Raw genomic sequence first — 140767 nt, 5'->3', positions numbered from 1 at the left:
AAAACACCAACTATCTTTGAGATTAGGGTAAGTGTGTATATTCATCTTGCTTCATTTATTATTTTTTCGTATTTACATGATGGATTGTAGTGCTAAACAAGACAATTAGTTTAGTGAAATTTAGTCTTTATTAATTGAAGTAGGTTCTGAGTTCAAATAAATTAGATGTTTGGATATAAAAACTAGTATAGTAGGTGAGAAATAATGAAATAATTTTTTTTTTAGTACAAGTGATTGGAGAGGAGGTTTTACACTAATATTCATTGGGTGTTTGAGAGTTTCGAACCTCTGCATATATGGGCGGAGGAGGAAGACAACCAAACTATATCCCATTGGCAGAATTAATTAATAGTAAATATAAAATATAAAAAAATATAATAATAAAGAAATAAATTTATAAACAAAAAGAGAGAATGAATTATAATGAACAAGTAAATAATGAAAAAAAAAAAGTTAAAAAAAAAAAGTAAAAAATTGTGCGACCATTTCAAAGCGACCTTCTCGCAAACTCAAAGCCAATCTCTATCTCCTGGAGGGGAGAGAGAGCGATGACGATGACGATGCTAGAGGGCATTGTCGGTGTTCTTCTCCTTATGCTTCTTCTGATCCTCATCCTCATCTTCGTCGCCTGTAAACCATGGCGTTTCTTCTTCTCTTCTCGTTCTCGCACTATCAAGGTACCTTCCTCTTTTTATTTTTATTTTTTTATTACTGTTTCCCAATCCCTCTCCTTTTATTTTTTTAATTGCAAAATTCTCAGAGGTTCCGTTTCGATCTTCCTCTTCGTCTATATATGTAACGCTAGTGCAATGTTCTGTTTGGTTGCTGAGAAATCGTAGAGAAACGGAAGGAAAATTTGAATTCCTTGGCACATCGGGGTTGACCTTGTTTGATCACTGGATTTCAGTTTTGTTCTTTTTAATGCGAATTTTTCGTTTGTTTCGGATTGGTATTTAGCTAAGAGCCTAAGCAGTGTCAGAGTTATAACTTTGTATCACTTTGCTGAGTGTAGCTCGGAATGTATGACTAGCATTTGTGGTGATGTGAGTGTGATCAAGGATTTGATGCGTAAAATTGATTTTGATTTGTGCTTTCATGTGTGCCTTCGACTATGTTAGTGTTTGATATCACGTATCTGGGTAAAGTTGAACCCAAGAATTCGAACTTTTGTTGGTTTCTGTTAGAACTTAATTGTTTTGTGTATTTTCTGATGTTATTTGTCTGACTTATTGAATATTTGATGTTAAGCAACTCTATCGAACTATTTCGTTCGTTAGTTCACATGAGAGCAGGGGGCTCGTGTTATTGTTCAAACTTCTAGCATTATATGCTTCTTGTTTTTTTTTTTTCTGCATTTGTTTTGATACCTTCGAGCAAGTAACGGAATCTAAAGCCTACATTTCTGAAAGAGTAATTGAAAGAGTGCCAAGAAAAACTTTATCCAAGGATTGCCTCCGTCTTTATTTTACCTAGTTTATCTTTGTTGTAGTGGAATTTTACAAAAAAAGCCCCATTACCAAAGACAAAAGATTTGGTCTCTTCATGGCTCAGATAGTGATTGATGATTGATCTGTAGTGCAATACATTGCATAAAGTGAGATTGGGCAATTTGGCTTTTACATTTCAGATACAATAAGTACCTGAATACCAAGTGCTTCCCTTTAGGCATATGATTTATCATTTCGTTTACCTTATAACTTTTAAGCTGGTTCGCACCTTGTGATTCCTCTTTTAGGATGGTGAGCTTGAGAGACCCCTTGTTTCGGATGATGCGAATCAGGTCCGGAACCAGGGTAATGAATTTCGAAGAGGTTATGATCTAGAGGGAGCATGTTTCCAAAATGAAGGGAATTTTCGCTCACCCCGAACACAAGGACTTATTTATAAACCGAGGCTTCCCACCACAGCTCCCAATTCGACTCAAGGTAATTAAGTCTATCCTGTTATTTCACCTTTAAATAATTCTCATCGCAGTTGTATTTTAGTGCTCATTTACTCCTTAGCATAACCAAACATTTATGCTTCACTCGTCCCAGGTGACTTGATCCTAGATGTGATTTCTGATGCTCCGGAAGATATTTTAGTTGGTCAGACACTCAAGCGTCCATTGGTGACACAGCAGTTAGTAGAAGATCAGAAGTTTGATAGACAGATTTTAGAACATGATAGACTTCAAGAGTTTGTGCCCAATGATATTCTATATCAAAGTAGTTTCTTATCTCTTTCACATGTTTTAAGTGTTCCATCTTTTAGTGGTTTTACATGGCTGATTGTGTAAAACATGTGATCATAGTCTCCTTTAGAAGTGCAGGAACCTGCCTCAACCTGGAGGTAATTTCTGGTCCTTCCCAGGGACTTCGTTGCTCTGTACAGTCAACAAATTCTGCTAGGCTTCCTCTGACCCTTGGAAGGGTTCCTCCAAGTGATTTACTATTGAAGGATTCGGAGGTGTCAGGAAAGCATGCATTGATAAACTGGAATTCGAATGTAAGCATATTAATGACTACTTCTTTGACTTTATTAGGGTTGCATCCGTTTGCTTTTGGTATAAAATTATGCTTTACTTGTTCACCGGCTGTAGAAAATGAAGTGGGAGCTTGTAGACATGGGCAGCCTTAATGGAACACTTCTAAACTCTCAGCCAATCAATAATCCTGATTCTGGAAGTAGACATTGGGGTAAGCCAATGGAGCTAGCAAGTGGAGACGTAATAACTCTTGGAACGACCTCAAAAGTATTTGTAAGTCAATATGCCTTTATATCTGAGTGAAGAAAAAAAAGTACCTCTGTATTTAGTTGTAGCATTACTAGTTTTTCTTAATTTGCATTCTAATTAAATTTTGTAGAACATACATAAAATTGATAAAAACTGACCTGACTGGGCTATATGGGTACTTCTTGAGGACCATGAGTTTTCACATTAATATACTTTTACTTGGGCTTCTGCTCTCTGTAATTGAGAAGAATTTTATATCAGACAATTTAAGTTTTAATTAATATACTTGGATTCATACAGAAAAGGTGCAAGACTGCCTGTTCATAACCTACATGAGCCTACCAGTGTTTGATAACTTGTTATGATAGAGAGAATGGGTGTAGAATGTTTATAGCCTTGCTCTCTTATATTCTGTGCTGCTTAGATGCCCCCTTTGATAATTTTTATTCATATAGTACCCTGTTTCATGGTCAATGAAGCATAGAGAAAAGATGAAAATTAAACACATATTTCAGTTCAAAAATAATTTGGGTAATCATATTAGTATTTATGACTAAGTACCTTTAGTTTTGCGAGCAGTGGCTCACTTTGTCTCTATAAGCACCTTTTTATTGGATATAGCATTATCAGGGTCCTATTGAAAAGCATCATAATAATGTCTTGATATGATATTTTCTAGGTTGTAGATCAAAAGAATTGCTTACTTACTCTTGTAGTTATCCTGATTTGCTTAGATGTTGACTTTATAATGTGGATATCTGGCTTTTATTGATGGTAATGTAGAGGTGACATGACATTTGAAAGTTTCCTATCCTTTTTGGCAGGTTCATATTTCATCTGAAACTGAGAGTCAGATCCCCTTTGGGCTTGGTGTGGCTTCAGATCCCATGGCTCTGCGTCGCGGAGGGAAGAAGCTTCCGATGGAAGATGTGTGCTACTATCAATGGCCTCTTCCTGGGATTGATCAGGTTTCACAGCTATTTTTTCTTCCATTGAAGTAATTTTGCAAGTTTCAGAAAGAGCTAACATCACCTAAGTTCCTCCCTTTCAGTTTGGACTATTTGGTATCTGTGATGGACATGGTGGAGCAGAGGCTGCCAGATCTGCTAGCAAGTTAGTATTTCTTTCTTTTATAATGTGCTTTGTTGCTACCAGGTACTTTAGTAGTTACTGTATAATTGTTTTATTTTACAGGCTTCTTCCTGAGATGGTTGCTAACATTTTATCGGATTCACTAAAAAGGGAGAGGGTTTTATCACTATGTGATGCTTCAGATGTTCTTAAGGATGCTTTTTTTCAGACCGAAGCAGGCATGAATCACCATTATGAGGTTTTTCCTTCCACTCTATTTATCTTGTTCCATCAGTATTCATTTTTTTTGTGAACTTGTAAATGTAGCAGTTGACTCGCACACGCATCTAAAATTGATTCCTCTCTCATGGTCCCCTCTAGCTCTAGTAACATTTAGTAATATTGATTCTTTAATGTGTTACCTTGTTTATTGGAATCTTAGTTTCCAGGGTCTTTCCTCAATACCTAATGTACTGGATACTACCTTTCTTCTTCTTCTTCTTCTTCTTTTTAATTTATAATTTATAATTTAATTTTATAATTTTTTTAACTTTAAATTTATATAAAAATAATATCATAAGAGTATGGAGTTCTTTTAACAAATTGTAAGTGACCCCACCAGTTTGAAGTGCAATTTTAGAACTAAATAACCTACACCGCTGTTGGGACTTGGCAGAATTATTTCTAATGAATGGGACTATATAGGAAAATAAGAATTTAAGGAAACATGGTGGCATCACGGTCACTAGATGTTTTACATATTATTATGTATAGATAAAAAGATGTTTTGGTTGTCAACTGGAAAAGATAGAGGGTGCTCATTTTATGTGGATGCAAATCTTTGGATGATTAGTGGCAAAACTTCCTTTGATCATTAAGAAAATAGATAAAGAATCTGTTATTACTGTAGGATTACAATGCGTGTGCTCCTCCTCTCATCAGATAGAGAATTTAAGCATACTGTTTTACAGCAGGCCACTTGATCCTTGCTGCATATATATATATATATATATTACATACATAAATATATTAGAAAGATGTAGCACATGATGCGGTTTAGGATGATGTTTCTGTTAATAGTAATTAAGTCTGGTTTGCATATTATAACGGATCATCCTTTGCAGGGTTGTACTGCTACTCTGCTTCTGGTTTGGACTGATGGTAAAGACAATTTCTTTGCACAATGTGCAAACCTTGGGGATTCAGCTTGTGTTATGAAGTATGTGTTCATGTTTTCTTTTTTCCTCTGGGTTAAAAGCATCATTTTATTATTTTCTAGAATTTCAGATGGGATCCCTGGTGGGCAAGCTGGTAGCTCGGGATTAGGGGTTCATTTCTGTGAACATTGGTCATTATCTTGCACAGTTTTTCATCTAATTTTTCTGTCTTGAACAATGATATTCCATTTAACATTCTTCTAATGTGATTAGATTATAAGTTTTATTTGGTGAGGATTTGCTAATTAGTCACAGCATGTTTTAAACTGTGTATGATTTAATTGTGGCAGCGTTGATGGGAAACTGATTAAGATGACGGAGGACCATAGAATTTCTAGTTATGGTGAAAGACTCCGAATCCAGGAAACAGGACAGCCATTGAAAGAGGGGGAAACACGTCTATGTGGTAATGGCCAGGTTAATTGCTGCCGTTTGTGAATTACGCGATTAGATCTTGGTAATTGCTCAGGCTTTTCTCCACTTGTTCAGGTTTGAACCTTGCTCGGATGCTTGGAGACAAATTTCTTAAACAGCAGGATTCGCGCTTCAGTTCAGAACCATATATTAGCCAAGTGGTACAAATTGATCAAGCGAGCAGGGCCTTTGCGCTAATGGCCAGGTATTGTGCCTTTGCTTTGACTTTATTAAAAGTTTTATATTCTGAACTATATGGCTCTGCTTTCAGCAGTATTTCCGTTTTCGCCCAGTTTTTAGGGGTCTCAGTTGTCTGTACCAATTAATTGGTCTAACTTCAGATATACAAGTCTAATTTATCTGACTAAAGTAGCAGGGGCAATCGCGTTAGAATTGCAGAGTCTAGCGATATGATATGTTACTGTCTGGAAATATAACAATACTTGAATGTCTAGCAAGAGAGTATCAATCTATCAATGGTCTCTTGCATGAGAATAATAAAATGCTTATTATGGACGGTTTAAATTAACCCTGGATTTTGTGATTGTAGCGACGGCTTATGGGACGTAATTAGCGTGAAGAAGGCCATTCAGCTAGTTCTTCAGGTATTATATTTTCTTTTTCTTCTGACTTAACTTTCTGTGAAGAGAAAAAATATCTTCTATTTTATTCATCTAACTTTTACCTCTTTTTAAATTTGGACATGTACAGACGAGAGAGAGATACTCGAAGGATGGGGAGAATTTGGCGGAGAAGACTGCTAATGTTTTGTTGAGTGAGGCTAGAACAGTGCGAACAAAGGATAATACCTCTATAATTTTCTTAGATTTTGATACTTCTAGAATCTCATGTAAAGGTGAATCTTGATATGAGTTAAAAAAGTTATAGTTTCACAGCAATAATTTTCTCTTCTTTTTCGCTCGACTGTTGTCCATCTTTTTCGTTTTCCCCTTGCAAGTTATATACAAAGTAAGTAGTTGATTCCAATAAATATTTAGTTTACTAGTCTCTTTAAAATAAGTAATTTTTTGAACATACTGCTGAACCATGGATGGTATCACAATTGTCTGCAAATGGAGAAAAACTGTACTATCATCGGGTGTATATCTCTCTCATTACATGGCTAGTTATGTAATGCCTCTATTGAATGAGGCAAGAGGCTTGATATAGGGCATGTTTGGAAGTGATTATGGGAGGAGGGTCAAAATCACTTATAGGGAGAAGTACTTTCCACATGCATTCTCAATATAATCAGTTAAGTGATTTTAAGCGTGGGATAAACACTTCCATATGCTTTTCCACTTCAATTCAAGTGTTTAAATGGAAAATTGATTGCATATCCAAAATCACTTTCAAATGAACTCCTAATCAATTTGACAATGAATGAAACGTGCCATTTTAATTTCTGTTTCCATGAGTTGATGCAAGTTCTCAAAGTTAATTTTGGTTTTCTGAGTTTTAAAAACTACGGCTCTGGATAGGCTTTTATGATTTCCTTGATAGATCAGATGTTCTCAACCGTATGATTTCAATTTGAGGAGAAATATATCATTGCTCTGTGAACTTGAAAATTTTATGGATACAATTTTCTAAAAAGTAATGTCTACATTTTTCCTTGTCCGTTGCATTGTTATCCTACTCTAAAGCTAATCTGCACTGAAAGAATGCTCATCTAGTATTATGCATGGTCCGAATTTGGTTCCGGGGATCGACAATTTGTTTGGTAAAATCTGAAGCAATTGGACGAGGCGCGCCGCCCCCAACTTTCCAAGAAATTTGGGGTCCCTGGGAGTGCGGATCTTCGTACTTGGGGTCACCAACTTCCTTCATAAATGGATCGGAGGTTTTCTTCTACATCACGGGAATGAGGAAAGTGATAGTTTTTCTTAACCTGTTTTTTGAGAACACATCCATGATAAATTATGTCACTGTTCAACATTGCAAATTATACATAGCAATTACGGGAGGAGAATCTCCCATTTCCTAACTCAACATACCCTTAAGTAACCCGAATTAAAAGTACAACCATGACGAATACACACGTCCTTACAAACATTACAAGCCATGTGAAACACGTAGTTTTGGACGTCTTCGAGTATATATATCTGTCGCGTGTAGTGGCGTGACCGGTGCTTGCCAAGCAACTTTCAACAGCCTTCTCTGTAGAATCGAGTATCTGCACACAAGCCGTAACCTAGTTATGAGATCCACAGATATGTCATTCCATTCCATCAGCTATGAATTTACATCTAAGACTCACCAGAGAGTAAGCATTTATAACAATGATCAGTTTTTGAAGTAACCCAAGATGTTGCTTTTCTTTTTGGAACAGTTTTCCTTAATTGTCACACGTTTGATGATAAAGGTTTTAGGTTGATTTGAGTCCTGGTGTATGTTTTATGTAGATTCAATCTTTGCTGCTGCAGTTTCATGTAAAATATCTTCTGTTTGATTACCATCATGAATAGCACTGGTCAACAACTTATATAAGAACATGTAATGTGTTCTAACTTTTTCAGAGATGTAATGAAAGATACTCAGCAGCATATGCTTCTTTTCCTAGGCCTGATTGCTATAAGCTGATCATCTTATTCTTCAACTTCTTCCATTCTTTTGATTTTCATTTCCATTTGTACAAGAATCACGTTATTTTTTTGGTTTATAAGGAAAAAGCAACTTCATATGGAAAGCATGTATATATAATTGTACATCAATTTGTTAGATTATGACCAACATCCTAGCACTCCCGTTTTCAATTTCATCCAGTCTAGATCTAGTTACTCCAGTTGAATAGGAGAAATCGAGGAAAGTACGAAAAAAAACTGTATGGCCGTGCGGCTATACTTTTTAATTCGAATATATTCAAAGCGTATAGCCCGGCGGCTATACTTTTTAATATTTTATTACACTTAGAGAGTATAGCCGCGGGGCTATACGTTTTTATATTATATATATTAAGGCGTATAGCCGCACGGCTATACCTCTTGAATTCGAATTTTTTTAAGCGTATAGCCGCGCGGCTATACTTTTAATATTTTAATATATTTAAAGATTATGTAATAATTTTTAAATTCGAATGTATATATTTAAATAGTATAGCCGCCAAACTCTTCAAATACTTATTTAATCAAACGCAATAATTAATATGGAGAATGAAGGGAATGTAAGCATTTATCAAGAACTGAACTTCCCTGAAAAGCAAGAATAAGAATGATAAATCATCATTCACCCAGTCAGCTTTATAATACAGGCTGGGAGTTTGCCAAAGAAAACACAGCTTTATAATATATGCATATATCATATGGAAATATTCTACTGGCAGACTGTTAATCTGGACTGAGATAATAGGAGATTCACAATCTGCCATATAACATGTTAGAAATCTAGCAAGAGAACATTATCCATGTATTAAAGATGATGACATAAACTGACACGACAAATTACATGTACCGATGCACTAAAGGATAAATTTTCAGTATTTTGTTAAGCATGAAATAGACAATTCAACGAAAAGCAAATTACTAGATCATATGAACGCATCGGCAGCGCAGCTAATTTGGAAGCAATGGCTTCAATCTTCTTTGAATAGTCACTCAAAATAGCCTTTGAAACTCTGTATATAGAAGCATCACGCATGGCTCAACATTACAAATAAAAGAGCAAACAGTTCATAACTCAAAACATCACGCATGGCTAAAGATAGAGAGAATGACTTATGACAATACAATATTCATTTGGATAAACTCTTTCCCTCCAAAAAAATGTCTCTAAACACAGTGTTTGGAATGTTAAGTATGTCCACCATGCCTACCAGAACCTTTGGATTGATTTGTAAAGTAGAACAAAGGAAGCATATTGGTATGCATCAAATTATTGAATAAATAGAAGTTGAAGTCAATCAAGGGGAAAAAATAAAACACATACCAACCTTGGTAAGCCTTCTGGAGTTCTCTCCTCAGCTAGTTGTTCTACCTGTTCTCGTAAAGTAGCAACATACTGCAAAGTTACAGTACCTATGCATCCCAAAAACTCTATAAAAAAAAAAAAAGAAGAACCAGAAATTTTATGGCACAAATCAGTTGTCTGAAAATGAGTAAAATAATGTAACCTGTAATTCTAATAACTGTTGGCGTGACTTGTGGATATTGACTTACTTTCCTTACACACCAAGAATTCCTATTATAATTGTAATTGATTTACTTTAATTCCTGATTTCCTACTGTAAATAGATTTAGGAATTTATTATTTACTTACCCATTCAGGTTTCGTTGTATTATAAATATGACCTCCTACAAGGAGAAGAATACACAGAAAATTCCCACAAACAAATATTCTCTCATAATTTTTATATTTTAGCATGGTATCAGAGCGGCGATCTTGGAATTGCTGACTCTAGTTTCAAACTAAATAAGGACTCGCCAACACATCCCCTCAAGTTGGGCAAAGATATTTCGCACGCTCAACTTGACAAGCGAGTCACAGAACACCATACTTGAGAAGTAACAATTGTAGAGAAGATCTTTTAGTCAACCACGAGTGAAACAAGTGACAAACTAAAACAAAGTTCACAGCGGAAACACAAGAGCAAACCCTAAAAAATAGGGCACATAGCAAAACACAGAAATCCTGTGAGCACGGCTGTAGATAAGGCAGAACACAGAAACCCTGTGAGCGCGGCAGTAGGTAAAGCAGAACACAGAAACCCTGTGAGCACGGCAATAGGTAAGGCAGAACACCGAAACCCCATGAGCACGGCAGTGGCAACAATAAATTCTTCCATATAAACTTTAGCTAATTCACTCAGACACAACTTCTCTTCAATCTTCCTCTCCCCTTGAAGAGAAGGGGTCGTCGGAGTCAAGAAATAAGCAACATCTTCATGAAAATATGTCAAGGTAATTGGGATAGGTCCTTTCACTCCCCCTCCCCCCCTCTCAAGGGGAGAGAAGAGCACTTAAATTTCAAGAAGAACACAAGTACAGGTCCCTAGATCGAACCTGGCTCTGATACCATGCTAAAATATTAAAACTATGAGAAAATATTTGTTTGTGGGAATTTTCTGTGTATTCTTCTCCTTGTAGGAGGTCATATTTATAATACAACGAAACCTGAATGGGAAGTAAATAATAAATTTCTAAATCTATTTGCAGTAGGAAATCAGGAATTAAAGTAAATCAATTACAATTATAATAGGAATTCTTGGTGTGTAAGGAAAGTAAGTCAATATCCACAAGTCACGCCAACACTCCCCCTCACGTTGGTGCATAGATGTCGCCAATGCCCAACTGATCTAGTGAATTGTGGAATGCTTTACTGAAAATCGCATTTGTCAAAATATCCGCCAATTGATCCTCGGATTTCACAAAATGCGCAATCTGGTCCATGTGTCGGGGTCGTTAGTCGAGAAGTCATAATCTGTGCAGCGGAAGATGCATAGGATACAGTTGAGTAGGAATTGGGATCGGAATATGAGCCTGAGTCGAGGCCGGAGTCAGAGTTGAAATCGGGATCAGGATCTGAATCATAGCCAAATTCGGGGTTAGGGTCATCATCGGAGTGGGGGTCGGGGTCGTCTTCGGAGTTGGGGTCGGGGTCGGGGTCGAGGTCGTCTTCGGAGTCTAGGTCGGGGTCGTCTTCGGAGTCGGGGTCGGGGTCGTTGTCGTCATAGTCGGAGTCGGGGTCGGGGTCGTCAAAAAAGGATCTTCGGGATAAAAGTCTGCATCTGTAGGAGCAGAGCCATCTGGGCACTCAACTCAACGATGGTTGGTGGAGAATGAGAGAATGAGTCGGTGGTGCTACCTCTATGAGGGTTGAAAAAATCATCAACCCCCATAACACTAAATAAAATAATCTCTATTACAATAGGACAAAATATAATTGGTAAGTAACCAAAATTCTAATGAAATAAGGACTCGCCAACACTCCCCCTCAAGTTGGGCAGAGATATTTCGCAGGCCCAACTTGACAAGCGAGTCACAGGACACCATACTTGAGAAACACCAATTGTAGAGAAGATCTTTTAGTCAACCACGAGTGAAACAAGTGACAAACTAAAACAAAGTTCACACCGAGAAACAAGAATGAATGAATAGATATAAATATATATCTCTGGAGCACGAGATTACTCTCTGTTGAAAAGTGACCAATCGCCCATTCATAGCGATCAATTGCCTGACCCACCTGATCCATGCAAAGATATTTCTGATCCGAGTCCCACACCTACAGACAATACAGAACAACAAGATGAAGACCCCCCTTCTAACTCAACAGTACCAACAAACCAATCTCCTGAGAATATCCTTGAGGTAACCACTCCTACTAGACTTGTGCATTTAGATGATAAAACTATTGGATATCAATTACCTTTTAGGCAAAATCGTGGGAAGCTACCAAACCGTTATTCACCGGATATTGGCAAGACATCCAAGTATCCAATTGCAAATCATGTATCCACTGAGAAGCTGTCTGAACCACTCAAGGCTTTTGTGCATCAGTTGTCTGCTATCTATATTCCAACCAAGGTCTCTGAAGCATTGAAAGATCCTAAGTGGGTCCAAGCTATAAAAGAGGAGATGAAAGCTCTTGAGAAAAATCAGACTTGGACATTGGAGACTATACCACGAGGAAAAAAGACTATCGGATGTAGATGGGTGTTTACTATAAAACACAATGCAGATGGATCTATCGAGCGATACAAGGCAAGACTTGTGGCAAAAGGGTACACACAGACCTATGGTATAGACTATGAAGAAACTTTTGCACCAGTTGCAAAGTTGAACACCGTCAGAGTCTTATTGTCCATTGCAGCTAATTTGGATTGGCCACTACACCAGTTTGATGTAAAGAATGCTTTTCTACATGGCGAACTCACGGAGGAGGTGTACATGGACATTCCTCCTGGATATAATACTACTCAGCCTGGAACAGTTTGCAGGTTACGAAAAGCATTGTATGGATTGAAACAGTCACCACGTGCATGGTTTGGACGGTTCACCATGGCAATGAAGAACAATGGTTTCAAACAGTGCAACTCAGATCATACTCTATTCTTGAAACATCAAAAAGGGAAGGTAACAGCATTAATCATCTATGTTGATGATATGATTATTACTGGGAATGATAAACAGGAAATATCACAGCTACAAGACTATTTAGCTACGGAGTTTGAGATGAAGGATCTAGGTGGACTCAAGTATTTCTTGGGAATTGAGGTGGCTCGATCGCAGCAAGGCATATTTCTCTCTCAAAGGAAATATGTCTTAGACTTGTTGACAGACACAGGAATGCTAGATTGTAAACCTGCGGACACTCCTATTGTTCAGAATCATCATCTTGGAGAATATCCGGATCAAGTTCCAACTAACAAAGAAAGATACTAAAGGTTAGTGGGAAGATTGATCTATTTGTCACATACTCGACCAGACATTGCTTATGCGGTGAGCGTTGTCAGTCAATTTATGCACTCTCCAAGTGAAGACCACATGAATGCAGTTCTTCGGATACTTAGATATTTGAAGTCTGCACCTGGAAAAGGACTTATGTTCTCAAAGCATGGTCATCTAAATATTGATGGTTATTCAGATGCAGATTGGGCAGGTAATGTAACAGATAGAAAATCCACATCGGGTTACTTCACATTCGTGGGAGGTAATTTGGTGACATGGAGGAGCAAGAAACAGAATGTAGTAGCTTTATCCAGTGCAGAAGCCGAGTTCAGAGGCATGACTAAAGGGATTTGTGAACTTCTTTGGTTAAGAAAGTTGCTTATTGAACTCGGGTATAAACCTACATCCACAATGAATCTCTTTTGTGACAACAAGGCTGCTATAGCCATTGCACAGAATCCGGTTCAGCATGATCGTACTAAACATGTTGAGGTGGATCGATACTTCATCAAACAGAAGCTTGAGGCTAAAGTGTTTCAGTTTCCTTTTGTGAAATCCGAGGATCAATTGGCGGATATTTTGACAAAGGCGATTTCCAGTAAAGCATTCCACAATTCACTGGATCAGTTGGGCATTGGCGACATCTATGCACCAACGTGAGGGGGAGTGTTGGCGTGACTTGTGGATATTGACTTACTTTCCTTACACACCAAGAATTCTTATTATAATTGTAATTGATTTACTTTAATTTCTGATTTCCTACTGTAAATAGATTTAGGAATTTATTATTTACTTGCCCATTCAGGTTTCGTTTCATTATAAATATGACCTCCTACAAGGAGAAGAATACACAGAAAATTTCCACAAACAAATATTCTCTCATAATTTTTATATTTTAGCAATAACAACATCCATACCAGAGGTGAGAGTGATGAAGTTTTGGATTACCGAGGGAGCTAGAAAGGTACAGGAAGAGTGAGCTCAGAAGAGAAAACAGAGAAAAATAGGAAAGTTCTCTGGTATGATATGCATAACCAAAATGCAGAGATCACACCTTTTGTATTCATTCTCATTCTCTCATTACATCAGCCAATCACCACAATTCTATTACAAGAGCTTCCAACTGACTGCTTTACACCTTGCACTTGGCCTATGAGCTCAAGTCACTTAACTAACATAATGCTTAACGAAGCTAGAAAGAAAAGCAGACTAAGTAAATTACTAACTAACAAGAAATTAGCTAGTCAATTTACATTTCAACACTCCCTTCTAAAGTGTTAGCTGATTTCACACCAAGTAGACTTCTCAAATAACTAAATCTGTCCTTGGGAAGAGCCTTGATAAAGATGTCAGCTATTTGTTCTTCACCTTTGCAGTAAACCAAATCAATTTAACCATTTTGAATTGCATCTCTGATAAAATGAAACTTCCTACGAATATGCTTACTTCTTTGGTGAAAAACAGGATTTTTAGACATGGCTATGGCTGGAGTGTTGTCACAAAACACAGTTGTTGCAGTAGTCTGCTCTTCCCCAAAATCTTCAAGAACAAACTTGAGCCAAATGGCTTGTGATGTTGCTTCTGCTGCACTCACATACTCTGCTTCTGCTGTTGAAAGAGCCACACTATGTTGTTTGACTGATGCCCACAAAAAAGCACCACTTCCAAATGAAAATGCAAATCCATAAGTACTTTTCATATCTTCCTCAGATCCACTCCAGTCACTGTCACAATATCCTACTAAAAATGCAGATTTTCCAGTCACATACTCAATTCCATAATCAATTGTGCCTTGCATGTACCTTAGAACTCTTTTAGCAGCTCCATAGTGCAGCTTAGAAGGACTGTGCATGAACCTTGCAAGCAGACTAGCTGAGAACATAATATCTGGTCTGGTTGCAGTTAGATATAGCAAGCTTCCAACAATTTTCCTGTACAAACTTTCATCTGCAGCTTCACTTCCATCCTCTCTTTGCAATTTATCAGTGGCAACCAATGGAGTGCTCACTGATTTGCAATCCTTAAGGCCAAATTTATCCAAGAGAGTAAAGGCATACTTTTTATGATGTATAAAAATACTCCCTTCAGTTTGAGTTATCCCCATTCCAAGAAAGTGGTGAAGTAATCCAAAATCTGACATTTCATACTTGGACATCATCTCTGTTTTAAACTCTTCCATCATTCTTGTACTACTCCCTGTGTATACAATATCATCTACATAGATTGATACTATCAAGACACCAATTCCTTCTTTGTTTCTCACATATAGAGTTGCTTCACTTGAGCTTCTATAAAAACCACAGTGAATGAGATATGTATCAATCTCACTATACCAGGCCCTTGGTGCTTGTTTTAGACCATAAAGAGCCTTTCTTAATCTATACACTTTATCTTCAGCCTCTTCAACCACAAAACCATCCGGTTGATCCACATATACTTCCTCTTCAAGTACACCATTCAAAAATGCTGATTTTACATCCAATTGCCACAGCTTCCAACCTTTCTATGCAGCCAGTGCAATGAGTGTTCTAATAGTGTCTAACCTTGCCACGGGTGCAAAGGTTTCATTGAAATCAACCCCTGGTTTTTGTGTGTAACCTTTGGCTACAAGCCTTGCTTTGTGCTTTTGAATGAAGCCATCAAGGTTTAGCTTGGTTTTGTAGACCCACTTCACTCCAACAATTGGTTTGTTGCTTGGTCTATCAACTAACTCCCAAGTTGAATCCTTCTCTATCATCAACATTTCTTCTGTCATAGCCCTTTTCCAGGCTTCATCCTTAACTGCTTCACTAAAGTTTTCAAGTTTAATGATGCTCATCTTGCATTGAGCATACACTTCATCCAAACTTTTCCATTTCCTTGGAGTATGGTCATAAGTTTCAGAAGTTGAAACTAGTGAAACAGGTGGAACTAAATTCATAGTTGCTTGCAGGTCACTAACAGCTTGTGTTCTTAGAGGAGATTGCACAGACTGAGGTGAGTCACTTGCTTCTGAATCAAACTCAAATGTCATTGAGCTTTTATTATCATTCCAAGGAATTGTAACCTCCACTTGTACTGCCTCATTTGATTCCCAATCCCACATGGCTTTCTCATCAAAAATAACACTCATAGACAGTTCAATCTTTTGAGTTCTCAAATTGAGTACTCTATATCCTTTTTCACAAATTCCATAGCCTACAAATACTCCCTTCTCACCAGTTTCCTATAGTTTGTGCCTTTTCTGTGAAGGGATGTGAATGTAGCATAGAGAGCCAAAGATTCTCAAGTGTTTGACACCTGGTTTCCTTCCACTAAACTTCTCAAATGGAGTTGTATTATCCAGAGCACTTGTTGGACTTCTATTTTGCAGATATACAGTTGTATTGACAGCTTCTGCCCAAAATTTCAAAGGAATTTTCTTCTCATGCATCATTGTTCTTGCCATTTCCATCACAGTACGATTCTTTCTCTCTGCAACTCCATTCTGTTGCAGAGAGTAAGCTATAGTCAGTTGCCTTTCTAATCTCATCTCTTCACAAAGCTTTGAAAATTCCAATGATGTATATTCTCCACCTCTATCACTTCTTAACTTCTTAATTTGATAACCACTTTGCAGCTCAACCATGTTTTTGAACCTTTTCAATATGTTGAATGCTTGAGACTTATGCTGTAAGAAAAACACCCAACACATTCTAGTGTGGTCATCAATGAAGGTGAGAAAGTATCTATTCCCTCTAAGAGTGATAGTCTACATTGGACCACAGATGTCAGAGTGTATCAGTTCTAAGGGCTGTGATGCTCTCCAAACTTTCTCCTTGTCAAAAGGTTCTCTGTGACCTTTTCCTGTAGCACAGCCAGAGCACACATGCTTTGTGACTTGTAATCTAGGCAGACCTTGCACCATTTCTTTGTCTTGCAGGAGCATCAAACTAGTATAGTTTAGATGTCCATACCTCTTATGCCAAAGCCAAGATGACTCCTCAACTGTTACTTTATTAGCCATAGAAGGTTTGACATATTCTAGGCTTAAAGGAAAACATCTATTTCCCTTCATTGGTACACTTGCAATCAAATCATGCATCTGCCTATCCCCATAAATATCAACCACATTATCACCAAAGACAAGCCAATATCCATGTTCTACCATTTGACCTACACTTAATAGGTTTTCATCCAAACCAGGGACAATCATAACTTCCTTAATGTATCTTGTCACATCCTGGGATCAACTCCGCTGTAGCACGATATTGTCTGCTTTGGGCCCCCCTCTCTGCCCTCACGGTTTTGTTTCTGGGAGCTCACGAGCAACTTCCCAGTGGGTCATCCATCATGGGATTGCTCTAGCCCCCAACTCGCTTAACTTCAGAGTTCCTACGACTTCGAAGCCAGTGAGCTCCCAAAAGGCCTCGTGCTAGATGGATGCGGGTGTGCACATATAAGGCACATCACCCCCTCTCCGTTGGTTGATGTGGGATCTTACAATCCACCCCCCTTAAGGGCCCGACGTCCTCGTCAGCACACTCGCACCACACGACAGAGTGGCTCTGATACCAAATTGTCACACCCCGGGATTGGCTCCGCCGTAGCACGATTTTGTCCGTTTTGGGCCCCCCTCTCTGCCCTCACGGTTTTATTTCTGGGAACTCACGAGCAACTTCCCAGTGGGTCACCCATCCTGGGATTGCTCTGGCCCCCAACTCGCTTAACTTCAGAGTTCCTACGACTTCGAAGCCAGTGAGCTCCCAAAAGGCCTCGTGCTAGATGGATGCGGGTGTGCACATATAAGGCACATCACCCCCTCTCCGTTGGTTGATGTGGGATCTTACAATCCACCCCCTTAAGGGCCCGACGTCCTCGTCAGCACACTCGCACCACACGACAGAGTGGCTCTGATACCAAATTGTCACACCCCGGGATTGGCTCCGCCGTAGCACGATTTTGTCCGTTTTGGGCCCCCCTCTCTGCCCTCACGGTTTTATTTCTGGGAACTCACGAGCAACTTCCCAGTGGGTCACCCATCCTGGGATTGCTCTGGCCCCCAACTCGCTTAACTTCAGAGTTCCTACGACTTCGAAGCCAGTGAGCTCCCAAAAGGCCTCGTTCTAAATGGATGCGAGTGTGCACATATAAGGCACATCACCCCCTCTCTGTTGGTTAATGTGGGATCTTACATATCTAGTGACACCCTACATTTCTATGACCAAAGTGCCTTTGCCAGTTGACTGTACCAAATCACCAGTACCCATTTTGACTCTACATTTCACATTTTTATCAATGTTCACAAGCAAAGACTCATGTGAGGTCATATGATTACTACATGCACTGTCAACATACCACATATTCATATTCTTTCCAATAGTAGTAGAATGACATGCATAAAACATTGTTGCAGGTTCAGTTACCTGATTAGCAATATTTGCTACTTTTCCAGCCTTGTTTGCTTGATCACAGTCCTTAATGCAGTGCCCAAATCAATTGCAACCATAGCATTTTGGCTTCCGTTTAAACCAACACTCTCCATAGTGTAGTTTATCACAATGCTTGCATTTTCCCTTAGCTTGTTCTGATTTTTCGCCTTGTTCATGCTTTCCTCCTTGGTTGACATTATTTTGAGATTTTGAATCCCATTTCTTACCCGTCGATTTCCAATTCGTCTTTGATTTGTTATTACCAAAGCTAGAATTTGACTGAGATCCTTTTTGGTTTATGCTCATGCTGCTGAAGGCTTTCTCAGTGGTGCTCTCAGCATGTCTATCAAGCCGTTGAGCAAACCAAACTCTTTAGTCAGGCTTATAAGAAGTTTTTGAACTAACTTTCCTTTGGATAGATCTTCCCCATATCCCTTCATTTGATTCACCAACTCAAGCAAACGAGTGAGATACACAGACAAGGTTTCATCATCCTTCATTCTTGTGTATTCAAAATCTCGACGCAGACCCTGTAGCTTAATAGATCTCACTTGCTTATCACTATGAAACTCTTGATGTAAAACATCCCAAGCACCTTTTGAGGTTTCTTCATTTGAGATTCTGGGGAAAATGTCATCTGAGACAGCTCCTTGGATAATACCAAGTGCCTTAGAATCCTTCATTAACAAAGACACCTTCTCTGACTCTGATGACCCTTCTTCATCAACCTTCTTCCCTTTTGATTCTAAAATCCCAAGACCCCTTTCAACTAGATCCCAGATTCCATGCGACTTAAAAATAGTTCTCATTCGGATCTTCCAAAATTCATAGTTATCACCATTGAATATTGGAGCCCGAAGATCACTACCACCTGACCCAGTCATTTGAGACTGGAATCGATGAACTGAGTCGGAAATTTTTCATTGGATTTTCCAAGCTCAGCTTACACAGCTTCAACGCCCACTATCCAGATCCAACCTTCGCTGCTGATACCATGTTGAAGTTTTGGATTACTGAGGGAGCTAGAAAGGTACAGGGAAGAGTGAGCTCAGAAGAGAAAACAGAGAAAAATAGGAAAGTTCTCTGGTATGATCTGCAGAACCAAAATGCAGAGATCACGCCTTTTATATTCATTCTCATTCTCTCATTACATCAGCCAATCACCACAATTCTATTACAAGAGCCAATGTGAATGTGACACATGGCAGTACAAAGGCTAAGAGCCGTTGGAAACTAACTGACTGCTTTACACCTTACACTTGGCATATGAGCTCAAGTCACTTAACTAACATAATGCTTAATGAAGCTAAAAAGAAAAGCAGACTAAGTAAATTACTAACTAACAAGAAATTAGCTAGCCAATTTACATTTCAACAGAGAGGACAAGGATGACAGAATAATACATGTGCAAGTTTTCATTTTCATCCTTATAGTTCATTCCGATTTTCATTTGACACTGTTAGAAAATCTGGATTTTTAATGCCAGATTTATGATATTCAAGCTCAGTTTTGACTTGTTAAAATTGTGTTTCAACAAGATTATGGGATTTTAAAGCTTGTAACAATAGCTTTCAAATCATAACACATTTTGAGTTAAAAAGATATAGGATGCTCGAAATTCTTCTATGAATATATATTTTTAGTTCTTTAAATAAACTCAAAGAACTTGTTTATATTTATTGGTTTTAGTCACAAAGCACCAAAAAAAATATGGACGACGACTCTACTTTTGTATTTAAATCTTGAGGTATAAAATTCTCATACCTTTGTCATCTGTTTGCTTCGATTTCTTAGCAGATGAAGGTTTAGAAGTTGTTTTGGGTTGAAGAATGTTGGTTCATGGAATCCAATTGTCCCTTATGATATGTGTCATTTAATGGGGTTTGGTGAATGGTCTTGCGCTTTCCCTTGCCTATTTCTTAGTACTAGTAGCAGCTGCATGCCGAAGCCGGCCAAGGTTCGGCTCCATGAATTTCTCGGCAATTTGTGCAAAATTTTGAGTCTGTAATGTGGATTATGTATAGGTTGGATATAACTGTACCTGTACCCTCTAAAAATCAACAAAAAATGTTACGAAATGACTAAATTGGAACACATGCGAAAGTTGGACAACTAAAATGAAACTTGGGTATAAGTTTAAGGATCATTGGAAAATTCATATAATTAAATCTTAAATCTTTATATATTTTCAACACCTAGCATTCAATAATAACGGGTTGCGCGCCGTAGCGAGAATCAAAATTAATTCTCTTACTAATAGGAACCGTAATCCTAGAATATGCAACTATAGATTTTCTACCAATTTAAAAACCAAAATGGCTCTTCTCTTGTTCTATATAAAGCCATGATGTGGGTATAATCAACCATAACTTGGAAGAAGGTGAATATTGTTTACATATTTGAATGATAATGCAAAGAATCCAACTTCGAAACAAGGACGGGATGTTTTTCGAAGGAAGTGAGTGAGCTCATGTCTTATGTTGTGCGAGTGCTTTTGCCATTGTCTATGGGCTAGACAATGATGAGCCAGTTGTGTGGCCTTCCCATGTAATTGTGGTAGAAAGGCAATCACATTGCTTGATGTGGTGAGTTCGCTCACTTTCTTCAACAAACTTGCCCTTCCCTATCTAAAGGTTGCTTTCCTTTTGACCATGGCTCGAATATATTTCCATTGCACAATGTCAACTTTGGCGTTGGTTGTTTGATACTCTATAGCTCCATGTACTTGTTGTTTAATGATAATTTGTAAACCTGTTATGATTTTTTTTTTGTTTTTTTTTTTGTTTTTGGGATAATGAGTTCGTAGACATCAAAATTTTGGTAGTCAATAATGTAAAGTTTGACCACTTGATTAGTCAAAGTTGACTCGTGCAAGTTGTGGGTCTTAGGAAATTACACATGGCTCATGACCAAGGTCTAAAATATTGATGGTTTCGGAAATATCAGTAGTCCAAAAACACGGAAATTTTGATGGAAATATCGAAAAATTATCGCATCGATAAAAATTGAATAAAAACCACGGAAATTGTAAGAAAAACTTGAAAAAATTTCTTGAAACTTTGGTGAATATTTATTAAGTAGATCGAGTGTTTAACTAAGTTGATTATATAGCGAGATGACAAACATTGCGAGTGTAGAAAATATGTAGTAATTAATGAAAGAAGATTAAACACACCATAATCATTTATTTATAATGATTTACTACAATATTTTACACTTTATACATTAATATTGCATGGTAAGATACACGAGTGACTTAGTATCACATAGAGTTCTTATAAAGTTCAAATTTGTGTTATTTATACTAACACCCCCTAAGGTTTTCGACTTTTTTTCAAAACTCCTTGAGGTTTGTAGAAATTACAAGAACACCCCATGAGGTTTTAAATTGTTTTCACAAAACTCATTTTCATTGATTTTATACAAAAAAATTCCCCTAATGACAAAGTTAGCTTTTGGGATTAGATTGCATATGCTTCATTGAGGTTAGTTTTGTCATTTGCATATATATATATATATATATTTCAATGAAATCATCAATTTTTGGACAAACAATCAACGAAAAGGGTTTTGTGAAAACAAATTGAAACCTCCTCAAAGGGTGTTTGTGTAATTTTTGAGACTTGATGGGGTTTCGTGAAAACACAAGAAAACTAAGGGGTGTTAGTGTAAATAACTCTTCACATTTTTCATTGTCTTCATCATGTCGATATTATAGATATTATAACAATATTTTGGCCAAATGTTGCTGAAGTGTGAGAGAAATTATCGACGTTGATATTTTTCGATATTATCGATACTTATACATATGTGTATGGATATGTTCCAAAATATCCTATACCTTGAAAAAAAATGATAATATCCTCAATATTTCATCAATATTATCGATATTTCATTGCTTATGACAATACAATATTCATTTGGATAAACTCTTTCCCACAAAAAGCTAAAGAACACCGAGGATTTAACGAGATCCAGGTATCATGTCGGAGAAAATACTCATCATGCACCTTTGGAAGGTGGCTGGGTCATTGCAAAGACCAAAAGGCATCCTCCTGCTATAAGCAAAAGTGCCAAATGGACATGTGAATGGCATCTTCCGTTCATCTTTTGGGGCTATGGCAATTTGATTGTAGCTTGAATATGCATCAAGGAAGCAATAGTAGCTATGGCTAGCCAATCTCTCAAGCATTTAATATTAAAAGAAAGAAATTGGTCAACTATTGTGATTAGCATAATCCCATTAATTAGCTAAGATTGAGTCCATCACAGCTATTGTGATTGACTTACTTAGAATGGATTTCCTATTTACTTAGAATAGCATTTGCAATCTGTATAAAGCTTGTACATTACAGTCTCATTGATATGAATACAAACTACAGAATTCCATATTCTTTCATGGTATCAGAGCACCAATATTGGTGACTCTGCCCAAACGTCTTCCGCCACTACAAACAACCAACCAATACAGATCACCAACATGGGTGACAAAAAATCATCCGAATCTAAAATCACCATATCCGATCCACTCACCCTACACCATTCAGACTCACCTGGCCTTGTTCTCGTTTCCAAGCCTCTCGAATGCCATAATTATGGTCAATGGAGCCGTTCAATTCGAATTGCCTTGAGTGCTAAAAACAAACTAGGATTCATTGATGGAACCATCAAACCCCAGCAAGCACCGATGCCAAATTTTCCATTTGGCAGAGATGCAACGACATGGTGTTATCGTGGATTCTGCAATCACTACATCCCGATATTGCAAGCAGTGTGCTTTATTGCACCAGCGCATCCATGGTGTGAATGATCTTAAGGACTGGTTCTCACAGAGCAACGATTCCAAGATTTACCAAATCCGCCAAGAAATCGCCGAACATCGACAAGGGCACCTTACGATTTCGGAATATTACACCAAACTTAAGACCCTATGGGATGAATTAGATTCCTATCATGAACCCATCATCTGCAATTGCGAGGGTTCCAAAACACGTGCCTCAAGAGAAGAGAATGAGAGAGTTATGCCATTTTTAATGGGTCTTAACGAACCTTATTCAACTGTGCGTGGGGCTATTCTGATGATGTTGCTGATCCCCGACACAAGCCGCGTTCATGGCTTGATCCTCCAACACGAGCGGCAGATGGACGTGGCAAACTGTCAAATTGGATCCCATGCTATGCAAACAGGTCGCTATACAACCACCAAGGGCGGCACAAGCTCCGGCAACTCAGCAGCGGCAAAACCCCCTGGTGCCAGGGATGACAAGCACGACTCCTACTCAAGGAGGTCTCTGAAGTGTTCCTATTACGATGGAGACACTCACACAATTGAAAATTGTTATTATCTCAATGGTTTTCCTGTGGGCCACAAATTGCATGGCAAGAATGCCAAGCTCAAAAACAAAAGGCATGTTGCCTATACTGCCGAAAAGGATCCAATTCCAGAGCATGACAACAAATCCAAAGAAAGCCCAACTTTCACTACCGAAGAATACAATCAATTGATCGCCTTTTTACACAACCGACCCGGTAATTTTCCACTTGCAAATGCAACGGGTATTGTTACATCCACCTGCAATCTTTCACAGCATGACCCACATTCAAATATATATTGGATAATGGACAGTGGAGCCTCAGATCATATTTCATGTTTTGCACCTACACACAACACAATCAATACTCAACATGATTTTGTTGGTTTACCCAATGGAGGAAAAGCAGAAATCAAAAATATTGGGTCCATTAAATTGTCTGAAGCCTTAACTCTTGATGGTGTTCTTCATGTCCCACAATTCAATGTGAACTTATTATATGTGAGCAAATTGACAAGAGGATTGAAGTGTGTTGTGATTTTCTTTGATAAATTTTGTATTGTGAAGGACGTGAACAAAGGGAGGACGATTGGCATGGGCAAGCATTTTAATGGGGTCTACTACCTCAATGCTACCCAAAATCCACATTTAGCTCATCATGTTCACCACACCTCCCATCTTTGGCACCAACGTCTGGGGCACCCATCCAATGCACCTACTCAGTTCCATTCCAATAAAATTCCAGAAGTTGTCTGTGATCCAAATCATGTTTGTGATATTTGTCCTTTAGCAAAGCAAACTCGCTTATTTTTTTCTCCATCTACTTCAATGTCATCTAATGCACCTTTTGATTTAATTCATTGTGACATTTGGGGGCCACACAAAATTCACACTCATACTGGTGCACGATATTTTCTAACTATTGTGGATGATTTTACCCGATTTACATGGATCCATCTCTTAAATTTTAAATCGAAAACACAAGGGGTGATAAAATCATTTTTCTCTTGGGTCCAAACCCAATTCAATCTTCCTGTCAAAACCTTGTGTTTAATTGGAGTGAATTTTTGTCTCTCCAATCCTTTTTTAGAGACAAAGGTACCATTTTCTAACACTCATGTCCATATACACCTCAACAAAATGGCATAGTTGAGCAAAAACATCGATATCTTTTAAATGTGGGTAGGGCACTCCGTTTCCAGGCCAACATTCCCTTACGTTTTTTAGGGGAAAGTTTACAAACTGTATGCTATCTCATAAATCGCCTCCCCACACCCTTACTCAAACATAAATCCCCATATGAACTCTTGCACAACAAATCTCCCAATTATTCTAATTTACGGGTTTTTGGTTGTTTGTGTTATGCTACCAATCTTCTTCCCAAACACAAGTTTGATGCATGGGCTCATCGATGTGTCTTCTTTGGTTATCCACTTGGTCAAAAGGGTTATCGTCTTTATGATCTTAGTACACAAAAATTTCTCTCCTCTCGAGATGTGGTTTTTCACGAAAATATATTCCCATTTTCTACATCCCCGTCCGAAAATCAAGATGACACTATTGTCTTACGCACTCTATCCCATGACCTATTATCTCTACCAGAACCCCATCTAGCCATGATCTGCAAACCCAGGTAACCCCAGACCTCACCATCTCTGATTCTCCAACTACCTCCTCACATCCCTCTCCCGTGGCATTAGATGACGCCCCTCCTTCATCGCTTGACACCTCAACGTCGTCTCCACACATCACACACCACATCTTCCTACTCTTCCCTCCTAACCTTCCATCGACGCCCACCCCCCACCTATTCGCAAATCCACCCGCCCTACCAAACTTCTTCCCACTTCAAAGATTACCAAGCTCACCATGCTGCCCTGCTTGCTCCTGGCGCTCCTTCCCCAATCATGGCACTCGCTACCTCATCACTCGGTATGTATCTCACTCCAATTTTTTTGAGCATCATAGAATTTTTGTCAACAATATCTCTCAATTGGTTGAACCCAACACCTATGAGGAGGCACGATATAACCCACACTGGGTTGAGGCCATGAATTCTGAAATTACAGCTCTGGAGAAGAACAACACTTGGTCCTTAGTTCCATTGGTCATCGTCCGATTGGATGCAAATGGGTTTTCAAAATCAAGTACAATTCTAACGGTTCCATTGAGAGATACAAAGCTCGCTTGGTCGCCAAAGGATTCACCCAACATGAAGGCATTGATTATATTGAGACATTTGCTCATGTTGCTAAGCTTATCACTGTCCGCTATCTTCTAACTATTGCATCTGTCCGCAATTGGCCACTTCATCAGATGGACGTGCACAATGCTTTTCTTCATGGCAACCTTCATGAAGAAGTCTACATGCTTCCACCGTCGAGGTATCGATGATAGGGGGAGCACACTGTGTGTCGTCTTCAAAAATCCTTATATGGTCTCAAACAGGCGTCTCGAAGCTGGTTTCGTAAGTTTTCATCTGCTATACAGAATATTGGTTTCTTTGAATCCAAGCAGATTATTCTATGTTTACACAAACACATGGTAAATCTTTCACTGTTATATTGTTATATGTTGATGATATGATAATCACTGAAAATGATGATGATGCCTTACGAGACCTTAAACATTTTCTTGGCACCTGTTTCAAAATCAAAGAGCTTGGACCTTTAAAGTACTTCCTTGGAGTTGAAATTGCACGGTCCAAGTCTGGCATTTCTTTTTGTCAACGGAAGTATACACTAGATATCTTGGAAGATGCAGGCTTACTTGGTGCTAAGCCTAAAAAAATTCCTATGGAAGCCAATGTTGCCCTCATGCCTACAGGGAGTGACCCTCTAAAAGACCCTACTCGTTATCGAAGACTTATTGGAAGATTAATCTATCTGACAATAACAAGACCAGAAATCACATATGCAGTAAATACACTCAGTCAGTCTATGCATGAGCCCCGAAAGCACCATTTTGACACAGCACGTCGGCTCTTTCATTACCTTAAAGGAGCTCCTGGCCAAGGGTTATTATTCTCTTTGAATGGGCCACTTCACTTGACTTCATATTGTGATGCGGACTGGGCACGATGTCCTTTTACAAGGCGCTCAATTACTGGATACTGTATCTTTCTTGGCAAGTCACTCATATCATGGAAAATCAAGAAGCAGGTTACTATCTCAAGGTCGTCTGCAGAAGCTGAGTACCGCTCCATGCCAGCCACCACTTGTGAACTTACTTGGTTGCGATACCTCTTACAGGACCTACAAGTGAAACATCACCAACCAGCCACCTTACTTTGTGACAACAATGCAGCACTCTACATTGCAGCCAACCCAGTTTATCATGAACGGACCAAGCACATCAAATTGGATTGCCATACTGTTCGTGAGAGAATTCAAAATGGAGAAATCCAGACAACTCATGTGCAAACAAAACATCAAGTTGCTGATATTTTCACTAAGCCGTTGCCTACACCCTTGTTCCAATCCCATCTTGGCAAGTTGGGTGTAATAGACATTCACACTCCAACTTGAGGGGGAGTGTTAAAAGAAAGAAATTGGTCAACTATTGTGATTAGCACAATCCCAGTAATTAGCTAAGATTGAGTCCATCACAGCTATTGTGATTGACTTACTTGGAATGGATTTCCTATTTACTTAGAATAGCATTTGCAATCTGTATAAAGCTTGTACATTACAGTCTCATTGATATCAATACAAACTACAGAATTCCATATTCTTTCATTTAATGCGTTTTTTTTCCTCTCTCTCTCTCTCTTAGTGGCTAAGTGCATATGGCAACCTTGAATCAATTTTCTTAAACGAAGAATTTTAACTTAATTAAAAGCTAAATTAAATTAATTGACTCAAATGAAATAAAATCATAAATCAGTCCCACAAATCAAGGAATTTAAATTGAAAATTCCAAACCAAGATCCAACAAACAAACAAGTCGGTTCACTCGTCACAACAAGGGATGTACTTACTCCAAATGCAGAAACTCTAGCTGAACTTTGGTAATCTAAAATTACGCAATAATATCTGCATTCATGTGATTACCATTATTTAATGATTATTATCACTATCATACATAGGTAGTGGAAGTGCCAGTGAAAAAAATATCACAATCTTTGAAGGCCAACCTTCGACTGCGACGATGCACTGCGCGTTCTAAAAAATTTTTCGTGGGCTGGATGTTGGCTGTTAACTTTGTAATTAAATTAAATTAATGGCCATTACTTGCATGACATGTCTGCATGGATTACGTAGGCTTTCATTACTTATTTAATTACAATGAAGTTTAAGAAGGAAATACTAATTTATTAAGTTATTAATTTAAAAAAATGGAAGGGAAAGGTGTGGCACTAACATCATAACATGGGTCAAAAAGGTGGGTGTGCGAGTGTGCTTTGTTTACTTGCTTGTGTAAGCCATGAACTGGATTCTCTTGTCTTTCTCAATAAAGTCTTAATTAAAAATAATCTATGGGGAAAACAATCAAAGGCTTAACTTTAGGCTTTCACTTAAAGCCAAAGGGACATGACGTTTACTTTCTTAAAGATTCTCTCCCAATACAAAATCTCAGAAATCTATGATGGAATCTGATGCAAAATTATCGCCCTCTCTCTCTCTCTGTCTGCGCCTGTCAACAAATTTAATTTGGGAGTAAAAGACGCAGATTCTGATGCATACTTGCAATGCTCTCTTTGCCATTCAATTAGCTTGTCGACGAAGCTAGCTTTTGGACTAACTAAGGGTTCATTTGAGACTGTTTTTGTAGAAAAGCAAGTGTTTTTCTAGAAGTGTCTGTACATAAGAGTTTTGAAGAGCATCTTTAAAAAGCGCTTTTGTGACTCGAAAGCACATAAAGTTTTCTACTAAAACGCTATTAAAATTGGTTTTATCCTTTTTAAAAGCAATTTCAAACGGACCTTAAGAGACGGAAAAAAAAGTATGATACCAAAAGGTTATTAAATTCAGGTTTTGTGGGAGTATTTACTTTAAGATGGAGTCATCTATGAGCACATGTCCTCAAGCTAGAAATTAAAGTGGGATAAGATTGAACAGGTGGATGAGAGATATTATTAGATGGTTAATTTTCCTTTGGATATGGATTAATAGCATTGGAGGATCAAAGTACATGGTATTTGACCTGGTTTAGTTGTTTGGATAGTCAATGTACAACTGGCTCCAAATTTTGAGCCAGAATATCGCATTGGTGACGGAAGGATCCGTGAGTTTTTCTCTCCAAATTTTACTTGCACAGTAAATGGGTTGCTATCCACAATTCTTTTTGCATCAAATTTTTTAGAGTGAGAATCTACTGTGTTCACTTTTAGGCTGTATCTTAATTATACATTCTCATATGCTGACTTTCCTACGAATTAATTATGGGGTGATGGCTTTCATTTTCTGGTCAGGAATGATGTATTTCACTACATCATAGAAAAAAATAGAAAGAAGACATGATATTTTTTTTTTTTTTTAAGGAATTAGTGAAAGCACGTCTTCCATGTTTTAATTAAGTACCAATTAAATTATATTTTAGAGGGAAATTATCTTAATTTCTCAATAAAATAATATATAAGTGAGATTTGCAAAAAGTAAAGAAACCAAAATGAAAATCACTTACTTGAGGCAAGACAAGCCAGCCGGCAAGTGGTATGAAAACTTCGGTTGAGAGGAATTGAGTTATTATTAGCACTCCAAAATAGTCATTGAAATATAAATTATTAAAAGAAAAGCGGAAACAATGACGTTACAGAACATCCTCTTAGCAAAAACACAATAGAGTAAATAGATAGCATCTAGTGATTTCTTATGCTAATATGCTTTTCTATATTTAATCATCCCATTAGCATTAGTGATCGATTTTCTTTGGTTGGGGGAGTTCCTATTATCAGATAAGCCAAAGTCAAGTCAGCTCAGCAACTCAGCATCACTCTCATGCATATAGTCTTGGCCTCTTGGGCCTTTTGGACCTCTGATTTCAATTGTAGCCAAGAAAAAAGAAATATATAGAATGCCTTAGTAGCATGCACTTGACCAAAAAGAGGTCGGTGATTTATATGATAAAATTATTTGAAAACAGTTCACTTTTGATGTCAATGTGATCCAATTTTGCTAATATTATACAGATTTCTGTTGGTCAGCATAAATCATAAAACACAAGGCAACGTGCAAATGGCTGCAGATGCATATATAAAAATTTTGATTGCCGGCTGCTTTCTTTTTACTTTTCCCTCCAATTGATCAAACTTTCTGCCCTACATTTCTATACTGGGAAACCCACAGCCACAATCGCCCCTCCTATAGTCCTAAAAGCAACATTTGTAGGGTAGTGTCCTAGACTCCTAGGCATGCCTTTAGCATTTAGGGTAGGTCATTTGTTGTCTTCCCACATGGTTCAGGGTTGTGTGTGTGCGCGCAAGTGGTTCTTGCTCATTAGCTTGAGCTGGTTTTCCATTCTCCTCACACTAAGCTGGCCTTCGATCTCATTTTTTATGGTGTCGACAAGTATTGTCCAGTTAAAACATAACATGTGTTACAAAATTTGAATTTGAAATAAAAATTATAGGTCATATTTGCATATCATTTATCTTCTCGCCGCGTGGCAAGAAAGTTTATCTCTTGAGAGAGAGAGAAAGATTTTTTTTTCAAGGTTCCATAGGGAAGCACCTAGCCGACAAACAAAAGGGTAACTTAGTGGAGGATCACTTCCTTCCTTTTCAAAGGAGCTAGCTAGCTAGCAAGCTTTTAAACATGTCTGCTTAAAATGTCCGTACAATTAGTGAAGTGGCCATAGACAATATGCACAGCTGCATGGCCTTTTGGGTTTGATGTAGGGGTGAATTTTTTTTATACGATTCGATACACGACTTGAAATCTGTATAGAAAATTAGCAGGTTAATCTGTATGATTAAATTTTTAAGTCATTTTTGAGTCAATTTGGCGTTAACCTGTTTATAAATGAGTGAATTTTGGATCAATCCATCAACCCGTTAAAATACCTATGTAATCCGTCAATCCGCTAAATTACCTATGTAATCCGCCAACCCATTAGTTTGTTTCTTCTTCGTTTTCTTTGTTATTTCTTTTTTCTCAATCTTCACACATAGAGAGAGAGAGAGACAAAATACAATCACTATTTTATATATTTAAAAAAAAAGCAATTATTTTATTAAATTATCAAAATTTAGAATTTTTTTATTTGCTACCACTTAGCGAGTTAACCCGACATGACTCGAAACTCTTACAAAAAATTAGCGGTCAACCCTTAAATGATACTTTTATTAAACAGATCGAATTTAAGTTGAGCATTCTTGACACGTATATAATCCTAACACAACACAACCCATTACCAACCCTAATTTGATGCAAAGTCACGGCCCTCAGGAACATAATAATGTTAAACACACCCAACGTACAAATACCAAGCTGGAAATATTCAAAGAGAGAGAAAAATAATTTAAAAAGTAATGAAAAGGCCGTACCTTGAGATTCTTTCAAATTTCAAAGGTTGTAATTGAGATGGAAAAACAATACCAATGAAATTGTTTGGTGGGTAAGTTGCAAATTTTAAACCGAAAAACATGATATTGTTGACAATATTTGTAGCAGGCATGATGAGGCATTATTATGACTATATTTGAACACAAGATTGACTAAGCGTCATATTGGGTGGGACTCACACCTCCCCCTTATTTCAAATCCCCATAGGAAAATATGCCCATCAGATTCTGTCGCCTGCAGACACTAATTTTTTTTCCTTTTCTGTTTTCCCCAAGCATAATGATTGATGCATGCAACATGGAGTCTTTCCTCTTGGTCCATATAGCATGAATCTTCCATCTTGATCGGATTTAGAATAATACATAGCTTTCGATTTTCTAGTTGAGAGTAATGTTCTCTTGTCAAATAGTTGTTTAAGAATTAATTTAATCGGTGCAGTATATTTAATTTAACACGAAAAAATTTATATATATTTTCACGATAAGAGAATATTTTTTTAATAAGGTTATCTGGTACATCGAAACATGTCCCCCATATATATATATATATATAATATGTGGTCAGCATAATATAGAAATAGGTGCAATCTAATAATTCCACTTCTTAGAAATTTCAAAGGGGGTGTGCTGATGCATGTCTTTTTCTTCTTTTTTTTTCTCTCTTTAATTGTTCTATTTTGAATGCAAGACTCGTGTAGCATATGGATCGTACATAAACACACTGGTCACTAGATAGTGTTGAATTATTTAATAAATAAATAAACTTTATAATTCACAAAGAAGCAATCACTATCAAGAAAATATTTGGGGGAATCCTTTTCTTCCTTGCCCTTTGTTGGCTTTCACTTGGAAAAGAATAGGAAAGATGATAATTTTGGAGAAATGTTAAATTCCATCTGTCTCTCTCTTTAACTACATTCATGTAAGCGCATATAAAGACATTCTTATTAGACCCAATTTCTGTCCACATGAGATTTTAGAAAATAATCTTGTACTTTTCTTTTGCTCAAATTCAAATTCTCCAAATTAACTCAAAATTAAAGAAAGAAAGAAAAAACTTAATAGGGGTTTTCTTTTGGGGGTTTTTTAAATTTAAAAAAAACATAATAGGGCCTTTTTTTCACTTAAAAAATAAAAATAAAAATTCTTTTTCATTTCTAGTTGTAGTTTGTACCATACTAAGAATTGTATAATTCAAGTGGTGTAAAAAGGCCCCCCTGCCTACCTCTCTCCCCTCAAAGCTATATGCCTTCCACTTTGGAGGACTACAAATACCCACCCCACACCCCTCCCATCACTCATGCTCAATCCCCTTCCCCTTCCTCCTCTCGTCTTCTTCTTCTTCTTCTTCTTCTTCTTCTTCTTCTCTCTCTCTCTCTCCCTCTCCAAACAATTCAACAACACAAGAACCTCTCCATTCTAACCAGCAAAACAGAGTCCTCTGCTTTTCCCCTGTTTCTCAAACATCACAAAAACAGCGAGACCCTTTTTCATTCTAACCCCAAGAAACCCATCTCCATTCTTTGTCTTCCCCTCTCTCCTTTCATTCCTTTTTTCTACCAAATTTTTAACTCCCCATTTCTAATTTTACATGGCGACAATTGTGTGTCAAGGTTTGCAGTCATGCCTAGACTCTCATCTTGTGGAGCCAAGGACACTAAGGCTAAAGTTTTCTGCACCAGTAGCTCATCACTTCTCCCCAAATCCTGGAGTTAAATCTTGGTTTCCAGAGGCTAACTATATAGAAGAGCCAAGGGAAGAGAAATGCCATTATGAGGAGCCCTGCATCAATAAGCCTGTTGATGTCCATGACAACAACAAGGCCACCTCCAAAACCTCTGACTTGGGTGGCTGGAGCTTCCTCCAAGCGGTCTCCAATCTCTCACAGCAAGGCCCTCATAAGGAGGACAAAGAAAATATGTACCTCCCTCCACAGGTTTATAAGACCCCATCAGCTACTAAGCTGACTGAGAAGAGCTTGGAATTGTGCACTGAGGACCTGGGCAGTGAGACTGGCACCATCATCACAGAAGCCAACATTTTCTCATCAGATTCTGAGGCAGAAGCAAAAGGCAAGAATGTGATGCCAAGGGAGCAACAAAAACAGCGGCAATTTTCGGGTGGAAAGAAGGGTAATGTTGTTCATAGCTTTCCACCTCCCTTGACAACGATAAGCGGCTCGGATTCTATCCAGGTTAGACCCCACAGGGAAGATGGGAGGCTCATAATGAAGGCTGTCAAGGCCCCAACTACTAAATCATGTTTCCAAGCTGAAAGGAGCAATGGCCGCCTTCGATTATGCTTTTCAAAACACTTTGCTCCTAATTTTGACTCCGAAGAACTTGCCACTCAAGATGACAATGAAGGATGTGAAAATGACAGGAGTGAGGAAGAAGAAGAAGAAGAAGCAGAACAGCAAGACCAAGAAGTAGTGGGAGAAAATAAAGAAGAAGATTTTGTAGAACAATTAGAAGGTGATGATGACGAAGGAGAAAAATGTATGTGTTTGATTGAGGCTGAGGAGGTGGATGGCAATAGTTTGAAGGTTGGGGGTGAAGAAGGAATGGACAAGTTTGGAAGGCCAAGCAGGTGCAAAGAAGGTGGTGAGCATGAGAAGAAAGGGTTATTAAACTGGGAGCCTTTTTGGGTGGCTACTTAAGTCTCTTATTAAAGCTCTAATTAATTATAATATTGGATCTCTTCAGCTGTTATCAGAATTTCTCCATTTTGTGTTTGTGTTTGTCTCTTTTTGCCCCTTTTTATTCTGCAAAATTCCCCTAGTTCATAATGTATGCTTGTGGTAGGTAGTTAATATCGTTACTCTCTCTCTCTCTCTCTCTCTCTCTCTCTCTCAATCTCAGTCTCACAATGAACACAGACAACAGCAGACAACAGATGACCAAACTTTGCTTAAACCATTTTATTTAAAATGAAATTAATTTTATAGTTTAATATAGTGGAAACAACATATGGCACTAATCAAATCAATTAAAATGAGAGGATTAAAATGGAATGATATAACTGATCCATCCATAAAATGTGGAACTAGCTATAGCTCACTCACTGTGTAAATCTCCTGCAAAAGACACTTTGGCAATAATCAGGTGAGATTTGGGTGGGCCCCATATACGGGTAGGAAACATACCAGTAGGGAGATGAGTCAAATCACGACAGTCTAGCTGCTTTTAAGTAGTTGATCATTTTAAAACTTACAGTGATGAAATCTCACATCTACAAGAAGCATCTATTTGTATTGTCTGTAGTTAGCTAGCCTTAGGGTTAAGAAAAAAACTTGAATTCTCTCCAATCTTGTCCCTCTTTTTCAGCAATTCCACTACTTGTCTATCCTAACACACTGATCCCATATGCATCTGTGGTCCGAGACACATACATTACAAGGCATGCTAGGACCTCTCGGAATTAGAGCTTTGATACAATGTTAGACGACCACTAGATCTCAAAAGCTCGAAAAATAAGTTAACAATGTATATCAAACTAAGCTAATAACAAAAGACAAATTTCGTGCTGATACACACAGCTGCCATGTAGCTAGCTCACGGGTGAATATATAAATATATAAATATATTTTGCATGTTTTTTACATAGTTGTACATGTTCGTCTTTTATTCCATGGGCAATTTCGACTTTGGAATATGACGTCTGGCCTTTTTCTACTTGCGTTAATGACCATATATAGCATCAAGAGTAATACAAGAAGGGAAACATGCCGTACATGCGTATGTGGGACACATTAACTCTCTAAAAGTAATATGGATTCCGTATCATTTACCGTCCATGCTTTTGGGACCAAAATATCTGCGACTCTGAACCAAAATCTTCCACAAGGCCATCTGAATTTATGAAACACAAAGATACACAGAAGGAAAGGTAAATAGTACTGCAAGTGGGCTGCAGAGCCTGCTGGCGGGTACCTTACGGAGCTCTATATATGTAGGGGGGGTCTCATCTCATGCTACCCCAACATGCACACCGCCCTACATTTTAATTTGAAAGTTATTAATAACTACAAAATCCTCTTTCTTCATCTCTATGTACGTACTGTGCTCTCACCACCATTGAAACATGTTATCGACTTATCATCAACAACCCTTATAGCCATACACATTCACAACATTTAACCGTTTCGAGTCTCAATTATAACCTCATGTAAAAAATGATGGAGACTGAATGTCACTATACAAAATAGTCATTAAATGTCGTCTGGACTATAACTTTCGGTTGTCCTTTTTGACTATTTTTATAATATATAGTTAGCCCACAATGACCTGGAGCTCTTAATTTATCAACTTTTGTAGAGTCATTATCAACGAAATCTTTCAACAAGAGCTAATTACAATTAACTCAGTTGGCCTGTGCCGACAGTGCCTTTTTCTTTTAGTGCCCTTAAAACTGTCACATGCAATAAAAGTACATTCCCTATAGATTAGAGGATGGCAATGTCTGATCGTGGAGTTAGGGCAACCATTCATTAGGATACTAGATAGGATAACGAGTTTAGAACTGATCTCAATTGTCTGCATGCTTTCTGTCTTGAATTTTCAACCTCCACTTTAATCATCTTTGATCAGACATTGATAACCGACAAGTACATATATTTGATGCTTTCTTCGTTTTGCACAACTGTGTAATGATATTTATTGGCTAAACTTCAAAAAAAAAAACATACCATGATGATAATTAAGCTGCATAGGCAGTGTGAGTAAAAGACTTCACCAGAAATGTGTGTGTGTGTGCGAGATTATATAGAGTCTCTCCTCTTTTTTCTTTTTTTTGATTGATTAGTCTTTCCTCTCTTATAGCTATGGGAAACCAGCTGCAATATAATTAGAACCTTATATTTTCTGTAATAGCTATAATAATTAACTGCATTTTATAAATTTGCTGAAATAATCAAACAAATTTCCATTGCCATATAGAATTGATGATGATGAAACAGTGAAAAACAAAATTTAACAGTACTGATGAGGATGCAAGATGTACTACTAGAAAACCTCAATATAAGACAACCCTGGCCAATCTTTGGTCACGAATTGACCACAGATCACGTGACTGTAGTAATTGTAGGTGTTATCATTCATTTTCTTATAGACTCTGCAGCCAACCATGAAAAGCTATATGATCTTGTCTACAAGTCCTAGCTGAGAGCTCCTTTGATAATTTACTTTGGTAATTTCAGAGTGAGCACAGCTAGCACAGAAATGGATTGAAAAGCAATAAATGGATAAATAAATACGAAAAGTCTTTGCTTATGACGCATGTATATATATACGTTAAACAAGATCATACGTTTTAAGAAACTTTAGTTTATGTCCGAAAACTTGTATATAATACTTCCAAATGAGAACCACGTGCCGGAAACAGAAATTGTAGCGCAAAATCTTTCATATCCACATGAACTGGGGTCATTCTGAGAAGGAACAAAGTCCCCACCAAATAAAAGGTGAATTAAATTGAGGTTTCACTCCAAATTCAATTGATAAGAGTAACTTTTAAATGTGAAACTTTTAGTTGTTGGACTTTCACATGTGGGCAACCTGCTCTGATACCATGAAGGAAGTTGAGGTTCCACCCTAAAATCAATTGGCAATAGGGGAGTAACCCAACTCCTTATAAGCCCTTGCAAGGTTTTCTAACTTTCCAATGTGGGACTTTTTACCTTCACATTCTCACAAAAGGATAGTCGAAATTGTGTTAAAAAGAAAAAAAAGACAATCGAAATTGGAAGTTGGCCATATTACATTTTAAGTCCATTTTAGGTTGTTAGGGTTTTCAATGTCGTCCATACAATTTAAAAACTCACAATTGTATCCTTGTAATTCATATTAGGTTACAATCAAGTCATATTAGGTTACAATCAACTCCAAATCCCTAAATGTTGAGCGGAGGACAGAAACGTGGTGAAAGTGTGACAACTTCTGAAATTTGGTAGCTAGAATGATGATTCGAAAAGTTTCAATTGTTACATCATTTGATTTTGATTTGATTGCCCCCAAAATCTTTGGTATATACATTTTTCCTTTTAGAATCATTTTCTTTTTGAAGGCCATTTTGGGTGGTTTGGAATAATATCCTCCTTTTATATATAGTACTAGCTAGTGGATTAATAATTTGCAAGTACCTGACATATGGTGTATGCATGGAAAAGCCATTTGGTTTGATCTGAATCTGATCCATGAGGCAAATAGAAGACAATAATGTTGCTCCATATGTGTAAAAGTGTATGTGTGTGGACATTTGGTGAAACGCCAAAGGTGTATTTATATTGGGTTTTGCATGTTGAATCTCTTTAAGAAAGGAGCTTTATATAATTTCTTGGTAGTTAAGCACTCAAAAGTTTTTTTTGTATCATTCATGTAAAGCCACGATATAGAATGTAAAAGAACCCAAAACAAAAAATAAACATAACCAAAAAAGAAACAAAAAAGCCAAGATATATATAGAAGTTCCATCATCTTCTTTGTAATAATACACCTTCTTAAGAACCTTTAAAACTTTTTCATACATTACTTAGGTGGGTTGGTTTCATGATCATGCACTCTTGGATCCCAATTGGGAAGTCTTTTGAATTTATGCAATTCTTTATATGGAAAAAGTTCACCCATATATCATGCATGCTTTTCAAATTAATTTTGTGCGATCAATTTAACTTTATTTTCCAAGAAGTGTTGTCATCATATATGATGAGATTTCTCTCCTAATATTAACCTTATCCATTCATGTGGGAGTGTAGTCCACTCAACAAGAACTTTGTCAAAAATCCAACAAAAATAAAATAATGTAAACTTAAAGCTCCAATGATAAAGAATTAATTTTGCCCTAGTATACTTCAGGCAAGAGTTTGCTTTTTCTATCCTCAATAATTAGGCACCAACAAATGCATCAAGGTTTAGATGCATGTTGTTTTTTTTTTTTTTATATACAAACGACATTTTATTTTAATTTAATTTAAATTATGAAAAGGGGGATTCGAACTAGAGTGCAGAATGGGAAGCTAGAACATCTGCAATCTAGCCAACTTGGTTAAGCCCATATCTTAAATGAATATTGTGTATTTAGTAATTTTTTTATATTTTCTAATTTTTCTTCTCTCAAACCAATATTCATGTTTTAATTCATGACATATCAATTCTCTTTTTCCCTCTCATTTTCCATCATGTTTCACACCATCATATATGATAAAAATATAAATATGAAATAAAGAAATGTATGTACACAGTACACATAATGTTTAAATGTTGGGTAAAAAAGGGAAAGTCTCATTCTTTATGGGTCCAGCCAGCCATGGCGTCACCAACAAAAGGAACCACCACCAATACAAAAAGCTTCCCATCATACTTCTTCAGACCCCACTACCATATCCACCCTACCTTGGAACGAATATATATATATAAAGCTAGCAGCCCAAAAGGGTACACCACAGAAAAATTGACCAATATAGGCTAATTTGGTTATGGATAAAACCGCGTGTCCCTCATTATAAACAATTAGAAGTATCTTATTAAACTATCCAAATTTATTTTTCTTAATCGAAAAGGAATACAATAAAGTGTCACGATCGAGAGAAACTAGTATGTAATGTATGCAATGCGTGATTGATTTGGGATATACCACTATAATGACATCCTTGATATATGTAAGTTTTTTTCGTCACAATGAATGGTTTAGATTCAGAGTCAGTTTGACAACTGAATCTTGATAAGAAAGAATCTTATAAACCCATCAAAGATTTCAAATAATTGACTTGAAATTTAAGTTTGAGGACCTCTTTTCCTCTCATACACTAACTTTCCACGCACATGGATAAGGCATGGACTCGCAGCAACAACAGTCGCCACCAAAAAGGAGCATATACATACTATTTTCCTCCCACACACATACATCACACAACAAACAACATACTCATTAATTTTACAAACTTGAAGATCATCAAATCCTCACAATTCTTGTGGTTTGAAAAACATATATATTGGCAAACACATTCTCTATGTGGGTGTGAGTGCTAAAGTCCACACGTAAAAATTTGAACCACTTCATACCCTTTCGATACCCTTTGGACCCTTGGTGCATGTATTTATTGTCTCTTTCCTTTTGTGTCCTTAAACTCCCCATAATAAAATAATAATAATAATAAAAACAAGTGAGGGTGAGATTGCTTTGGAAGGGTGAGAGGAGAGTAAAAAAGACACAGATACCTACCTCACCTATAATCTTGGACTTGAAGTATATTCATGAGAATCTTGTTAGATTCTTATGAAAAATTATAAATGTGGGTTGGCCCCTACCGCTGGTTTTTGCTAATTAAAGACAATTCGAAATTCACAGCTCAAAATGGTCCAATCTCACCAGATAACCCACCAAACTGTACCCTATTCTTTGTCATTTGGGCTGCATGGGGACATGACAAACTTATTTTCCAATCAATTTTCGACAACAAAAAAAGCAATAAATTGACACCCTTTTGTTTTAAGAGGAAAGTTGATTGAATGTAACAAGTAACAACCTTTTTCTCTTCCTTTTTTGTGTCTGCAAGACAAGTAATAAATCTTTATTTTGTGTTATTTTCACATGATATTTTTATGTAATCATCTTGTTGATCTTCCACAATCATGGTCTTTCACGTCAAGAAGTTATCAATTTTTTAATTACTAGAAAAGGAGAAAGAAAAAGAATGCCCACCTCATCCGAGACAGACACAAACATCTTTTCATGGTCTGTAGACCCTTAGAATCATTCAAAAAATTCAGCCCCTAATTCAAGAACTTTGCTTTTCCACCAAGCTCTTTCCGTGAGCCAAAAAGCTTTCTCCCATGCAATATTCAAAAAGATTGAGAAAAATGGAGACTTTAAGCTTTTCCTTCTTTTGACTCACCTACCAATTTGCTATGATTTGTCTGGGGAACAAAAGGAACTTTCAAAGATTTTTTATGATCTTTCTGAGGGAAAATCATGGTGAGGTAGGGGTCCAATGGTCTATTTCATACATGAGTTAGGAAGCAATTAGGACAATGCAGCGGGGTTTATGTTTCTCCATTACCCACATTTATGATTCCTCACCGAACCCTTGATTCTTTGACATCAACAGTAAATAAAGGAAAGCAACAATGATTTTCATCTCAACACAGGTTTTAAACGACCTAATAAGTTTTCCTAGTAGAAGGGTTGAAGATTTTTGCAAATATAAGTAAAGGCTCGTTCTTGAGTACTACTTCAATTGTAACATGTTTTTCACTTTCTAAACGCATGACAAACATGAAACATTTAAGTCACAGAAACAGCAATCAGATTATTTAGGCTTATAGTTTTTACATGCGGATAAACACTCGCTTATGATTTACAGGTGATTGCAAGTATTTAAGGGTTCGTTCTATGATTTAGGAGTGATTACACATATCTCGGATTTATCTTTAAGGCAGTGGGTGACAAAACTCTCTCATTACCCAAAGAATGTCGTGCATGGCAAAAAAACTTGTATGAAATGGGGATAACACTGTTTCGCTATTCTCGGCCAATCATAGTCTATCACGTGGAAAAGTTATCAACCATAACATACAGTGATTGACTAGGTATAGAAAAATAGTGCTATCCCCATTTCATAAAACGTGCATGGACCCAAAGAATAAGCGTAAGAATTTGATAGGTCCATATCAAATGCCTGGACATGGAGGTCTGCTGGGATGGTTTTTTTATTTTATTTTATTTTATTTATAATAAAAAAGTTGATAGAGGTCCAAAAATTCAACTAATAGTTGGATCTAGTCCTCGAATTATTGTTTGTTGATACAAGTTCTTTGACTAGTTTGTCATGTAGATTACATTCCATTTGTGACATGCTGACTCAATCTTTTGTATTTAAATAATTTGTATTTAAATTTTTTGTTCCTATTATATCCCTACTATCTAAAATGGGTAAGATGAGAATTTATAGGTAATTAATAATTAGATTTGATGATGTAATTAAAGGAATAATTACATTTTGAATGTAAATGTCGGACCTTCACTTTTTTCTTGTGCTTGATTTGTGCAAATTCCTATGCTCCAGGTACAGTACCCTACTAACCATTGAACTTGATATACCTATCTAATAGGTATAGTACATATTTGATGCACCTCAGTACTAGGTAAAGCACATATTGGATGCACCTCAATGTCAGGTAAAACACATATGTTTATAATAATAAAAATGTCTCGAATATGGTGGCTACAAGGTTTGCTTACCTGGCCATACAATTGATTGGGAGGACTGCAATTGAAGAGAGTCCCATTAGTGTCCTGCATCCATTATATGTAAATGAAAATGACCCATATCCAAGAAGCCCTTTCTTTTATAATCAAAATATAGAAAAGTCAACTTTATAGCTCAAGGCTCATGAACCAAAGCCATACAAACTTCTGCTGTTAGGCCTCAAGCACAACCCAATCCGAGGCTTGGGCTCAGTTTGTTTACTAAACAAGCTGATCGCTCGCAGCCCCGATATCTCTGAAATTCATTTTTCCCCTTTCCTCTCCCCTTTTCACAGTAAACAGCCATGAGCTAAAACTGTAAGGTGTAACTAAACATCTACTAAATTCCTATACACCACTCATTTCACGAATTGATCCAAGAAGCTAATTTTTATTTTCTTAAGCATATATATGAAGTTCTAATGTATAAACAGACACCTACTTCCCCTAAAATGGTAGTTCTGTTCCAAACAAAATAAAGGAATGTAAGAGAGAGAGAGAGAGAGAGAGAGAGAGAGAGAGAGAGAGAGAGAGAGAGAGAATGTGTGCTAGAACCGTTATCTGCAGCACATTACTATATATTTCAAAGTATATAATTCACACAAACTCAAGTACTTCATGTCTCATATCCCGCAATAAGATACATATAGGCCACAATATATTAAAATAATACATATATCATCACTGGTAATGTGACATTTTCTGGCTGAGCTGCGAGACATGATGCAGCAGGCAACAGGTTGCACAGCCTGCTATGGCAACGGCGGCACATGTATTAATGGACCGCATCCTCACCAGGTGCATACCGGAGGCTCCCAACGGAAAGAACATAACTTATTTCTATACCACGGTAAAATAGATACAAGTGAGGTACATACAAAAACTTCATTTTCCAGGGAAAACCGCCTGTAGCCGCTCTCTTTGTCGACTTAGAATTCGATTGTTTGGGGATGGTGAATTCGTTCCCAAACCAGCCTGCCGCATCATCTCTGCATCATGTAGGTTCCATTAGATCATATATACTAAAAATCGTGTACTTTTCAAACCAAAGTTTACAAAGACAAGGTCTTAATCCTGCCAGAATGAAAAATTATACAATAAAACTTGCCTCGCTTCCTCTCCAGCTCTTGATCAAGCTCCTCTTTCCACTTCCTTTGCCTCTCAGAAAAGCTTGCGCTGAAATTAAAACGATCTCCATCAAGTTACACAGAAGAGTGCAGGACATAAGCTATTGAAAGCATCAAACACCAAAGACAAACCTTAGACTAAATGATTCTTTCTGATCATCAGGAAGCTGTTTCCATTCACTATGCTGAGGTGGCTGAATTTCATGTAAGATTCGACTGTGCACACCACTGGTATTTGATACATTTTTTATATTTTTCCCAGGGACTGCAGCATCAACTGCTGTAGAGAATCTTCTACTAGGTGCGCGACTGGGTGACTTACTTTTAGGAGGTAAATTCAGATTATTTGAAACACGAACACAATCTGCATTTCCAATTGCACCTGGAGGACCAACTCCATTCATTGAGCTAAAGAACTCTTCATATAGAGGTGTTTGCAGCTTCTTCAGATCTAATGCCTGATGTAGTTTCATGGAGCAAGTTTAAAGCGTTAAACTTTATTAGACAAACTCTGAGAAAACATTGGCATTGCTAAAGGATTTCACTATTAATTTATACGGCAAAAATTTTGGTGTGCACAAAAAAGTACCTTTTCATCCAGGAAGGCTCTTATTTTTGACTCTGTAACTTCCTCATCATCCTCAGCTGATGGCCCACAAGGAAATGTGAATTCACTCTCCACCTTATCAGATGCTCCAGTGGTTCCATAAGCCTCGTGTATCGTTTGACAAGGGGAGAAGTTAATTCCACTTCTCTCCAATTCCAGACTTTCATCAAACTTGCGTGGCCAGTCGTCAGTTGGTTCACACATGGGATTGAAACTCTATTTCAAATAAGCAAAACATTCATCACAATTCAAGCTAATTACATTCTGAATGATCTAGAAGGAAAAGAAAAAAAGTTCAATACCTTGTTTAAATCGTCAGGTCCAACCACAGATTTGAATTTTGCAAATGAACCAAGCATAATGTCATCCTTATCATCAATCTGACACATGTCGTCATCATCATTATTGGTTGCTCCCCAACGGGAGCGCCCCCCTGAAAAACTCCCTGGATATACAGTTGAGCACCTTACAGTACCCATATCACAAATATCCTTCAAGCCTGCACAGGTAGACCTTCTGATCGAAGGGTTCATGCTGAAGTGTTGATATAGTTTGAAGAGGCAAGAGTGTCAACCAGTAATAATTCCAAAAGCATAAATTGATAAGACTTACAAGTTCTTAAGATCTGTCCCAGGTGTTGCCGTCTCATTTCCAGCTTCCTGATAAAACTCATCCGTTAACTATTTTTTGGTTTGGTCGTTACTGACTATTGAAAATGATAATGATCAAACAGATAGAACAGTTGAGACAATAAAATTAAAATCAATTATACTGACCATAAATGAAGTGCGAATTACTGGACGAGGTTCCTGATAATCCCCAGTGACAAATGGATGCTGCACATGACCAACAGAAATTTCCCATGAATAAATAAATAAAAGAAAATAGACCATCACAGATGCGCGTGCTTTTTGACAAACACGATTTTATTGTTTTTCTTTTCCTGCCCTTAGAAAATGAACTACCAAGTCAAATATCTAGAATTAAAACCTATGATGCAATCGCATGCATGTACGATTCATTCCTGGTTACACTATGAACAATATGCAAGCAACATAATCTGCCATTCAAAATTACCTGCACTAACTCTGACGCAGCACACCTTAAATTAGGTTCCCTGCCACCACATTATTGGGGGTAAGAGTTGAGGAAAAAAGTATAACTTACTGACATTTGTTAGAAAGTAGGGAAAAGTAGAAATCATAGTCTTACTTCTCTAGACATTTTAACAGAAAGTCCTTTGCCTCAGCGGAGAGATGTTCGGGGATGGGTGGATGAGATTTTGTTGTTCCAATATGGAAGAGAGCAGCAACCTGAAAAGGAAAACCCTTATCTTAGTCTGCAACCTCTTGGGGGAAACCACATTAAATTAAAAATATTAGTCATGTTAAACAGAATAATCAAACTAGTAGTTGGGAAAAACAGCTTGAAGTGCTACCTCCTGATACTGTTGGCTCCATGGAGGCTTCCCTGTAGCCATCTCAATCACAGTACATCCAACACTCCATATGTCAGCAGAGCTAAAAACCATATTCAAAACTAATAAGGTCCAAGCATCAGAAATAAAGAGTAGATGGGTTCAAACAGTTTCCCTTCACTAAGAAAGAGGAATCACATCATTCAATGCAGAAGAACATCTGATACATGCTTCTAATAAGAGATTAGGATGAGAAATGTGCTAAATATTGTAGTCTTCTCGTGTAAATGGACTTAATACAAAAACTTAGCACCAGTATACCTTATCTAGTCAATATATACATCTAAAACCAATCAAACTATACAAAATAGTCAACTCTCTTAAATTTAATAGAGCTACTTCAAATTTAAATTATTAAAAAATTAAAAAATAGATAATAAAAAAAACTTCTGATAAACATGTATCAAGGTATAACTGGGAACTGGGAATAATGTGAACATCCTCAGCATAAGAGTGAGTAATCGTCCTTACAAGCTATGGCCAGTCTGGAGAATAACTTCGGGAGCCATCCAGTATGGCGTACCCTTCATTGACTTCGCACCATTTATGGTAGCCTGTATTAACAATTAAAAGAACTAGTGATGTGCATGAAAAAACTAATCAATTCAATTATCAATAGCACATAATAGAAATGTCATTACCAGTTCAACAACTTTCTTCGATGCACCAAAGTCTGCAAGCTTAATGCACCCCTTATTATCAACAAGGATGTTTGCACCCTATGAAGCACGCCCATAAATAAGTGAGAGAGAGAGAGAGAGAGAGAGAGAGAGAGAGAGAGGTCAGTTTATACTCTAAATTAACATTAAATAGTGGGAATGGGGAGGTACCTTGATGTCCCTATGCATAATTCCATTCTTGTGAAGATATTCAAGACCCAATAACAGCTGCTTTGTGTACATTCTGATAACCTATACAGGAAACATTTTCTAGATGTAAAATTGACATCCCAAACGCCAGAGGTCAATTGTTTAGAAGTTACAATTACTTACAGACTCGGGAAATGATCCAAATTTCCCCAAGAGAGAAGATATGGATCCACCAGGCACGAATTCCAACAGAATATTCAATGAATCATCCTCTCTAGCAGTCCCCAGATATCTCTAAGAGAACAACAACATCGGAACAGTAAGACAGTAAATAATCACCATCACTTCCATAAAAGAAAGCAGAAAATCATACTCACAACAATGTTTGGATGTGAAAGATTCTTAAGAAGCTTCACTTCCTCCTCCAACTCTCGAATATGAGCCTGATTTCATCACATTAGAAAAACAAAACTGCAATCACTTAGTTTCAAACTGAAAATTTGTAACATTATTTCACAACTAAACTTACATCCTTCATTTTACTAACATTTTCATAGTATCCACAAATGAGGGCATATATTAATTGCAGGTACACCAAGAAGAATACAAGCTCTATCATCAAAATGCCTATTTCATTCAATGAATTATCAAATTTTTGTGATTCCAAATGCATACTATGCAATATCCAACAAGAATAACAAATACTATAATCCAAAATTAAAACTTCTACAAAAAGAAATGAAATTTATGCAAAATCAGAATCATGCCTGTGTCTTCTCCTTTGAAGCACTATTTGCCGCAATCAACACCTGTAACAAGCACAAAATCAGTACCAAAAATATCAAAACACCAAATCCAATCCCGAAATTAAGTAATAGGCAGACCTGTTTCACGGCTATAAGCTCTCCGGAGTCAAGATTCATCCCCATATAGACCCGACCGAACGCACCGGACCCAATCAACTCGCCCTTGCGCCACCGAATCGGCTGCGCGTCATCTTTCGAAGCAGCCGGAGGAAGAGCACGAACCGGAGACTTGGAGAACAACCCGATTCGTGATTTTCGGATGCTGGAGCCGATCTTCCCTACCAGGTCACCGAACCCTCCTCCGCCTCGTCCGCCTCCTCCGTCCTCCCGGCGCTGGGTCCGCACCAGGGACTCGCGTAACAAGTCAACGAAGTCTTGCATCTTTGGGGCTCGGTGGTGGAGCTGTACGACCAGAGATGTTAGGGTTTCTTGAGGTTCATTCGATTCTTCTACTATTGATTTAGGGCCGTTGAGGGTTGCCTGTCACTCTGTGTGGGGAAGCAGGAGAGTGAAAAATTTGAATGGAGGGAAAAGGCTAGGGGGATCTGTAATTCAAAAAATTATAAAAATAGAAAAACCAAACGATGACGTTGTGAGTTTTTGTTTTGGGATCTATAATTGGCCCTAACTTTAAAGAAGACTATTTCATTTTCACCCAACAAAAAGGGATTGTTAACATATTGGGCCCTCTTTGTCCTATTTTATTTTTGGGCGGCCCTAATTTTTGAAAGCTGACATATCAAACTAAAAACCAGCACAGATAGCCTTGTGATAGAAGAACGAGCATGAAACTTTATAGCTTTGTGTTTTGAGTAATACCTTTCACTTACCAAAATTAATATGTTGTTCAAATAAAGGTATAATCAGATAAAAGGTATTAAGACGTTACAAGCGCTTTTTGAATATCATTATGTACTTCTTTGTCGTCTATTTCGTTTCTTTATCTCGTTTATGAAATTTGAATTCAGAACATCTTTCAACAAAATATAAAAACTACTATTAAACCAAAAGTAATGTGCATTTTGGGAGCCACCTATAACAAGTAGGTTCTAAAGAGAATTGTTTTGACTATATGACATTTTGGAAGTGTGAATAACATCTTCCAATCTGACAAAAGAAAAGGAAAAAGAATTAACATCTTCCTAAGGTAAATAAGGGAAGTTCATGAACATCTTGTAACCCAAATAGGCTTTTCGGGCATCCATCCACCCGTTTGTAAAACGGGTCCTAAAAGCAAAGAGACAATGAGAAAGAAGAGTGTTCACGTTTCCGATTCCCAAGAAGATACACAAACTACGAGCAACCCGTCCCGATTGGTCTCTCTCTCCCTCTCTGCGTCACTTTCAGTTGCTTACTAACTGAAAGCACACCATACCATATTATGGACCTACCCAGCTCCTCATGAATTGCATTACCTCAGCCTTTTTCACTCACAAATCATAGCCTTCTTCTCTTCTTCATTCCCTCAAAACCAAATTCTCTCTGTTTTTTTGAAAGGCCAACTTAAGAGAGAGATAGAAGATGGGCTTTGATCTTGAATCTGTAGCAGAGGCAACATCAGGGGCCATTGGAGCTTTGGTTAGCACCACCATCTTGTACCCACTTGATACCTGCAAGACCAAGTATCAAGCTGAAGTCCGAGCTCACCATCAGCAGAAGTACAGGTTGATTTTTCAGCCTCTGCGTTCCACATAATTGTGTTTGATAAATAATCTTCTTTTTCTTCCCATTTTGTTTTTGTTTTGTTTTTTTTTTTCACTCTAGTTCTTTTCTGGGTTTTCATTTATGGTAATTTGGGTATAATTGTTTCTATCACTTGAGCTTAGTGTTGCCCATATTGCAAATTCTAATGGGAATGTAATTGCAATTTACCTTATTGGCCGGCATGTTCAAAGTTCTAAGCTTTTCGCTTAGTCATTTACTATAATTAGACTCTTAGAGCATAGATGTAGGTGTTTTGTAGAGTTGTCAGCAACCCCTAAGCATCTACAAATTAAGTCAAAAGTGTTATATAATGCTAAATTAAGATGAAAACCAAACTCGAATTTTCATTTATTGCTCTCCGTATGTCCAATGTCCCAAAAGATTATTCACATAAGATCTCCTATGAGCCTATACAATTGCTTATTTATTATGCTTAAACAGTGTTCTTCTATTCCTCCAAAATGTTATCTTTTAGTCTCTTTCATTATGATCCAGGTAAGCCCTCAATAAGATAAATGAGATAAAATTCCATGAACTAAAGCTAGCTAGTTGTGATTAAACTTGTTTGATCCAGCTCATCACCGAAGAAGTTCTTTCTCGTTTCTTCTGTTATTTAGCGTAGTGTTATTTGGTATATAAGTTAACACCTGACAGTATTCTTGTATATCTCTTAGTATAGAAGGAAACTTGATTCACCATTGGTAGTTTTTCCAATGCTTCAGAATATTCTTTGTTGAAAGTCAGCTCTTGTTTTACAGCAACAAAATATGTCAAAAGAAATTGTGACAACTGCTATTTCCAATGATTCATAAGGCAACATTCACCTGAGAAATTACTTTTAAAAAATTTGAATTTCTCTGGCATTTGCAGGAACATTTCTGATGTTTTATGGGAAGCAATTTCTACCCGTCAGGTGCTTTCTTTATACCAGGGCCTTGGGACAAAGAACTTCCAGTCCTTTATTTCACAGTTCATGTACTTCTATGGATACAGTTTTTTTAAGAGGTTATACTTGGAGAAAAGTGGAAATAAAACCATGGGAACTAAAGCAAACTTGATAATTGCAGCCGCTGCCGGGGCTTGCACAGTGATAGTGACACAGGTGAGTGATACAAAAACAATGTTTTCCCTTAGTAAAGGAATGCTTGTTAGTCAAGAGCCATGTAGAATCAATAGACCTTTTCCAAACCGTATGCTATCAAAAATAAATTTATACTAAAGCCCACATATCCCATCTATATCTTCTTCATTATCTCTTATGGTTTTCAGTTACTAATTTTAGTCCTTACTATAAGATAATCGAGTTTCTGAATTTTACTTGCAGCCCTTGGATACAGCATCCTCAAAGATGCAGACAAGTGAGTTTGGGAAATCCAAAGGACTCTGGAAGACTCTTTCAGAGGGAACTTGGACTGAGGCATTTGACGGTCTTGGTATATCTCTTCTTTTGACATCTAACCCATCTATCCAGGTACTTGAGTGTGTACTCTAGTGTACCATATACCGTATACAGGCTACTATGTTTATGGCTCACATGTATCATCTACTTGGTTTTGTTTGGATTTAAAATTGTTGAGGTTATTTTAGGATGATCTGTTTTTTATTATTTTTATTTTTTATTATATAGTTTTTTTAAGTAGACTTTGGGTTGCATTATCAACAATATAACTGTAGATGCTAAAAATGCTACGCATGGCTCTTTACTGAGATTTTCTATATTAATTTTTCAAATGTATGCAAAATATTTTATTTTATTTGGTGAAGGGGTAAGCTGAAGCCCAAACAAACAAAAAGAAAGTAACAAAGGAACATCCCTGACTTGAGCTAAGCCTAATCTATCATCTGCCAAAACGTTAAAAAGAGAGGCAGGAATAGATAGAAAACATGCAAACCTAAAGCCAAATCATGGCCCACATTAGCAAGATGTTTAGCAGCCCCATTTTCCTCTCTATGCACATGTTGCATCTGAAAAGTTCAAATATTTAGTTTGCAAGAAAAAGACAACTTAAGTTGAATCTTGAGCTGCTCTATTGTACAGTACACTGTATTTGATCAGCTGAAACAAAGACTGTTGAGGGGGCAGCTGAGCAAAAGAACAGGTACAGAGTCATCTCCAGAAGCTCTTTCTGCCTTCTCTGCTTTTGTATTGGGTGCTGTCTCAAAGTGTATTGCATCCTGCTTGACTTACCCAGCCATCAGGTGGATAGTCAATTCTATCAATCTTCTCTGTTCAGCACACATAATTTATTATTATTCTTTCACGAAAAAATAGCAAAAACATGTTTTTAAATTTAGCACGTGTATTCATATCTGGTTTTTGGTGGTAAAATTGGGTTATGAACTGCCACAGGTGCAAGGTCATGATTCAAGCAGCAGAAGAAGATGAAGAAGGTAACAAGGAAGCTCAAAACGGATCGAAAAAATCCAAAAAGACAATTTCAGGTGCATTTTTTGCCATTTGGAAAAAAGAGGGTCTATTGGGTTTCTTCAAGGGATTACAGGCCCAGATACTAAAAACTGTGCTAAGCTCGGCATTGCTTTTGATGATAAAGGAAAAGATCACAAAGACCACCTGGGTCCTATTGCTTGCTCTGAGGAGGTTTTTTTTCCTCAACAAGAGCAGATTAAAGAGTGCTTGAATTAGCGATGAAAGGGAAAATTGGAGTTTTACATATCAGACGCAATAATGCTGGTGGATGCTGGAAAAGTTTAGTTTCAAATGAACAAGGAACATATGGATTAGAGACGAGGTTTTTTTTTTTTTTTTTTTTTTTTTTTCTTTCGTGTATATTTTGTTTTTGTTCGTCATCCTGTTCACTTCGGTTGTCAGAAAAATGGTAAGATTGACATGGTTCCTTTATTAATCTTGAAGCAGAATTTTGTGTATCTACTACTAGCAGCATGTTATGAACCTTTAATTGGAATTATTACTTTCAGTCAATAAATGATAGGGATTGTGATTCCCATTTATGAATCTTTGAACATGCCATGACATGAGCTGTAGGACATAGACCCAAGGACATTCAGATTAATATCAAATGCTTCTTTTAGGCCTGTGGTTTTGTTCTTTGCTCTTTGTTCTAGCCTTTCGGCTTGTTTGTGTATTTGTTTGGGCTTTGCCCTCTATGAGTAAAACTTTATAAAACTCCGAAGTCTCAGGGCCAGTCCTGAAATTGATCAACGGAACAGTTTTTTCATTTTTGGTAATTAGTCAATGGGGGTATTTTCAAATGCACTACAGGTTCCAGGAAAAACGAGGGGATACTCTATTGAGGAAGAGATAGGAAGGAAGCACCTTGCATATGTTCCTTCTAATGATTAAGTTGGGTAAAATTAATATTTTATTAAGTTTGTAATTTTATTCTTGGAAATAAGTTTCTTTGGATTTATAAGTAACTTCATGCTGGTGGAATCGTAGTACCATGTCATGTTGTGAAAATTTTCATCCTAACCGTAAGGTTGAGACTTGATATATAGAATAACGTAATGCAAATCTTTATTTAATTACTGATCAGTACAGTACAGAGAACGAAACAGTTGACGTGTTCTTTTCCCACTCATATCACAAAACTTCTGAAGTTGAAAGCTCAAAAACAATGGTGATATATCTGTTCAACAATCTACTATCAGTTACAACAAGACACATCAAGTTATGCAAGAATGAAATTATTTCCACCGAAAAAAGAAAAAGAAAAAAAAAAGCAGCTCTGATTGGATATTCATGTCTCTCCTATGTGGGAAAAACAGAGAACTTGTTTTATAGCATCCTTCGACTGAGGTCTCTCAACAAAGACAGAAATTGCCTGAGCAAATAAAGTGTATGGTGATCCTCTTGGTTTACAAATGGAAGATAAAACCCATCAGCAAACATAGCAAGTAGGGAACCAAACTAATCTTCGGAACTGAACTCGCAGATTCTTCTTCATCTTGTGACCCTTGTGCATTCGTAAAGCTTCCATCTGGTGTGTTGGTGGTCAAAACAACAACAATCCAATTATCTTCAGAGCCAATTCCAATTCCTGTAAACTTGGTGTCATTAAGACTCTCAGAGTACTGAGACTCAGTGAAGTTGGTAAGGACCAGACTAGGAACCAGGCTGGGAACGCAAGCAGGCATTATGACCCCATCTCTTGTGTTAGAGACATTCAAATGGCATTTGGCTAAAAGTTTCGGATAGTCAGAAAACTGAGGTTCAGTGCCTGGTACAGTGTTGGCGCCTGTGGTGTTTGTGCAGGGTTGATTTTTTAATTGCTCAGCTATCTCATCGGCAAGGCACTCTGCATTGGCGTTCTTTGTAAGGATTGTCAAGTTCAAGGTGGAAGCCCGATAGCCGTTGATGCCTCGAAGAAGACTATCTTCCTCATCTACAGGAAAAAGGAGAGAGATGGAAAAACTCATTGTCAGGATGTAAAAGTCAAAAGAGAGATAAGTACTTCCAAATATCAACACTCCCAGTAGACTAGACAATCATGCGGCAACATATCAACTTAGATTTGAGAGTTAACTTTTGGGTTAGGCTAGCAATGTATTGGTTCTGTTGTTGTTCTAATTCCACTCTGTCTTTTCAACAAGCAGTCTTGTATAAAATTTGCCCAAAGTATGTGTTCCCTGAGTTCATGGAACTTCTTAAAAACTAGAAACAACGTAGCAAAATAAGAATTTTTGCTGAGTCTTCCTAAAAAAATAAAAAATAAAAATCATATACATATCACAGACTTATTCTGGGAGATGCAGAGTGTTGATTATAGCTGCAAGAAGATTTCAAGCAAAAGTGGACAGATTACAATCTACCCATTTTCCAAAAACTAAATCCACAAGATCCTAGCTAAGAGGCACTTTCCATACTTTATCTAAATCAGATCTCATCTGAGATGGGTTTCTATTTTTAAGACATTTTGATAAATTAGCAACAAACCCAAAATAGAAACAGAATCATAAATGTAAAAACATAGAAAGAGAATGCATAACACTCAGTAGCATGTAGATACTCCATTGTTATAAAGTCTCAAGATTTAGGCTGTTTTAGAAGATCGCAAATGGATGGATGCTTAAAAAAGAAAACTTTACCTCCATCGCACTTGACTTGGTGGCTGAACAAAACAACGCAGGAAAGGAACAGCGGAAGAAGAAGACGCAGCAGAGACGCCATTGTCGGTGAAGCAGCAGAATGGGTTGAGCTGGTGAATAATTTCTGGTGAGGTGAGGATTAGTTTTAGTTAATAAATATGTGCTGTTGCTTTAAGTAGAAGCTGGACTAGAAGCCCCTTTGACGAAGATGTCCTAACTGAACGGGACGACAACGTTTCTGGTAAGCCTTCGTGGTCAAAAGAAACCATTCGAATTTTTAGTTTTTTTTTTTTCTTCTTTTGTTTGGTGCAAGTTTTTTTTATATAAAAAACTTAACAAGGTGAAATATAGTTGAAGTTATCTAAGATTAATTGAAAGTGAATATCAAAAACCAAAACAACCATTGAATTTGTAATACAGGCAGGGTTAGTTAAAAACTAGTAAAAACAAGATTATCACCTTTTAAAGAACTATTACAACATAACATTTGTGTTAAAAATGAATAGTGAATGAAAATGTTGTAAATTTCATTAGGAAATCATCTTTGGCTCTAACTTTATTTCTCTAACTAAAATTAACATTTTAAATTATGATTTATGAGTGTCATAATTACTAGGTTAAATTGTAGCAATGGTCCTAGACTAAGACCAAACTTTATTTTTCATCCCTCTTATTGTTTTGTTGTTACCGTGGTACTTTAATTATGCCTCCATTTTCAGATATTGTCCTTTCCATCATCTCAGTCAATTTTTCAGTTAAAAATAATGACGTGACATAGACAAGTTCTATTTGGCATGGGCAAAAATGTATTTTCAAACAAATTTTTTCATTAAAAAAAAATCTCATCTCTGCGATTTTCTTCTTCTCCCTTTCTCCGGCCATTTTCTTCTTCCTCAATTTCTCCATCTCTCTCTCTTTCTCTCTCACACAAACCCAGACACACAAAACCCATCCCCCTTGCGGTTTTCTTCTCTTTCTCTCTCTCTCTCTCTCTCCTCAGCTTCATCCTTCAGACCTATTCACAAAACACAAGATCAAGATCAAAACCACTTTCTTTTTTTTCTTTTTCTATTATATATAATTCAAAGCAATTTGATGGAATGGTTATCACCTTGAGCCAAGCATGAAGAATGGACAACCTGTGATTTCGTGGAGACTAGGAATGTTTAAGACATGCACGGCTTTGAGATCCATTTGCCCTTGTAAATTTGCAAACTTGCAAAATTTCAAGCAAGCTTTGGAATTCAAGAAATGAGGATGCTGAGAAAATCGCCACTTACTCCAGACACACAGAACCCATCCTCTTCCTCTCCTCTCCCCCTCCCACCGCGCGCCCCCCCCCCCCCGGGAACAAAAAAAGCGATTGGGGTTGGGGTTCTGGATTCGTGGGTGCTAGGGTTGCAAGCTAGGGTAAAAGGTGGCTCTAGGATAGGTTTGAGGGTTGGAGCTTGCAAGTAGTAGTCATGGGAATGGAGGAAAAAGAAATCGTCGGGAAAGTGGGAGAGCGCAGAGTTGGGGAGGAGAGAGAGAGATATATATTTATTTATTTATTTATGAATTTCCCAATTTGTCTTTAATTTTGACAGAAAATTTAACTAAGTTGATGGAAAAAGCAATGATGCAACATGAGAGCTAATTGAAGTACCACGGTAACAACAAAACAATGGGAAGGACGAAAAGTAAAGTTTGGTCTAAGTCCAGGGACCATTGCTACAATTTTGCTTAATTATTATATGTTAAAAGTCATGCTAGCTGTGTGGCAATGTCAACTTCCAATTCTATTTGTGTCTTGTAACATTAATTTATTAATTTTAGGTTTGAAAATTATGGGAAGTTCTTTAATAGGTCAAACTAGTAAAAAAAGGCTTTGATTTGCAGACCAGTGCTCATATGTTCGAACTCTCATGACACCTTAATGTGTGAGTAGGGGTGGACATTGAGACTAGAAAACATGGACATCGAGCCGCACTGGATGGAAAAAAAGGGGGGGAAAACTGTGTTGACTAAAAAGTCAACAAATCTGCATCGAACCAGATCGGATTGGTTCAAACCGATTTCTGTATAATTATTTAAGTCCAATGCTAAATTTTTAATCCCATAAGTAATGTTTCCCCAAGCCCAACTTCAAAGCACATTTCTTTTCTAGGCCCAATCATCTCTCTTTACATGAAAATTTTTAATTTTTAATTTTTTAAGTCACAAAAAATAAAATTTTAGTTGAAATTTGTTAAAATAATAATTTAAAAAATATATAAATAAATATCCAGTCTGAAACCAAAAACATTAGAAATCATACTAGAATCAATTTAAACCACACCGGCTAGTTTCATAAATTTGATTTTATCAAAACTGAACCAAATCTCAGCAGTTGAATAGTACCAGTTCCAATTCCGATGTGAGGTGAAAATCGGACTAGACCAGACCGGACTACATCCACCCCTAGAAAGTAATAATCTTGGGGAGTTCATTCAAGGGCCTTAGAAAGTAAGGTCACATTTTGAAATTTTATCTTCAAAATATCTTTTCAGGTAATTAAGTATTAGGTCAGTATACAGCCTTGATCAATATTTGAAGTAACATGAAAAGAAGTAAGATGAACTTCTTCGGTTGAGCCCTAATTAAATATAGGAAGAGTGATCATAATGAGACTTGTTGGGACTTAAAGCATGCGTGGTTCATGCATAATTTAGTATAAGGTATTCCATATCAACAAACTCTTAATATATATATTTTTTAAATATTAAAAGATATTTCAAATTTTTTATATACACAATCTTAATTTTTTGTGCATATATACATGTTACATCCCTGGATCGGCTCCACCGTAATACGATATTGTCCACTTTGAGCCCCCCTCTGCCCTCACGGTTTTGTTTCTAGGAACTCACGAGTAACTTCCCAGTATGTCACCCATCCTAGGATTGTTCTAGCCCCAACTCGCTTAACTTTGGAGTTCCCACGACTCTGAAGTCAGTGAACTCCGAAAAGGCCTCGTACTAGATGGAGGCAGACATGTACATATAAGGCACATGTACATATGGATTTCATTTCTTTTGACGGCCTCAAGAGAATCATCCCTGTAGCCAGTAATGCCCTTATCCACTGACAACATGAACATATCCAGGCCGTAATTTTGCCGCCTATTCAATTCCGATAACACATAAGCAAAGACAGTGGAATCTGACAGTATTAAATAACATAAAAAGCAATTATCAGAAGAAAAGCTTAGATCCACATTACTTTTACAATCTAATATGGCATTAACTAGTATTACAAGCATAGCTTGGTTAGTTTACCTTTCCCACCAGAGGTGCCAAGGGCAATGCACTCATCAGGCTTAAATAAATTGGTTCGACAATTACCTAATGGATCCTCCTTAAATACCTCATAGAAACACTTCGATATTGAACTCAGCAAGATAGCGATCGTAATCACTCTTCATCTTGAGCTAGAAGATCTTGGAGTTGCCGATGAAGGGCAAAGGGATGAGCAGCTTGAGAATTCCATCACAGGTGAAGGCTGTGGTCGTCATTGCTGCGAAGAGAGAGAGATCTAATCTGATAAAAAAAGGGAGACCAATGAATCCTTTAAACAAAAAAGGTATAATTGTCTTCTCAATGATTAATATAAGATGGGCCCATGAATCTGGGCCTCCTCTTTAGTCAAATTCAAAACAAAATTTCATTCCTAGGTATTAAAACCCAAATAAAAATATTGTTTGTCTCAAATACTAATTAGTAGATATAGTTATGTCTAATACCTAATTTTTCTCACAAAATTTCAGCTCCAGATTTCATTGCATTTTTGCACTAGTTCAAAATCTTTCATATGGGAAAGGGACTCCAGTTCAGTTTGGGGGAAAGTATCACTCACGAAAAATAGAAGAATGCGTTGCAACTTCTAATGTGACATTTTTGGATTATGTGTTCGTATTATTTTGTTACCCCTACGTGCACAAAAATCTCGGGTGGAGTCGAGGCAGCCCCTTATATAGCATATTCTTTGATTCGTAAATTCCAAGCAAAGTAGGAGGACTAATCTGTAATTTCAATTCTCCTTTGCAACTGGTGGATGCAATTTAGTCTGGATAACGTGGCCCAATCCTCCAATAGCTAGCAAAAGCATACCATGTAAACACAGAGCTCTGTTGCTCTCTTCCTCATATATACAACCTTTCCATTTATGCATTTCCAATCTTCTCCTTGGAATTAAAATTCCAAAAATGGCAGTGTCGGCTGATCATTGCCGGATTTCGCTCTCCGCCCCCAGCCAACTGTGTGGGGCTGCCGGGTTTTCGGGGAGGAGGCAGAGGGTTGTGAAGTTTTGCAATGGAGACTTGATGGGGAAGAAGCTGAACCTGACCCAGCTTCAGCTTGGAGCTGCTAATGTTAAAAAGAACGGTGGGGTTGGGAAACATGTTTGCATGTCTCTCACTACCGATGTGCCAGTTGGCGAGGCCAAGGTGAGCCTTTCCAAACTCACTACATACATACTGTCCCTAAAACATACATGCATTCCAATTTGCATGCAGATTATGAATGTCCCTAAAACATAATTTGAATAGTCATGAGCATTACTATTTGCATGTATGATTTTTTATATATATTTTTATGAGATTTTTAACTTCTTTTTTCCCCCACCACCACATCAAATTCCAAAAGGCAGCATTTAAATTCTAAAATCTTATAAGATCAATTGTTTTCTAAATTCAAAAAAAAATATTTTTCAATAATTTAAGAGCAGCATCCATCCTTTTATAAGAGGAGAGTTGTTATGTTCAAGGAAGTAAAAAAATCTCATTCCACTATATTATAATGTTTTTAAATTTTAAACTTGATTCGAAATCAATTGATAAAAAAAGTGAGCCACGTTAAATTCGTACACGAAACGGTGCTTTTAATGGAGATGAATTCAAAAGAAATTGAACTTACACCATTAAAATGCGAAATGGATTAAAGCACAAAAAAAAAAAATCAAATCAGTTTGGGCTTTGATTTGATGAGAAGCCCATGGTATGATAATACTAGCCCAATCAAATATGCACATGATAATATATGGACTTTGACATATGGGCTTGGGTGCATCTAACAGTTGAGGGACATAGATATAGAGAAGCGGGACCCACGGACAGTTGTTGCGATCATACTGGGAGGTGGAGCTGGGACTCGGCTTTTCCCACTCACCAAGAGGCGTGCCAAACCTGCTGTAAGTCTCTCAACTTCACAAAACTTACCTACATCGGATGCCACTGTGACAAATTTCAAACTAATCACGTATTGTCACACATTCTAATTTTCTCATATGAAGTGCGTAATTGGTTTGAGATTCCGCTACAGTGAAATCTCCGTTGCATGGAAGTTCTTTCTCCCGTAATGGCATTTTACAGCAGTTGATAAAACAATGTCAAAACTCAATCCTATTTGTGGTTTTTTTCTTTTCTGAATTCTGTTGGGTTTCAAGTCCTTAGACACAGAAATGGAGTGGATTGGTTTTACTACTGTTTCTGCATTTTAGGTCCCAATAGGGGGAGCATACAGGCTGATTGATGTGCCAATGAGCAACTGCATCAACAGTGGAATCAACAAAGTTTATATCCTCACTCAGTTCAACTCAACATCACTCAACAGGCATATTTCCCGCGCTTACAACTTTGGCAGTGGCACCAGCTTTGGCGACGGCTGTGTAGAGGTATATGTTTGAACAAAATCATCAAGTAATTTTAACAAAATGTTGCACAAACCACATAAAGAGTCTAGCCTCTCTGCATTTATAAATTATATTTATGACAATGTATGTTCCGCAATGTCACTTATGGCTCTTGTGCTCCATGCCAGGTTCTAGCAGCAACTCAAACTCCAGGAGCGGCAGGCCAGAAGTGGTTCCAGGGTACTGCAGACGCCGTGCGGCAGTTCCATTGGCTTTTCGAGGTACTAAAAAAATACAGGAATGCATTAAACAGATAACAATTTTTCAGAATGTTTTCTTTGTTTCTTATGCTTCTCTAAGAAAAAGTCAATGCACATCAATGACAGAAGAATCTGAACCGCTTAACACTAAGCTATGGAGAAGTTGTAAACTTGAACAACTTAGAATGTGTGTAAGGCTTTCCTCTTGTCACAATTTGTGAAGGGAAATTGGGGTGGTTCACTGCATCAGGGAAGCCTTGAGTCTCCAAACATAGTCCTGCATGACTGTTATAAACGTATCCACCTTTTCCCCTCACACCCTTCAAATTGTTCGCGGTATAGAACTGCATGCCGGGAGCATCTGTCTACAACTCCAACACTCTTCCTGATTTCTTTTCATGCATCACAGCTGCCTTTTTCAGTACTCTGTCACCCTTGTAACCATTAAGCACATAGTTGATATCATAACCATTTGGCAGTTTCTTGATCCTGCTTTTAATGGTCTGAGGTGAGCTGAATGTTGAGAACACTCAGAAGAAACTATAACACACGACCTTGAATGAAAAGTTCTTATAATTGATAACAAACTGCAGGCTTATAAGGCCTTTTACAAAGAGATAAAATCAAAATAACAGCCCACGTTTGCAACACCCTAAAACGTGGTAACAGACTAAGAGGAATTTGTTAAAAACACTAACACCTAGTCCCTAAAGAATAGGACTTATTAACAGACTGATTAACTAAAAGATCTGAATAATAAAACTGTTAACTCTAACAGTCTTATCATTCCCTCCCTTAAACTGTATGCAGAATGCATTCAGTTTATATTAGGAACTTCACACACGCCCAGCAAACCACGAAGCTTCAAAAACACCTCCAACCTGAGCGGCTTTGTCATAATGTCAGCTACTTGGTCTTGAGTATTACAATGACTCAAATCAATCACACCATCTTTTAGTGCTTGCTTCTGCCGTGAAGAACAGGATTCTTGGAGAGTTTTATAGTTGAACTGTTATCACACAGAATTGTAGTGCATTTCTCCTGTACATAACCAAGCTTCTCTAAAACTCTTCTTAGCCAAACACACTGACAAGCGCACGAGGCAGCAGCGATGTACTCTGCTTCAGTGGTGGATAAGCTAACCACAGGCTGCTTTTTGGATGACCATGACACCGCACCAGAACTAAACATGAATACACTCCCGGAAGTACTCTTGCGATCATCTACATCTCCAGCAAAATCACTATCTGAATAGACTGTGAGTTGCTTACAGCCTCCTTTCTTATAGAAAATCCCCAGACTAGTCGTTCCCTTCAAATATCTAAGCAATCTTTTTGCTGCCAACCAGTGTTGCTCTGTAGGACACGACATGAACCTGCTGATAAGACTCACACCATAATCAAATCAGGTCTGGTTGCAGTTAAGTACATAAGACTGCCAACCACCTGCTTAAACACACTTGCATCAACCTTAGCTCCCTTCTCGTCCTTTGACAATTTGCAACCTGGAACTATGGGGTTCTTCACCAAGTTGATGTTGTTCATGCCAAATTTTTCTAAAACTTCATGAGCATACTTTCTTTGACTCACATAAATCCCATCAGAATTTTGTAGTACTTCAACCCCCAGAAAATATCTCATCTTTCCCAAGTCAGACATGTCAAATTCTGACATCATCGACTTCTTAAACTCTTTGCACATGCTCATGTCATTCCCAGTAAAGATTAAATCATCAACATAAAGACTGACAATTAAGAGCTTACCTCCTTCCTTCGACTTTGTGAATAGCGTGTGTTCACAATAACACTTTTCGAAGCCTTCTTTAGCAAAATAGGCTTCAATTTTGTTGTACCAAGCTCGTGGAGCTTGTTTGAGGCCATACAGCGCCTTATTCAGCTTATAAACCTTGTGTTCCTCGCCCTTCTTCTCATATCCCTGAGGCTGTTGGACAAACACTTCCTCACTAAGCTCACCATGCAGAAATGCGCTCTTCACATCAAGCTGAAAAATACTCCAACCTTGTTGAGCTGCTAGGGCAATTACCAAACGTATGGTATCTAGTCTTGCAACTGGAGCATAAACTTCTGTGTAATCAATCCCATATTGTTGTGCATATCCCTTTGCCACAAGTCTAGCCTTGCACTTGTCTATCTCACCACTTTCATTGAGTTTTGTTTTAAAAACCCATTTAACTCCAATGGTCTTCACTCCTTCAGGTAGGATAGTCAGATCCCATGTTTTATTACGTTCAATAGACTTAATCTCTGCATTCATGGCGTCTCTCCATTTCTTGCTCTTCACAGCTTCCTCGAAAGTAATGGGATCAGCTTCTGTGAGAGTTATCATGGCACTCAAGTCTTCTTCTTCTGACAAACCCTCTCCGGTTTCATAATCTTGCATCCAAAATGGAGCTCATCTTGCCCTCCCTTCAACTGGACCCAAGGAATTCCCATCATGTGACTCACTGAAAGGTGAGCTGGTGCTGGAAGGTGAGCTTGTGCCACTTGAACCAGCTCCATTTGTGCCATTTGAGCCAACTTCTTCATTCTCGTTAACTTCTGCTCCAAGTTCCCCTTCATTCTCAGTTTCATCAACTTCTTCTTCACTATCACCCCACTCTAACATATCCAAAGCCATTTCTTCCCTGCTCATGTCCCAATTCCAGCCCTTGTTCTCCTCAAAAACAACGTCCCTACTAACAATTATCTTCTTAGAGACCAGATCAAACAATCTATAAGCTTTCGACTCATCGCTAACTCCCAATAAAACATACTGAATGCTTTTGTCATCCAACTTGATTCTTTTCTGGTCTGGTACGTGCACATGAGCCAAGCACCCAAAAACTCTGAAATACTCCACTGTAGGCTTCATATCACTCCATGCTTCCTCTGGACTTCTCTCTTGCACAGCTGCAGTAGGGCACCTGTTGAGGACATGCACACACCATCTCACAGCTTCTGGCCAGAAAGCCTTTGGAACCTGCTGTGAGCATACAACGCACCAAATTCATCAGTCCTATTCTTTCTCTCAGCAACTCCGTTTTGCTGAGGAGTATAGGCTGTGGTTAATTGCCTGGTTATGCCATTTGCCTTACAAAATTCCCCAAACTCATTTGAGGTGAACTCACCACCTCTATCAGTCCTCAAACATTTAAGGTAGGCACCTGTTTCCTTTTCAACGCAAGCCTTATAACTTTTAAACATAGTAAATGCCTCTGATTTTTCATGCACAAAATAAATCCAAGTCTTACGACTAAAGTCATCGATAAAACTCAAGAAATACCTCTTTTTGCTGTTTGATACAGGCGTTATAGGGCCACATATATCGGCATGTACCAACTCCAGTTTTTGTGACGCCCTCCATAGACTTCCTTTTGGAATGGATTCCCTGTGCTGCTTTCCAACCAAACACACTGTGCATAACTTTGAAGGATTTATAAGAGAAGGCAAGCCACTGACCATCTTTTTGTATTGAAGGGTTCTCAATCCTTTGAAGCTTAAGTGTCCGAATCTGCAGTGCCATAAATAACTCTCATCTTCTGTCACAGCTTGAAAACAAGTAGTAGCTTTAGGCATCATCGCTGCGAGCACAGCAAACATCATGTTCACGCTCATCTCGGACTGAATGATTAGACCCTTACTAGGATGAAAAACTTTGCACTCCCCATGTTGAATCAGAATTGCCACACCTTTTTCTTGAAGCTGCCCCATACTTAACAGGTTATTCTTCAACTCAGGAATGTAATAGACCTCAGAAATTACCTGAGTGATTCCATTCACTTGCATTCGAACGTTTCCTTTCCCCATAACTGCCATCCTTGAGTTGTTGCCTAGTTTCACAGTTTGCCTGAATTGAACATCCAAATCCGAGAACCATTCTTTATTCCCACTCATATGATTACTACAACCTGAATCGAGAAACCAGACCTCTTCTATCTTAGCATGGTTAAGCTCTACATAGGACATTAATAGTAGCTCTTCTCCTTCATCTATTTCTGCATAGTTGGCTCCCTTCTCCCAACTGGGACACTCATACTGAAAGTGTCCTAATTTGTGACACTTAAAACACTCGATAGTGGCCTTGTTGAAAGGTTGTCTTCCACGACCTCTTCCTCTTCCTCTGAACGTCCCTTGGCCTCTTCCTCTGCTAGTGTTGTCTTCATGAGTAACCTTGAGAGCCTGCTCCTCTCCTCGATGGCCATTCATTCTTTGTTCATGGACCAACAAACTACTATGCAGCTCGTCAATAGTCATTGTGCCCAAATCATTGAACTCTTCAATGGAGCAAACCACATAATCAAATTTTGAAGTCATGGACCTCAAAACTTTCTCATTGATGATGGTTTGGCTCATTGTCTCACCATGAGCCTTCATTTTGTTGGCTATAGTGAGAGTACGAGCAAAGAAATTATCAACAGTCTCTCCCTCCTTCATGTGAAGTGTCTCAAAGTCCCTCCGAAGTGCTTGCAACTGTGCCCTCTTCACCTTGGTAGAGCCTTGGTATTTCTGTTTCATGGAGTCCCAAATACTCTTTGATGTGTCTCTATCGAGTATAGTCTTCATGATATTCCGCTCTATAGCTTGAAAAAGGTAATTCTTTACCTTTAAGTCCTTCAGCTTCTGCCCCTCGACCAATTTGCGTTGTGCTTCTATCTGTTCTGTTGCCACCACCGTAGAGAAAGATTGTGTCTCCACCACCGAAATCCCATTCTCTATGAGATCCCAATATTCCTTAGAACGGAGAAAGTTCTCCATCAACATCGCCCAATGATCGTAATGTCCGTCAAATTTGGGAATGGCCGGCTGCACAAAACCACTGTTATTGCTCTCCGCCATTCTGCTTGACTCCCTTACTCTGAAAGAAAACTGCGGTTTCTTTCCACACACACTCACAATCAGGCCCCCTGTGATGGAGCTCTGATACCAATTGTTGAGAACACTCAGAAGAAACTATAACACACGACCTTGAATGAAAAGTTCTTATAATTGATAACAAACTGCAGGCTTATAAGGCCTTTTATAAAGAGATAAAATCAAAATAACAGCCCACGTTTGCAACACCCTAAAACGTGGTAACAGACTAAGAGGAATTTGTTAAAAACACTAACACCTAGTCCCTAAAGAATAGGACTTATTAACAGACTGATTAACTAAAAGATCTGAATAATAAAACTGAAATCATAAGGTGTTTGTTTCACTGATGCAATTTTACCTGTTGGTATAAGCTGGCTATTTACTGGTGTGATACGGGACCTGAAGATCTGTATATAGTGATGCAATATGTCGCTGCAATTGTGGCCACCTGGGTTCCAGAAAGCATGTTGGGCTAGATTCACTGGAGTAGGCTTGTTCAGAGCTATGGCTTTCATTGTTACAATCAACTACTTGTTTCCTGTGAGTGTGTACATCACAGTGATAAGGATATCACCCGGAAATCCTCCTTCACCGTCAAAGCTGTGATAGGAGAATTGGATGCTAGGATTAGCACTCTCTTGTTCATGTCTTTTCACTTTCCAAATAACACGACTGAACCCTCTTGGACCACCATGAATCGTGTTTTTGCCGTCATTAGCAACTAGTTTGTAACGGGTTCCATTCAAAGCAAATGCAGCACTACAAATTCTGTTAGCAACCCGACCAACAATGGCTCCGAAGGGTGAGGAACTACTGATGTAATCCTTGACTGAATCGAACCCGAGGACAATATCGGCCAACTTTCCCCTTTTTTTAGAGACAACAAGAGATAGGATATATGCACCCCAGTTAGTAAGCTTCACATAAGTTCATATATCCCAATCTTTTCCTTTGCTAAAGAACCATTGACATGCCCAAAAGTAGGATTAGGAAAAAGTACAGAGGGATAGAGATCTCGGCCATTTTTCTTTAGAAAATGAAACCAGCTATCAGGTTATATATATTGAAGAGCAAGAGTCATTAAGGAGTACACATTTAAAACAAGAATTAATAACACGGAGGTTTTTTTTTTTTTTTTTTGGAGTCTCTGCTTTACTTTGAAGTAGTTAGCCCTTGAGTTTCTTACCTTAACAAAAAGATGGAAATTGATGGTGCATCAATACCTTTCTTTATTTCCCCCCTTTCCATTGGTTTATTTCCAACAAATAGGATACTTATAATAGAAATTTAGTTATATACCCAATCTTAGACATGGTTTTATAAAGAAACCCTACACCGTTTAAAAACTATAAACACACCCAAAAAAAATCCAAAAATTGACAGCTATCAATTTTTTTTAATTTAATAGTTGTTTTTTAGTTTATTTGTGTGTGTTAAATACCTATATTGTCCTTGTACTATGGATTTAAGAGAGGAAAATCAGATCTGCCCAGATCTGCCATAAAACCAAATATTTCCATGTCTGCCAAAAAACCAAATCTGCCAAAAAAACCAAATCTGCCAAAAAATCAAATCATATTTATTTTCTCCTTTCTCGCTGGTGTTTTCTCTGGTGTTGGAGCAAGAGGAGCTTCCATTGAAGCTCAGTCTCAGGTCCAACTATATTATTCATCTTTAATCTACAATTTTCAATATTTCACCTTCAATTTCTTGTTCTAAAATCGTGCTTCTATTGATTTTTTCTTTTTTCGGATTGTTCAAGACCTTGAAAAAACCTCGATCAGATGCTTTTAGCTCTACTCCTCATCTTCGAGCTCTACTCCTCTTTCGCCACATCATTGTCGTTGTTATCGTCGTCGCCGTCGTCGTCGTCGTTTGGTTTGTACTTAAGATTTTTGATCTTTTGCTTCAATTATGTGTTTCTCTTCGGATTTTAGTTGATTTTCGAAATGTATTTGAAGCTTTGATGATCGATTCAACTTTTGTTACTATTTCAGTTATGAATCTCATTTTTGTTTAACAATGTACTTCTGTGATAGGGTATTAACAATGTACTTCTATGACAGAGTATTAACAATATACTTCTATGACATAATAGTATTAACAATCTGGGCTCAGCTTGTTTTGAGTTGGTCTGGTTTGTTCTTTCTTCATCTTTTCTTTGGTGGACATGTATTAGAAATAGCAACATGATAAACATTAATCAACATGACAGTAAACTAGCAGTGTTATTACCCTAGACTAGAACATTACAGGGGTAAACATGCATTAGAAATAGGATGTCATAGGAAATAGCAGTGCTATTACCCTAGACTAGAACATTATAGGGGTAGATATGCATTAGAAATAGAATATCATAGGAAACGAGCAGTGTTATTACCCTAGACTGGAACATTACAAGAGTAAACATGCATTAGAGATAGGATGTCATATGAAACTAGTATTGTTATTACCCTAAACTAGAACATTACAACCATTAATCAGCATGACAATAAACTAGCAATATTATTACCCTAGATTGGAACATCAGCCATTAATCAACATGACAATAAACTAGCAATGTTATTACCTTAGACTGAAACATTACATGGGTAGACATGCATTAGAAATAGGATATCATAGGAAACTAGCTGTGTTATTACCCTACACTGGAACAGTACAGGGGTAAACATGCATTAGAAATAGGATGTTATAGGAAATTAGCAGTGTTATTACTCTACACTGGAACATTACAACCATTAATCAACATGACATAGCAGTGTTATTACCCTAAACTGGAACATTACAACAATTAATCAACATGACAATAAAGGTGTAGAACATTACAATGATTAATTAACATGACAAGTTAATGAAACTACGGTTTTCAAGACCTTTTGTTTGTAATGAATTGTTTGGGTTTTTTTATAAAATTGGGTTGGGCTTGTTTTGGGTGCTATTTAAGTTTTTTGTGTTGGTCTTCTTTTTTAAATTGATCAATGGCAGTCATGTAATTTATAAGAACTTAAACACTAATTTTTTATGTAGTAAATGAGTTTTGGGTGTGTTTCTAAAGTGCAATCCATGTGGGGTTTTTTTATAATTTCAGCCCCTATTTTGGGTATATTAATGAAGCTCCCTACTTATAACCTGTTTCATTTGCGCATATTTAGAAAGTAAAAAATTTTCCTTCCCAATTGACAGTTTGAAAATACGTAAATGACAAACCTGATATTTTCAAATAACAAGGTTGTCATAAGTGACCCTTCCATGCTTCAGTCCCCCTTTTTTATTCTTCTTTGCATAACCGAGCAAAGCATTCTAGCGAGGTGGTCTAAAAATTGGATGTATCATAATTTACACCAATGCTTTTCATGCCGCAGGATGCAAGAAGCAAGGATATTGAGGATGTTCTGATCCTGTCTGGTGATCATTTGTATCGAATGGACTACTTGGACTTTGTTCAAGTAAGACAGAACCGTTAGTTTTGCTTCACTGAAAAGAATTCAAAAGGCCAATTCTCAATTATTAAAACTTACCCCTCAATTATTTGCAGAATCATAGGCAGAGTGGTGCAGATATTACCATTTCTTGTTTGCCGATGGATGACAGGTACTGTATTCATTTTACCAAAGAAACCTCTTGAATCTTCCTTGTAAAATTTTGACTATGAAATTCATATCAATATTCATAATATACTGGCTTGAAATCATTAGTGGTAATTTTCTCTTATGTATGAGTGCATTGGTTTTTCAACTCTGATCACAATGGTCTATTGCTCATCAACCCTTTGAAACTTTCCTCTCTACTCTTTCGATGATAGCCGAGCCTCAGATTTTGGTCTAATGAAGATAGATAAGAAAGGACGGGTCCTATCGTTCAGCGAAAAACCTAAAGGAGACGACCTGAAGGCAATGGTAATACTCATTCTTAAGCTATTACTAGAATTTGAACTGGCATAGGTATATGAAAACTTATATGCTCATTTTGCTACAAACATTAGGCAGTAGATACAACCGTTTTGGGACTTTCTGTGGAGGAGGCTCTAAAGAAACCATACATTGCTTCCATGGGAGTGTATGTCTTCAAGAAGGAGATACTTCTGAATCTTTTAAGGTGCTAATCATGCGTAGTTATATACGAATTACAAATTGTAATATTAGTTTGATTCACATGAACATACATAAGCACAACACAATCACAACCCGCATTAAAGAAATTTGAGAAAACTACACTAACTATTTGAGTCAGATGGCGTTTTCCGACTGCAAATGACTTTGGATCAGAGATAATCCCCGCCTCAGCTAAAGAATTCTTCATTAAGGTCTGTATCAGATCTCTGTCTGAGGATGTTATATGTTTGCTTAAGCTTAGTCTAGAGATATATATGTTAACAAGGCATGCAAGTATAGGTCAACAGTCTAAATTTTGAACTCACTAACCTTGCTATCCACTTCAGCATTCCATGATGCTCCTTTGTGAAAAACCTCTGTGCAGGCTTATCTGTTCAATGATTACTGGGAAGACATAGGGACCATCAGATCCTTCTTTGAGGCAAACCTTGCCCTCACCGAGCATGTAAGTACGAAGCAAGATGGGGAAGCGACAATAAATGCTTTAAGAAATTTGCAATGCTCACCCTTCTAATGTTCCTTCTGCAAAAGGAAAATAAGCTTTTGCTGTCACAGATGAATCTAATGCTTCATTTTTGCATCTTTCAGCCAAACAAGTTCAGTTTTTACGATGCAGCAAAGCCGATGTATACTTCAAGAAGAAACTTGCCTCCATCAAAGATTGACAATAGCAAGGTTCGTGAGCTTACTTTCAAGAAGTTACATCATTGCCCATAAAATTTATCCCTGCTGCAAGCTAACTGAGATAAGGTGTTGACACACATGATCATCCTGATAAAAATCAGGAACATCCTCGTGCAATCAAGCACAGATAACTGCATTATATAACATTCTGCCCACTTGTGCAGATCGTTGACTCCATCATATCACATGGAAGTTTCATAACTGATAGCTTTATAGAGCACAGTGTTGTCGGTATCAGATCTCGAATAAACTCAAATGTACACTTAAAGGTTTGTCCCATAAATTCCAGAGAATATTAAGCTCAAGTTGTTAATGAAATAACCCAAATGAGTAATTCAAACTGGTGTCTAACTCTTATGACTGGCAAAATGCATGCAGGACACAGTAATGCTTGGTGCTGATTACTATGAAACCGATGCTGAAGTGGCATCACTATTAGCTGAAGGAAGAGTTCCTGTTGGAATTGGAGAGAACACAAAAATCAAGTACGGGCTCCTTGAACCTCCACAAATTTTGTAAGTTATAAATGTTAAATAACTTCTTGCTCTCATGGTTCTTGATGTTATGTGCAGAGACTGCATCATTGACAAAAATGCAAGAATCGGCAAGAATGTTGTTATTGCAAACTCAGAGGTATAATGTGCTCTCAAGTAATAACATACAGAGAATATAAAACGAGCAATTTGACTGCTAGGAAGGTGGAAAATTCAACGTTTCTATATGATTTTTGACGTCTCAGTTCTCAGCTGCCTTATGGTGCAACCAGGCAAAACCTTTTACCTGATGAGCTTATAAGATATAATTTGTGTTAGTCTAATTTGTACTTTGTGTTTATGCGTGGAATTGCAGGGCGTACAGGAGGCTGACAGATCTTCTGAAGGGTTTTACATCCGATCTGGTATAACCATCATATTGAAAAATTCGGTCATCGTAGATGGACTTGTGATCTAAACTATCCCTCCATCCTTTTTAGTTTTTGGGTATATTAGGATGGATTGGAACTAAAAGAGAGAAATGCAATGTGAATCACCATGTATACTCATATCAGTAGAGCAAGACACTTATGATGCGGATGTGTATAAACCTTGTTATCAAATACATTAAGCAGCTATATTTTGCAAGCTAATTGTGAAAATCAACTTTCGATAACAATTTACGGTTCATTCAAATCGAGTAAGAGTACATCAAATGACTTATGCAATTCATCCAATGTATCCATGGCCTTGTTGGAGAGGATAATCTTGTCCATCAATAGTTAAGACAATGTATACGTTGAGGATGCAGAAATTTATACTTTTTTTGAAACCTGGGGATTAAGAAAAAGGACTGATTGAACGTCAGCAAATGCTGTACAGCATCATAGATTGATAAGCAACGCGGATCCAAAAATCATAACATGTACAGAATTTCACATTCTTGTCCCTGTTCAGTTACCATTCAGGAGTAAAAGTTTATGGCCATTTTTCTGGTCATATAAAGCATTTGTAATTACTTCGTGGTTCCTCATACAGAATTGTTCTTTAACTTTACCCCTTTATCATTGTGTGATCCTCCTTCCATAAGGAAAGTGATACTATTCCACCATAGCTCTGGATTTCAAAGTAAAATGGACTGAAACAGCTTGAAAGGAAGGGGCATTCTATACAGATTGAGATTAACATTGATTCTACACAATTAGCTCTTCGCAGTTAAACATCAGTTCGTTTTCATATTTTTCCAAAACAAACCGCTCCTTTGAGATTATAATGCTTGTAACAGAGCATTTTTTGTCTGAAAACGGTTTTCTACCTGTTCTTCCAGCTCGATGAAGATAATCAATAGCAGTTCTTGGCAGATCATAGTTGTATATATGAGTAGTTTCTGGCAAGTCAAGCCCTCTGGCTGCTATGTCTGTTGATACAAGAAGATAGCTGCCTGCTTGTCTCACTTCCTAAGTTAAGTAAATAGACCCATCAGAAGATTTCAACATGAAAAGGATTGCATACAAAAGACCAATAGTAAATGGTAGCATATTTGGAAATTTTGGATGCTTTTAGAAGGCAACTCAGAATATTGAAAACAGAAAATGTATTTCTGTTTGAGGTTTTCACACCCAACACTTTGGGTGTCCATCTCAGTTTCTATCACTTGTCTGTCCCCTCAGCTATACAATTGCAAATAATTAATTGCCCGTATCTGAAAATTCAAAATCTAATGACCATTTTTAAGACCTGCCTTTATCATACGTCTGCTTTTCCAAAGATGGCATTACCTTGAGTAGACCTCAAAGTTGATCCCATGTGACTATAAATTCATAAAACAATCAAATATAACTAATACTACTTTAGCGGAATTGAACATGATTTACTGATTCAGACCAAAAGAGAAAAACATGTAACTTACAGACAGAGAAGCTGCTCGTGAATTGAAATTCATGTCTTCTTCCAAAAGGAGGATGTCTGAATATCCCTCATATGAAGCCTTCAAGAAATTAATTAATAGAGTTGCTGAAGAAGCATTTCCAGCTTTTTTTGACTTCTCAGACTGACCAAATAGATAAAAACTCATATATTAATAGAATAGAGAGCCCATCTATATAATTCTCAGGAACAAGAAAAAACAAATTTATATTATATCAAAACTTACAGATTCTAAGTTTTAAATACATATCTTTAACTAGGTCCTTGTCAACTATGTCTAAGTGACATCTTATTAGAGGTTTACTTTCTGGGTAAATAATTAATATAACTACAAAATACTTAAGTTCAAATCAGATTTGAACCCAGCTTCAGCACAAGATCATGAAAAATAAAATTACATAGAAGGATATGTGGTGCAAACCTGCTCACCAACAAAAACAATAGCAGACTGTGGTGCATCAGACTGTAACAAGGACAACAAGGTCTCATGCCTTCTATTTTTTAGGCATATCTGTTAAGTATGAACGGAATTAGAATATCATTAAGAACATAGATGCCCCTATACAATCTCAAAGAGGACAAATGGTGAAAAAAGTACAGCAAAAGCAGGATTATAACATGATTTAGTGACAAGTAAACCAGAAAACAGAATGGAGTAGTTTACATGTTTTAAGAATTTTCTTACCACAAATCTATGATGTAAACATGATGGCATAGGCTCAACTGGATTGACATGGACATGAATTGTATCATTCTGTAAAGTACATACATACTGTTATGCAAAATACAAGAAACTTTATGAAATCCAAATGAAGGTGACATGGAAACAAGAACTATATCAGCAAACCTTGGTCCATTTCTGCTGTATACACTTATCTAAAAAGATTTTGTGCTGAGGAATGGAAGCACTGGCAAAAACCGTCTGACGGGTATTGATCGACGAATAGGAAGTCAAAAGCTTCCGAAGAGAACTGACTTGTTTGGAACTGAACATGAAATCAACCTAACCAAACAGTGAATATAAGACATTAGTTTATTCAAGAATCATTTTCAGACAACCTTGAATAACCTTTTAAACAACATATCACTCTACTCATAGAATGTCCCAGCTTCCATATAGAGTTGAAATTTCAAAATCTAAGCCACAAGAAATAGCTAAGGAACAATTAAATTGCGTTCCAGTTTACCTCATCAATTACCAGCACTCGCATTGCTTCAAGCTTAATCATATGCTTCTCAAGCATTTGGCACAAACTCCCAATTGTTGCCACCACAATAGTAGGGGGCTCCGCCTGAAACATTGAACCACAGAATAAAGCTCATCATACATGTACAATATTTCTTTTTGATATCATGTTAACATTGTTAGTATCTAGTCCATAACTACAAATAGAGAAAAACTTAAAGAAAACTAAATCGACTAGAATGCAGCACCTTTAACCAACTCTTGTGCCTCATCAACATTCCTCCATCTAAAAGAGCCATAACAGTACAGGATTTCTGCTCCAATTCGCCTTCCTTGGGCTTCGTAGCCAACATCCGAGCAACCTTTGTAACCTTACACATACATAGAGTCATCTTGTTCAACTCACTTAGAGGAAATGATCAAAACCATACCATACAAATACAACCATTGTAAAATTGCACAAGAGAATCAGTCTTAAAGTCTTACTTGCATGCCAAGCTCCCTAGTGGGCACCACAATGAGAGCTTGAACAGCTGATCTTCGAGCGTTCACAATAGAAAACACCAAAAGCAGGTATGTCAGCGTCTTCCCAGAACCTGTCTAGAGGACCAAAATTCACGGCAAGATTCAAACTTGGCTACAAAAACACACCTAAAACATCTAAAAACTCAAAGGGTTTACGAATTTGACCTGCGCGTGAAGAATACAATCGCGGCCCGAGAACAGAGTCGGCAGAGCTTGCCTTTGTACGGGCGTTGGTACAACGAATCCCAGTTCCTCCATTTTGCAGAGCACGTGGTCGGGCACGTGGGATTGGCAAATTTGACGGAGGGTGAAGGGTTCTGGTTCGGAGCCAGCTTCGGTGGTGATAGGTGTGGAGTTCAGAAGTGCCTGTATTGGGCTACAGTTGGATACGAAACCATTGGAGGAGAAAAGTCTAGGGCTATGGTTTAGGGATTGAAAGGGAAAATGGGCATGACGGGGTTTTTGAGAGGGTTTAGGGAGTGACAGAGGGAGAAGCTGAGTAGCTGAAAGTGTAGCCGTTGCCATTGACAGAATAACACTCCAGTCTCTCAGTTCAGACTATTTTACCGTGATTATCTCCTCTTATATAGGTATGCCAACGTAACTATGAAACCAACGCGTCTAGCACAATAGAAAATGTCGATGACTTGTCGCATATCAATAATCTCAAGTTAAAACTTCACGCCGGATAGAAATTTTTTTACTCTTAAATATCATTGTAGTCTTAACAGATTAAAAAAAAATACCATGTAATTAAATATTCATTTGAAATTAGTGGGGATATTCTCCAATAAGCATTTAAGTTAAGGATTGGTTACATACTTTTAATTTCAGCCGTTCAATATTAAGAGACTATTAACACATTTAATTAATGCAATTCAACACCCAAAATTAGAAGTATATAACCAATCCTTAACATAAAATACTTATTTGAGAATCTTCCTAATTGGTGATATTAACTCCGTGAAGCCTTAAAAGGTGCAACTTAAATAGTTTTATCTTTTATTTTTTTGGCTTACATAGTTTTATCTTTTATGTTGTGATTGCATTGCATGTTTACTTCTTGTGTATCTTTTTTAATTAGTTTTTATTTTATATATTAGATGCATTTTGAGGTATACGACTCATTATATCCTTTGACTAGGTGTATCATTTTTTGTTATCAATGAAATTCACTCATACCGTTGAGTTTTTTGGTAAGTTAAATCTAGGCCAGTTCATTTTAAAATCATTGATACGTTCATGATGACACATTGATAGTATGTGTTAGAAAGAAAGAAAAATCATTAGCAAAATGTTATCTAACATTTGCACTCAACATCTCCAACTCTTACAAAATCAATCCAATGGAACTTTTTGCCGGTAGAGATCCACGTCAGTTTGAAGCTGTATGGGTGGAGTTGTTGGACGGTCAATCCAATGACGAGTTCTGTTGAAGCTTGTAATCAAATCTAACATAATTGGACCTTTTCGTTATGGCCCTTGTACTTTTCTGCATTTCTTCTGAAGTGCTTCTTATTTGCAGAAATCTCGTTTTGCCACCCAAAAACGCATGTCATGCAAGTTTAAATATTGCTTTGGATAGTTAGAAAGTTAAAAAAGCCTCATATAAAAAATACTTTGATTTAGAATGTGCCAACAACTTACATGAATTAGGTGTTTTATATTTTTTTTACGAGTTTTTTTTTTTCCTTTAGGTATAGGAAAGTTGCATTTTTCAGTTCAAGTAATGCACCTTCTTTTGTTTCTTTTGATGAGTTAGGTGGTGTGCTACTTGATTATAGATTTCACCAATAATGGCATAAAAGAAACCATACTTACTTTTCATGAGATGTATGTTTCCATTTGTCATTTCTTTGTCAGACTTTAGTTTACTTTAGCTCAATTTATTTAGATGGAAAATGCAAAAAGTTTATAAAACCTAAAAACGATTTTCAACCAAATTATTACTAATTACTAGAGGTAGACGTGGATTTAGTTAAGTTGACTAGAGCGAATGTACACCGCATTCTGCATCGAATTTGAATCATCCTCCTCGTAATTTAGATTAAATTAAAATAGAATATTAGTTGAATCAACCAAAAAAAAAAATTGCTAATTTGTGGAGAATATTTCTTATTGATTATATTTAAGGCTTCAACCTGGCAATGGCATTAAAGGCTAAAAAGTTTATTTCTTGTCTAGCTTTTGGTAAGAAAACTGCAAACTAGTGGTTGCTGGCTTGCCTTGCCAACAATAATCCAAAACTAAAGGAGCAAATGATAAAAAGAGATCAAAAGAAATTTAGAGATTATATAAATGCGAACTGAGTTTTGATTCCATCAAACCAAAGCGTGTGAATCGGTTTAATTGCTGAGTTTTCTGAACTTTTCATCTTTCTCCTCCTAAAATTCTTTACTTTGACCCTTTACTCTTTCATTCTCTCTTTGCAGCACTTTTCTAGGGTTCCTTTCTTCTTCTTCTTCATCCACAATCATTCTTCTCCTCCTTCATAAAGTCACTCCTTCTGTACCGTTCTCTGTGTCCACATTCTCTCGCTTAGTACACTGTTCAAAATGGCCTCTTTCGCTCCCTCTTCTTCTCTGAATCCGAAACCCGTTTCAGCTCTATCTTTTTCTTCTCCAGATGTTGTTGATGACAGCTATGAAGACTCCTGCAGTATCTGCCTTGAGCCTTTCAACTGCGATGACCCAGCCACTGTATGATCCTTTAGTAACTGAATTCTTTTGTATTTTTGTAGAACTCAGTAGTTTATGCATACCCAACTGACAGTCTCACTGTATCAGTCTTGTAGTGCTGATCATAATGTTGAAATTTAAATTACATGTGGTACTGGCACAGTTGAAAAAACACTGATTTTATGTTCTTACAGTTGCTTTTGGATTATTAGCTGATTGTTTGCTTCTTTCTGGTAGCTGAAATAAACTGCGATCTATCCATTGTCAGTTTTGGTTGGTGTGTTTTTCAGTATAATTTTAAGCACCATTGGCTTCCCTGGAAAATATTCGATATGGGATAATCTGTAATCTTGTGTTTCATTGAAATTCTGTTCTGGATGCATGGATTGATATGTTATTATCAAAACGCATTTGAAATTTAGTCTTCACCTCCCCTACTTGTGTAAAATAGATTATTTTTCAACTCAATCTTTAGGATTCATTTGTGGGATTAAATGGAAATGGAACGGTAGGAATGCACTTAGTTTTGGAATGTGTTTTTTCAGTTTTGGAATGTGTTTTTGAGACCCATTTGCACTTCATTCTTTTCGCTATTTGTATGGCAACAATAATATTTATTCCTTGTAAAAAGAAGTCATCGGTGATATGAGGATGTGCTCCGATGATTGTGATCATTCTATTTTGCAAAAACTGGATATCGTATAGAGGATCACTGAAGCATAGGATGGATATTAGACATCCCTTGTTGAAAAATACGTGCTTTGTCTGAAAGTGTTGTAGCTAGCTTACAGTGACTCGTAGGTTCAGATGTTAAACTGAGTGTTAACTCTTAGAATTTCTTCTTGTTTCAGATTACCAGCTGCAAACATGAATATCATCTTCACTGTATTTTAGAATGGTAATCCCAATTTACTTTATGTATGGGTTTTGTCTTATTTATCTTGCCAAGTAATACATTAATTTTGTCCTCCAGCCATGTAAGTTGTGATTGAGTATTTCTTTGGTGAGAATGATTTTTTTTCTTATTGATCTTGATCTTCCTTTAGGTCACAAAGAAGTAAAGAATGCCCAATTTGTTGGCAGTTACTTGTCTTGAAGGATCCCGCTTGGTATGGAATTTTCTAAAATTCATGCATGTGTCACTTCTTGATTTCTTTCTGCTATGTTTCAATTAATTATTTTGTGGTGTAGTCAAGGGCTTCTAGATGCTGTACAAAATGAGACGCGCTCAAGATCCAGAAAAATATCTTCCACGGCCCCCCAGACTTTTCAACATTCCTATGAGGACTTTGATGTTGAGCACGTAAGATCTTAGTGACATATAATAAATTTGTAACGCTTAATTATTCCTTGTTGAGAACAGGTCTTTCATTGACGAAAAAAAATTGAATTTTCAGGACTCTTTCTCAGATGACTCTGATTTGGATGAGCGTATTATGCAGCATCTTGCTGCTGCTTCAAGCAGAGCTCGTTACATTCGCAGACGGGAAAAACAGAGATCTTCTGGCCTAGGTCCTTCCCATGTTTTTATTTTCTCCCCTCATGAAAATGGGAGTGGTATGCAGCAAACATACCCAACGTCTCCAGAAGAATGCCAAAGTTATGGGTCACCCAGAGGTGATTCACCAACTTCTCAAAGGCCACCTGTTATTCAACCTCCACCATCTTTTATCTGCAGCACTGCCGCCAATAATGATGTTCCTTACAAACCAAGGTATGCGCCTAGGGCTAAAAAGTATTTCCCTCGTGTGGAAGTGCATGAATTTATTTTTTGGTGCCACATACTCTAGAAGTGGATATATGTTCCAGGAAGCTCACGAATTCAAAATTAGTAGTCACAGCAATAAACTGCTTTGTCTTAATCACCTGGAATGCATTTTGCTCCAATTTAGTGCTAAGTGTTCTTTCTTACATCACATGTATATGATCTAAATGTGGTTCTTCTTCTCCATTGTCCACAGTATTGTATTCATCTCCTTTTCATCTTCCTGTGGCTTACCACTTCTTTGTTATTCTAGAGTGCTTTATGGCCAGTCATCACCTGATGGTCCACGCAGACAAAGCCCATCTGAGATGATCAATTTGCCTGAGTCTATCAAATCCAAGTTATCTGCTGCCTCAGCCAGGTAGAAATTCTACTACCATGCTTCACTTCAAAGTGGATGTTTACTCCTTTCATCTGTTTTATACTTACATGCATATATGGTGATTGTGAAAGATACAAAGAGTCAATCTCTAGAAGCACTCGAGGCTTTAAGGAGAAGCTAGTTGCTCGTAACAACTCAGTCAAGGAGCTCAGCAAAGGAGTTCAGCGTGAGATGAGTGCAGGAATTGCTGGTGTTGCACGAATGTTTGAGCGCCTAGACCTTACCCCAAAGAAACCTGGAGCCCCAACTCCAGTTTCTGGTCGTAATGGAGGCACTTCAAACTTCAAGGGAAAAGGTGTGCTAGAGAATGTTATTGTTCAGTCTTGTAACAAAAGTAGCGGGAGAATCGCTGATGAGAGTTCAGATGGACCCTCTCACATCACAGTTGCTGCACCAGGCCGTGTTGGTGTTGAAGTTTCTTCTGCACAGGTATCATAAATTTACATTTTGGAACATTTTTTTGATTCATTAGTTGGTAATTAATAGTGAAGATATGAAACTATGTTCAAATATAGAAAGAACAAGATTTTGATCCTCGTCGCCTTCCTTGAAGCAAAATTAATAGCAACAATTTGCAGAATCATCCCATTTATCCGAACTTGTTTTGCTTGTGTATTATGTGCGAAGCAGTACTAACTTGTACCCGCTTTTCTCACAGAGCGAACACTGATACAATGAAGTTTGGATTTGGCTCCTCGACTGATAGTTTCTGTCTTAACTCTCAAGCGTAAGGCACGTGTTTTACCTCTCAAGCATTAGGCATATCAGTAAGTGACGTTATGCGAAGAGCCAAGCTGCTGGTTGGTTTTGCGTCCTGCATTGCCTATTTATGCGAAATACAAACCATAGTTCCATATGGATGAGTTATTTGCCCTGCCCTACACAATTTTTTTCCTTTGTTGCTTAGTATTAAAGGGATTCTGGGGGAATTCTGTGCCAGTTGCCTCAGGCCGTCAACTGTTTAAACTTATTTTATTATAATATACTGTGTTTTGCTTCTTTGTTGAATCTTGTTTAATTCTCATAACCCGTTATCGAAATTTTAACTTATTTTTGTTGAAAAAAGGGGCTAGAAACCCCATTCGAAAAATTAAAGGAAAATAGGCAGCTTTGCCCCTGGCTCTAATGTTTTATTCAACAATTGATGGCTTGACTGTGACCCGAGCAGAGGTGGACGATGCTGCTGAGTTGTTGTAGTTACTGCTGCTGTTGGTGGTGTTGGCGGTGGCTAATGGTGTGGATGAGGAAGATGGGTCCTTGGACCCATGAAAAGAAGAATATGGAGAATTGGGAATTGGGGCTGGGAATCAGTGAGAGAGAGATGCATAATTGGAGTTTCATCTCAGACAGAGCATGGCATAGAAGAGAAGAAGAAGCGAAGAAGAAAGCAATTTGGGGTTTCATCTTAACTTATGAGAGAGCAGAGAAGAAGAAGAATTTCACACAACCAAAACAAAAAGGTTATAAAAAGGTGATAAGGGCCCAATAAGTAGCCTTTATAGAGGGTGTTTTTGAATGAGTTTCAAAAATAGGGCATTGTTGAATAAAGCATTGGAGTCGGGGCAAAGCCGCCTATTTCGCCCAAAATTAAACAATTGGTAGAGAGACCAGCTCAAGACAGAAACCCAAGTCAGCTAATCTATGAATAGAACAGACCCGGCTTCTGTTGATATCCTCTTGGCATCCCAAAAACATAGTAGCAAAAGGATCCCAAAAACATAGTAGCAAAAGGATCCCAAAAACATAGTAGCAAAAGGATGAAATCTTCTACAACTTTATAGATAAGCCGCACCGCAATGCTGCATTGTAGCCCATATCCCAAGCAATTCTGAGCCCAAAATAGATTCTCATGTCATAACTCAGTTTCTAAGACTTGACCATAACCAAGATTAGCAGCAAACCTACTGCCCAGAGCTCTCTTAGAACACCATCACCAGCAAAGCGACCTCCTTTTCTGTGCTAATTTTAATCACTCCAATAGAGAATTGCCAAGAGAATGGCCAAAGAGCGCACGGATTTCTTAGATTTTCAGTATTGGCATGTTGCCAATCTGCAGCAGCCACAATAATTATATGCAAGCGATATTGGAAGAGAGAGATTCGAACACAAGACATTTGGTGCATGGGTAATTGCTCTTAACCACTTGAAAGCTACAAGCCCTTAACGTTGATTAATCGTTCTTTGTTGTTCAAAATGAATGGTTCCATTCTAGATTAATTTGCTCTCTCTCCCAAAGTCCACAAAGATACAGCGGTAGAGAATGGTATGATAATCTAGGGAAACGTTAATGGCAAAATCTTGGCACAATGGTGGAAGCAGGCGTGTAAGTGCAAATTTATACTATACCTTTGCTAAACTAGCATGGTCATAAAGAGAGGTCCACGACTTATTTCCAAACAGCAGAGACTACAGAGGTCCTCGAGTAATTGTTTCAAATTCAAAATCTTAACAGCACGAAGTTATTAATTGCCGTCAAAACTAAGGTAGCTCTAGATCTGTCCCAAAATAACATCCCCTCCAGAAACCTTGAAGTCTGATGGGACTTCCTCCACATTTAGAACTTTAACCTTCCCGTCAACCACATATGCCGACCATCTGCATAATGAGAGAGCGAATTTCTTCAAAACTGGGAAATTTTAACGGCTATAGTATACACTGTCAGACTGGATAAAAATGAGGAAGGGTGACCCTTAAAAGAAGTAAGAGAAAAGGGAAAGGTGTGGATAAAACGACTAGTGATCATACCTTTGAGAGCGAGGTCCAAGCAAAGCACCAGAGAGATCTTTATCCAATTCCAAGCTTTTGTGGAAGCTCCCATCAAAGTCCCCATAGAACTCAATCTATTTAGCCAAATTACAAATAATTAAAATGATGCTGCACTAATTACATGGAAACAATAATTCACTATTGCGTCAAAGGCATACTGAATCGCACTATTGCTAGACTTTGGAGGAATTTCCAAATGCAGTATGTAAGTGTGTACAAGCACAATCAGTTATCAAACTTAAATGTGACCTAGCCTGCCAAAGATGGCCGGTCCCTTATTTTCTTAAATTACTCAAGACAATTTTAAAAAATAAAACTTCACACAGAAAGATTTAAAAAAAAAACCTGATCGTTCTCCAAGTTATCCTTGAGACAGACCCATGAAATGAAATATATTATAACTTCTCAGTACAAGGACTATGATTAACTAGAATTCGAAATACGATTTTGGAAATGATGATCCATGAGTCATGAGGCCAGTGGCCCTGCATCTACAACCTAGGCAAGAAGGACATCCATTTATTTACTTTTTGCTTGAAATTCAAGTCATTAAGAGCAGTGTAGATTAAAACATACTTATTTTGGGAAATAAGAAGATGGTACTTAATAAAAGGAATAACTTACAGCATCTGTGGCTTCAAGTTTGTTTGCCCAGCCATTCATAACATATGGATCATTAACAGCTACACAAATCACAGAATCGATCCCTTTAGCCTTAAACTTATCAATTTGCTTCTTGTAACTAGGCACATGCTGCTGAGAACAAACGCCCGTGAAGGCACCCTGACATATTGCAAACAAAAAACCCATGTAAATTCCTCTTTCTACGAACTTCTAGAATTCAGAAATTCATGCTTTTGATTCATATTTTATTCAATATTTTAGGGTTTCGCTAAAACTAAATGGGGCTTGTCAATGTCTGTATAAACGTGAAAAACAAAAATTGCACCTGCAACACTAACTAACCAGTAACCACTACATCAAATTAAAAACCCATGATATAAATAGGGAGAGGAACTTACAGGGAGGCCAAAGATGACGACTTTCTTGTCCTGAAACACAAAATTTCACAAAAAAGACAACAAATTTGAGCCTCCAAAAAGCTTGACAATTTACTTAATTGTAAAGTAAACAGAAATACAAAAGCAAAAACAAAAACCTTGAAAATGTCTTTGAGAGGAGTGGTGGCGAAATTCGAGGAGACGCCTTCGTCCCAGGTCCGAGCTTTCTGGAGGGAAACATTAGGGGCGGCCGAGACTATGTCGGTTCCGGCTGCAACCGCCGCGTAGGCTCTTGATTGAGCTCCCATTTGGAAACCTCCGGCCACTGATTTCATTGCAGAGTAGCTTGCTCGCTTCAGAAGTGTAGACGCCATTGCTTCGCAGCAGCTGAGTTCTCCGAGTGGTAGCTCTGGTTCGTTGGTTCTTTGGTTCGTAGTTTGTAAGTAGTTCTACAATTCAGGAGACGGTGGTGGCTGTATTTCGTTACATGGGCAGATGGTAATTACGTTGGGTCGGAGGATCCTAACGGTCTTTACAGTCCTGCTCACTTGGGCTTGGCGCTGAGGCCTTAGACTCGTCACGTCCGGATGACCTAATATAATTTTATTTATGGGCTAGCATGGGCTATATTGAACATAAATTTTAAACATGAAACCCAAAACTCCAAAACTATGTCGTTCTGATCAGAAGAACAATTTCATTACGAGTTTTTGTAGCTCAGGTGGCTAAGAGCATTTTAAATAGGCTGGGATAAAAATAAAAACTTCCATCATAAAATATAACAAAATTGCAAGGAACTTGTAGCTCAAGTAATTAAGAATATTTACTCATGTACCCGAGGTTTTAGGTTCGATTCACCCCTCCCCTAGTATGGCTTGTATATTATATATATATATACCAACACCTAATTATTAATTTAAGGTTTTAATCACACATTTTTTAAAACAAATGTCAGAACTTCTAATTACTACAGGAGATGGGGATTTCTCACACACACATAACTATGATATCATGGAAATTTGAACCTAAAATTCATATTGTAATTATGCAAAAATGTTTCTATTCTAATTTTATTGTTTTTAGTTTTTATCTATGTATAGGATTTTAAGTTATTTTTTATATAATCAGTTTATTGAAAGAATTTGGAACTGGTGGATTGGCTCGTGATTCATTTATAAGACCTAACCATACATTTGTTGGTTGACAAGTCACTTAACCAAACAAAACCCAGCCCGCAACATGGATTTTATAGACCGGCCTACAGTCCTACTTCAATCATCTATCAATAGGCTGTAGCCAAACATGATCTATAGTGGTCACATATGTCCTTTATCATCCTCCTTTACAACGATTATAAGGTTTTGAGAGAGATTGACATGAAATATGAAGCAGCTGTATACATGTTGTTTTCTTCCCACTACTTTACGTGGTTTAGAGTTTCATTTTTTTTTCTCACCTTTCTAAATGCTACTACGTCATCTCATTTTCATTTGAGAGAAAAACTTACATATGTTAGGATGTCTTGCATTATCATGTATTTCAATATTCTCATATGACAATATACGATTAATTTGTAATACTGTCACAATAACATTCCCGTTACATGAAAGTTCTTTTTCTTTCCTTGCGTGATATGCTTCAGGACTTGTGACTAATTGGTGTGGTATTCACTTTTGAAATAAGCTTTTCAATTTTAAGACATAGATACAAACTGTGGGTGGGGAACCACAGGATTCATTCTGTTCATTAAATTATTCACCGATTGTTTGAAAGTTTGACACATTGATGATCCCACCACAGATGGGCAAGTGCTGCTACTAGATCTCTGATCTCAAATCTCAAATCTCACCCCAATCCAAAAAGAAAGAAAAGAAAAGAAAAGGAAAGGAAAAAAAGAAAGTGCTAGCTAGATCTCAATGAAATTTCAAAGCAAATATTCCCTGACAGTAGTGTTCTTATTTCCTTCAACTTAATTTGTCGCTCTCATTCTTTTCTATTGTTCCACCAACAGGTTTGCAAACATTTCTTTTGCAAACTCAAAAGAAAGCTATTAGTTTACTGAAGCTCTCAGTTCATATCAGCAGACAGGGTTTGCATCAAAAGTGCAAGGTCTCATGTGGGCAGATGGGCTGCCAGTAGGAAGCGTCAGAGAAGTTGATAAGCTATATATATAACAAAAAGAACGATCATATACAGATTAAAAAGACATGGTGCCAAAGAGAAAACTACTCAAAAATTGACCTCCAAAAATGAAAGCAACACACTTTATGAAATGCATGCAGTACTGTATAAAAGTGACATGCTGAGTAAGAGTCTGATGTGTTTTTGTTCTTTTTTCAAAACTTAGAGAGATTTTAAAATGTAAATCCTGTGTCGGTGCATTGCATATTTCTTATTATTTTATCTGTCGGTTTTAAGTTGGATGCTCTAATTTTATGACAAATAACCGAAAATTTTATGCCGTATGAGAGTAGGATTTGGTAATTATGCATCAATCAGACACTCTGTAACGAGTCTATATCGATCTCAAGACATCATGTAAAGTTGAGAGAGAGGAAAGAGATGAGTGACCAATTATGTCATGATTAAAGAGAAATTTGAAAGTTGATGGCTGCAATGATGCAGCTCCCCTGCCAACGGTCCTAATAGATTCCCATATTAAACAAGACCTATGTTGATACGTAATGAATAGCTTTCCATTAGGTTGATTTGCAACCAGCCAAATTGCTCACATGCTGTCACATCTTTTTTTCTTCTTCTTTCTTTTTCCTTCTAATTATTCCTTGAATTAAAACAAAACCAAGATATTTTCTTCCAATTTCAGATCCAGCAAGCTAACAAAGTTTGTTTTCTGTATCTTGCAGCTAAAACTTTCTCCAAGATTTCTTCTTTCCCCAGTTGGATTTATGCTCGGTAACTGGGGCCACTTGGTTTGATGTCAAACATCAAATTACTTGTTCTTCAAAAGCAGAACACTGTAAATCTCATAAGAAATTAATTAAGATCTACTAGTTCTGCTGCCTTCAATCAATTTAAGATAAGAGGTCCCATTTTGGACAAGTAAATTAATTACATTATTGACTTATTAGTCATCTATTGAAATAAAATTTGAATAAAACAATTTAATTAATAGAATCAATCTAATGAATTAGAAAAGTTCATCCTATATCCAACCTAACAATCCCCATACATGTCCACAATTCTAAGGGTACAAACCTTTGGTAAGCCTCCCCTTGACAGAGTAAGGAACAAAATATATAGCTTTTCCTTGCCTTGCCATACATGTGTATATCATCACCATAACATAAAATAGTAGCATCATAAAACCCTTGCCTTGCCCATGTTGGGCAAAGGGGCTCATCTGTAGAAATTTTATTGCATTGTACACTTCATGATGAGGTTCTAATCTCATCCATTTTTGGGTCTAAAAGCACAGTCAGAAGATACTTGGGAAACCGTCCTTTTGTGATGATCAGTTTGTGATGATCTGTGGGATTTTGTGTTGTACGACGCAAACCTTCCCTGCCTGTGCTTTCTTCTTGGCTGAGATGACTGGGGGATAAAAACCCCTGTTCCTTTGGTTTCTCTTCTGCGAGATTGTTCATACAGAGAAGTAGGTTGTGCAGGTGGATGATGGATTGCACAGGAGAAAGCCTGAAAATTGAAGCACAGTTAATTAATACATGTGATGTTGTTTCAAAACAAACCTACAAGAAACATATAAAAACTGAAACTCAAATATGATAAGTAAATGCATGAAGAAATGGAATAATGAAAATGATGTGTGTATGTATGTACCTGAAGAGAAACTGAAGGGCAAGTTGCAACAGGGTCCTCATCATCATCCATAATTAGCAGAGAGATTTGCCTAGTTAAGTCTGCAAAGAACAAGTCATCTTCAAGCTTTTCCATGGTTACTTCCAGATCTTCTTCTTAATCTAGAAATTGGGTAGTGTTTGTTGTCTGTGTTATGCAGACTAAGTGAGGAGGGGTTTGAAATCTTCCAATCTAACTCCCTTCAAATCTATGGGAATCAGTCTGATTTTAAATAGGAGAAAGCAGGGGATGGGTTGGTTAAGTCCCACTACACATGGCTTGTGCAGCCATGTGGGAATGGTGGGGTCTGAATGGCAGTTGGCCTATCTGTTTTTAAGTCCCACTGGGCCCTACAAGAATCATGTAGTGTGTCATCATATTATCCAGTTGCCCAAAAAGAGATGAGGAACAGCAGGCAACACAACCCACACCCAGATATCCCATCCAAGATAGATTCAAAATCTCTAGCAACCTACAGACTTGGTTGTAAATGAGTTCTCTGCCTCTCATCCATATTTCCTAAAAAAGAACAAGTGTATGTTTCAAGATCCACAAATAGTCCTATGTAAACATGGTACATATTATAGTATAGTTTTCTTTGAAGGATCAAGATAAAGTTGAGGTTTTCAGTTAGGGGAGAAACTATTTTTCACTCTCAGATTCATACCTTGCATAAGCTAGAAATAGAAAAGAAAAAAATCAATCAAAATAACAAAAGTGATGGGTACTTCTGAAAATGAAAGGAGCATGATGTCTGCCAAGGGTGCAAATAGCACCTCACCATCGTTAAACAACATGTTGCTCAGCCTCAACTTGCAAGACTGTAAATCTTTGTCAAACACAGCAGTCATATCTAGAAAATATATAATTTGAAGAATGCCTTAATTCCAATCTTAGATGCATTCCTTGTATAAGACAGAAAAAGAAAAGGAAAAAACAAAAGTGATGGGTGCAAAATGAAAGGAGAATTATGTGTATGCTGAAAATCAACCACCAAGAGTGCAAAGAGCACCACTTGGTTCACCATGGTTAAGCAGCAACATGTTGGTCAGATTCATTATGCAGATTGTAAATCTTTGGCAAGCATCTGGTAGAGTGTGGGCCAGCAGTCATAAGTAGAAAAATAGACCTCTTGCCAGATAAATTTGATCTTTTGTGTTCTTGGCTTTTTCTACTTCTTCATTCATATCCTCTTTAAGAAACACAGAGAGAGAGAAGAAAAATCATTAAAAGAGAATAGAGAGAGCTGTCCTGTACTCCAAACTGTGTCAGTCAGTCAATTGCAAGCATTAACCAAGATAGATGCATTATTATTCTCTCTTTTCTTTTCTTTTTTTTGTTCTTTTCCACTTGTTCGCTCATAATCATATATAGCTAGCTCTCAGCTGAATGCACTTTACTTTTCTTTGGAAAGCAAGTCTTGAATTATATGGTGTTGCTTGGTCCACATCCCATTTCCACACTGTTTCCTGGCTGGCATTGACTGAGCATTCTGGTGCATGCAATTTCATGACCCCTGCAAATATTATATATATATATATATATATTATAGAATTTTAATGAGGATTATTACTTTGAAATTTCCTCATTTCTTGGAGACTTGGAGTGGAATGTTGGGTTGTAGTGGGATCCAGCCAGGAAGGAACCTTGAAACTGATCATAGGGCTCAAATTAATGGACAAAAGTCACTTTTGTTCCCTATTATTTGGCACTTTAACCACTTTTGATCCTATAGTTTCAATTTCATCAATTTTGTCATTGTAATTTCGTATTTGAAGCAATTCAAGGACATGTTAGTATTCTTGTTAATTTCTTTAATGATGCAAGGGGCAATTTCGTCAACCCAAAACCCTTGAGCGTAAATGCTTATTTGAAATTCTCCTCATTTTATATTAGGGCTCGAAATTTAACCACTAATCCCAATTTTTGAAGAACTCTAAACCTAAATAACCAATTTCAAGCCCTAATATGAAAATAGGGGAGTTTTAGACGAGCTTTCATACTCAGAAATTTTGGGTTGATGAAATTGCCCTTTGCATCATCAAAGAAATTAACATGAATACTAACTTGTCCTTAAATTGTTACAAATACGAAACTACAGGGTCAAAATTGACAGAATTGAAACTACAGAGTTCAAAATAATTGAAGTGCCAAACTATAAGGACTAAAAGTGACTTTGTTGTTGAACCATTTAATTTGGTATGAAAACCTCATCCTAAAGTTGTCATAATTTTATTTTCTATGGATAACTTGACAGCTGCGCATGCACAAGTAACCTTTGGTAGTCTGTTATCCAATTGACTTGTCTGATTTTTCAATGGGATGTTTGGAGATCTGTGGCTTCTCCTTGGCCTTGCATCATAAGAATCTTTTGTGTTGAATTTTAGTAAAATTAAAATGGCATCCCTCATATTATGAAAAATTACACTAATATCTCCTATCAGAGTTTGTTATGGAAAATTTTGATCTAGTTTGGCAATCTACCACTCATTTACTTATTGTCGGTACAAGTATAATACAAGTGAAATTCATTTAGGACATGAAATCTGATTGACAATAGGAATTCATAACATAACCGTGAATCTCTCATCCAAAACACATTCTCATCCAAACAATTTTACTAAGGGCAACTTGAAACTGTAAAATCTCATTGCTCTCATGGTGATAATAAAAGATCAATGATCTTCAAAGACATATTCGAAGAGAAAATTTACATTTTAGAATGGTATTCAAACCTTGCCTCACCAATTCTGCCTCTTGCTTCAACAGTTTCAGGGAGAGAATCTTCAAAAGCTTTGTGAGTCCTGTGGTCTTTAGTTATATCAAGGGAAAAACTTATGTCTCGCCTGCTGTATCCATATCTGCAATCCCATCAACTCCCTTGAAAACAACTCGTAGCTTTCTCAGACATGAAGTTTTCTTGTCGTTCTTAGTGGTTGTACCAATCGCATGGACAACATCTTTGGGAATCTTACCGATTAGATCAAAAAGTGGTATGCTTAGGTTTGATCTGGTCATCTCTTCTAGTACAGGTGGCGCCTGCATGTACAGACTCTTCCCTCTATGTGTGATGCTTGCTTTCGACAATAGCAATTTAGGGTGCTCTTTAAGTAGATCAATGAACTGTTGCCATAAAACTTGAATTAGGACAAGCATTAAAATAATCAAACATATGACTGATGCCTCAAATCAGAATTTCACTATGAGAAAAAATAATTTAAGCATTTAACAACATTTGCTTTGTTTTGACAAAAGAGAAGAGACTAGGAAGAACAGTCTAACCTATGTTTATTGAGAAGTTGATTCGTATGCAGTTTTGCTGGCCAACTCAGTTAATTTAGAAACTAGAATCACTATTTGTTTCTTGAGAAACCAACCTTTTTGCAAACCACAAAAAAAATAGGCCAAGGGTGACATAAAAAGAAACGCCAAGGAAGAACAATATTACTACTCAGATGGTTTTGACTATAAGTTAGGTCAAAAGGATTATAACTGGAAACATAGTAAAACATATAGCATGCATCTCCAAAGCATACTATAGCTTTCATCAGACAAGCAAAAGATTCCCATTGATCTTAGATTCTTAGGAACACTATAACCACAAAGACTATCATGCAAGACTCAGAAACATCAAGATGAAAGTTGACACCAAAACTAAATTTCTCAAACTTAATCAAGAAGAAATATTTTTGTTCATGATTCACAGGAACCAAATCCTAGCAACCAAAGGAAATTGAAAATAACCTTTTCCAAAGTAATTGAGGTGTCCAGCTGAATAAGAACACCTGGGCCGCATACAAGACAGTCTTTGTCCTTCACAAATTCAGTCACTTCAGTGTGGAGACCTTCTGCACCATTATACCTACAAAAGACTCTGATCATTCAGTACATACTGAAACAAGTTTGGTTAGAAAAAGAAGAAAAACCCACAAAAATCTGCAGCCATTCTCTTTAATGGCGATTATAGTGATGTTCAACAATGAACCAGCCGCTAGATTAACAAATTTGACAATGTAAGAAGATCTTTGTGGTTTGCACAACTTTCACATTGAATCTAACCTTTTGGGGCTCAACAATAATGAAATGCAAACTTGGAGGAATAAGATACATTTAAGAGAGGGGGAGATTCAGTAATTCTAAACTTTTTTGCAGGTGGTCATTCATTAATCCAATACATCAATTTGAAACCATAATATGACATCTGGACAAGATTCACAAGAATGTACTGTCAGGTAATATAGAATAGAAAATGGAACGCACGTTAAATAGTTTGACAGGGTTTTGCTGCATCCCGATGCAATCTTCAATGTTTCTAGCACACATGCAGCTGATATAATCGCATTTGTGGAAGCAATAGCTGGTATGATGTTCTTCACAACACCCTGTAAACAGCAAAATCTGCTTATTACAGAAGGGACACAAATAGTAGTATCAATGCTGTAAAGCTGCAACTACATAGGTACCAAAAATTGCAAGTCATTTATCTTTCCCATATAAATTAACAGCAAAGGCCAAACCATGCCAGAAAATCTTAAAGAAAAATAATCTTAGGAGAAACAGACATCTGTAAGAATATATACATATATATGTATATATACACACACATACCTGAGTAAGGGAATATGTAACTCCGGGAATACCGAAAAGCTCAGCTCTCTTGGTAGCCTATTGAGCAGCAAAATGAGTGTAAAAATGAAAATCCATAAAAATATCTTTCTTTAAATCACTACATGATTGCACTTTATTGACCTCGTTGTAGACCCACTTCATATGCTCTGGATCATCTGGATCAAAAGCCTTACCGCTATGCACCTATATGTAGAATGCATGTTTAGTTGGCATACAAGAAGTTGAGAACTTATGGAACAGTTTTAAGGTGCACGGAAAAGTAAAGGGGAAACAAATATTGAAATTGTGAGCAATGTATTACCTCATCCCATTTAATTAAGTGAGCATATTCAATACAATGAGCAGCAGTTCTAGGTGTTTCTGCAAGGGTGCATAGAGGGAACTTCACTTGAGGTGGAAAAAGCCAGATGGTGCACTCAAAGCACGGAGTGACCCCTGGCACAATGACCCTAGCATGTCCCTGAAAACCTTCAGTCCCACCATCTACCATAGGTTTGCTTGTTTCTTCCAGTGCACTATCATCAGAATCATACTCTTCCAAATGGAAAAGAAAAAAAATGTAACAGGCCACGTTTAGCTCAAGTATAGTACAGTAAAAACAAGTCATTTCAGGAATGATAGTAATGGGTAGCATGGGATAAGACCTAGATAAAAAGAATTTGAAAAGAACCTGAAAATGTCGTTATATAAAAGAGCATCAAGGCAAATTTCACCAAGAAACAAAGGATCTGTTACTAGAGATAAAAGTTCAAACCAAAGCTGAACCAATTTTGGCGCCTTAAACTTGCAATATATATCAAATATATCAAAAAGCAAGCTTATTGACCAAAATAATTAGACAAAATACTACAGCAACAATTTAGGTTGAGAAATCATCATCAAAGAATCAACAAGTGCAAAATATAATCACAGAAACCTGATTACAGGAGCATCTGAAGTCATGTAATACTTCTAATAAATTACACAAACTGTTGGACAGAGAGACAAAATATGAGCAAAATGGATAGGTTGAGGGTACATACCAAGAAAACTACAAGCAACAGAATTTATGTAGCTCCGAGCCTCAATGGAATCAAGACCGAGGGCAATAATGCTGAATTTGCTATAAAATTCAAGCTCTTTGTCCTCAATCCGGCAAAAATGTGGAACAATATTTACACCACTAACTCTTTCCATGACACGTTTTGCAGCCACCTCAGCCTTTGGCTTACCTACATCTTCAAGTCTACAACAATAACTTCATGAGCAAAGCATTTTAACAAGAAACTGAAATGCTAACTCTTTTTCTTCCTTTGTTTTTCATATTGAATATCAAAATAGATAATACCAAAGCAGATAAACTGCTAATATCGAAGTAAAACACACAAACATCAACAATAGTTCACGATTGAGATTCCAAAAACAGGTTCATAGAACTTCAGCTAAGAGAAATTTAGCAAAACCATAGTATTGAGAGACTACACAGTTAGTGCACCACTTATGCTCCATCTTCCAAGCAAGGTTTACCATATTAGTATTCAAATAATTTTTAGCAGTGAAATACAGTGAACTGGGCAATAAACTCGCATACATTCATGTAACTCACCCATTCAAAAAATACGCACGAGAAAGTTAAACATAAAAGCACCAAGAAAATCAAGTAACCTGAAAAGGAACTGGCGATTGAGATTAGAAACCTCGATGCGATCCATGTCTATAACCTCAAGTTTTCGAAAACCAGATAAAGCCAAGTCCTTGAGCAGTTCACAGCCCAACCCACCAGCCCCAACCACCAACACTCTCCCGTATTCTTTGAGGTCGTCTCTCAGCTGCAACAAAATCAAAATAAGAAACCCAAAATCGTATAATCGAATGTTACAGAGAGAGGGAAAAGGGCGAGAAGGGTTTACTGCGGGACCGGGTTCGAAGTTGGGTCCGACGAGATTGCCGGGTCGGAGGAGGAGCTTGTCGAGGTCCCTCGATCGGCTCTCTTGGGCAGTGGGTTCTGCTGCCATTGCTATCTCTCTCCCTTCCACAGTGCCTGTGTGTCTTCTTCTGGTTGCTGTTTTGCTTCTGAGAAGACGAGAAAACCCAACGTACAAAAACCAGAGAATCTTCTACTTAGCTAAACCAAAGCTTGTTTGTGAATCGAGTGAGCGACGGGGTTGTAAGGCTAGGCCAGTAGGCTTGATTTTCACGCTTCCAGAATGAATGAATGAATGAATGAATGAAGCCGCTTCTTTCTTTTTCTTTTTTTCTTTTTTGGTTTGTTTGTTTTGCAACTGTGATTAAAATTTTGAACCCGGGAGATTAGGATCCCTACCCCATGTTAGTCCAAATTTAAAGACGTACACTACTTTTCATATTAGAGAACAAAAATATTGTCCCTTTGAGGCCAAAATAAGAAATCGACAAAATATTTTTATTTTTATTTTTATTTTTAAAGGAAATCAAATTAGAATTTTGAGTAGCATACAGGGTATCATCTCTCTTGTACCTAAATCATGAATTGACATTAGGTATTTCTACATCTTTATTGGGGTTTTGGGTGGTTATTCACTAATCCTTTATTATAAAGAAAGTCTTTGTTAGGGTTGAGAGAGAGATTTCAGTAGAACGGTCAGTACGTGACGATAATTTTAAGAGTCATGCTAGGGAGACCAACTTTAGATACTAATTTGTGTACCATCTCTCTAATAGAGGTGGGGCCCACCAATACAATGGGTCCCACACTCTATTAGAGAGATGGTACACAAGTTGGTATCTAAAGTTGGTCTCCCTAGCATTTTCCTAATTTTAATGTATATTATTAGAATACCGCCACACAGTATAACTAAAAGATGAGTTTTTTTTTTTTTACTCTCTTGACATTAAATTGTGATATCTTACCAATTTTTAAAAAGGTTGGGACAAAATTAACAATGGGCCAATTTCATGCCTTCAAAAGAAATAAGAGGCAAATTGGGCATGAGACTTTTTTTCGAAAGGGAAGAAATTGGGCCGTGTAGAATTTTAAATAAGAAAAAACTTGGCTCCTTCAAATTGAGTCGGTCCAAATAAAAATGTTAAGCCTCCACTTTTCACATGAGTTTAGCTCAAAAATACAGGTTAGGCAGAACATTAAATGCTCATCATGGCTCGTGTCTTAAACCAAACCAATTCCACTCAAACTGCTGGATTTTTTATTTCTTATTTTTACTAACTTTTTTTTTTTTTTGGTCTGAAATATGGAATTTTCATAAAAAGGCAAACAGCCAAGAGAAGTACACAACCTATAAAGCAGCTAGGCACAACGAACAACAAGAAATAAAACATCACAGCTGCATGGAAGGAGGACTAATGAAAAGACGTAGTCATAAGACAACCAGATACGTCGAGAAACCCACACATCCGCAAACATTAAGCACTCCGAAGACAATCCAGCCTTGCTTAATTTCAACAAAGATTGAAGTGGCACTATATTATCATAAAATCAAGACTAAACAAGGGACACACACTCAATCTCTCAAAACAGATTTCAACTTTATCAACTTGGTCTTCAATGGAAAAAGCTTCAACAAGGACAACACAATAACCTCTGTGTTGTAAAGAAGAATAAGTAAAGAAGAATAGGTGAAGCCCATATAGCCAACTAACACCCACCAAACCTAACCACACACCCACCAAACCAAACCACTACCCAATTGATTGAAGAATATTAATGATGTTGTTGATTGAAGAATATTAATGATGTTGTTGATTGAAGAATATTAATGATGTTGTCTACCAATTATATTGTGAGGTGAACAACCAAAGTCTTAGGCCTATAAATAGATACCTCCATCAAGAGAAGTTTACACATATAGAAGAGGAAGAGAAGGAAGAATGAGGGTGAGTGAGTTGAGAGGAAAGAGAGCAAGAGTGAAATTCTCCAAGAGAGAAAATTGAGTGAGCCATACATATTGTAAACACAAAGTTGTAGCCCTATTATTTTACATAGTGGAAAAGTTACTGCTGCTGCTCTCCGGGGATGTAGGCATAGCCGAACCTCGTTAAATACTGTGTCTCATCTACTTTACGTGCAGCTCAATATTCGCACATATACCAGTTCATTTTATAACACGTTATCAGCACGAGAAGCTCTCAGGTATAATTTTTGTGTTGCACTATTATCTATACTACTAACCCTTATGTTGATGTAAGGAAGAAAAGTAGTGGAGGAGCTGTGGTCTGCAAGAGAGATATACGAGCAAACCAACTGTGTGCAGATTACATGTGGAAAGCATTTGATTTAAGAGACAAGCATGATGCCTTCCACAAACGATAATAATATACTATTTGATCGTGGTGTTGATGAGAACCCACCAATAATTGCCTTTACTTTACCGCAAATTTACTTTTACTTAAAGTAATATAATATATTATATTTACTGTATGGTGTAGGTTTATTACCCATACAACAGTATTTATTTAAAAGGGTGATGCGGATTTATCGTCCACGCCTTTACTTCTATTTAAATATATGGAGCAGAATTAGTGCCCATACAAGCACCATTTACTTTACCGCACATTTAATTTTATTTAAAGTATGATGCGGGATTAACGTCCATACAGCAAACAATTTAATTTATGAATTTAATTTACCGCATATTTACATTTATTTAAAAGGGTGGTGCGAGTTTATCGTCCACGCCTTTACTTTTATTTAAATGTATGGAGCAGAATTAGTGCCCATATAAGCACCATTTACTTTACCGCACATTTAATTTTATTTAAAGTATGGTGCGGGATTAACGTCCATACAGCAAGCAATTTAATTTATGAATTTAATTTACCGCACATTTATATTTATTTAAAAGGGTGGTGCGGGTTTATCGTCCACGCCTTTACTTTTATTTAAATGTATGGAGCAGAATTAATGCCCATACAAGCACCTTAACTTTATGAATTTAATTTACCGCACATTTACATTTATTTAAAGTGTGGTGCGGGTTTATCGTCCATACCAGTAATTTATTTACCAGCAATTTATTTTATGGATTAAATGTGCTGTATGATGAGTTTTTACAGTATGCAAATCAGGACCAGAAGTTCCTTGATCCTCATCATACAATTACATCAGGACTTGAAGATCCTTGATGATGATGTTAATATGAGAGCTGGCAGTCTCTCCGGTACTATATTTGTAAACATGTGATTGGACTTGAGGGTCCTTGATCCCTGACATGTAAATTAGGACCTGGGGTTCCTTAATGATGTAACAGTACCGTATTGGTTCATAATGCCGTACACATGGATGATAACTGTACCGGTAAATGTACTGTACACATGAATAATACGTATTCATGGCTTGATGAATAGTGCCGGATATATGAATAGTGACGTATACATAAATATTAATCATTTTGGGTTAACCATCACTATTCAAAAAGGGAACCTGCAGTTCCTTAAACTCATGGATGAGCAATTAAATGAGATGCCAGAAGTTCCTCAAAATATGGATAATTATGTAAGGGCTTGAAGTCCAGAAATATGTACATAAAATTGTAAAAATGTCCATACCATGAGAATATGTGATTTTGGCCCGAAGTTCAAAATCTAAGGGGATTGAATGTCCATACCACGAGAATATGTGATTTTGGCCTGAAGTTCAAAATCTAACAGTGTTGAGAACCTGAAGTTCCAACAATTAAATGGACAACCCTTGAGGTATTATTGCAAATTGTGGTACGCCACATATTTCTTTGGCATAAGAGAATGATGAATTGAGGCTCCCCACATATTTTGTTATATCTGGGCCGGAAGCTCATGAACCCAAATATATGAGATATTAGCGTGGCTTTTACTCAATTCATATTCACTTAAAAAGGGCGAATAAATTCTGAGTTTTGTGTTTAGCCCATGCCAAAAGTTCCATATGTTGAAATATGAAATTTGGGAGAGTCGATGTGGTTATTTGAACCTATAAGGCACAAGGTTCCAAACCGTCATTTTGAAAAGACATAAAAACCACAGGTGCAAGTTTAAGAATGTGCGCAATTATTATAACAGGAACATACAACAGATAGATTTTTCCACCTGCACTGAATGTGCAGGCCCTGTAAAATCTATAAAAATTACATTATGTTCTGGAAGCCTCTGAAGGAAGAGGACGGCGCCTCTTAAGCTTAGCCATGAGCCTCTCATGGTCTCCCAAAATTCTTTCATTGGAGACTTGCAGCATGTCTAGCCTTCTCAGTGTATCAACAGAGTACGAACTCACCAGTTTCAACAAGGCATTATTCTCTCCTTTAAGTTTCTCAACCTCCTGTTGAGACTCATGAAGCATTCTTTGAAGAGACGAATTTTCAATTGTTAACCTCTCAACCTCGTTTGCTCTGGCACGCAAACGATCAGCCATGTTAGAAACAGAAGCAGCACTCTGAATGCTAAAAGCCATTGAGTCATCAATAGCCTCTTTCTCTGATCTCCCTATTAACAGCATTTCATCCATTGGAGTAATGAAATTCCTAGCTACTATGACAGCAGTAGCATCATTCATCATCACAGAATCATTAACTGTGAGATGACGATTTTGGGATACAAAGGATGGACGCCAAACTTGAGCGTCACTGGTTGTTGTGGGAGTATCATTTAAATTGAGATAATTTGGGCAGGAAGAAGAGGAAGCCATTTTTAAGAAGGTTTCGAAGAAAGTCTTAAGAAAACTAAAGTTTCAGAAAATGAAGGAAGTTGAGTTGAAACGCAGTTGCTCCAATCAAGTTTTGCAAAGGCAATATCTATAGGAGGAAATATGACTACAGTTTCCAGGATTCCAATATTATCTCAGATCCCCATATTATCTTTTTCTTTCCCAGATTCCAAAACTTCACGTGGCCTCCATTAATGTTTGTCGGCACTTTCGGCGTTTTCAAAGTATTATTTTCGTCAAAAGCCGATCTTGCTTTACGGATTTCATGGAGCTACTTTTTCAAAAGTATCCCGAGAATCTCGCAATTTTCCTATGGTTAATTTGAAATTCACCGGTTCTACCTATTCCTCTTATTTGTGTATAAATGTGTTACTAACGAAATTTTCTTTGCAGAAGACATCCAGTTTTCTCCATACCTAGTGATGCGATATCTACTTATTTTTCTTATCAGTGAGCACTCAATATGCCCGAGAAGCAAGACTATCTCTGATCATCCATTCAGGAAGCGAGACTATCCCTGATCACGTTTTCGCCACATCAGGGAACTGTGAAGGCGACCTTATGCTCTAATCTCCGGAAGTTCTTCTAGACTAGGAGAAATGAGAGCTGGTTGTTTGCTCCCACCAGCTTCCTTCCTTGATTGCTGAGCTTGTTGTCTGCTCCCACCAGCTTCCTTCCTTGATTGCTTACCTTCTCTTGCAATCAATATCACATTATTTTTGCATTTTTTCTCTTTTTGTAACTCTCTGAGGATTATTTGTTTTTGACAGAGAAAAGAGTTGTGATTTTGCTCTTGCAGGATATAACTAGATCATCAAGCGCTACATTTACTGGGCCGATACAAGCTTGAATGATACTTGAGAAAAGTTTCTCCCACCTAAGGACGTAAGCAATACTTGTGTTATTTTATGCTTATATACTTATTTGATATTTTATCCGTTCCAAAAGAATGGCTTGTATGTATCCACGAATTATTAATGCAAATTTTACAGATTGCAAGTTGGATACATTGATAATACACTGCACAGATTAAAGTCCCATAAGAACAGAATATGGGTATAGCAGTGATCAATATGATGCACGCCTGTTGCGTAACAAATGATGTGGATTGAAGTCCCGAAAGGACAATCCTTTGACATGTCAATATTGATATTATGCACGCCTAATGCGTAGCAAATTATATAGGTTAAAGTCCCATAATATGGGTTAATGTCCCAGAAATTAATTGACATGTATGTATTAATCTGTGACATGCCTTCAGCATGACAGATATATGGGTTCTAAATGTTCCAACTCCCTAAATGGAGATTATCCACGCCCTACTGCTAAATAACGCTCCAATGGAGGTTATAATCCACATTCTCACATAATAAAAGCCCCATGAAGTGGCTTGGGTACCCAAAGGCAAATAAATGCTTATAATTGATGCATGCGCATGCAAATGAGAATGGTGGGATCATGAATTGATGAATGACAATTTTTGATTTTGGAGTATCTACTCAAATCATCAATGGGCTGTGTTGATTGGAACCACGTTCAATTATTAAATGTCGACAATATTATTGGCCAAAATGGAATGAGGTAATTCCATTATAGATGAGAATGAACGTGAAAGAACAAACCCACAGTACGAACCCCAAAAGATGTTAATACTGAAATTTGTACTTGGGTGTTCGGAATAAAAGGGAATATACCTACTTTGTATGACACACTGTTTCTGGCAGAAACAAGGAATGTTGGGTTTTCTCCATATTTACAGATTCAATTGTGCCCCCTCTTATTACACAATTACGGAGACCAACATATTATCTTTAAGGGTTATTAAATGCATGGAGCATATCGCCAGAAGCGATTTCCTAAAGATATATAAATAGCTGGGTAAAAGCTATATAATGTGTCATAAAGTTTAAACCCTTTTTAGACAAAATCCGTTGAGAGGATTGACATTGCATAAAGCAAGTCCCTAAAGGACATGTGCTTGAAGCACAAAATTTGTACTCAATATTAATATGCATAAATTACCTCAGTGAGTACATTGATTATAATGTGATTGCAACACATTAAAGCTTCTGCAGAGTTCAAGAAATATTTGTCTCGACTTAAGGATCGAGCATTATGCCAACGAGATTCTTGCTTATACTAAGAAAGTATTGAAGCATTTTTATGAGGATTATCCGTTGGACACTTTAATGATTTTCCGGAAGTATATTGGACCGGACATCATATTTTCCAGATAGGGCTCAACTCCATCACCATCATTTTGGGATGATGTAAGGTATATTTGATGCTATCTCCGCATAACACCATGTACGGGCATATTCTTTCAAGTGAACTTACAAATAGCCCAAGTTTTGTTAGAAACGCGGACTCTGAAAATTTTTATGATTTACATAGAGATAGCTCACTGGAAATATATTTACTTACTCAACTACGAGAATTATTAATGGCTATATCCTTCACTCACTCCGAAAGATTCTCACTCCAAAAGATAGTCATGAAGACATCAGGAGGAGATATTAATCAGGGGGAGCATCCAGAAGTATGCTATACAGATTGCTGTACTATTTTTTTCTTCCTTCCATCAGTTTTCTACCTCACTAGGTTTTTCTCCAAGCAAGGTTTTAATGAGGCAACCAATCTAGGGACATGTGGTCTCCAAGGGGGAGTGTTGTAAAGAAGAATAAGTAAAGAAGAATAGGTGAAGCCCACATAGCCAACTAACATCCACTAAACCTAACCACACACCCACCAAACCAAACCACTACCCAATTGATTGAAGAATATTAATGATGTTGTTGATTGAAGAATATTAATGATGTTGTTGATTGAAGAATATTAATGATGTTGTCTACCAATTATATTGTGAGGTGAACAACCAAAGTCTTAGGCCTATAAATAGATACCTCCATCAAGAGAAGTTTACACATATAGAAGAGGAAGAGAAGGAAGAATGAGGGTGAGTGAGTTGAGAGGAAAGAGAGCAAGAGTGAAATTCTCCAAGAGAGAAAATTGAGTGAGCCATACATATTGTAAACACAAAGTTGTAGCCCTATTATTTTACATAGTGGAAAAGTTACTGCTGCTGCTCTCCGGGGATGTAGGCATAGCCGAACCTCGTTAAATACTGTGTCTCATCTACTTTACGTGCAGCTCAATATTCGCACATATACCAGTTCATTTTATAACACTCTGAGTGATTTTATAGATATAAACATCCAAGAGTGATCTTTGGACACCAAACTCCAACATTTTTTCCACCATGTGATCACTGCCTAATTGGCCTCCCCCAACGCAAGAAACATAGAGAAGAAGGCTACCTGCACTCACTAGATTCTCGAGTCATTGCCGCACTTTTAGAAAATATGCATGTTATGTTAGGTGTTTGATGTGTTTTTCAATTGTTGTATGTCTTTCAGCATCCCACATTGAGAAAACTCAAAATTTGAAAAAAGATAGGGGAGTATAAAAGTGGGTTGGGTGCGGCATGTGAAACATACTTACCTGGACGGGGTTAATGGGCAATCATGAAGGCCCATGGCCTAGGAAGGTGACCTCCATTGCACTTAGGAGGGGTGCTTGCTTATGGTCTCCCTAAATTGGGAGAGCCAACGTCATAATTTGTGCCAGTGGGGGCCTGCGTTCGCGCGGCCCCTGCCCAATTTAGTTCATCTAAGTTTGCCCCAATATTACATTTAAGAACTTCATTGAGATGACTTTGAATCAAGCAAATATCTGATATCAGAGATATGTTGTATGTTACCTTCTAATGAGGGTGCTGATCATCAAGCCTTGAAGGTGGTTGACATTGTTGACATATTTAGGTGAATGGAGGGAGAGCCAACTTGGCCATGGTACGATTGGATCAAATTGCCCCTCCATGTGAGGGATACATATTCAAAAAGTAACAGAAGCTAGAAACATTTGAAAAAAATTCACGATTAGAAACTACATGAATCAAAAATGACGTTTTGCCTAACTTACACAGAATTGGATCAAATCAGAAATGGCACGATTGGATCAAATTGCTCCTCCTGATGATGATTCCCAACTTATTTGTTAAAATTGAATAAGACGTTTACTTGTATATAAAAAAGCTATTTAATTACATATTTTCCCAAAGGAATTACAATGCCTATTAATAATTTAAAGAAAGACAAAAAAAGGAAAAACACTCTAAAATTTCTCTACACTTTGATAATTTTATTCAAGAAACCCCTGACAGCCTATTTCCTGCCTGAAGTTGGGATTTTTGTCTTCCAAAAGAATGTTGTTTCCCCACATCAATCATATTGATCTCTCTATTAACATAAAAATCTGAAGCCTGCTATCAAACCAAAACTCAAAACCCTGACAAAATTGATGCTGCTATGTGCTGTTTCCTTTGGCCTTTTTCCCCTTTTCCAGTAGGAAGCATTGCTATGTGCACAGAAGCCGAGTCTTCCTTGGGAACATATAAACAAGAGACTTGTTTCATATCATACCTGTGCCCTATAAGTTGATGAGTTAAATTTGCTAGTCATCTCATGCTTTAGGAATAGCGCATAGAGTAGCTCATTCCATGTGTCAGGGACTCCAGGCAGACACCAGTGGCTGCAGTCTTGGCGATGGAGAGGCGCAGGGCCAACTTTAGGACCCAAATAGTACAAAGACGAATGCCCATCTTTTCTTCGTGCAGTCATTCGAGTTACGTTTAATATATCAATTTCCGTTGCCTTTGATGTGTTTGAGTGAGCTGATAGCACAGCATTGGCTATCCTGAATTGATCCCAAGATTGAGGAGGAACCAATGAGGACCCTAGCTCAGGCAGAGTCTCCGAGTGGCAGTTTCCCCCCGTCTTCCAATCCCCGCCTCTGCATTATTCATAAGAGCACTTCAGCTTTTCAATAAGGATAAACGTAGTATCTTACTTCCCCAGCAAAGGGAAACATACACAAGACATGAAAGATTGATCATCCCAAAAATCTCTAAAGATGCCTAACGGATGCTGAATCGTTGATAGGATATACGTTGGAAAAGGAAAAAAACAGATTATTTCAAGTAACAAAAACAAACCTGAAATGCACAGGGGCGTATGTTCGAAAGAAAACCTGAGTCTTGCTTGAATTTACTTCAGTGTCTATCCAGTGCAACACAGTCTCCATGGATCTGTGATATGCATCTTCTACGCTCATTTCCATCTTTACTTCTGCCCCTACCTGGAAGTAACAACCCCTGAAAAAAAAAACATATTGAAACTTTTAATCTTTCTACCAGGAGGAAAATCCAGACAAAGAAAGCTCAATAAGTTTAAAACTTCAAACATGATTAAAGGCATGTCACTTAGAAATGCACTATTTTTGCTTATTTTACCAAATAATTTCCCTTTTCCTTCACGTTGATTTTATCCCCACATATAACAAGTCCTAAAGTCCAAGTCCACCATTTTAGTAATATAACTTGCAAAACTCCAGACACTCCAGACAGCCATCCTTGGCATCAACTTTCAACCAAAATATAGGTTGAGGTGACCCAATTATTTAGTGAAAACATTTATTTAGTTACCAAAGACTTTCTTTCTGTTCTTAAAAAAATCAAAATAAAATCAAAATCTGGAAAGCTAAAAACAAAGAAAAAGGTTGGGGGTGGATCAAACCATTCCTAGCCCCTTCAAAATCCTTCATTGAATATTATTAATAACAAAGTGAAAGGTTCATGCTGAATGCAAATGAGAGAATCTTGTAAAGTAGTCAAAGAGGATTAAGATTTAACATTACGCTCTTATAGTCTTCTCATAATTCCACCAGTGCCCTGTGTTGAAGACCAGCACATCTGCATCTCTCCACTTTGCAGAATTCCAGTCCATTTGATCCACTTTCATAGTTGTTCTGACATTTTGTAAAGTTCCAGAAGGACGGCGGCTCTGAAGTACTAGAAATGGAGACCTGTAGTACTCAACAGTGCAGTTAAAATCCTTAAATTTGAACACCAAGAACCCTTTGTGCTTAGTAATTGGGTTGCCATTCACTTCATAGATTGAATCCTTATTAGGAATTACAGAAGAGAGCATGCAGAGGAGTGATTCCCATTGGTTTCTTCCAATTGAATCACCAACAAACACTAGCCGCTTGCCACGCAGTTTTTCTAACATCAACTTCGCATCAAATCTGTTTATTAACCACAGGAAAATGACACTCTTGTTAGCTGATTTTATGTACCTTTTGAAAATTGACAAATGCTGTTTCAAAGTTCTCAAGATAGTTGGCAACTAAATCTTTTGCCTAAGTTTCCGAGTACTATTGTTGGAAAAGCAAAAAAATAAAAAAATAAAAATCCTAGACTAATCTATCCAATCAAAGAATTAATTTAAAGAAAAATGAAATTTTCATAAATGCAATAATTCTAAAATGTCACTATCAGGATTCAAACATACATAAAATTACAAAACAAATGACGAATGGCACTACAAATCAAATCATAGAGTATAATCAAAATCAAATGGCACTACAATTCAAACTGCATTTATTTATCACAAGCACTCTCACAAGAAGCCTAAGATTACTCAAAAAGTGTGTCACCATCAGGATTTAAACATACATAGAATTACAAAACAAACGACCAATGGCACTACAAATCAAATCATAGAGTATAATCAAAATCGAATGGCACTACAATTCAAACTGCATTTATTTATTATCATAAGCACTCTCACAAGAAGCCTAAGATGAAACTCAAAAGGTGTGTCACTATCAGGATAGACATTTTAACTAACCATGACAATTACACACAGACACAGAGAACACAATACGCTAAAAACAGTGAGAGTAAATATTAATCAAATACACCCAATTACCGTTATCTAATCGTTTGGTTGCTGAGAAAATCAGAAATACATAAAGCATGTTTGCTGATTTAGTTTCCTATGTAGGGACTCAACTCAACCAATCGAACTTCTAGTCCTAGAAGAGAAACTGAGGCTGTGAAAATAGAGCAAGCGAACTACTTGATCACTGAGTGTAAACACTTCGCTTCCACAGTTCATCAATAATCATATAACTTGTTACAATAAAAACCAATGTCATCAGAAACAATATCCAATTTCAAAGCACATAACTTTGATTTCTATTCTTTTCCCTCTGTTTCTCCGCAAACGAACTTTAAAAAATCCAATAGAAATAACAGAAAAAGTTAAAAATTAAAAGTACCTAGGCAAGTTGCAATGTCTGGGTTGCCATCTCCACTTGGTATAAAATAAATCAGGCCGGCCATTCTCAGTGCACCTAAAGCCGTCATCCAAAAAGCGGCAATCTTTGGAGTTATACAAGGGGTAGGACTCATCCCACACCCAATCCCCTTCAAACACATCACATCCACCACCCTTTTGTTCTAAAAACTCAACCCTCGGATCCTTGACCGACCTGTCTGTCTGCAGCCACATAAACCGCTCCGATTGACCCGGGAACCGAAACCCTTTAACCACAGCTCTATAATCCAAGTAGAAGAAGCACAAAATTACACAGACACTGGCAAAGAAGAAACCCAAAACGCCCAAAGACGGCTCAAAGAGCTTGTAACGCTTAAACTTCTTAAAAACTTCAAAGAATGGCATGGTTTCAGTCTCAGGCTGGTGAGATGGGTCCTTAGACATTGGAGCTCAAACTCAGATTTTGGGATATGGGTTGTGCTTCTCTAACGGTATTGATCAAGACAAAGTGAAAGTTTGATGGGTTGAAAGCAGATGGGTGTGGAGCACAAGCAAAATAGCATTCATAGCCTAATATGGGGATCGAGAAAGAAAAAAAGTGTCCTATTTGGGCTTTTGCTTTGCTTTGCTTGGTAGGTCAGTAATATTAGTTTGTAATGAATGACAAACAGAGCTTAAAAGAGCGAGCGATATGGGTGTGTGAAGGAAGCAAAGAAGCATTCATGGCGGAGGTTACATGTATATATATATATACTTCACCTTTTTCTCTTCTTTACTTTATGGAAGGAAATAAAATTCTGATTGTGGTGGTTATTGGTAAAGTAAAGCAGAATAAATTTGAGCCTTTAATAATACAGATGTGGGTATTATCTGCAGAGATATGCTTCTGTTTAATGAGGGATTGAGTTTCCAAATAGACCAAAGACCAAATCCAAATAGATATATTATTAGATAGAGATGGAAGGAGAGCAAAGGACAAGAATTTCAACAATCAAAACCAATGGGAGTCTGATGTGAGAGAAACAGAGAGACTTGGGTTTGAGTTTTAAGGTTTTAGAGAGAGAGAGAGAGAGAGAGAGGGTTTGGTCCACTCGTGAGCAACTGATAATTGACATGAGTTATGGCGTTACTGGAGGTACGAAAGTGGGTAACGGATAGGCCGGTGCCATGTTTTCCTGAGAGAACGTGAGATGAAGAGAATGGGAAACAGAGGAGAAGTTTCTGGGTCGTGTTGTGCACGTGGAGAACATGGAGCGTCGTTTTGGGTTTTTACTCCGTATTGACGACGATCGATAATCCCGACACCACTTCACCGTGGCTGTAACGCGGTCTTTGATAGAATAATATAAAACTTTTCTTTTCGTAATATTTATTATTTATCACCCTCTTCATCCTTTTTTCTGAAAATTTAAAAAAAAATAAAGTCACATCACATACATGTTTCTTTATTGTGAAAAAATAATTGTTTTGGGGGCTTTTTTTTATTAAAGAAAAAGTAACATTCAAAGAGTACGTTTCAGTTTTGCATCTAAATTTTGACGGTCGACTTAGCACTTTGAAACTTCTTAACGTTAACAATCAGGCCTAATCTCATTATGGGAAACGTAAGCAGGAACCACTTTTTTAAAAGTTATTTTGTTTACAGGGGTTACCGGGGGGAATCACATTTCTTTTCGTAATCATTCTAATAATTTATTAGGTGAGTTAGTTAAAATTGGTTGAGTTTTTTCACTCCACAGAAGATCGAAATTCTTAAATACCAAATGAATATTTGTGTAAACTCTTCTCCCTCAATTGCTTATACTAAAAAAAAAACACCATTCTAATAATCTAACCTCTTAAAACTTGACACATCTCAAATTCCTCGCTTTTTTTTTCCTTTATGAAAGAGACTTCATAAATTGAAGACAAACTTCACAAACAATACCGATAGACGGTCGAAAAATGTCATCATGAAGTCATGACTCTGAGCGAGGGAGATGGGAGATCAGTAACTTGTTTTAAACGTTTGAAAAAAATATATATATATATAAAAATATTACTGTTTGTTATGTGACAATATTTTGACCTTATTCTTTTGGTACCAAGTGATAGCTAAAATAAAATGTTTGGGATCGGGTACACTGTGTGTGGAATCGTTTTGTTGTCTCCAATCAATAATAATTAATCTCATTTTAAAATAAAAAAAATGTTGTAAATTATAAGGTGGAGTCCACATGTTGGAAGGCTCTGCCTACAAAAGGGTTCACACCCTTCCTTTGTAAATATAGATAGAAATGAGAATGAAGAAACTCAGTTTCTCTACTTTCTCTCTCTCTCAATTTCCTCTCCAATTTCTCTAGATTTATAACACGTTATCAGCACGAATTCGCTTTAACAATACCAGCTGAATTCTCTGATGAAACCCAGATCTTTTATCATTTTTCACCTTGATCCTTTGTCGAAACCTTGGCCGGGGACTTGCTCTATTTTTTCTTGCCACTGGTTTTTTTTTTCCTTGACATCATTCTGGCTTTCGTTTTCAGTCTTCTGTTTCTTTGCAGATCACTCATTCCAGAAAGATGAGCTGCTTGAATCTGAGCACATGGGTTCAAATCCAAACCTGTTCAAGTTCAAATTTACAGCAACAACATCACATGGTTTCAAATCCAAACCTGTTCAAGTTCAAATTTACAGCAACAACATTTCAAGGCATGCCACCGAAGCAGTTGCAAGACAAAATACAAAACAAACGCAAAACGACGTCGGTTCACCTCCCTTTTCTCCGTCTCTGCAATTCCCACCCGCCAGACCCTCAGATCCAAAAACTCCAGCAACAGAGATGATGAGTTTCAGAGTCAGTGGGAGAAGCTAGCCGCCATCTCCTCATACCAATTTGCTGCTTCTTGCTTCAGCTGCTGTCTCTCTGCTTCAACATCTCATCACCTCAGAAATCTACTGCAAACCGTTTCTAAGGGCCATTGGGCATGCCCTTACTCAGTATCAAACCAAGACACAAAACACACACAGAGAGCCAGCCATGGACTCAGACGAAGGTAAGCTGTTCATCGGAGGGCTGGCCTAGGACACCACAGAGGACAAGCTCTACCAACGGCCTCGGCATGCCCATGGTAGCCAAATCAGACCTCTCCCATGCCTCTTACCTCCTCCGCTCCGGCGACCTCAACTTCCACAGATCACTGGTTGGTTGACCAAGCAAGGCAAGCTCTTCTGGTTCAAGGACTCAACCGTCACCCGCGGCTCCAGTCCACGTAGCGTGATCCCGGTGGCTTCCTGCCTTACAGTCAAGGGAGCCGAGGACTTCATCGCCGACTCGGAGAAGGAGAAGGAGGACTGGATCAACTCGATCGGACGGTCGAGAAATGCCAGGCTGAGTGGATGAGAATCATGGCGGGTTAAACTCGTCGTCCAACCCTCGAGCTTTGTCACCAACACCTGCGTCACATCGGATATAACCCACCAGGACACTCTGCTCCGATCGCCTTTGAACTGCACGTCGTCGAGCCTCTGCCACTCGTACGTCAAAGGAAGCAGTGACAGGGCGGTGGGCCCCTGCGAGGCAGCTCCGCTTTGTTGTACGTTTCGGGCGGGCGGTTCGTCGACCTCGTATATGACTCGGGTTGCAGCGCGTACACGAGATTTGTGAATTTGGACCGGTGGCTCGCCCTCCAGCTCCTCCCCACTGTCAAGATTGGTTTGCTTCAGCCTCTGGAGGAGATTCTCCTCCATTCTTTTGCATACCCATCTTTTCTTGTGAGTGGAGACTACAACAAACTTTACCAATTTGTTAAGGAACAAACAGAGATGCCCATGGAAATGATAACTTAAGCCTAATGGCGGGCCACGCGATAAACACAAGTTGGCTGGACAGCACAGGCACACGATATGTTGTCGAGTGCGCATGATCGCAGCCCCCACCCACCTGTTCTTAGAAAAATCCAATAAGCTCTATGTCCCTTATGCTTCCTATTACTTTATTATTTCTTTACAGTATTTAATAAATCAATTGGTGCAGGTGTGCAGATTACAGGTGGAAAGCATTTGATTTGAGAGACAAGCATGATGCCTTCCACAAACGATAATAATATTATCTGCTATACTATTTGATCGTGGTGTTAATGAGAACCCACCAATAATTGCCTTTACTTTACCGCAAATTTACTTTTACTTAAAGTAATATAATATATTATATTTACTGTATGGTGTAGGTTTATTACCCATACAACAGTATTTATTTAAAAGGGTGGTGCAGATTTATCGTCCACGCCTTTACTTTCATTTAAAAGTATGGAGCAGAATTAGTGCCCATATACGCACGTTTACTTTATGAATTTAATTTACCGCACATTTAATTTTATTTAAGGTATGGTGCGGGATTAACGTCCATACAGCAATCAATTTAATTTATGAATTTAATTTACCGCACATTTACATTTATTTAAAGTGTGGTGCGAATTTATCATCCATACCAGTAATTTATTTACCAGCAATTTATTTTATGGATTAAATGTGCTGTATGATGAGTTTTTACAGTATGCAGATCAGGACCAGAAGTTCCTTGATCCTCATCATACAATTACATCAGGACTTGAAGATCCTTGATGATGATGTTAATATGAGAGCTGGCAGTCTCTCCGGTACTATATTTGTAAACATGTGATTGGACTTGAGGGTCCTTGATCCTTGACATGTAAATAAGGACCTGGGGTTCCTTAATGATGTAACAGTACCGTATTGTTTCATAATGCCGTACACATGGATGATAACTGTACTGGCAAATGTACTGTCCACATGAATAGATAGAAATGAGAATGAAGAAACTCAGTTTCTCTACTTTCTCTCTCTCTCAATTTCCTCTCCAATTTCTCTAGATTTATAACAAAAAATTAGTTAATGCAAAACATTGTCTAGCAAAGTGAGTGCACTCCTGAACGAGTCTTAGGGGTGTATTTAATTGAGATTTTAATAGATTGTAATTACATGATTTTAATGTAATGGATTTCAGTCGGATTTGTAATTATATGATTTTACTCATGATTTTAATATATTGCAATTACATGATTTTACTTATGATTTTAATTCACTAAGATTTTACTTGTGATTTTAATAGATTGCAATTTACATGATTTTACGTACAGGCTTGAACTCTACCACCCATCATCATTCACCTAAATACATAACCCTGAAGGAATTTACCCAATTTTTTAAGACATAGATACCCAATTTTTTAGGGTTAATATAAAGATGGAGGCACAGTAACCATCAAAAGTGTAGTCTAGGGAGAGTACACCGACATCAACAATGTAACTCCCAGCATAGCCACACATGGCCATAATGAATACGTTAAAGAAACACAACACAACTGAGAAACCAACAATAGAAATACAAAAGCATAAGTAGAGGCTAGAAGCTACATCCAAAACCACCAACATCTAATGTAAAACAAATAGCACCAGAAATACAAAATAAAGAAACGTACTAAAAACTCCTAGCCTAACCCCATGACCACTCCTAGTTTTTGTCAAAGCTTGGACCAAAATTGTGGAGTGAAAAAAACACCAACATCCAAAACCACCAACATCTAATGTAAAACAGATAGCACTAGAAATACAAAATAAAGAAACGTATTGAAAACTCCTAGCCCAACCCCATGACTACTCCTAGTTTTTGTCAAAGCTCAGACCAAAACTGTGGAGTGAAAAAAATACCTTGCACCTTATCAACATTTCTTCTAGATTGTGGCTAAGGTTTCTTCTTTCTTTTTTTTGTTTTGTCCTGGTCCCAAACGTTTTGGGACAGGGAATTAGAAAAAATATTTAGCCATGTCACTGTATGTGCAGCAGCTACACATAATATATATATATTTTTTTAAAAGAGCCTCTTTGAGGCATTAGATCAAGCAACTTGTGGGCACACCGGTAGAGTTGTAGAGGGCTGTAACTCCTTGCCAGGAAATGTCTACAATGAGCAGGAGATTCTAAAAAAAAAAAAAAAGTATTGAAAATATAAGTTTTACTCCAAATAAGCTTGTCTACAAGGAAAGAATAGCTATTGAAAAATGCCCATTAGCTCCAGAAGAGGCAATATCGTCTTTCTTGTTAATGTTTCTTTATCGTCTTTTTTATGAAAAATTTATTTTATGTGCAATCGAAAGCATACAAAAATAGTGGGGGGGAAAAAAGAGTATGAGAGCATATATGAGAATCATGCATAGGAAGATGAGATTTGTTATGTGATTTGATATTTATATCACACACTCAAAAGTCTCACACAATACATCATTTAATGAAATACCTCAAAATCAGTAAGTTTTTTAATACCACGGTACTTTTTCTTATCTTTTAAAAGTCATAATTGAATACCACCGAACTTGTATTGATTATTTAAAAATCCTAATTGAATACCACCATATTTTTATTGATTACTTAAAAATTCTAATTGAATACCGCCGTACTTTTAAGCTTTAAAACAATCCATTAAAATCACAATTGAATACACCTCCTGTTTAATGGTTGAACATTCTATCTATAAACCAATGACCTAAGGTTCGAGCCTCAATTACACATCTCTCCCTTCTCCTTTCTAACTTGATAAAAAAAGAAATTAAAAAAAAATAAAATTGGGTGCACTCTGTTGTAAGTTGTGATGAATAATTGCAGAACTTCTGAAAAACAAAACTTAAGGTCAATAAGTCATAATTGCATGACATTGCTTGGATAATACACAATGGTTCTGTTTTCTTTTCTTTTTCCTTTTTTTCTTTTTGTGAAAGTGGCAAGTTTTTCATTTAGAAAAGGGGAAAATACAAGATTTAAAGATAGAAAGAACACAACCCAAATACAAAACAACAATAACAGATATAGAAATAGAAAAAATAAATCACAAACATTGCAACAAACGATCCAAACTCCTTTTGAATTCTCAGTTTATTTTTTAGAGAAGTGAATCTCCCTAATTCTAGTGAAAAATGTCATGAATTTGAGCTGAAATGGCATTGCCATTAGGGAAATTTATTTTTAACTTTAATGATGATCTAAAAACTTGATTTGCACATGAGAGTGATGCATGTGTTATATGGACACTCCCATATGTCAACCCTGTCTTTCAAGTCTCTTAACAGAACAGAAGCTTAATGAAATTGCTTCAAGTGAAAGGGAAACACCATGCCACACACATGGAAGGCAAAATAGTAAAATAAGAAGAGTTACACGTGAACATGGTTCTTCTGATTCATTCATGGGATGGAATTCGAAGGAATATCTAGGGGGTTCAAATTCAATCACATGTCACTTGTCTGGGACAGAATGAATGAGTGGAACATAAACAAACAGCTTAACGTACCCGCCATGTTCATGTTTCATATTTTTTATTTTTATCGTTTTGCTGATTTGTTTGTTTTGTCTACTAAATTTCCATTATGCGTCCAGCATGACAATCAGACTCACCGGTTTTGTAGTAACATCGACGGAATAGCTTCACGGTGAAGCTTTCCGAAATTGGCTAGTGATTTTAACGCTCTTCTTTTAGCATTGCCTTCTTAGCACTCACCTGTGTGAGAAGAAATTGTACAATATTTGTTTGTATGGCAGATGGCTAAAAGAGGAGTACCAAAATTGCTACCCTGTCCGAATTAGAGAGACTATTGTCAACAAAATTTCCGAAATCATCTTCACGTAACACGTCTTCGGATCATGTAGCAGATCTTCTTATGCCAAAAAACATCTATGTAACGCATCATTTACCATCAAGTAGAAAACAAATTTACGAAAAAGTAGTATTGGAAAAAATAGAACTCCATCAACAAGTTTACTACATGGATGAAGTCTGTAGTAGAGCCTAATCCAGTGCAGTTCCCTTCCTGTTATTAACAAAACGCAACACAACAATACCATCTAAAATCGCTATCAGCTTCCATATCATACACATTTTATGTATTCCACTTCAATGTATATCCACTTACCCATAACCCTTGATTTAAAAGAAATAATCCCGAACTAAAAGTTATCGTGTTCATCAACAGAGATCATACATCAGTTGGAGCTAAAAAATCTTGTGTTCATCAACAGGGCAACCAAAGAATGTGTTGACCCTTGCTTTACATTATAAGTTTTGATCAAACCCAATTCACCAATTCTGCATAAACTTCTCCCTCTGACTAAACACATGCTTGAGCCCTCTGAGCTATAACATTCCTTACCCTCTCTGATTGCTTCTCTTTCACATCAAACCCTCTCTTGCACAATCATCCTGTGGAGTCTTACGTTTTCTTTGTGGCCCTTCCAGTCAGAAAACAATCCACTGCTGGACCATCGCCCCTCCACCACTACAAAGAAAAGGAGGCGTTGATTTGTTTTGAGTCTTTACCTGAGTTAAAAACCAAACCAGCGGGAAAGAAATGAGATAAAGAGTTGTTTGGAACAAAAAGAAAAGGAACACAGGTGTTGTTTTCCAAGCGCGCCAGCCAAGTCATTGTTTACGAGCAATGTCCTTTTCAAATTAAAGACTTAGAGAGTATAGAATAGTTGGGAAGCAAATGGAAAAACATTGCCATGAACATTAACATTTATAAAAAAAAGTACCATGTCAATGATGTCATTCATACATACGTAGAAATACTAAGAATGCACACGAGGTGAGGTAAGTTGAGACCGTGAGAGATGAAAGCCACATTCGACATATCCATATGAAATGAGCATTATATTTCTTCAATGTACACGGAATTCAAATGGCATGTATAGCTAATGTATCATAAAGAATTTTTGTGGTCACATAATGAACTGAACTTTACTCATCTGATAAACAAGTTTTGTTGGGCATGTTAGGATGGGAGAAACCATATGGAACTACAAACCCATTGTTAAAATAACAGAAACCAAAGTAAAACAATTCAGAATCAGATACTCTCATTATGTGACCAAGCCTTGAAATGTATAGCTCTACATTGAATTTAACCAATGATTACAAACCACAAGGAAAAAATTGAGATCAAGCTTTAAAAGAGCATGTGGGAGTCCACTCACTGGATAAAACTCAATTTCTAGCACAACCAGAAGATGGGTGATGATCTTGATAATTCTCATCTAAATATGAATGTAAGAATTTACTTCAGAAGAACCCACTAAACCAATTGAAAAGAACACCCCTTTAGCTAACTTCTCTTTCTTTCTGCTTAATATATTTTAAATTTGGGCAGAAACATAAATCCAAATCCATCATAAATACCATTAAATCAATGAAACCAAGTTCAATTCAATACCTTTCAGAGCACCAATGGCCCAAGCAATTCTCTGGGTCAGCAAGAAACCCTTTTGCGCAGTGCAGTAAAACTTCCCAATCCAACAAAAGAAAAAAAGAAAACAAAATTGCAAAATAAGTGAGAGTTGTGAGGCTCTGGGTAGTGGGTATTGTTTATTTAGAAGTGGCGGGTTGAGCTTGAGTTAAGCTGTTGTTGTTCTGAGGAGGAGGAAGATGGCGGCTCAGACTCATCAACAGCAAGTTGAGCTCTTTCAAGGAAGGGCCTGAACCCAAGCTGTAGCGTAAGGTACCCAAATGCCAGTGCTCCAAGCACCACAACTCCCGATCTCATCGCATTCACTTTCGTCCTCTCCCTCATTCTCTTCCTTCTTCTTTCAGCCCCAACTTAACTTCCCACAGGTCCCAAACTAAAAAGCTGCTAGAGATACAAAGCAGGAAAGCAAATAAAACCAAACGCTGTCGTTTCACTCTCTATTTTTGAGAGCCATTGTAGGACCCACTTAAGTTTGCGAGTGTGGACGCTCAATTTTCTTCCACATAGGGGCGGCAATTTCCGACAAGACCAGATGAACGACTCAGAACCACCACAAAAAATTAGCAGATTAACCCGCAAGATTAAAATCGCATATCAAATTCGGATCAACCTGCCATGACACGTTTAATAAACATGTGAATTTATAATCAACCCGCGAAATGACCTACTTGACACGTTTACTATTTAATTTTTTATTTTTATTAATAATAATAAATATGTTCTATTCTATTCCACTGTGTACCCTATGGTAGTAGATTTCAACCCACCCAAATGAAAATCCTTACCTTAAGTTGATCTCCTCATTCTTTATTTGAATTCAACCTCCTCTCAAACATGTGACATGTTTAATAATGTGTTAAATAGGTTATTAAATAGGTAACATGTTTAACAAGATTCGAATCTGACATGACAAGTTCATTAAATGGTTTGAATTTGGATTGAGCATTCTTGACACGATATGAACCCAATACAACACGATCCATTGCCAATTCTACTTCCATATCCGAAAAACCAACAATTTTTCCGAACCATTTCACTGTTTTCACTTCCGTGTGTTGGTAAAAAAAAATTTTAAAATTAAAATTAAAAACGAAAAAAATGTTAATTTGTATGTAACCATATATACATGTATGTTGTGAGTTGAGGTAATTTGTGAAGCTTTTGCTTCAATAATATTAATATATATTTTTGCACGTCTGAGTTGGGAATGTAGATAAGCATATTAGAAACTGCTGGTATGATGGTTGCCACTCAGTCAGTCGGCTAGTGCATTTCATGTAACACACTAGACCAACAGTTGAACCATTAAGATCTTTATTAAAATTATTTGGTTAAATTTGCTAATTTGGTGTTCGTACCATAATTAATTGAGCACATTTAGTATTGAGGGACTGGTATAGAGACAGACCCACAAACTGCAGAATAGGATACATTCCAAAGAAAGCCTCTAACTTAAAGTATTGATGACGTCACCATAACCAAAAGTATCGAAGATCCATCTTCTTATGATGAGGCAACAACTTGATGAAAGTGGTTGCTGAAGGCCAAGCCTGCATAACCTAGACCTTGGGACACGAATCACTATCACAATGATTTGTCCAAAGTCCCACATTGAAACTTTAGACAAACATTCATTCTCTTTTTTCTATAAAAGAGGAATAGTACCACATTAAAAATGTGACTACTTTTTACCCTTACTATGTTGAAGAAAAATGTGAACTTCCCAACATAATTTCACCACCACTAATTAAATAATGGAATTTTATTATTTTATGTTTGACCCATTTGTGACGCGGTGTCTCTTAATTTCATCATAAAGAAACATAACGTGTGTGTTTGGTTTTGCGGCTGCCCCTAAGTCGAACCTCATGGTGCCCATGTATCCCTTGCAAGAATCAAGCCACTCGTAGTTCAAAGAATTACAATGAATAAATGACTCATTGTAAGAAAAATTTGATTTGAAATGTATTGAGTGAATTTAGTTGAATAAACCAACAATTCAATTTTGAATTGTATTTGGGGCGAATTTGATAAAGAATAAACCAATGATTCTGTCTGGATTTAAGATTTGGACGGTTGCATCTAGATTGATTCTACGTACCCTTTTGAAGGGATCAAACCAACGTAGTTCGGAATTGATTTGTGTGAAGATGGATATTTGATTTGTGGGAATTTAGTTGATGTAACTAGTGATTCAAATTTGGTTGCGGTTGCGTTTATTGGGATGCTAGACTATCTACGTACCCTTGATGGGATCAAACCAACGTAGTTCCAAAATTTGGAAATTAATGGGTAAATGTGGCCCAATAATTTAGAATTTGTGTCTTTAAGACAATTTGGAGATTTTCATAGGTAGATGACCCATGGGAAAAATTGAAAATTAATGGGTAAGTGTGGCCCACTAATTGAGAATTTGTGTTTGAGAAATTTGAATTTAATCTCATTGAAATTTGCATAGATAGATAACCAATGGGAAAAATTGGATGGTTTTGTACCATGTTCCTTGTTGTCAATGTCCAAGAAAAATAATGGGCAATTTTGATGAACCGACTAATTTTCTACAATTGATATTTGCATTTGGACCCAAATATGGCTTTGAGGATTTTAAAATTCATCTATTAATCATATAATAGGCAACTTGGGTGGCGCCTCCGTAAATTTAATGAGTGTTTATTTGATCACTCATTACATGTTTTGGACTTTTGAGAATTAATGGGCATACAACCCAATAATCTGTTTACGGGCCCTTGATATTTTGATTGACCCATGAACAACAATTGGCCCACAACTGTGGTCTTCGCGAAACAACACCAGCGTGAAACTCATCCCTTTAGGTGAACGAGTCATTATCAAATTAGGATTTCAAGAATTGGAGCTATTGTTGAGGCCCAAAAAGTCACAAGAAGCCCAAAGACATTTAAAGCCCAATATAATATATAATGTTGGTCATGCGTTAATCCAAGCTGTATTTTGGGAATTAATTCATTAAATAAATATAGAAACAGTGTGCATGCCATGCCAAGCAAATAATACATTTTTCATATGTCAATCACCTACCAAGCTCATGTGGTTTACGGGGCTTGCACAAGGGATTGTGGTGTGGAAGGTTACGGAGGTCCACAAAGCCCACAGAAGTTATTGGTACAATAATCAGTTTTCTAAGTGTTTGGTAAATTTTTTTGTAAAAGTACTGTGAGCTGTATATAATGACTAAAAAATGCATTATATTGAAATGACTTTTTTGTTAAAGTGTTTGATAAAAGGGAAAGAACTTTTTTTTTTTGTGGTAAAATGGTGGGGATTAACCCCTAAACACACAAAAACTAAATGACAGAGACAGTACGAGCTCTAGGAACTCTTAACAAATCATCATCAAACGTAGCCTCAACCCAACTACGAATCTCATCAAGCACAACAAACCCCAAATCAAAATTATAGCTCCCCTTCACTTAGCAGTCAGTCACCCTATTTTTATCCCTGTAGATGTGGTTAATCACACAATTACCCATTTGTCGCATAAAAGTGTAGCAATTGGACAACAAAGATGCCATTGGATGTAGAACAAAGAGAGAAGATTTTTTGGAGAAGTAGGATTGTAGTCGCAGAGTCCATTTCAATACGCAAATTCGAGATGCCCCTTCGGATAAAAAGTTTCAAACCAAAGAACAGCCCCTATATTTCAACTGCTAGGATGTCACCACTCCCTAGATTGGCCACAAAACCACCAATCCAATTCCCTCTATCATCGCGGATTACTCCTCCAGCACCAATGACTCCAGACTAATATATATATATATATATATATATATTTTCTTTGTATAAATATGTTTCCATGACACCCTAAAAATTATTTTAATTATAAAAAAAATAAAGTATTATGTTGAAAATTAAATATTTGTATCCAAATGCTCTAAACTAAGGTTTCAAGTTAAATCCAATATATTCCATTAAAAATAAATATTCTATCAAAGAAACAAATAAACAAAAACAGGAACAGAAAAAATAAACAAATAAAAATCAACAGCAATAAGTATTGAAGTTAAAACCCTAGAAATTAAAGAGAAAGAGGGAAGAATGAAATTGAGAAGAAATAAATATAATATGTCTCTTACCTGAGTCTTGTGACTTCTCAGGAGTGTGCTTCAATTGACTCAACAAGAAAAAACAATGGGAAGAATATAAGAGATTTAATAGAAGTAGAACTCCGTGAAAGAGATGGCGTGCATAAGTAAAGGGATGCGAAGGAGAAAACACACGAAGAGAAGAGATTGCGTGAAATAGTTTGGGGTATTTTCAGAAGTTTATAAAACCCAGCGTCTCTTCAAAACTGATTCCCGCATAATTAAAAACTGAAAGTACATCATTAGTTGCTTTCCCTTATAGCTTTCTCTCATATCAATTTTTAACAATAAACAATTTTCTCATAATTTACCAAACAAGTTGGGCTTTTCAAAATTTAAGTTTGAAAATCACTTTTATGGAATAATTGCTGTCACCCAAAGCAATTTGGAGAAGTGGGTGTTGAGGAGCGAAAGCGGAAATTAGTCTCAGGAGGTGATGGGTGTTTAATGAATTTTTCAAACTACCCAAAATAACCTTCGTTAACTTGACAATTTACATTTGTTATCCATCTCTTTTCACGTCTTCTCCCTTATTCTCTTCCACTGTTACTTTATTTTTCTTTTTGGATCAATTGAGCCATTCTCTAGAAGCTACAGCACTCAGGTAAGTTTAATATTTCATTTTACATTTCTAATTGTTGTTGATTTTCCTGGCTTTTCCCTCATAAAAGGAAAATTGTTATAAGGATGCGTGTTACATACATTTTTTATTGGGATGAATTTGTGCTTCTATTTGTTGTTGTTAACTGAGAAAGCAAAGAAAAGGTAAATTTAAGTCACGCTATTTTAAAATCCTGGATACGTTCCTGATTTCGGTGGAACTTTTGACTGTCATAATACGGGCCCACTTAAGTTTGCCAACGTGTACACTCTCTATCTTCTTCCACAGCCCAAAAAACCAACAATTTTGCCGAACGATTTCACCGTTTTGAGTGCGTTAACTCAGCAGAAATTTTTTATTTTAAAAAAATAGGAAAAAAATTAGCTTGATTCATTACAGGCTTCGCATTTCGTTGATTTTCGCAGTTCTTGTATCGGTATGTATCTGCAGTTTCTTCTTCATGGTTCACCAATTTGATAAATTTTTGGGTAAGTTCATCTTATGATAGTTTTCTTTCTTTTTTTGGGTTTTTAGTTGTAGCGAAGTGTGGTGCTTGGTCATTGATGTTAATAAAACATGGAATAAATTCTGGGTTTGGTGCAATTTATATGTTGGCTTCGTCTCCTGTGTTGAGAAGGCAACAGTTTTTGATAAGGTGTCTTGGAGATTACAGCGATCAGAACACTAACACCCATCAGAAGAGAATGCAAGGAATAAAATTCACCAGTGGAGCCTCTTTGGAGGCTGATGCTGAGAACGTTCTGAGAGCAATCACTCCGACCCTTGATCCCAATAGACACAAGGGTCAGGCTGGTAAGTGCACACTATGCTACCAGTGTCATTTCTTTAACTTTGTATACTTATTTGTCAATGATGATTGTTTTGCTTGATACTGTATAATCTAGGCAATGACTGAAAACTAAGGAATGCTGCAGCATTTTGATGTTGCTTCTAGGGAACTGACTTGCTTGCTTTCGGGTTTTTACTTGAATTGGTTTTGTTATTTGTTTTACCAATCATCTTCTAGTCAAATCTAGCTTATATTTACCCCTCAATGCTTCTCAGGAAAGATAGCTGTTATCGGCGGGTGTCGTGAGTACACTGGTGCTCCATATTTTGCAGCTATCTCAGCATTAAAAATTGTTAGTGTCCTGCTTTTTAATTTAAAACTGAAAATAAAAAGGTTGGCTGGATTCAATCAAGAATGTAGCTTATTCTAGACTGAAATGGGATAAACAAGTGATTTATGTTTTTTGTTATGCTTGGCTTGCTAATATGGTGGAACAAAAATATATTCTTCCCCTTTCAGGGTGCAGATCTATCCCATGTTTTTTGTACGAAAGATGCAGCTGCAGTCATAAAAAGCTACAGTCCTGAGTTGATTGTACACCCAGTTTTGGAAGAATCATACGGTGTTAGGTGATTTATTTTTCATAACAATTTCATATGTCCAACCAGTATATGAGCTTTATTATTGAAAGAGCTGCTAATTTTTTGAATTGATTTTTTTGTTTTTTTGTTTTTTAGGGATGATGAAAAACGTATCATCTCAGGAAAGGTTCTTGCTGAAGTTGCTAAATGGATGGAAAGATTTGATTGTCTTGTCATTGGTCCAGGCCTTGGAAGGGACCCATTTCTTCTGGTTAGCTTTTTGTTTGTGCAGTTTCTTGAGGAGCTGTCTTAGGCTAGTGTAGTGTTTGATTATGACATGTACTAAACATCTTCAACACTTTAATTTTCTGTATGATGCACGACTGGTATTGTAGTTATAATTTCTACCAAATCCCATCCAAAATGTTTCTAAGATCGAATATCATAATGCAGGACTGTGTGAGCAAAATCATAAAGCTTGCAAGGCAGTCCAATGTCCCAATTGTCATAGATGGGGTATGCAATCACAAGTGTCTCTATCATCCTTATGGTGTATTTAATCATTCTTTTTTCTTATCTGTAGTTTTCAGTACAATTGTAGCTATGAATTTGTCTGCTGATGGCATAATCTTTTCCAGGATGGACTCTTTCTTGTTACAAACTCTCTTGATCTTATAAGTGGATATCCTTTGGCTGTGCTGACCCCAAATGTAAATGAATACAAGCGCCTTGTACAGAAAGTTTTGAGTTGTGAAGTAAATGATGAAGAAGCTCATGAGCAACTACTATCTCTTGCAAAAAGGTGAACAGACTTTTTTGTATTGTGTTGGCGGGTGCTTAATCTTATACTTACATCTCAGGATAAAATATTAAGAACTTATTTGGTTCAGAAGTTAGTAAGGATGTTTTACAAATACATACTTGTCATAATCAGTATGTATCAAAATCGTGTTGGCTTGCATTCACCGTATGTCTGTGTTTTAGCATCTGTACAGGCAGCAAAGGTTGATCTGGCATTCCTTCGGGGTCTTAAACCATCTGATTATTTATAAATCAAAATGGGAAGTAGATGAAGTTGTGCAGAATAGTATGTTAAATCAGCTTCTGAATAATTCCCTCATTTCCACTTCACACTAAGGCTTTTTTCTTTATAATGTATTTTGTCCCATGCTATAAAATATTTTCAGATTTTTTTTTTTTTTTTTTTTTTGTCATTTGTCTTTGTATGTTTCCATCCAATGATTATCGAGTTTTATGGAACTTATTGAAGTGTGGACCCTTTCACTGTCAGGATTGGTGGTGTAACTATGCTTAGGAAAGGAAAATCTGACTTCATAAGTGATGGTGAGACAGGTATATAACCATATATGCCAGTATGTTGTGTGTTGAGATGGTAAATAGTGAAGCTTTTGCTTAAATAATGTTAATATTCCATGAATTTATCTTTTTTCGCATCTCAGTTGGGAAATGTAGATAAGCATATTGGATACTGCTGGTATGGTTGCCACTTAGCCAGTCGGCTAGTGCATTTCGTGTAACACACTAGACCAACAGTTGAACCATTAACACCTTGATTAAAGTGACATGAAGTTGAGAACTTGGCGTACGTCTTATGTTTTGTGTCCATGAAGATGATTTTTGACTTGAAACTGGGCCATGAGAAGGGTTCCATTTGTCTTTCTTTTTTTTTGTTTTTTGTTTTTTCTAAAAGTTCTACAGCTCACATGATTTGTGGTTTTTTGATATACTGCCAACTAAATCCAAGACTTTTTATTTCCTTTCCTTTAGGTTTTGTAAACATCCCTATTGCATTCCCAGATATGGAAACCTCAAATTATTGAACTCTGACATCAGATTATTTTTGCAGTCAAATCAGTGAGCATCTACGGTTCTCCTCGAAGATGTGGTGGGCAGGGTGATATACTTTCTGGAAGGCAAGTTTTTCATTCTGACTTTTGCGATTTTATTTCTGAAAAAAAAAAACCATTATGGCATACATTGACGAGTTTATATGTGCTGAATTTGCTATCTTCTCCTAAGGTTTCCAGTTTATTTTTCCCAAAAGAATGCATAACCCCAATACCATAATATGCTTATGAGAATGAGAGAGAGATAAATTAGAGTATAACAAATTTCACTACTAGTCCTGGTGACCTTGTTGTGAATTCCATAGTCACGAGGTGATGGACACTAGCTGATGCTTCTGCCTCTAAAACTCAGATTTTGAGAGATTACCGAATGTCATGTTCTGTTGTACTGATGGATAACTAACTTTAACATACAAATCTGATGTGTTTGGTTACTCCAGTGTCGCTGTATTTCTATCTTGGGCCCGTCACGCTATCAGAGATGGGGACTCGAGTATCAGGTTTTACAGTCCTAGTATCTGTTCATATCTTTGATTCCTTACAGCCCTCATTTTTGACAATTGATTTTACCCAATTGTATTGTTACAGTTCCAAAAACCCCGCAATGTTGGGGTCCATTGCTGGGTCGGCTTTAATGAGAAAGGCTGCATCCCTTGCTTTTGACAATAAGAAAAGGTCAACCCTCACTACTGATATCATCGAGTACTTGGGAAGAAGGTAGTTCCCCCTAAAATAAAACGATTTTCATGTGCGGATTTAGAGTTATGTGTAAGACTTAACTTTCTCTATTGCAGTTTGGAGGATATTTGCCCAGTTCGTTGATGCCGTTGAATTTCAGATGATAGAGTTGGATCTACACATTCAGAGAGACATTAGTTCAGTTGCCAGAAGAACCAAATTTTCTTCCTTTAAATTAAATCACACCTTTCCAGACTTTGTCTTGTATATAAAGAGAGTGCTGTTATTGCCTGTTCTTTTTTGGGAAATCTGGATGAAAATGCTATACAAAAAGGAGGGTTATGACATATAATAAGGATGAATGTTTCATGAGTCTATAAGATATGCTGCAAAGGCAGTGATGTTTCTAAAGCCAGAAACCTCTGTTATATTTTATTTCACTTCTTATTATGAACAGCCATATGACGCAAAAAAAGTAGCATAAATCTACCCCGATAAATATCCTTGTTGCGTACAGAGCTGAAAGGATACCATCTAAGGAAGACTTCTGGACTTGCCTGGAGAAGGAAAAACACAAAATTTATCTACAGTAGCAGAAGCGCACAAGTTTTTCAGAGTCTTTTTCAAATAGCAAGACCCAGCACTTTGTAGCTGTAACAAATGGATATAAAACATTTTCCGGAAGCCTTCTACGCGGCTGCATTCTGGCTCCACCACAACCAACCCAAGACGCTATTATGCAACATCACCTCCTTTGCCGGCTCCATCAACCGCTCGATAGCTTGTTTGTGGGACCTTGTCGAGATTCTCCACACAACCACCCCAAGACTCTGCGGCGTAAAGGCTCCACCGTGACCCGCACTATAAGTTGTTGCACGACCGGGTTATGGACCTCTTAGTGGAGCAGTTGAAGTCTGATATTGACAAATTGAAGCAGCACAGGCTAAGGATGGAATTGGAATCCGAAAATGATGATAAAGAAGATGGTACTACTCTGCTTTTCATTAGCCAGGCTGCAGAATGCTGCACTCCCGGGAGCCCTGAAGAAGACCACGCCGCCCACGCCATTTTGCTGTTGAAAGCCTTGGAAGAAGGCTTTTCCCGTTAGAATCGGATCAATCAGAAGAATGGGAACGACTTAGGAAGGAGTTTTTGGACAAGGGCAGAACCAGTGAGCTGTAGCTCAATGTGGTTTTTTAAGAAAAAAATATAAAACCTATATATCTAATTTATTTTCAATATTAGCCTAGTCAGTGTCGTTGTACAGATTATCTTATTTTCATTTTCAACATTTAAGTAAATGGTTAAGTTTACAATGTAAATAAGAAAGTACCCCCCATTTGGATTCAAATAAAAATACTAGAAAATCAAATTCCCACCAAATTAAAATATGAAAAATCGGTTTTAGTGCAAAATACGATTTAGGCTAAAAATGATGGCTCATTAAGTCAATATATACTTCATACTAAAATCCATAAAATTAAGTTTTCTTATTTGATGTGTGAGGAATAAAAGCCGCCAAAAATTATCTTGAGAAAATGATTATTCTGAAAACTCATTTACATACTTAGTCAATATTTTTACATAAAACAATTTTTCACGTATGATATGAATGCATGAAGAAACCTAAGGTCAATCTAAGTAAAAAGCCTTAGATGTTCAATCCACAATAGTGTTAAACCCTATTTGGTTTATGTTAAAACTAATTGAAAATTAGTCTATAGAGTTATGAACTAGCTTGGTTTATATGATTTAATGTTTATTTTTATTTCTAGAAAGACTATAGAAATTGTAAGTACCAAAAAAAATAATCATTAAATTTTAAGCAAATAACTTTAGCTAGCTCACCCGTTGAAAAATTCCTGGTTCTGCCATTGTTTTTGGAGCCCTTGACCGAGTATAGTCGACGCATGCATGGATTCCATTCAAGAGCCCTGTGTGGTCAATAAGTATTTGGAGGAGGTGAAAGCAGGAGGCAGCATCATAAAGCCGGATGCATTGCTTCCAAATCATATCATAAGATATGTAAAAGATGAGGATGTTGGGGAAGCAGCTGAGATTCAGTGGAAGGCAATGATGGAGAACATTTACCTAAAGCAAAAGCAGGGGAAGGAGAACAAATTTAAAAACTGCTTAGTGTGTAACATCAATTACATGGGCGAACCAAGCACAGAATTGGCGGCAAGTTTGGGAATTTTGGTGTCTGAATTGAGTGAAGAGCCGGCAAAAGAACTCCAACTTTGCTTGCGTAGTTGTAAAGCAAACTGAAGCACACAACACAAACACACGAGTGGGCCGTTTGCGTTTGGGTGCTTTTTGACAGTGGCACTTTGGTTGGTTTAATTTATTATGTCTAATAAAAATTTAAAAGTACATTATAATTAATTATAATAAAATATTCGTTCCCCCAATGAGATTAGGAAACAGGAAACTATAAATACATATGTAGTGTGGGGCTTTTGTAAACACTAGCTACTGTGATTTAGGGTTTCCAAATTTTGCTATAATCTTTTCTCTTTCAGACAAGATGAAGTGCGTTTGCGATCAGGCTTTGAAGGAACAGCGATGCGAGCAAGAGCCTCCTGTTGACGACTTTGGTGGCCTCGCTTGCCCTCCGCTGGACGACCTTGAAGCTGTCTTCATCCTTGAAACCGTGACTTTCAATCCTTCCAAGCTGTTCGACGACGTCAAACTTGATGACCACGACATGGCAATTCAAGGGAAGCCCAAGAAACCACCATCCCACGGCAAAGGGGAGAATTTGGAGACCGTCCGCTTGATGCTAAGTGCACCACCTTGTTCTTCTTGTCTACAAAACCCTAAGGAGACCACAAAATCTTATCCTCATCATCAACGGCAAGACTAGGATGATGAAGAGAAGTTGAAGAACAGTAAGCGAAGCTTCACCAAAGCTATCACCAAGCCTCAGTGAGCTTTGACATCCTCTGTGCAGTGCATGCAGTCCATGGGTTTGGTTCTCTTACAATTCCCTTTCCCATTATGCTACCTGGCTTGGCTACTATCATCTTTTTGGCAAATTGTAGATGATGACCATTGACCAATTAATGTGTGGAACCCACACTTATACTATGTGGTCAATTGAGCCAAAACACACGACATAACTAATGAATGCATCTTAATTTATTTAAAATATTAGTATAAACGACACTTGTATGTTTATGTTCAATAATAAGTTATCAATGTCATCCTCTCATTGATTTTTAAAAGATACAAATATAATCCAACCTAATTGTAATTATATTTTTAATCTTAACCATCGTTATAGTATATTTGTTTAAAAGTTGTTTGAATGACACTTACATATTTCAATAAAACGACATGTTGTTCACTTTAGATTAATAAACTCTAACCAAACACACATCTCTCTTAAATTTAAGTTTGTTTCCTTTTGCTAGACTCTTAAATTTAAGTTAACATATTAAAACTAGAATAGACTCATCCAGAGTACATTAAAATTAAAGGATAAACGTATTTTTTATGTCGCATCCATCTTAATTTATAATAAACTTATAAAAATGAAACATAAAACATAAAAACATATAACTGCTGCTACTGCAATGGACTCTTCCCTGTCAATGGTGGTGTTGCTGCTACGATGGCCTTTGACTTGGTTTATATCACATGTCCATACCCTTCCATTTTAGCATCCCTGTTAACAACAAATATATAAGTATTTATATTTTTTTTAACACAATTAAAATATGGGGGCGGATCCGTGGCACCATATTTTTGACACAACTTTTGACACAAATTTTGAACCCTTAGATTTAAGCACTATTAATGGCTCAGATTAAATCTCACAGCTAATTTATTATTATCTTGGAAATAATACATTTATTCTAATTATTATTATTTTAATCTAATAATTATGAATTGGACTGTCTCCAAATTCTACATCCCCCTTCCTCCATGCCCAGCGTAATCTCCTCCACAGCCTCGATGTGCCAAAAATCTCCATTTGCCTACTGCTAGTTATATGCAATTACTTTCTCTCCACTCAGAATCAAAACGAATTTGGGGGAGTTCCATGGAGGGCAGGGTAATCATGCTCTTAGGTTCTTGAAATTTCATTGGGGATGATCAAAATGAATCTCAATCAACTAACTGCTTGATCCTTTTTTTGTTTTTCTCAGCAAGGGGAAATAGAGGTTTTAATTTAGCAGCACCAGAAAAAAAAAAAACGAAAAAAAAAATTACAAAGATCAACCTTCCTCCTCCCTACGTCAATCTTCCCTACTGGGTATTTGATTTTGCTATATGGGTTGGGTTCGTTGTTTCTTGTTATGGAGGAAAATAGTGTGTGGGCAAAAAGAAGAGAGAAGTAAAAAAAAGGGAAAGTCATGAAAAAGAAGAAGAAGATGTCGTGAGATAGAATGTTGATGCTTTTAGGAAGAAGTGAAAATATAAATGTGGAGAGAGAAAATTGAATAGCAAAGTTAATTAAATTAAATTATAATTATTTTAAGTTGAAAGAATTAGTTTATTTAATCTCAGCCATTTATTGTAGTCTAATCTAAGGGTTTAAAATTTGTGTCAAAACTTGTGTCAAAAACATGGTGCTACGGATCCACCCCCTTAAAATATATATATAAATCACTCACTCGTTTAACTTGATTTCTTCCTCCAATGAGAATAGATTGTTACTGACAAATGTGGTAGCTTGTTCAAGCTTTCAATGACCCTGATTTTTTCGGTGAGTACATGGGTAGTGGCATTCTGTATTGCAGAGATTACAATCTTACACATGGCATTGGTGATAAAAGACATGTTTGAAGACAGAAGAAACTACCCAATACAAATCAAATGAGAAGATTTTTGTTGTTTCTTAATCATAGCATAAATTGATTTTTATAGATGTAGATCATTTAAATGCAATGATGAAAGTGTATCATTGAGTTTTACCCTTTCAAAGTTACTTAACATGCACAACTTATGTTTGACCCAAAAAAATCAAAAAGAAAGAAAAAAAACATGCACCCTATATGAATATGAGATAAATACACGCATCTCTCTCAATGGAAGCAATTGTTGTAGAGAGTTGCATAAAATTTTACCTCCAACAAAGTTTATAAAAAAAAAGCAAAAAGCCTCAAACTATCAGGTCTCACACATTTTGGATTGAATTGGATTAGATTGGTATTAATAATTAGTTATTATAAGTCAGTATAAGACATAACATGTTGGACTATTGTCTAATTTAATAAGTCAAGTAAGATGTTGGTCCGTAGCATATACTTATGAACCTTCTTCATTAATTAGCATCTCATGGGCTACAGATTGAGCCAGTTCAAGTTAAAAATAGAAAACCTGACTTGATTTTTGTTTTTTTGGGAACTCAAAGTCTCTGTTAAATTGTTAAAGGGATGTTTGAAATTGTACGCATATAGGACTTTCAGTTGGTTTAATTCTTATTCAAATTGGAAGAATCTTCTGCCTCCTACAGATTGATAGTTGCAGCTTCCCAATTACGTACTATGGGAGGAGGCAGGTGTTATCTATAGCTGGCCACAGTACTGTGCTCCTCCTCCAAGCTTCAAAAAAGTGTGTTATACTTTTAATGACATCATGTGTTACCTCTTTAATTGGAAGACAGTGTGTTCATGTTGGACTTTGAAATTATATTGGCCAAATTTAAAGTTATTATGCATTATTAGTTGCAGAAAGTAATTAAAGTGACAAGAGAGATGCTCTGAGTGTTTTGGATTTGTCTGAATTCTAAATGAAACTGTATTTAATAAATGCGTATAGAAGAATGGGAACGGCTAAGGAAGGAGTTTTTGGAGCCCTTGACGGAGTATAGTCGTCAACGCATGCGTCTTTATCTCAATCAAATGCCCTGTGTGATCAAGAAGTATTTGGAGGAGGTGAAAGCAGGCGGCAGCATCATAAAGTCGGATACATTGCTTCCACATTATATCATAAGATATGTAAAAGATAAGGATGTTGGGGAAGCAGCTGAGATTCAGTGGAAGGAAATGATGGAGAACATATACCAAGGGGAGGAGAACAAATTTAAGAACTGCTTGGCAGTGTGTAATATCACCTACGCCATGAGCGCAGCATCAATCACAGAATTGGCGGCAAGTTTGGGAATTTTGGTGTCTGAATTGAGTGAAGAGCCGGCATGGAAAGGAAAGGTGATCACTCTGGGTCCATTGCGTGATAAGCTGCCTCTGCTGCATTCGATACAAGGCAGTGATCTCAAGTCCAGGTACGACTTTGTGATCAGGGCATGCAGCAACAGCTACAGCCAGGGTGTTGATTTTGATCAGGTGTGTGATTTGATTCTGGAAGTGGCTGTGAACAATAACTTGAAGGCGGAGCAGATGATCAAGAAGGTGTTTCTGTTCACCGACTCCGTAAGATTTGGTGGCTGCAGCACATCCTGGAAGACTTTGTATGAGGCAAAACGCAGCAAGTTTAAGGAGCAAGGTTACGGGGATGATGCGATGCCACACATTTTGTTTTGGAATATTTGGGACATAGCGGGGTTTATGCATCGTGTAGAAGAACCTCATCCAGGAGTGACCCTCTTGAGGGGAAACTCGAACACATTGATCAAGTCCTTCTTGGATAATGGTGGGGAAATTAGCCGGCATCAGATCATGGAAGCAGCCATTGCCAACAAAGAGTATCAAACTCTCTCTGTGGTCGACTGAACGTAAACTCAGATTGATTGAGATCAAGATCAAGATCATCCATTTTGGAGGAATAGGACTTGACGATGTGATAGTTAGTTTTAGTAATCCTTTTATGTTATTTGCTTTATATTTTTGTCTGCCTGTCTTAGCCTAGCCTATGCTTAGCTACTAGAATTTGGATTCTGTTCAACAAAATGGTTATCTGGCAAGAGAGGCACTGTTTTTTTTCAATAAAAAATAAAATTAGACCAACAGTAATTTGTACCCGTTTTGTGTCGGCACATATTTTCACTCTTTGGAGGCTGATGCTGTGAACGATCTGAGAGCAATCACTCCAACCCTTGATTTGATCCCAATCGACGCAAGGTTCAGGCTGGGAAATGTCATTTCTTTAACTTTGTGTACTTATTTGTCAATGATGATTGTTGTGCTTCATACTGTGTAATATAGACAATGACCGAAAACTAAGGAATACTGCAGCATTTTGATGTTGATTCTAGGGAACTGACTTGCTTCCTTTCTGGTTTCAACTTGAATTTGTTGTCTTGTTTTACCAATCTTGTAGAAAAATCTAGCTTATATTTACCTCTCCATGCTTCTCAGGAAAGATAGCTGTTATCGGCAGGTGTCGTGAGTACACTGATGCTCCATAGATGGGGTATGCAATCACAAGGGTCTCCATCATCCTTATGAGTGTATGAAATCATTCTTTTTTCTCTTATGTGTAGTTTTCAGTACAAATTGTAGATATAAATTTGTCAGCTGATGGCATAATCATTTCGAGGATGGACACCCCAAATGTAAATGAATACAAGCGCCTTGTACAGAAAGTTTTGAGTTGTGAAGTAAATATCAAAATCAAGTTGGGCTGCTCAGAAGTATGCAAAACATGATTGATTTGTTGTGTTTGAAATATTGCCAACCACATTAGATTTTTCTTGCAGTAAAAATAGTGAGTATCTGTAGTTCTCGAAGATGTGATGGGCAGGGTGATATACTTTCTGGAAGGCAAGTTTTTTATTCTCTTTCGAGCTTTTGTTTTTACATTATGGCAAACATTGTGCTGAATTTGCTATCTTCTTCCTTACTTTTCCAGTTTATTTTTCTCTAAGAATGCATAACCCCAAGACCATAAAATGCTTATAAGAGAGAGAGAGAGAGAGAGAGAGAGAGAGAGAGAGAGAGAGAGAGAGAGAGATCCATTAAAGTATTACAAATTTCACTACTACTCCTGGTGACCTTGTTGTGAATGCCATAGTCATGAGGTGATGCTTCTACCTCCAAAACTCAGATTTTGAGAGCTTACCTGATGTTATGTTCTCTTGTACTGATGACTTTAAAATAAAAATCTCATTTCTTTGGTTACTCCAGCGTTGCTGTATTTCTATCGTGGGCCCGTCAAGCTATCAGAAATGCCGACTCGAGAGTATCAGGTTTTACAGTCTTAGTATCTGTTCGTATCTTTGAATCCTTACAGCCCCCATGTTTGACAATTGATTTTACCCAATTTGTATTGTTACAGTTCCCAAAACCCCGCAACGTTGGGGTGCATTGCTTGCTTTTGAGGATGAGAAAAGGTCAACCCTCACTACTGATATCATTGAGCGCATGGGAAGAAGGTAGTTACCCCTGAAATAGAACAATCTCTCGTGTGATTTAGAGTTAAGTATGATATTTTACCTTCTCTATTACAGTCTAGAGGATTTCTGTCCAGTTCGTTGATGCCATTGAATTTCAGATGATAGACTTGGATCTACTTACATCCAGAGAGACGTTAGTTCCACTCATTTTCGATCGTTCTGTTTATTTTGGAGATCGGGATGAAAATTTTATACAAAAAGGAGGGTGAATCCATATACTGCAAAAGCAGTGATGTTACAAAACAAATTTCTACAGTAGCAGAAGCCCACAAGTTTTTCGAAATCTTTACAAATAGCAAGAACAAGCACTTTGTAATTGTAACAAATGGATATAAAGCAGAGTGTTTAACTTGTATTGTATCCAAGACAAGCACTTCTAATTGTAAGCCTTCAATTACAAACACAAATTTAAATTTTCTACAGTACCATAAGCCATACGTTCCACATAATCTTTTCATGTAGCAATAACAAGTACTTTGTAACTGCAATGACAAGCAAAGTGTGTAACAACCGTATCCAAGATAAACACTTCAAATTGTAAGCCTTCAATTACAAACAATGATTTTTTACTCCATCAACACTTTCACTCAAGAATCTTTGTGCGGCTGCTGTTGCTGTGGCCATGTTGGCTGAGCAATGTAGGGATGTGTCTGTTGGCCATAAAGAGTTTGATCCATAACAGGCTTTCCCACTATCATCCCCGGAGCACCAACCTGTGGAGCATGCTGAGCAGGCATGTAATAGTAAGGCACACCATCAGTCGAACTTCCAACCGGAAGATTCCCACCTCTTGGGATTGACGCAAGTACCTCATCTTTCAAATCCTCTCTCGGGACGATATCAACCAGAAAATCAAATATATCAGTCCGCGTAATTGCTGCGGCAATGTCATTCTTTTGCAGTGTTCTTCTTTTGTTCTCCTCTGTGTGATTCCAAGACCGCAGTGTCAACTCTAGAATGAACATCTCACAGGCCCTGGCAAATATGACTGGAGCTTCGGCTGAGATCATCCTCACATCCTCATCAGCCTTCATAATCTTTTTAATCCTGGCCAATGGCAAACTGTGGTTCTTGAAATCCATAACCGCCTCAATTTCTTGATACTGTTCTGCCCAAAAACTTTGGAGTTGTTGCTGTAGTTGCTGTTGTTGTTGCTGGTGGATGTGCTGATAAGCTAGTTGGTGTTGTGCAAGCTGAGAAGAGGCTGGAGGACCTGCCGGCTGAGTAGGAGATTGCATCAATCCAACTGATCCAGTGGGAGAGAGCCCCATCATTTGGCCAGACTGATATGGGTTCACACCATAGGATGCTTGAGCTGCACTACCAGCCACTCCCATTGTTGTGGGATGCCCATGCCCCTGCTGATCCATACTGGTGTAGGTTGACAAGTAAGAAGTTCTCTACGCAGCTACGCTCCCTTTCACTGCAGAGGACAAAATAAACAATCAATATGAACACTACTGTTAAGAAATTCTAGAAAGTATAAAATTCCAAGAATCAATTTTTGAAACCCAATAAAAAGCAGACTGCTCTGCTGAATATCAACTCCAGGATTTTGAGTTCCAGATTCATGCTCGTGAGCTGACAAAATAGAAGTGCTGGATGTCAAACTTTTAACACAACCCTCCTCCTTTCAAGGGGTTTAGGACCAGCTGTGTCACTAAAAATAAGACTATAAATTATGAATATCTAATATGTAAAACCCATAGAACTTAAGCCCCATCAATTAATACTATACGGTCAAACTAAATCTTCAAAAACAATAATGGCATGTTTACTAATCCGTAATTGGATTATGAGGAATTGAATTGAGGATGAATTGAATTGAGTAGGAGTTGGATTGAAGAGAATTAGATTCCAGATTCCTAATGAAGTTGTTTACTAAACCATATGGATTGAAAGAAGTTAGATTCCAAATTCCTATTGAAGTTGTTTACTAAACCATGTGGAATTGGGGTAGGAGAGGTATTAATTACTAAAATGTCCTCATTTTTGGGTTAAGTAGATGGCATATTTGGAATTTTGAAAATTGTGCGAGGATATAATGGGTTAAAAAGATGAATTCCTAATGGGTGAATTCTCCAGGAATTAGAATACCACATCCCATTCTGCAATTGAATTCCTCCAAAATCAGGAATTCAATTCCTAATTTTGTGTGGGCCCCGCTTACTTTTCAATTCCTTGATGTGAAGTAAACGAAGGAATTCTCCATAGGCGGAATTCAATTCCTGATGAGAATTCCAATTCATGATTAGTAAACACACCATAAAAACATAAATCTCTTCCACCTGAAATCAAACATTAGAGACCCTTAACAAAATTTCCCCCACAAGGAGGTCTAGCATAATCATATTCCAGTACTCTTATATCCTAAACCAGTCAATTTTGTTACAATTAGCAATCAATCTTATCGTAATTACCGATTTCCATAGGAAATTCCCATTATTCTAAACATTGCACAACCAAGACAAAATGTTTCAAATTCAGTATTGATAAGAAAATGCAGAAACTGTTATTTGGAAACAGATACATACACAACTCACCAATTAGACCAGTGCACTGCTCAACAACTTACCTCTATAAATTGGACAAGCATGAATTGCACTTGGCATGGACTATTAGCCTTTCACTGAAAAGGCCAGAGTCTGAAAACCGCATGTAACTGTTCATACCCAAAAGACTACGCAATACACCGACACCCCAAAAGAAAAAACAAACAAAACCAAACAAAGGTTAGACCTTTATGATAACCTTGCATAATTTCCTTCAAGTAAAAAGACAAGAGTCAACTCAAAAGTCTCACACGGTCACACCTCTGCTCATCAACTCACTGAGTCAAATTGCATAGCAACATAAACCCCAGAAACCAATTGATTCCGATTTACTTCACACAAAAACACACGACTTGTGTACTATACGTACATATACCGTACCTACCAACGTATAAACAGAGTTAATTCACCATCTATACTTAAAATCAAATCCTAGGGTTCCTGAAACCCTAAAAAAAGAATTCAAGAACAGCTTTATAAGGCTAACTTTCACTACTTACAAAGAAAATTCCCAACAACATAGTACGCATAAAAATAAAAATAAAAATCCTAACGAAAATATAAAATCCATGCATAAAAGTAAAAAAAAGCTGGTACCTTTGACTCACTGCTTTCTTCCCAATTCTGGGTTTTATCCAACCACCAAAACCCTAAAAGAAAACAAAATAGTTTAATGAAAATCATATACAATTTCAAAATGAAGCTTAAGGGGAAAAAGAGAGAGAAAATCATACTAGAAGAAGAATTATTTCACAGAATATTTGGAAAATTGAATATAAGAACCCGAACCTTAAGAATGCTTTTAGGGTTCTTCTGGAAATCAATCAAATATAACAGTAAAGGAGATTGAAGTGGGGGATCGAAGTGGAGAGAGTGGGAAGATTTTATGTGTGCATTCCACTATGAAAAAGCGCCAGTTTTGGTTCGTCGTCCCAACTATAACTTTCCATTTGACTTTTTCCCTTGTGACGATTGTACCCTCCGAATTAATTCATTATTTAAATAAAAATAAAAATAAAATATCTTCTTCTACCAATCAACTTCAACTGCCTAATTTATTTATCCAATCCAATGTGTTAAATTCAAGATATTTTTGTTCAAGAGAGAATTTAAATATAAAAAAACAAAGGGCATTTAAGTACCCAGGGTGAATCTTGAGTCACCCCTTGGGTGGGCTAGAGTGCCCTGACCCATACAATTGAAATATCTAGCTTTTTATACCTACTTACAAATTATGGGCTGTGGGCTGTGGGCTGTGGGCCATGGACAGGGGTCAATTGGTTGACCTATCATTTTCTAATGATGTGCATAAATGCTTGAACTAAATACAAAGACATCTTACAAAGTGAATATTAAACTTAGGTTAAGTATATCACAATGAAGTTTATTTTATTTTCATAGTTGGGAACTAGTCTCTCTGTACGCGCTTTCGCGCATGCGAGAGTTTTTTTTTAAAAAAAATTTAAATTTATTTTAGAATTAAAAAAGATAATGAATATTTGTGTTCCATAAAAATAGGATTCATTATCTGAATTTTCTTTTAATTTTAATTTTTTTAATACGAAAAATTGTGAATTTACCATATTATCCTCATTTAATTAATAATTTCAATTCTTAATGTTTGCACTAGCCCCTTGACACATGCTCACGCATGTGCCAATTGGTTTTCTTTTTCTTTTTTATTTTATTTTTAGAATTAATAAAAGATAACAGGATAGTTATGTTCCATAAAAGTAGGACCTATTATCTTATTTTGTTTTTAATTTTAATTTTTAATATTAAAAAATATGAATTTACCATATTATCCTCATTTAATTAATAATTTCAATTCTTAATGTTTGAATTAACAAAGGGCATTTTCTGGTATTTTGAATGTTTCACCATTCTCTGCCTTTTGCTTTATATATATATACTAGCCTCTATGCACGCGCTTCCGCGCTTGCGAGAGGTTTTTTTTAAAAAAATTAAAATTTATTTTAGAATTAAAAAAGATAATGGATATTTGTAAAAATAAGATCCATTATCTGAATTTTCTTTTATTTTTAATTTTTTTAATACGAAAAATTGTGAATTTACCATATTATCCTCATTTAATTAATAATTTGAATTCTTAATGTTTGCATTAACCAAGGGCATTTTCTGATATTTTGAATGTTTCACCATTCTCTGCCTTTTGCTTTATATATATAGATATATATATATATGAGGATATTTAGATCCCTTAAGTTAGTATGACATATCTAAACATCAAGACAAAGCTAAAATACAAAGGGAAAACATCTATACAAATTGAATATTAAACTCCATTATCGACTTAAAGCATCTCCAATGGAGATGTTAAAACCAATGTTGCATTTTTAGCATGTAGAAAAATAGCTGAAATTAACTCCAACCGAGATGTCAAATGTCATATAAGCCATCAAATTCAAATTTAATATTTGATATTTGACGTCTCCCTTGAAAATGCTATTACAATATTAGAATAAGAAGTGTTTTTAAGTGTTAGTATGAATACATCTAATGGAAAATCAAGATAAGATTAGTCTAAATGAGAATATTAGGGACAACGGAATAATAATTTTAGAGGCATATGCTAGGGATGACAATTTTTCCCGCTGGATTTCAACCCTAATAGGTCAGGTGTGAAGGATAAAAAATGGCTATGGGGATGGGTTTGGGGAATTTTTGGGGTATGATGTTCGGGGAGGGATGGGGATGATATTCTAATTGTTGAGGCCCAAAAAGTCACGAGAAGCCCATGGACATTTAAAGTCCAATATAACATATAATGTTGGTCATGTGTTAATCCAACCTGTATTTTGGGAATTAACTCATTAAATAAATATAGAAATAGTGTGCATGTCATGCCAAGCCAATAATACATTTTTCATATTTCAATCATCTTCCAAGCTCACACGAACCCAAGTCATGTGGTTTACGGGGCTTGCACGAGGGATTGTGGTGTGGAAGGTTACGAAAGTCCACAAGGCCCACGAAAGCTCTTAGATAATGGAGACTTTGGGCTAGCTACTTGGGAGCACTAAACTCCAAGCCCATTACTTGGAGTTCTCCAATGTGGGTGAGCAAATGAGATATTCTTCAAGCACTCCATACTACCCACTAGAAACAAGCCAATTCCGACACTTCCTTTTACCCATAGGAAATAGTCATTTTCCAATGCCTAGCTTTACCTGTTGGAAATACGAATGTCTCAATGCTCCTTTTTACCCGTTGGAAATAGACTAACTCCAACACTTCCTTTTATCTATTGGAAACCAAGAGAGCCTTCACCTTCTATAAATTGGGAGGCATTACCTAGGCAAAACCAACTCCTCTTGATTCCTGCAAGTCTCTCAGCAACCATGAGAACTCACCCTTTCTTTAGCTGCTACAAGCATTCCAGCAGCCATCACAGTCATTCCTGAGCCATCAACCTCCATTTCTTGGTTGCTCAAGCACCCCAGCAACCATCAAACCACATTCCTTTCTCCATTCGGCTGCTGCAAGCATTCCAGCAACAATCTCAGCCATTCCTCAACTATCATAACCATTTCTTCTACTTTCTCATCCTTAAAATCCTCCATCTTCTCTGAGATTTTCCTTCCTCCACATACCCTTCCGAGCTATAAACATCATAGCCTTCAAGCCTCAAGCTTTTCCTTCCATCATCCTTCTCTTGAAACTTTTAAATCACTATAGCCATAACCACAAACGACAAGTTCTCAACACCTATACTCAAGCCTATCTATACCAAGCTAAGCACATGCATTCTCATTTGCTAAACTTGCGGGTCTTTAGCTCCCACCCTCCAACCTCTCATGCCAAGCTCACACAATCTCAGTTCAACATCATCAAGTCATTTTCAACTATGCAAAAGCACGACCAAACATTCTTTAAACTGATGGAAATCTACTCAAGCCACCCATCTTCTCTCTCTCTCTCTCTCTCTCTCTCTCTCCCCCTCACACACACACACACACACACACACACACACACACATACACACACACAAGGCTTCATCCCAAATTTGAAACACTCATCCTCTCAAGCTAAGTTGAAACTATAATCATTACCATTTTAGTAAGAAAACACTGACATCGCAAGCTATTCGTCTAACTGCCAAAAACACCTCAAGCCTTAATCCTTTCTTTATGCTCATTTTCTCTTAGCTCCCACGCCACAAGCATCTCATGCCAAACCTAATAGCATCTTGATTCACCAAAGCAAACTCTCATGCCAAGCATGTGCAACATCAATGCACCATCTCCAACTTTTTGTCTGACTGCTGGAAACATCAGCACAAAACACGCAGTCGTTGGAAGAAAAACAAAGTACTCTCCTGGGACTTGTTTCTCCCTCGGAATGCTTTGGGGCTAGTTCTCGCTAACTCATAAAAAGGGGCAACGAATGATTGATTCACTACTCTATGGCAGTCAAAGAATCAACAAACCTGGACAAGCCTTCCGACGAAAAAAGACCCAACCACTAATCTTCGACCCGAACTCTCCTGGTTTACAATATGTATATAATTTATTTTTCACATAAATATATTATTAAAATGTGTGATGATGGTGCTTGCTACCTCTATAATGATGATCATGTCTTGGACATGTTGTTTTGTTTAATAGTCTAGATTTTTAGTTAATAAAATTGAATTTATACATATGTTGTGCCTATAGTGCTTTTTTCTCGTTCAACAAAGTTATTTTTTATTCGTAGGGAGGCAGGTCGGGAAATCCATTCCCCAACTAATGTGGGGATGGAGAATCCCCAATATTGTGGGTATGAAGGCGGGGATAGGGGAAGAATGCTTAACATGGATGGGAATGACATATCCACCCTTGATTCGACCCATTGCAATCCCTAGCATATGCACCAACACATATCTCAAGTTTTTAAAACCCAATTGATGTGGTAGAATTATATTTGTGTATGTTTGAGTCTAGTGTGAACTTATTTTATTTATAACCAATACGCAATTGCAATGTTATGTATCACATTAGTTAATGTTATATATATATATATATATATATATATATAAGTGATAGTCTAAACTATAATAGGGAGAAGATTTCTCACATACACACATCATTAAGGTGCCACAGAGATTTAAGTTTGAGACCACTGATCTACAATTCAAGGCCGCTTTTTACAAGACTAGATCTTGCAATTGATATTAAACAGCTGAGACAATAATGGGTGTCAACTATACTACTCAAAAGGAAGATAGAATGATAAATAGTAGAAGGGTTAGATAGGTATGGAGGCCAGCCTTCATGACCAATGAGACGGGCCAAAACTAGGCCCGAGCCCAGTTCAATTTGGAAATCTGTCCCGATCCAGCCTACTAGCCGGTCTGCATCAGATTATGGACCACTGTTGGTGTCCCAACCCGGTGTAATAATACATGTTATGTTCCTTTCTGATGGTGTGTTGTTGACCACTTCTTTTATTTTCCCCATCATTTCTATAACTACCATTACAGAAGTAACCATCCAATTCACTCAAACTTAAAGGTGCTTCCAGCCAAACCAGTGCCACAAAATGCGAATTTGCTTTGAGCGAGTTACAAGACTATGTTACCAAAAACCCTAAACCCAATGCCATTCAGTTGATAGCAAATTTAGTAGCTGATTGTCACCAATTGGTCCAGTAGTATTGGGTATTGAAAATATGGAGCTGGTATTTGTGAGGAATTTTTTAGTGTTGCGATCATCCTGTCACTTGGTGTTACTAATCTACATGTTAAAATATTAGTAGATGACAATATGTCATGAACTTAGGTATAGGTATAGTATTGATAAATAAAACCATAAATGGATTAATGCACCACATAACCTTTTGAGTGTCGCACCGAAAAATTACTCTTACGTTATATAATTGCATTATGCGTCAACGAAAAAGCATTGAAACCTTAATTAATACAACTTCATAAAAAGATAAAAAGCATAGCTGTACAACAGTAGAAGCTAGAATACAGCGAGCAACTACAACAAGAAGAGAAAACAAAGCCCTCATACAAAACATCAACACTTATCAACAACAGTCACCATTACCAGGTATTTACATGGCCCCTCCCTCCCGGATGTATGCCTTACATTCAACACCATATAAAAGCCTCTCCCCTAACCGCCCTCCCTGAAATGGATACAGATTTTGAAGACTGCACTCTATCAGGAAAATCTCTACTTTGTGGCTGCAAAAACTGCTGGCCCTTCCACCTGAAATTTCAACCCATCAAGTTGACAAAAACAACAAAATTTGTGGTTGATATGAACATCAATAGAAGTTGGTGTAATTTGTCACCATCTGATGATATGCTATTATTGGTTCCTTGACGGACTGTTGCCAGTCAATATAGGAGGACAACTATTTTTGTTGCCTCTAGTTCTTTGAGATCTTGTAAATGATTCCCACAAAAAAAATAGTGACTTTATATTACCTTAAATGTTGCACCCCAGAACTCTTCTTCAGTAGCAGGTATAGCAGTGATCTTGTTTTTAGGATTCTCATAGCTTCTCAGGCCTCCAACCGCTGTGGAGTAGAAGCATCCTGCACAAATCAATAGCACCATTGTTAACAAAGAACAGAGATTTTAATTTAATTTTTTCTTATTATTTGGGGGATCCAAAAGTCAAAGAATTTAGGTGTGCCAATTGGGTTCCTGAAAATTCTATCAATGAATCCAGCGGCTGTGATTTCTCACCTTGAGGGAATGAGGCAAGTGACTTGCCACAAGCACCCTTAAGCAACTCTGCGTCATCAGCAAAGGCCACATATCCATCAGCGGTGATTCCCCAAGACAGAGGCACCTTGCCATATTGGTCCTGTCAAAATTTCACAAAATCCAAATTGATTGTTGTTAGAGGTCAATCAAAGCAGCAATTAGCTTTACCAAATCAAATTAATAAGATTATTTGCTTGGATGAGGTGGAAGGACTTACAGAAGCCACGAACAAGGTGGAGGTGGACTTGTCAAATACTATGAAAGCAAAATTTCCACTGAGGTGGCCAACCACATGGTTAGGTGGGTAGGGGGCCCGGTCTCGCAGTGCCTTGTAGGCCTCAATCACCAAAAGCACTTCATTTGCAAACTTGGCTAGTCCATATTGCTGCCTCAAGCTTCCCAAGTTGTCAAGGGCTCCCTCAAACAAGCAGAATATCTCATCCTTCACTGCAAATGACCTGCAATTTTTCCCATTCTCAACACTCAGATATTGCGAACCAGAACAGTGGTCTTGGATATTTATTACTAGAAGCTAAAATCTTAACATGGGTGCATTGTTCATAAAGAATATTCCAATTTTTACATGATCAATATTAAGAGGGGGATTTGAACACGACCTCCACCGAGGACTAATTACTCTTGACCAGTTAAGCCCCTTGAAAAACAGACTATTTATTCCAATTCTACATCATCAAACAACTAGGCTATGGTCCCAACTCTCCACACCTATGGATATGGACTGTCACTATGGTGCAATTATTTTGGTGATGGAAGACTTCACAAATATATTACTGTGGGAAGTTTCTTTTCAATGATGCATGCCACACATTAAGATTTTCAATTAATGCATGTTTTAATATTTAATATGTATCTGCCAAAGCATCTGGTTCAAAGAAATTGACTTGCAAATTAAAGATCTACACACAAATATTTCTTCACGACATCATAGTTGTGATGTATGTGAGAAAAATTTCCTTCTCTTATAACTTAGACTATATATATATATATATCTGTAAAATATTTATAATTAAAAAAATAGAGCGTGCCCCTTGGACACCTCGTTGACACATCCTTGCAAGCATCTCTCCATCGTTCATTGTATCAATCCTAAACCAAGAAACCATCGGGGTCCCACCCCACACCCCACCTACGTCATGCCCATCGTCAACTGACCCCACCTCCTTCCACAACAATTCTTGGATGGAGAATTTTAAACTGATTGGGGATAAAGTAAATAGTTTTGAAACACTATTCCAAATATAAAATACAATTAAGAAAAAAGAAAAGAAAAGAAAAATATAATTTTTAAAAAGGGGCCACAAATCCATAATTTTGGTAAAGTTTGTGTGATCAAATATTTTAGATACTGCCACGTGGCGGTCCATTCGAAACAACAAAGTCAACAGAATCTTGATTCTAGATAGCGTCGCCTGGCGGTCATGTGAGACCACCTCCTCCCCCTATCAGTAACCGCCAAGAGGCCAACCTTGGTTTTCTTGCTAATCCCGATGGTCCGATTTCAGATGATCATCAGATCCAGGATCGATCATGATTATCAAATCTAATCATGATCATGATCATGATCATGATCGATCATACTTTCATCACGCACCAAAACATAATAAATTTTAAATTTTAAAAAAATATCGCGAAAAGTAAAGAAGAAATAAATTTTAATCTCCTACGCCAATCACGCACTTCCTTTTATGAACACTTTATTTTTCACTCTTACGCGCTAGTTGCTCGGTTTGATCAATAACGAATTGGTATCGAGTGGTGGTGGATGATGAGTCATCACAACAGTTAAAACGACATCGCAGCGCGTTTTGTCTTACCTCGGCTGTAACGCTGACTCGTTGCTGTGGCTGTAGGCTAGCTG

The 140767-nt window shown here is 37.2% G+C and overlaps 17 protein-coding genes and 2 long non-coding RNA genes across 33 annotated transcripts in view; 9 read left to right on the top strand and 10 right to left on the bottom strand.

Moving 5' to 3' along the window:
* Positions 477-6405, top strand: LOC18792732 (protein phosphatase 2C 70). 2 transcript variants are annotated; one of them, XM_020555482.1, is made up of 13 exons: positions 477-677; positions 1736-1925; positions 2037-2207; positions 2294-2487; positions 2582-2740; positions 3541-3684; positions 3768-3829; positions 3911-4046; positions 4912-5006; positions 5295-5410; positions 5494-5623; positions 5969-6023; positions 6130-6405. In XM_020555482.1, the coding sequence occupies exons 1-13, from the start codon at positions 549-551 to the stop codon at positions 6283-6285; spliced, it is 1737 nt and encodes a 578-aa protein (XP_020411071.1). In that variant the 5' UTR covers positions 477-548; the 3' UTR covers positions 6286-6405. The 2 variants fall into 2 exon arrangements, with proteins under 2 accessions (XP_020411071.1, XP_007222463.2); XM_007222401.2 differs by having other exon boundaries at positions 480-677; positions 2312-2487.
* Positions 26088-27032, top strand: LOC109950771 (uncharacterized mitochondrial protein AtMg00810-like). The gene has a single exon (XM_020570880.1). It carries the CDS (start codon positions 26088-26090, stop codon positions 27030-27032), a length of 945 nt encoding a protein of 314 aa, XP_020426469.1.
* Positions 32144-33836, top strand: LOC18792062 (protein FANTASTIC FOUR 3). The gene has a single exon (XM_007227261.2). It carries the CDS (start codon positions 32601-32603, stop codon positions 33666-33668), a length of 1068 nt encoding a protein of 355 aa, XP_007227323.1. The 5' UTR covers positions 32144-32600; the 3' UTR covers positions 33669-33836.
* On the bottom strand, positions 41787-46722 carry LOC18789173 (mitogen-activated protein kinase kinase kinase NPK1). 3 transcript variants are annotated; one of them, XM_020556103.1, is made up of 17 exons: positions 46156-46722; positions 46039-46080; positions 45649-45714; positions 45455-45565; positions 45293-45373; positions 45104-45181; positions 44934-45016; positions 44424-44505; positions 44198-44298; positions 44063-44102; positions 43762-43821; positions 43598-43644; positions 43288-43498; positions 42968-43201; positions 42511-42836; positions 42360-42427; positions 41787-42240 (listed from the first exon to the last, which is right to left on the bottom strand). In XM_020556103.1, the coding sequence occupies exons 1-17, from the start codon at positions 46456-46458 to the stop codon at positions 42137-42139; spliced, it is 2037 nt and encodes a 678-aa protein (XP_020411692.1). In that variant the 5' UTR covers positions 46459-46722; the 3' UTR covers positions 41787-42136. The 3 variants fall into 3 exon arrangements, with proteins under 3 accessions (XP_020411692.1, XP_020411690.1, XP_020411691.1); XM_020556101.1 differs by having other exon boundaries at positions 43288-43519; positions 46156-46721; XM_020556102.1 differs by having other exon boundaries at positions 43288-43501; positions 46156-46721.
* On the top strand, positions 47338-50835 carry LOC18789901 (peroxisomal adenine nucleotide carrier 1). Its single transcript, XM_007222627.2, has 5 exons — positions 47338-47741; positions 48652-48883; positions 49106-49252; positions 49820-49980; positions 50132-50835. Exons 1-5 carry the CDS (start codon positions 47599-47601, stop codon positions 50418-50420), a joined length of 972 nt encoding a protein of 323 aa, XP_007222689.1. The 5' UTR covers positions 47338-47598; the 3' UTR covers positions 50421-50835.
* On the bottom strand, positions 51254-53185 carry LOC18788222 (uncharacterized GPI-anchored protein At3g06035). Of its 2 annotated transcripts, none has more exons than XM_020554167.1 (2): positions 52849-53185; positions 51254-52148 (listed from the first exon to the last, which is right to left on the bottom strand). In XM_020554167.1, the coding sequence occupies exons 1-2, from the start codon at positions 52928-52930 to the stop codon at positions 51619-51621; spliced, it is 612 nt and encodes a 203-aa protein (XP_020409756.1). In that variant the 5' UTR covers positions 52931-53185; the 3' UTR covers positions 51254-51618. The 2 variants fall into 2 exon arrangements, with proteins under 2 accessions (XP_020409756.1, XP_007223465.1); XM_007223403.2 differs by having other exon boundaries at positions 51254-52145; positions 52849-53171.
* LOC18789353 (glucose-1-phosphate adenylyltransferase large subunit 3, chloroplastic/amyloplastic) lies at positions 56966-69528 on the top strand. Its single transcript, XM_007222609.2, has 15 exons — positions 56966-57310; positions 57940-58053; positions 58363-58536; positions 58683-58775; positions 66969-67052; positions 67142-67197; positions 67409-67502; positions 67589-67701; positions 67837-67909; positions 68083-68163; positions 68307-68393; positions 68567-68671; positions 68781-68887; positions 68975-69035; positions 69252-69528. The coding sequence occupies exons 1-15, from the start codon at positions 57071-57073 to the stop codon at positions 69351-69353; spliced, it is 1584 nt and encodes a 527-aa protein (XP_007222671.2). The 5' UTR covers positions 56966-57070; the 3' UTR covers positions 69354-69528.
* On the top strand, positions 64891-65602 carry LOC109947932. Its single transcript, XR_002270723.1, has 2 exons — positions 64891-65259; positions 65369-65602. It is a non-coding gene; the product is annotated as an uncharacterized LOC109947932 (long non-coding RNA).
* Positions 68186-73079, bottom strand: LOC18791161 (DEAD-box ATP-dependent RNA helicase 58, chloroplastic). Of its 5 annotated transcripts, none has more exons than XM_020559640.1 (10): positions 72678-73079; positions 72474-72587; positions 72236-72358; positions 71989-72093; positions 71649-71804; positions 71487-71555; positions 71223-71312; positions 70785-70925; positions 70191-70332; positions 68186-68240 (listed from the first exon to the last, which is right to left on the bottom strand). In XM_020559640.1, the coding sequence occupies exons 1-10, from the start codon at positions 73035-73037 to the stop codon at positions 68221-68223; spliced, it is 1320 nt and encodes a 439-aa protein (XP_020415229.1). In that variant the 5' UTR covers positions 73038-73079; the 3' UTR covers positions 68186-68220. The 5 variants fall into 5 exon arrangements, with proteins under 5 accessions (XP_020415229.1, XP_020415225.1, XP_007222883.1 ...); XM_020559636.1 differs by lacking the exon at positions 68186-68240 and adding an exon at positions 69605-69708; XM_007222821.2 differs by lacking the exon at positions 68186-68240 and having other exon boundaries at positions 69740-70332.
* LOC18789908 (E3 ubiquitin-protein ligase RHF1A) lies at positions 74758-78364 on the top strand. Its single transcript, XM_020559663.1, has 8 exons — positions 74758-75211; positions 76042-76088; positions 76237-76299; positions 76382-76493; positions 76588-76904; positions 77209-77316; positions 77409-77766; positions 77996-78364. The coding sequence occupies exons 1-8, from the start codon at positions 75068-75070 to the stop codon at positions 78005-78007; spliced, it is 1161 nt and encodes a 386-aa protein (XP_020415252.1). The 5' UTR covers positions 74758-75067; the 3' UTR covers positions 78008-78364.
* On the bottom strand, positions 79648-81689 carry LOC18792220 (peroxiredoxin-2F, mitochondrial). The gene is made up of 5 exons (XM_007223410.2): positions 81263-81689; positions 81126-81155; positions 80728-80886; positions 80083-80177; positions 79648-79932 (listed from the first exon to the last, which is right to left on the bottom strand). Exons 1-5 carry the CDS (start codon positions 81476-81478, stop codon positions 79827-79829), a joined length of 606 nt encoding a protein of 201 aa, XP_007223472.1. The 5' UTR covers positions 81479-81689; the 3' UTR covers positions 79648-79826.
* On the bottom strand, positions 84123-85389 carry LOC18788610. The gene is made up of 2 exons (XM_007225793.2): positions 84903-85389; positions 84123-84758 (listed from the first exon to the last, which is right to left on the bottom strand). The coding sequence occupies exons 1-2, from the start codon at positions 85014-85016 to the stop codon at positions 84513-84515; spliced, it is 360 nt and encodes a 119-aa protein (XP_007225855.1). The 5' UTR covers positions 85017-85389; the 3' UTR covers positions 84123-84512.
* LOC18792137 (NEDD8-activating enzyme E1 catalytic subunit) lies at positions 87434-91843 on the bottom strand. The gene is made up of 9 exons (XM_007222034.2): positions 91439-91843; positions 91194-91357; positions 90572-90774; positions 89851-90083; positions 89670-89732; positions 89529-89585; positions 89181-89302; positions 88665-88782; positions 87434-88043 (listed from the first exon to the last, which is right to left on the bottom strand). Exons 1-9 carry the CDS (start codon positions 91541-91543, stop codon positions 87756-87758), a joined length of 1353 nt encoding a protein of 450 aa, XP_007222096.1. The 5' UTR covers positions 91544-91843; the 3' UTR covers positions 87434-87755.
* LOC18788260 (protein trichome birefringence-like 10) lies at positions 100211-104570 on the bottom strand. The gene is made up of 4 exons (XM_007225703.2): positions 103381-104570; positions 101953-102342; positions 101252-101410; positions 100211-101049 (listed from the first exon to the last, which is right to left on the bottom strand). Exons 1-4 carry the CDS (start codon positions 103821-103823, stop codon positions 100674-100676), a joined length of 1368 nt encoding a protein of 455 aa, XP_007225765.1. The 5' UTR covers positions 103824-104570; the 3' UTR covers positions 100211-100673.
* LOC109946437 lies at positions 111173-113251 on the bottom strand. The gene is made up of 2 exons (XR_002269583.1): positions 112636-113251; positions 111173-111743 (listed from the first exon to the last, which is right to left on the bottom strand). It is a non-coding gene; the product is annotated as an uncharacterized LOC109946437 (long non-coding RNA).
* Positions 117654-121742, top strand: LOC18788705 (ATP-dependent (S)-NAD(P)H-hydrate dehydratase). Of its 4 annotated transcripts, none has more exons than XM_020555662.1 (12): positions 117654-117826; positions 117925-118203; positions 118456-118532; positions 118700-118809; positions 118918-119032; positions 119215-119277; positions 119400-119563; positions 120053-120114; positions 120629-120695; positions 121070-121129; positions 121218-121346; positions 121424-121742. In XM_020555662.1, the coding sequence occupies exons 2-12, from the start codon at positions 117954-117956 to the stop codon at positions 121449-121451; spliced, it is 1125 nt and encodes a 374-aa protein (XP_020411251.1). In that variant the 5' UTR covers positions 117654-117826; positions 117925-117953; the 3' UTR covers positions 121452-121742. The 4 variants fall into 4 exon arrangements, with proteins under 4 accessions (XP_020411251.1, XP_020411254.1, XP_020411253.1 ...); XM_020555665.1 differs by having other exon boundaries at positions 117656-117878; positions 118064-118203; XM_020555664.1 differs by having other exon boundaries at positions 117657-117878; positions 118035-118203.
* LOC18789920 lies at positions 127067-127987 on the top strand. Its single transcript, XM_020570835.1, has one exon. The coding sequence runs from the start codon at positions 127067-127069 to the stop codon at positions 127985-127987; it is 921 nt and encodes a 306-aa protein (XP_020426424.1).
* LOC18790267 (nuclear transcription factor Y subunit C-3) lies at positions 129903-133081 on the bottom strand. 4 transcript variants are annotated; one of them, XM_020554437.1, is made up of 5 exons: positions 132951-133081; positions 132759-132811; positions 132413-132542; positions 132185-132289; positions 129903-131032 (listed from the first exon to the last, which is right to left on the bottom strand). In XM_020554437.1, the coding sequence occupies exon 5, from the start codon at positions 130977-130979 to the stop codon at positions 130197-130199; it is 783 nt and encodes a 260-aa protein (XP_020410026.1). In that variant the 5' UTR covers positions 130980-131032; positions 132185-132289; positions 132413-132542; positions 132759-132811; positions 132951-133081; the 3' UTR covers positions 129903-130196. The 4 variants fall into 4 exon arrangements, with proteins under 4 accessions (XP_020410026.1, XP_020410025.1, XP_020410027.1 ...); XM_020554436.1 differs by having other exon boundaries at positions 132423-132542; XM_020554438.1 differs by lacking the exon at positions 132413-132542.
* LOC18789641 (stem-specific protein TSJT1) overlaps positions 138008-140767 on the bottom strand; it is a 3065-nt gene continuing 305 nt past the window's right edge. Inside the window, exons 1-5 of the mRNA XM_007223792.2 lie at positions 140724-140767; positions 139106-139346; positions 138868-138988; positions 138604-138713; positions 138008-138382 (exon numbers count right to left, since the gene is read on the bottom strand). The exon at positions 140724-140767 is cut by the window's right edge and continues 305 nt beyond it. Coding sequence (XP_007223854.2) covers positions 138347-138382; positions 138604-138713; positions 138868-138988; positions 139106-139346; positions 140724-140767 — 552 coding nt within the window. The 3' untranslated portion in view covers positions 138008-138346. The remainder of the gene's footprint in view (positions 138383-138603; positions 138714-138867; positions 138989-139105; positions 139347-140723) is intronic.

Source organism: Prunus persica, chromosome G1 (assembly GCF_000346465.2).
Source record: "Prunus persica cultivar Lovell chromosome G1, Prunus_persica_NCBIv2, whole genome shotgun sequence".
In the NCBI taxonomy this organism is placed as follows: Eukaryota; Viridiplantae; Streptophyta; class Magnoliopsida; order Rosales; family Rosaceae; genus Prunus; species Prunus persica.
Note: the sequence above shows the minus strand (reverse complement) of the source record. Positions and strands in the feature narration are given on the sequence as shown.

Bases quoted from the DNA above. Each gene is read 5' to 3' on its own strand.
- LOC18789908 (XM_020559663.1), top strand. From the start codon at position 75,068: ATGGCCTCTTTCGCTCCCTCTTCTTCTCTGAATCCGAAACCCGTTTCA. The intron at 76,089-76,236 runs GTAATCCCAATT...ATCTTCCTTTAG, and splicing joins CTTCACTGTATTTTAGAATG to GTCACAAAGAAGTAAAGAAT. The intron at 76,300-76,381 runs GTATGGAATTTT...TTTGTGGTGTAG, and splicing joins GTCTTGAAGGATCCCGCTTG to TCAAGGGCTTCTAGATGCTG.
- LOC18789901 (XM_007222627.2), top strand. From the start codon at position 47,599: ATGGGCTTTGATCTTGAATCTGTAGCAGAGGCAACATCAGGGGCCATT. The intron at 47,742-48,651 runs GTTGATTTTTCA...TGGCATTTGCAG, and splicing joins CACCATCAGCAGAAGTACAG to GAACATTTCTGATGTTTTAT. The intron at 49,253-49,819 runs GTACTTGAGTGT...TCTATTGTACAG, and splicing joins CATCTAACCCATCTATCCAG to TACACTGTATTTGATCAGCT.
- LOC18788610 (XM_007225793.2), bottom strand. From the start codon at position 85,016: ATGGAAAAGCTTGAAGATGACTTGTTCTTTGCAGACTTAACTAGGCAA. The intron at 84,759-84,902 runs GTACATACATAC...TTCAATTTTCAG, and splicing joins GCCCTTCAGTTTCTCTTCAG to GCTTTCTCCTGTGCAATCCA.
- LOC18789173 (XM_020556101.1), bottom strand. From the start codon at position 46,458: ATGCAAGACTTCGTTGACTTGTTACGCGAGTCCCTGGTGCGGACCCAG. The intron at 45,566-45,648 runs GTGAGTATGATT...TTGTTCTCTTAG, and splicing joins TTTCACATCCAAACATTGTT to AGATATCTGGGGACTGCTAG. The intron at 42,241-42,359 runs GCAAGTTTTATT...TACATGATGCAG, and splicing joins AGAGCTGGAGAGGAAGCGAG to AGATGATGCGGCAGGCTGGT.
- LOC18792220 (XM_007223410.2), bottom strand. From the start codon at position 81,478: ATGGCGTCTACACTTCTGAAGCGAGCAAGCTACTCTGCAATGAAATCA. The intron at 81,156-81,262 runs GTTTTTGTTTTT...TTTGTGTTTCAG, and splicing joins CTCTCAAAGACATTTTCAAG to GACAAGAAAGTCGTCATCTT. The intron at 80,178-80,727 runs GTAAGTTATTCC...TTGGCTAAATAG, and splicing joins AACTTGAAGCCACAGATGCT to ATTGAGTTCTATGGGGACTT.
- LOC18792137 (XM_007222034.2), bottom strand. From the start codon at position 91,543: ATGGCAGCAGAACCCACTGCCCAAGAGAGCCGATCGAGGGACCTCGAC. The intron at 91,358-91,438 runs GTAAACCCTTCT...ATTTTGTTGCAG, and splicing joins ACTTCGAACCCGGTCCCGCA to CTGAGAGACGACCTCAAAGA. The intron at 88,783-89,180 runs GTGCGTTCCATT...AGTCTTTTGTAG, and splicing joins ACCCTGTCAAACTATTTAAC to GTATAATGGTGCAGAAGGTC.
- LOC18792732 (XM_020555482.1), top strand. From the start codon at position 549: ATGACGATGACGATGCTAGAGGGCATTGTCGGTGTTCTTCTCCTTATG. The intron at 5,007-5,294 runs GTATGTGTTCAT...TAATTGTGGCAG, and splicing joins GATTCAGCTTGTGTTATGAA to CGTTGATGGGAAACTGATTA. The intron at 5,411-5,493 runs GTAATGGCCAGG...CCACTTGTTCAG, and splicing joins GGGGGAAACACGTCTATGTG to GTTTGAACCTTGCTCGGATG.
- LOC18788222 (XM_020554167.1), bottom strand. From the start codon at position 52,930: ATGGCGTCTCTGCTGCGTCTTCTTCTTCCGCTGTTCCTTTCCTGCGTT. The intron at 52,149-52,848 runs GTAAAGTTTTCT...TCCTTTTTCCTG, and splicing joins CCAAGTCAAGTGCGATGGAG to TAGATGAGGAAGATAGTCTT.
- LOC18792062 (XM_007227261.2), top strand. From the start codon at position 32,601: ATGGCGACAATTGTGTGTCAAGGTTTGCAGTCATGCCTAGACTCTCAT.
- LOC18789353 (XM_007222609.2), top strand. From the start codon at position 57,071: ATGGCAGTGTCGGCTGATCATTGCCGGATTTCGCTCTCCGCCCCCAGC. The intron at 68,394-68,566 runs GTTCGTGAGCTT...CCACTTGTGCAG, and splicing joins CAAAGATTGACAATAGCAAG to ATCGTTGACTCCATCATATC. The intron at 69,036-69,251 runs GTATAATGTGCT...GTGGAATTGCAG, and splicing joins TTGTTATTGCAAACTCAGAG to GGCGTACAGGAGGCTGACAG.
- LOC18791161 (XM_007222821.2), bottom strand. From the start codon at position 73,037: ATGGCAACGGCTACACTTTCAGCTACTCAGCTTCTCCCTCTGTCACTC. The intron at 71,313-71,486 runs GTAAGAAAATTC...CATACTTAACAG, and splicing joins GTTTACATCATAGATTTGTG to ATATGCCTAAAAAATAGAAG. The intron at 70,333-70,784 runs GTAAGTTACATG...TACTTAACTTAG, and splicing joins CACGAGCAGCTTCTCTGTCT to GAAGTGAGACAAGCAGGCAG.
- LOC18789920 (XM_020570835.1), top strand. From the start codon at position 127,067: ATGCGTATAGAAGAATGGGAACGGCTAAGGAAGGAGTTTTTGGAGCCC.
- LOC18788260 (XM_007225703.2), bottom strand. From the start codon at position 103,823: ATGTCTAAGGACCCATCTCACCAGCCTGAGACTGAAACCATGCCATTC. The intron at 101,411-101,952 runs GTAATGTTAAAT...TTTTTTTTTCAG, and splicing joins TATGAGAAGACTATAAGAGC to GGGTTGTTACTTCCAGGTAG. The intron at 101,050-101,251 runs GTTTGTTTTTGT...TGAATAATGCAG, and splicing joins TACGCCCCTGTGCATTTCAG to AGGCGGGGATTGGAAGACGG.
- LOC18790267 (XM_020554437.1), bottom strand. From the start codon at position 130,979: ATGGATCAGCAGGGGCATGGGCATCCCACAACAATGGGAGTGGCTGGT.
- LOC109950771 (XM_020570880.1), top strand. From the start codon at position 26,088: ATGATAATCACTGAAAATGATGATGATGCCTTACGAGACCTTAAACAT.
- LOC18788705 (XM_020555662.1), top strand. From the start codon at position 117,954: ATGTTAATAAAACATGGAATAAATTCTGGGTTTGGTGCAATTTATATG. The intron at 118,533-118,699 runs GTTAGTGTCCTG...TTCCCCTTTCAG, and splicing joins CTATCTCAGCATTAAAAATT to GGTGCAGATCTATCCCATGT. The intron at 120,696-121,069 runs GCAAGTTTTTCA...TGGTTACTCCAG, and splicing joins GGTGATATACTTTCTGGAAG to TGTCGCTGTATTTCTATCTT.